Source organism: Colossoma macropomum, unplaced genomic scaffold (assembly GCF_904425465.1).
Source record: "Colossoma macropomum unplaced genomic scaffold, Colossoma_macropomum, whole genome shotgun sequence".
Lineage (NCBI taxonomy): Eukaryota > Metazoa > Chordata > Actinopteri > Characiformes > Serrasalmidae > Colossoma > Colossoma macropomum.
This window is the reverse complement of record NW_023494785.1, coordinates 16,562,384-16,665,549: the sequence shown is the minus strand read 5'-3', so window position 1 is coordinate 16,665,549 and position 103,166 is coordinate 16,562,384. Positions and strand designations below refer to the sequence as shown.

The following is a 103,166-nucleotide window of genomic DNA, read 5'->3' as shown; positions in this document are numbered from 1 at the left end:
TTAGCTACAAATCAGCCATAACATTAAAACCACCTTCTTTTTTCTACACTCACACTTTTATCCATTTTATCATCTCCATTTTCCAAACAGATGCACTTTGTAGTCCTACAATAACAGACTGTAGTCCATCTGTTTCTCTCCATACTTTGTTACCCCCTTTTACTCTGTTCCTCAATGGTCAGGACCCTCACAGGGATCATTCTCAGCACTGCAGTGACACTAACATGGTGGTGGCTTGTTAGTGTGTGTAGCGCTGGTACAGGTGTTAGTGCAGCTGGAGTTTTTAAACACTGTCTACACTCACTGTCCACTCTATTAGACACACCTTGTTGGTCCACCTTGTAAATGTAAAGTCAGAGACAGTAGCTCATCTGTTGCTGCATAGTTTGTGTTAGTCATCCTCTAGTCCTTCATCAGTGGTCACAGGATGGATACTTTTGGTTGGTGGACTATTCTCAGCCTAGTAATCACAATGAAGTGTTTAAAAATAGTTCTGATCCACTCATACCAGCACAACACACCACCACCACCACCTCAGTGTCACTGAGGTGCTGAGAATGATCCTCCACCCACAGAATTCCTGCTCTGTAGTGGTCCATTTGTAGAAATGTCATTCCCTTAATATATCTTCATTTGTGAGACTAAAATAAATAAATAAATAAATAAATAAAAATGCAATTCTTGTGCTGTCAAAAGTCACTATGACCATGTCACCTAGACTATTAAGCATATAAGCGCATGGTTGGTTGCATAAACTGAGATTGTACCAATCCATAACCTGTGTATTTGTTTGACATATTTAGGACCTGCAGCTTATCCAAGAGAGAGGAGATAGCATTGCTTGACTTTAATACCTTTGTTTGATGTGTGATCTGTGTAGGTGGACAGATATAGTATTTAAGTTGTAAACGATCTGTGCATGATACACTATGAAGAAGCAGATCTTCTGTGTGCCGGTTTCACCAAATAACTATTTTTTGATACATTTTCTACCTTTTGCTAATCTAAAAGTTCATGATGAACAGACATTTTGGGGCCATTAAAACATCCTCCTGGGGGGGCATGCTGCTAGACTCCCTTAGTAAAGGCCTAGTGCCCTATCCATAAATCTCTAGTGACATCCCTGTAATAAAGTGAGTAAATAAATACATACCACAAACACTACAATAATGCTGTGTGTATGGTGCAGATACGAACCTTAAGCCTCTTTTTGCTCCTGACTGATCTGAGCAATGCTGCGCTGCTGACAGCAGATGTGCATTAATAGTGATCATTTAAAAGAATCTGTCATCAGCAGGAGCTCTGCTAACAGTAGTAGACTGAGGCCTGTATTAGGACAGATGTGTGGAATGGATCTGATGATTGTGATATTGATAAGGAGATTCTGGGCCTGGCATGGTGACCCTGTTGTCGCCCGCTATGTGTGTTTGAGTGTGAAATCACAGCTATTGATCAGACTAATGCAGGAGGAAGAGCCGCAGGCACAGTGATCAATACACTTCTAATTAACCCCTCTGTGCATGGGGTACAAAACTTCTGCCAGGGTGTATATATATGCCCCTACCACTGATCCTTTTCACACATTCACATAGGAGAACGCACTACACTGCACTGAACACACTGACCATGATATTCTGATGCATGCATTTATGTCACCTTACTTTTTTATTCCATTTTACTATCTCTAATGCACAGAGACATGCAGTTGCTTCTGTGCTACAAAAGGCCTCATGTCCACATGGTAAGTATGATTTGGCTTGTTTTCTCCGTTGTGGTTCATCATTGTTACATATTCTACATTGTATGTGTGTGGGACATTTGCTCAGCGGTCTATTGTTCTTGAGAGTATTTTGCTGGCTGTTCTTGATAAGGCCTGCCTGCAGCTGCTCCACTGTTATTCTCTTTCTTGGTGTAGTTCTATTACCTGCTATTTCACCTCCTCCTGCCACTATCTGACCTTATCGCTTCCTTGGCCTCTTGTCTATCACCAATTTTTTACCTTTAAACCATTACCCCATGACAGTCATTAAATGTCCAGTCTTTTCTTACAGGTACTGCACTTGCCATCAGCAGGCCAGGCGCTGTATGATATGTTTGATATTCGGTTGTTTTCCTCATATCACATCAACTAAATATCAGACATATTCCTATAGAGCCTGGCACATCTCTACTCATCTTCACATTTAAGAGCTTCCACCTGACATATTTTTCCTTCTTTTTATTTACTTTTTTTAAGGGTTTAAGTAGGTGGGATGGAAAGGTACCAGACCACCATGACTATTATTAGAAAAGAAAAAGGATATTGAGCAGAATTATAAAAGAGTAGTGCTGTTTAATAAATGTCCTATGCTTTATGTGTCAATTGTACATGTATGTACTCTTGTCAATCAGTCAGAGTTTTATTTATTTATTCCTCTCTATTCTGTACACTTACTACTTAAAAGTTTGCAATCATTTTTAATGATGTAAACTCAATTTGCTTTCAGATAAATGTATAAAATTAAATCAGTATGTTAGTTCTGTGTAATGTCATTGAAATGAGTAGGTCGAAAGAAATTTTAGATGTGTCCAGAATAGAACACAATGTTGTTAGAGACAGACACTTGTCACTACATCTTAGTCAAATATGTTACAGTTATCAACTAGAGATTTTTTCGTTGAGCAGATCAACTATGGTTTCTCAAGATCCTACTACACTGGCACAATTTTATGTTTTTACTATTGTTTTAGTGCGTTATTGGTCTGAGCACCTCCACAGCTCTCAGTAAATGCTGCAGTGTTATCCTTCAATACTTGATGGGCTAGCTAGAATAACAAGGGTCTACCAACCAAAATCTAGGTGAAACCAATGTGTATAAATCTTATACACATAGTATTTTTTTATTAATGCAATATTGTGATTATATCATAAAATGATGAACAAAGCTATAGATGTTTCAAAAATAGCTAAGGAAGTTGGACATCACTGACTTATGACAAGTTAAAACAAAATACTATTGTAAACAATTACAATTCATAATTTACAGTATATTATAACTCAAAATTGAATAACTGAATAAAACATTCAAAATCATTTTTGGTGTCTAGATATTAAGATTGACATCTATATTTTATATGTTACTGCTGCATATAAAATAAAACAAAATTAATAATATAACACGTGATTCCAAACTATTGAATACATATTTACACATTATGCAGAATACATTCTATACTATTCAAGTTAGAGAGAGAAAGTGTTTAAGTAGTGCTTACAAATCAGGTTATGTTCCATTTCATGTTTACACTGACTTTCTGCTGTTTACAGAATGATAAAGACCCAAATACACAAAGTCGCCATGCAACATCTCTCTCTCTCTCTCTCTCTCACACACACACACACACACACACACACACACACACACTCACACACAGATTCACAAAGGAATAAGTAATTATCTTTAATTATCCAGTAATCCTTTCATTATCCAGAAAGTCATTCATAACACACCAATTATTAGAAATTATGTTTGATGTGGCGCAAGGATCTTTGTAACAAAAACTTTGTTGAGCAAGTTCTCATGTCCTGAATAAACAAATTATTAAAGGGCCCATGCACATTTTCTTTGGTTTCATGTTCCAAAAACAGTCACAATTCATTTTCACAAGACTATTTTCCAACCTCTCTTAGAATTAAACAGGCTGTTTTTCTTACTGAGCCTTTAAGACTGATATATTTAAATGACCCCTGTTCTGATTGGCCGCTATGTATTTATTGTGCCCAATTCAAAAAGCAGTTCAGGCTTGAACACTACCAGCATGGATGGACAGGACTAAACTACTATAGGCAGATATATATAAATGAGGACAGTGAATTCAGAATGGACTTTTTTTGCAACTTAGTTTCCATATAGAAGCTGAATGGACTGGGGAGTGAACAGTACATTTTGAAACTTGAGCAATGTTTACATGCTGCATTGTCTTTTATTTAAAAAAGCAAGACAATTTGGTTTTGCATGATATGGGCCCATTAAATAAAACAATATGAGAAGAAAACAAATGTATTTTTTTGTGAGAAAGCTTTTTATACTAGTTTATGACAAATGAAAATTTTAGTAATTGTGAAAATCCTGCCTACATTAAAAGTAACTGATTTCTTTACCTGCACTGCTACACTTGTTGGCATATTCAGATGACAAACATTTTTCAAAATGACGTCTTCTTTGTTATGTGTATATTAATCTGCTTTGCACTACAGAAGCAAGACTGAGGTTAAGCATAACACAAAATCATAACTTTTCAACTGCATGCACACTGCACTACACAAGCTCTTATATCTTTTGACATGTTACCTGCTAGACTATGTCTAATGCTTAGCATTACAGAGACATTATAGGTCCCTCTAGCCCATAACACATGATAATACTTACAGACCTGTTCAGAGGCCCACGAAGACTGAAAAAAATGTGCTGTAACAGTGGTAAGATGTGAACATAATCATTCAGACTATAGTTTGATGCATAAAGCTCTATTCTAGAGTCAGATTTGTTCACAATGGTGGGGATAGGAACCAAATGAAGAGGTTAATGACTCTAAAACCTCCCTCACATGAAGTTATTACATGTAATGGTTAAAAATATAGTGCGTGATGTCTGAGTCATTAGTTTACAATAGTTCTGAGGTTCAGCTTTTGGCCTAAAACATATTTTTAAAATCTATTCAACATGGAGAGATACATACAAGGCACTTTAAAGCAAAATAGTCCACAAAGAAAACTTAGCAGATTTACCACCATTTTACCATGATCAAAATTACATCTAAAAACTCAGAAGGGTTTTGGCTGAGTCTTTTAGAAGTAAAGATGGGGAGGGACTCACCACTCTGTAAAAGACCATGCAACAAATAGTGCAATAATTCTAGAATAACATTTTTAAACATAAAATAGCAAAGAACTTAGGAATTTCATCATCCATGTTACATTAAACATGTAATATTAAATGATTCAGAGAATCCAGAGAAATCTCGGTATGCAGGAGACCAATATTGACTGGCCATGATTTTCAGCCCCTCAGGTGCCACTGCATTAAAAACAGACATGATTCTATAGTGGAAATCACTGCGTGGGCTCAGGAACTTCAGAAAACCACTGTCTGTGAAAACAGTTCATTGCTGCATCCACAAATGTAAGTTAAACTCTACCATGAAAAGAAGAAACCATATAAGCAGGATCCAGAAATGCTGCCACCTTCTCTGGGCTGTGTCCATGGATGCTGTGTCCTCCGGGCTAAAGAGGAGAGGGACCATCCAGCTTGTTATCAGCACACAGTTCAAAAGTCAGCATCCATGATGGTTATTACTGTATTAGTGCACATGGCATGGGTGACTCGTACATCTGTGAAGACAGCATTAATGCTGAATGCTAATACAGGTTTTGGAGCAACATATGCTGCCATCCAGACAAGGTCTTTTTCAGTGAAGAGCTTACTTATTTCAGCAAGACAATGCCAAACCACATTCTGCATGTATTACAACAGCACGGCTCTGTAGTAAAAGAGTTCAGGTGCTAAACTGGCCTGCCTGCAGTCCAGACCTGTCAGAATTGAAAACATTTGCCACATTATGAACCAAAAAATATGACAAAGGAGACCCTGGACTGTTAAAGACCTGAAATCCTATATCAAGCAGGAATGGGAAAATATTTCACATTCAAAACTACAGCAATTGGTTTCCTCAGTTCCCAAATACTGACAGAATTTTATTAAAAGAAGAGGTGATGCGACACAGTGGCCCCCCGTCCTAACTTTATTGAAACGAGTTGCTGCCATCAAATTCAAAATGGGCATATATTTTTAATAAAACTAAATTTCTGTTTCAACATTTGATTTGTTGTCTTTGTTCCATTTTCAATTAAATATTTGCACACCATTGCATTCTGTTTTTATTTACATTTTACACAGTGTCCCAACTTTTTTTGTAAATAAGGTTGTCCATCTCAATGATTATCTCCACTATTTAGAAATTATGAAAAATCTGTGTAATTCTCCTTTTACACAGTCTTTTTCAGTATATATTACAATGAGTGGGTATATGTGTCTCCATGTAACAGCAGAATGCTCTAAAGAGCATATGTGTGCCTATCTCATATGCAGGCTATTTTTAGCAGCTCACTCTATTTATCTGATGTTCCTTTCCTTTTTAAATTTCTTAGTGTGTGTGGAAGGCTAGGTCTTTAGTCCATGACTCAGGCAGTTAGAGAACTCCAACCACAGTTTATGACCCAAAGCTATATTACCCATGCACTTACAATAACGTATTTGCTCACGACAGCAGGCTATTTTTACTGTCACTCTAATACAGAGCATTGGTATTACTGCATTAATGCATTCATGCTTTCATAAGTGAATTTACGCAAAGATGCAAAGAGGCATGAGTGCATTAATTCAATATCATATATTCTTCTCACAATATTTTATTTTTTTCCCCCATTTTTATATCATACAGCAAGTAAACACAATAGAGGCAGTTAATGCAATGGGTTGGAAAGATTATGTTATCAAATGAGTGCAAAATGACTGTTCTAATATCATAGGCTAAATTTTATGGAACAGGGCAAGTCTATGTCTGGCCTGGTTTAAAGATCAGAGTGACTGAAAACCAAGCAACGTTTGGTTACATGTGATTTGCTTTTCCCTTCTAAACTGAACCTGTGAGATGTAGCTGTTACTGTGGGGTTTTTTGTTATGGTTATTGTTTTAATGGGCCTTGGATTTGATGCATGTGTGCTCAATAAAAGAAATAAACTACTTTGGAGCACAGTGCAGAACACACACACATGCAAGGGGGGGCTGTAGACAGAATGGACATGTAAACAAACTGTAGACAGTCAGATAAGGGCAGTAAATACATTGTAAACATTCATTATTCACATGTACGCACAGTTTTTCTCTCTCTTTCTGATGCTGCTAAATTGTTTCCTCCTTAATGGGAGGACTGTACATTAAAATAACATGGCTAAATGTAATCATGCAAATTTTAAGAACTTCACATTCTCACCAGTTGCCCAATAACATAGTGTATGTTGCGTACATCATACACATGATTATATGGAAATAACACCATAAAGGAGGATAATTTTGCCTTGAGGTAACATGAATATTCCTAGATAATTTCATGTCATAAAAAAATCATAAAATCATCATAAAAAACATCACACAATCAGAAACTACTCATCCAAGTGATACTCAATATAGTTAATGATTTCTTATAAGGTAAATTATTATGTTATTTTTTATAAGGTAAAAAGCTGATAAAAAACAAAGTTGGCAAAGACTAACAAAAACTGAGTGTGTATATATATTATATAAAATTTAATACACATAGTACTGTGTACTGTGCAAAAGTTTGAGATCTGGTGTGTTAAGTCAGGGTTGGAAGTGAACTCTTCAGAAAGGTAGATGTACAGGAGGAGGTTTGGTGACATACTACTGGGGCTGCTTGGTGGCTTGAGGGCCCTAAGCACAGGCTTACAAGAAATGGCTTCACATGCCCACACAGACACACATGTACACACACAGGGCTCGATTTCAGGAGGGACGCAGAGGGATGGCATCCTGCTAATCAAACATAAATAAAAAATGAAATCCTCTACAGAGAACACATTTCTGCACAATTTAATTCACAACTGTTTGTTTTCTGAATTTAACATATTGGGAAAAAAACAAACATAAATGTGGCCTGTGCAAATGTTACGGCATTTTATATTTCAGCTTTTATTATTTTTTTTCCAATATGTTAAATTCAGAAAATAAACAGAAATTGTGCTCTAAAACATGCAAAAATGTTATATATCAGTCTTTTCCCTGTAGAGGATGTATCGACCTATTTTCAATTATGAAATCTACAAAACATGATTTCGCTGGGGGTATTCAAACTTTCGCATGCAAATGTTCCTTCTAAATGGCCAGAAAACTGTTCAGTACTGTTCATTCTAGTAATACTGATTCTATTAGTATTCATCTCACACAGTTTAAACAGCTGTATGGTCACCACACACTTACCCTTTAAAGCTGCACCCTGAGTCTAATGCTTTCTATAGAACAAGCATGCACGTGCACACAAACACACACACACACACAATCATAAACAAGGCAGATGGAACAAAACTGATGTTTGTAAACACTGTGTGATGGTGTGATTGAACAATACAAAGAGACTGTAAGGAGAAATCTTTTGTGTGTGTGCCTGAGGAACGAGCCTTTTGTGTGCCTGTGCGTAAAGAAGGAGGGTCACTGACAAATGTATAAATACTGGAAATCACTGAGCCACAACTCAGCCAGATGCTCCTGGAGCGCAGAGAAAGAACAGAGACGGAGAAGGAGAACAAAGAAGAAACCCTTAAAAGAACACTGCAGAGGAGGACACTCTGAAAGAGAGGCAAAATAATTTAAGGTTAGCTTTCACTTTAAGAACTTCACCAGTTAAATTTCACACGCCAAATGTCAGCTGGCTCTATCATTTTTAAAAAATTTTAACAAGATCTGTTTTGAATCTGATAAGCAACAAACATAAGCAAGTAAGATAAGTAAGAAAAAGAAACAATTAAACGTAATGAGTGAGTCAATGGCTGAAACAATCAAATGAAAAGGGCAGGACTGTTTTTCAGATGGGTGCTGCCCACTTTATGGCCCAGAATGCACTGCTGGTGGTGGTGTTTCTGCTGAGTGCAGTCGCTCCCTCTTTATCAGTCTACAGCAGTGGAGAATGTACCTTCAATACTAAAGGTATGTCTGTGTGGGGATGAGGAAAAAGATGGGGTAAATGAGACGGGTCACCTATTGCCGTAACTGACCGCTTGTGTGTGTTTGTGAATGTGCTTAATTTGCCTGTCATTTCTGAGTCTGTCTAAAAGTGTGGTAAACTACTGTGTTGAATAATAGAAAATATTGTAATATCAGTTAGCTTGATTCCAAAATCTAGTACTTTAAAAAAAAAATACCCCTGAGATTTCCAACCTGATCTCTATATGCAGCATCTGTATTGTACCATTGACTACCACAGAAAATAATTTCCACATTTCTCTTTACTTAGAAAAGAAGAGAAAAACCCATCGACACAAAACACACTTATAATAGATGGCAATGGGCAGCTGCTTCAGCACCATCCCTTTGGCTTCCATTTTAAGTGTGTTTTGAGCCAACAGGTTTTCTATTCTTATACAATATTGTTGTCTGCAGTAATCAACCATATGCTACACATGAGCAGACAGAGATTATGTTGAAGAATTTAGGTGTATTATTTTAAGTTAACAGCCTTCTGATTAGTTACTATCTCAAAATCTATAATCTATAAAATGCATCTTTACAAAATACAGGTAAAAACATCTTGTTCTCAAGGAGTTAAAGATTAACAACTACTGATGACTGCATGAGCTCTAACTGTAACAAACTGCATTGGTCATTTTCATAACTGCAGTGGTTTGGAGCCTCAGCATCAAGCTGGAATGTGTTTTCTGTCTCATATGTGTGAGGACTGTATGGATTTGAATACTTAGTTCTCACTGAATGTATGTAACATTTAGTGATAACAATGATTTGCTACACAGGTACTTGTGAGTATCAGGGTCAGGTGTATGGAATTGGTGATAGCTGGATCACTAAAGACTGCTACCACTGTGTGTGTATGGAACCCTTTGGAGTAGGCTGCTGTGATCAGTAAGTAATTCCATGCTTCTTTTTGTGCATTCTTCCAAAATGCTTTAATATGTTTAAAACACAAAGCTTAAAAAAAAAATCATGTACATCAATGCAGTATCAGTATGCCACTGACCAAGGGTAAAATAAGGTAGAAAAATAACAGCATATATAATGGGCATGTTATGAATGAGATAATTATATTTATCCCCAGTTTCAAACAAATTACTGCATTACCTTATAATATCAATCAAATTATTTTTTTTCTTTGCACCCATTCCCAATTTACATAACGTGTGCATATTTTAGAAGTGTAACTAGTTCTCTCAGTTTTGATCTAAAGATGTGTTCTGCTAACTGGAGAATTTTCATGAGCACAAGCAAGTGGATGTTACGTTCTTTGGGATACAACTGCACATTTGTATAAGATGGAGTTGAAAATCCATTTTGTGCGTAAGCAATAAAATGTGCGCCACTCTGCACAATGTGGTTTGCTCTGAAAAATAGATTCAGTAATTGAGCAAATATATGTTAACAATTAAAACTGTAATATGTTACCTCATTTCTGTTGTCTGATCATATATTAACTACTATCCCAACAGCAATCCACAACCAGTAGATTACCCAGAATGGTGTGAGATCATACGGAAGCCAGATTCCTGCATCAGTGTGGCGGTGATGAGGGCCAATCACAAGCTTCCCTGCCTGTATGGAAAGTGGGGGAGGCTGCGGCCAGACACTTGGAAATCTGACAATGACCCAATATTCTAACTATTCAGTCAATTTTCCACTTTTACAGCTAATTCAATGTAATGAAATTGCTGGAAAAAATCTATAACAAGTTTATTCAAATATAATGCTGCAAATCACCTCTCACTTATAATACACTCAATATGTAATTTTATTAACAAACAGTCCTTGAACAGTAAATAGCAAATTTCATATTTATTTGGCTTAGTTCTTCACTCAAATAAAGTTTTTTTAAGTTTGCCTTTTCTTAATTGTGTAATTGTGTATCAGTTAATAAATCTCATCCATACTTACATGTGTCATTTGTTCTTTTAATACTTTAATTTACACACATAAGGAAAGAACATTAAATACACTGTTTAGCAATAAGGTGGCATGAATCATGTGATTTTATTGATATGTTCTTGCTGGTATATGATGTGAAATACAGATTTGTTTTATAGTTTCACCTGACGCAGCTTGAAGGGGCATCTCAGCCTAAAATGAGCATGTTATTTTTTATGTTATGTAATATTCCGTAACACTATTATATATTTCGGACTCATTGCTTTGACAGACGACAGATTCACAATTTTGTATTTTTTTGTGTTGTTTGTCCATCAGTGTTCTTACTCTACAATACACATCATACATTATGCAAATACATTATATAACCACTGAGAATCTGCACTCTGCAATTAAGAAATCCTGACTGATTGATGTATAAGTTAGTAAATGCTGTGTGATATTTGGCTTCCATGCAGAAAAGTTAGCTGTCTGGCTTCTTTCTGCATTCACCAGTTAGCAAGAGGAAAAAAAAAAACCACTAACAGCCCACCCAATAGCCTTTGCAGTTTCTCTCACCTTCATACATCTTCAGAAGGGGGTTTCCCTAGTCTTGAAACTGGAAAATGTCCTGCTAGAGACTCTTGTGGCACCACTTTAGCAAGCAAGATGCAGCAACAGTAACTTTTTTGTATTTTTGCTGGATTAAACCTTTAATGTTAGGAGTCTACAGTGCAGGCACCCTAATCATAACGTGTGCACTGTATATCTTCTTCCCTAGAACTTGAACTATCTGTGGCTGGCTTTCAAATAGCCTAACTACACCCCTGGTTTCTACTGTGTTCCTCTTAGGGTGGATGGCCTGTTTAATGACAATAGCCACGTAGAACAGGTTATAAGCAAATACACCTTCTCTTACACTTACATTCTTTTCTGACCCAGACAGTTGCATATCCTGTAGTTAGTAACTGTGGACGGTTTGTTCGTTGTGAAGGGGAGAATTATGCTGTGTTACCTATTTATAATAAACTTTTGAGACTCAGTTTAACTTCACCTCTTCTGCGAAATGGATGTGGCATCTGCTCTGGCCTCATGTGACCACCGTTTCTCGACGCTCCACCGGTGGAGCTCCTCCGCCGCAGGTAAAGCACGATGAGTTGGCGACTGTGCTGAAATTGCATAAAAAGTCCACTTCAGCAGCCGACAACACAGCCGAGGAGGACACACATCTGACCTTTGACCGCCTATTAAACATTGCTAGACAGCCTGGAATGCGAACAACCTAACGAAGTATTGAGTATTTTGTTTCCTTAGTCACATGACATATCTTACCCCTATTCTCATCACGTGTCGATGTTCAAGTTTCAACAAAGTTTTTTTCCCTTTTCGCCGAGACCAAAACCCGCCCCCTCCAGCCCTCTATTCGCTCTGATTGATTGTCGAGCTCAGTCCTCTGCTCTGATAGGCCCAAACGTGATTTCGGTCACGCTTCTTACTGCCCTGTCTCCGCCCCTTCTCTTCCCTAACCTGGTTTAGAGTAATTGATAGCTCTTACCGAGCAAAGGATTGGAAACTTACCGCAGAGAACAGAAGCTGTGAACCAGCCTAGAGGTGAGGTGACATTCGTCTTATTTTGTCTGTATGTGTCCTTCGTCCCAACTGTTGGCTGTGTCGAAACGCCTGAGTGAGACAGACGGCGAGAGTTCAAGGTGTCTTCGTCTTCAGCCGTGCGCTTCTGTTTGGGTTAGCATGTTTAGGCCGTGTCTTCGTACAGTTGACTTACATTATACCTCCCCTGGCTCTCAGTGCCAGTTTGTGTAATATCTTAGCTCTTTACTCTTTAGTTCACCCGACTTAACACCTTCGTAAAATCATATACTCAGTAAACGAAGCCAGCGGTGGCTAAGTCTGTTTGGGATCAGAGTGTAGTACATTTGGGTTGTAGCACTTATAGTACTGGGCGATTTATCGTCCATATCGGAATCCCGGTATTCGTGTCGCACAACAATATGGATTTTCACCTTTAGTGGTATTGGGTAAATATCAGTGGGCTAATTTCAGTTTAAAATACATGAAAACTAGTTAGGTAAATATAAATTTGCTTTCTAGACATTTGTTTTTCTGTGTGTTGGAAGTATGTTTACTTCAGGGTGGTAGAACACCAGGACTGGACTGCAGCCCTGGCAGAGAGTATCGGTGATCAGGAAGCATGGGTTCCTTATCTTTATTACTACAGCCTAAATATCACCTAATATTGTGCTATGTTGGGAAGATATCATGATGCTGTGTTTTATCAATACCATCCATCACTGCTTAACAAGGCTACGTTTAGCCTGAGCCCATGATTGTTCACTAGACCTGGAAGCTGAACAATGATGAACTATGAAATGATGATTTGAGGGCTACAAGATCCACTACTCATACAGATGCTCTAGGACAGCCCTAATCCTCAACCAATCCTGCAGTGATCCTTAAGTGGAAATACCTGTGTCTACAAGTCTAGGCCTAAGACACGCTGTATGTTCAAAAGTATCCGTACACTCCTACTAATTAGTGGATTCATCTGCTTTAAGGTGCACCCATTGATGACATAAACATTCAGCTGTACACAAATAGCTTGTGTAACCTCTATAGAAAGGCATTAACCAATAAAGGACAACCATGCACGAGCCTAAGATCACCATACCCAGTACCAAGCATCAGCTAGAGGGGTATAAGGCCCCAGCACTGGGCTGTGGCGCAGTGAAACTGCGTTCCCTAGAGTGATGGAGCTCCATCCAGTACCTTTGAGATAAGTTGGAAAGGAGATGATGATCCAGAACTAATCATCCAACATCTGACCTCACTAAAGCTGAATGCAGTCAAATCCTCACAGCGATGTTCCAACATCTAGTATGAAGTCTTTCCTAGAAGAGTAGAGACTGTTACTACAGCAAAGTGGGGACAAACTCCCTGTTAACACCCTTGATTTCAGAAGAAGCGTTGAATGAGCAGGAGTCTACAAACTTTTGGACATGCAATGTATATGCTATGAGACACACACTGAGAATCAGAAAATGAAAATCAAAAGAAAGAAGTGCCTTGGTATGAAATGTAAAAGGGATTAATTTGTTCCTCTTTTGCAGAATGGACACCAAAACCCCCCCGGACATTAGCTAGGCTTGTCTCAGACTAGAAGTACCATGTTGGATTTTTTGCATGAACTCCTGAGTGTTTGCAAGAAGAAGTATGGAATGGCTGTGAGAGAAGCAGACAGAAGTGTGCTGCAGCTTTATGAACAAATTTTCTTAGTTGAGTAGGTATTTGTAGATTCAGAGTCAGGAAGATATGTATTAGTACACACTGTAGTTGAAAAAGAAAACATCTGTAGGTGAGAGTGATGAAGAGAGACCAAGACATGCTAGCTACAGTGAGAGAGTAAACTGGGGCATCTTGAGAAGAAAGCAAATTTGTGGGGAGGCAAGAAGAGTGAAGTCCAGACAGGCTTTGAAGAAAAGAAGTGATTGAAAAGGAAACTGAAAAGAAGAAACAGCAATGGAGTGTGGTGAAAGTTTTCTGAGTGGAACCGGGGAACTGGAACTGGATCCAGACATCGTAAGCGAGGAGGCAGGAAAACTGTACTCAGAACTCCAGGTAACCCATTAAAATGTACACCTTTAGTCCTCCATCCAGTTTAACACCTGTATATCACATGCTAGACTAGTGATGTCAAGCAGCCACAAGCCTGTTTGTAATTGTGAATGTCTTAAGTAGATAAATGCTTGACTGCTCATGTTACTTATAAGCAAATCCACCATTATGACGAGAATGCTGCTTTGCTGACTTTTCGTAAAGGAAGTGAACTGTGGCTTTGTGCCATCAGTAGTAAAACACTCTTCCTGGCATAGCAGCTGTCTGTGGAGATAAGAGACTCAAATGAAACAACAAAAATATATGTGTAGTATTGTGTGCAGTAGGTAAGCACATTGTCTTTTCTCGCCTCATACACTCTGCTTTTTGTCTGTCATTCTGTCAGTGTGTGTTAGGGGGTCCCAGAATATTGTCGCTGTCAAATCAAAACCTCATAACTTATATGTTTTTGTCAGTTTTTTTGTCAATTTTCTTTTGAAGAAATAAAATTATTTTTGGAAACTTGGCTATAACGTTACCATTTTAGAGATATTAGGATTTGTTATGACAGTAATGATACATTGTCTCTCTCTATTTCATTTTTTCTCTAATTCTCTCTCTCTCTCTCTCTCTCTCTCTGTAGTCGGTTGTGGAGACTCATGGGGCTGATGTGGTGGAGTCGTTGCTGCCCATCCTGGTGTGGGTTCTGGAAGGACTGGCCAGCTGCCGAGCACAGCTGAGAGAGAAGGAAGAGGTGGCAGAGAAGGAGAAAGGAGAGAGAGAAGACTTATTGGAGAGGTATGAGAAGGAGAGGACATTAAGGAGAGAGAGCCAAGAGGTGAGTCCAGAAATTGTGCTGAATTTAAAACATCAAGGTGCAGTTTTATGAAAATGACCTTTAGGGATGCACAAAGTTTTGGCCTCCAAAAACTGTAATAGATGTTTTAAATGGTATTGAAATTAGAGACAGTGATTCAAAACGCTGTTTGTGTCTTTCACTCTCCTGCACTGGTCAGTGCAGACCTGTTAAAACTAGGCGTGGGAATCTCTAGGCACCTCACGATTCGATTCGATTACGATTCAGAGGGCTGCGATGCGACTATAAAACGATTATCGATGCATCTTGATGCATCTTTTTTTTCTACACAGGATTTCTATTTTCCTACTGTCTGAGGACTTGGTACTTTTAAAGCAAAGTATTTGTAATGATCCATAATGAATTTACTTCCAATATCTTTTATTAATAAATCAAATGGAAGTGATGTGGCAAGTGAACTAGAAGGCTCTCATTCACTGCTCTTGTTTGGAGCACATGAAACACTGGCTGCCACTCATCTGTGATAAAATGTGCTGTTACGCTGACATAAGATCCTGTGGCAATGGATGTCCACGCAGCACGTTACAGCTGTCCTATAACTTCGGTTTTGGTCTCGTTGTAGAGAGTGGGGGGGATCGCTGTGTCAGTAAAATATCTTCGAGACTGGACACTGTATCTCGGCTCCAACATAGCGCGAAAGCCCTGGTTCTCAACGACTGAGAACTGGTGTGCAGACTGCAGGTCATATAGGAACGCAGTCTTGCTTGGCTAGTAGCTTGCGAAAAGGCAAAGAGAAAGATTTAAGACGAACATTTGGAGACGAACGCATTTATAAGCAGCGCAGTTGGTTTCCTGGTATGTTAAATCTGCAACGAGAGACTGTCAAACACTAAAAAGTTGCGAAGATGAAGTCGCTTCTCTTTTGAATTTTCCTGTTCCACCTTAAATGGTGCCGTATTTACATTCGGCGCCTCAGTCAGAATTTAAGGTGGAACAGGAAAATTCGAACAAGAGAGCTGGCGAGTGAGAAGCGACTTCAGCCTCGTAAAACAGTCGAACGTTGAGAGACATTTTACAAGAAACTGTTCAACTTTTGAGGAAATGTTTCCTGGCGGAGATGGAAGAAAAGCGGCTATAGCTAAATCTTAAAGCAGAGCGAAGTAAATCTGCGTTTTCATTTTGATTTTTTAGCCTATACTAGGACATTAACACATACTGAGACATACTGGACATTAAATGTTGTGGCTCCCAAGGTGGTTTGATTTTTGTTGAAAGGACAAAATGTCTCTTATCATTTGTGTTGTGACTCCTGACCTAACCTCGCTTTTAATGCAGAGGGTGGCGGTCGGATTTCTCGCTCATCCAGTTGTGTTTTTGTTATGTGCCGCCACAGACTGTCCGGGTGCTGCACTTCCCAACTTCCAAGTTCCGCCTTTTGCGTTCCGTCAACATTACCTTATAAATTAAAATTTAGAAAATTGATTTTTGACATTTGTGAATTGGTTCAGAATCGTTCATGTCCGCATCGCGATGCATCTAAGAATTGACCCCCCCCACCCCTAGTTCATACAATTGGAGCAGCAGATCAATGGTAAAACACAAACGCTGTCCTCTGCAGCTGCATTCACCATAGTCTTTAGCTTACAGGCTTTTTAACGTTAACAGATTTAATATAGTTCTAAAGTTGTCTGTCAGTTTTCTTTCCCTACATGGCAAATATCACCTTTTAAAGCATCGTCCGCGGTCCGCGTTGTCATTTTAATTCACTTACACAGATTTGGCAGGCTGAATATTCTCCTCAAGGGACCGTCATAAGAGTAGTGCTTCACATTTAATGACACTGTGTAAAAATGTTGGCTGGTCACTATTAACCTTGTTAACATTAATCTCATATGCAAAAACTACAGTGCAAGCCTGAGTTGTAAATGTAGAACCAGGCACATTAAATGAGATGAGTTAGTATTTATTTGAGTATTTCTATAATATTTCTTCCAAAATGGATACAGTTAATGTCTGTTTGCTAATGTGTAGTTCACTGTTGTCTTTTAGTTCATTAATCATTATTAATTTCTTACCTCTGCAGCGCTATCTGGAGCTAGATGACCAGTTTGAGCAGGAAAGGCGGGCAATACGTGGAAGAGAGAAGGAGAGGGAGAGGAGAGAGAGAGAGCTGGAGAAGAAAGCCAGAGAGCAAGCTGACCAATGTGAGACCTCTTTCCCTTTTTTAAGTCAGTTTCTCCACCAAGTTGGGAATATCAGAAATGAGGGGTTTAGGTGTACACATTTAGTGTTGGAGGGCCACAGCCGTGCGCAGTAGCAGTGGGCAGGATGGGCAAAAATCTCTATCTATTATTTAAATTTATGGTGGTTTTGTAATATATCACGCTATAGTCTGTTTTTGTGTATGTATTTTTTCAAATAGATCAATGTTTAAGTATACTTATTTTTGTAGGTTAAGTGTGACTTTCATTGGGATGTCCCTTCACTTTTAAAAAGAATCTCATTTAACAACTGCCCAATCTGTAGTCTGAAGTTTTTTTTTTTTTTTTTTTGGTGCAAAATAGTAAAAACAGAACTGAACAATATTTACATAAGCCTATGGCGCATACATTAGAATGTAACACCTTCTCTGGACTGGTGCTAAGTGTTAATTCATGTTCAGATTTCTGCTGGAAGTTCATAAATGACGGGTTTCATTCCAAAATGCTGTATATCTGTTTGTACCCATTTTGAACAAAGCAAGTTTTCAATTTGCTACAAAACCCTTTAAATATACATACAGATAGTCATGCTCTCAGTACCAGCTGATCTTTAGCTTGTTGCAACGTTGCAACAAGGCAGTGCCCAGCTGCGCAAGACGAAACACAATTTGTCCATGCTAGACCGGCCATTCCTTTCATATTGCTTTCTTATGTCTGCTGCCTCAAAAACACTTGAAACACAAATATAAAAATCCTTCACACAGCCATTCCTCTAAATGGACTAACCTTAGCATGTTTTGCAGGCATATACATTGCTTTATCTGTGCATATTTGTGGCATAGCAATATAGGTTTTGACAAAAATCATACCTTAGGAGGAAGTTCAGCTGTTGTATATAGTGCACAGTGCACAGTTTAGTGTTTTCCCTGCTGTGTTACCTGATTAAACTCATTGGCTAATTACTTTTAGCTGAATCTAATGAACTCCATTATAGGATTTTAGTTATTTGCTTGAAATGACCAGCAGATAAACCAAATACTCATGGAGAGCTCTGAGCTGAAAAGGCTGTTAATACAGGCTACACTTATTGACAGTAAATGTTCAAGCTTGTTTGATCACACTTTTCTGTTTGGTCTATGCAGTTGTGATGTTTATAGACATACACACAACCACATGGATTGCATTTTTTGACAGGTGTGAACTGAATGGCGTTGAAATTTTTAAAAATAATTAAAAGATGTTTTAGATGTTTGCAAACGATTTCTAGAGTTCTTGATATATATATAAAAACGAATTCAGTAATCAGTATATAGAAGAAAGCATTTTAAAAGTTTCCTTCATATTTTTGCTCATTTAGGCTCTTGTCTTTGTGGTACCATAGTGATTAATGTCTTACTCATGTGCTTCTCTTATTCTTTTCTTCAGTGGTGGCTTTGGAAGAGCAGAAAGCGGGTTTGACCAGAGAATTAAACACATTGAAACATACACATAACAAGGTCAGTCTCCTGCTGTTCTCATTTTCATACACATTTACAGTTGCATGTTTCAGTTCTCAGTCTCTCTGTCTCTCTGTCTTTTTATGCAGTTAGTGCTGACGTATCGTGATTTGCTAGAGAAGAAAAAGGAGCTAGAGAGGGAAGGGTCCCCTCTAAGGTTAATCTACTTCATCTTCCTTTGACTATACAGTGCCAACCACTATTTGTTCCCTCCTACTTGAGATGAGTGGACACAGTTAATTTCCTCTTCTTTATTTTAGATTCCTCACAAGCCTCTTTTTAGCATTTTGAGTAAAAATCCCTGACTGAGTCATAGATGTATTCATTTTATACATTTGATTTACTGGTCAAAATGCATGCTGGTTCTTACACTCTATGCATTTCAAGCGTGTGTTGCATATTAATGTTTAACTGTAGGACTGCATACATAAGAACAGGAAGCAACCCTCAATGTCATTTCAGCCATTACGGGATAGTAAAACACTTTCCTAGAAGGATCGTATCCATGATGTTTCATATTCTACAGTACTACAAGTGTTCATTTTTTTACCATTTCATTATGGGCTAATGTTAATTGTTCATTTAAGAGCAATGTTTGAGTTGAGTGTTTTGCTTGTAGGAATCGCATTCGCTCCAAAAGCACAGAGGCTCCATCCAATCCTGGGCAACCAGAAATCACAGTAACGCAACAGGTACGTTTATGCATTACTTAACTATCACTTAAACCACAGGTTCCGAACCTTGATCCACTTCAACTAAGGAAGGGCTTGTTAATTAGTTGTTTAGAGCAAACAAAACACAAATGTGCAGGGCAGGGAATAATCCAGGACCAGAGTTTGGAACCACTTTTAAACTAATATCACCTTCCATCTAATTATTTTATATTATTTTATTTAATAGTTATAATGTTCAACATATGAAACCAACGTTTCTCACTGCTCCCTTTTTCCTTTTCCCATCTTCCCTGTGATGTAGCATGAGCTGACACCTGATGTTGCCTCTGACCCCACTTCATCCGAAATGGCAGCTACCAAGGACAGCAAAGTGATCATAGCTGAGCCTCTCAGTGATCCGTCCTTTATCAATGACATCATAAGCTCTACCCCTGAGCTGGCTCAGTTTCAAGGGCTTGTTGAAGCAAGGTACAACAATGTCCAGTCATTTACTATGGTTTTATTTGGCTTGTTAGTTAGCTAGCTAACTATACGTCTAACTAACTAACTGAGTTACTTAGTTCTTTATTTTTCTCCCATTTTTCCTGTTACATATCTACTGATGCTGTTGCCGATATGTACACATTTATAAAATGTAGGAATTGGGATTAGGTCAGCATTACAGAGAAATATAACATTTATTTTTGTAGGGCTGAAAATGCAATAAAAATAATAATATGCAGACATTTAAGCACAGTGTTCCATCATCACCTAAACATTCTGGAGTGAAATAAAAACATCATCAAATATCAGTTTAAAATATCAGTTAGATCGGATCTTCTGTTCAATGCCAATGTAATATGTTAAGCAAATATCTGTCGATAATGATATAATCCTAATATCATTGTGCATCTGTCTTCTTGTTTGAAGTTACATATTCTTCCTTACTCAAAGTGCGTGGCCATTCATTTGATTAATCTAGTTCAGAGGTGCACAATTCTGGTCCTGGAGGGCCAGTGTCTTGCACAGTTTGGTGGTTTCCCTACTCAAGTAAACCCACTAAACCTGCCAATTAACAGAGAAGTTTAAATAGGTGCGTTTGAGCAGCAAGATCACCAAACAGTGTTGGACCCTGCCCCTTCAGGACTGTAGTTGTGCACCCTTGATCTAGTTACTCAGTAAGCAGTAGGAGCTTCTGTCTGATTTTTGCTGCCCAGCAGCTTGTTTCCATCATACTAACTTTTAGTAATAAAAGTGCTTTACTTAAGCTTTATGCTTTGCTTTACTTTATTTAAAAAAAAAAAGTTCTCACATACGTTTTGGTTTATCATTTAAAAATGTTGTGTTTGCATCCCTGATTTTACATATGCGCCTTTTGGCCTCCCGCACTTCCCCATAACAAACTGATGACGAATTTTTATTGTATTATTTATTATTGTTTTGTAATCGGAACAAGAGATCACTTCTCTCTGCCACATCCCACTGCTTGAGCACTCTTCAATTAAAAAGGCTGTAGCCTTTCTGGACATCTCCTTTTAAGTGATGAAATGTGACAGCATTCCTTCTAAAAACACTCTGAAAGTTTTGTCAACATTCTTAAAGTATTACAGACAATTTACATTTTTATAGCTTATATCAACAAACTTTTTGAAGTGTTAAACATTTTTTGTAAAAAGTCCTTTGGATGCTATCATAGGTACTGAAGGAAATGTGCTGTAAGGGCAGAGAAAATGTTCATTTTAGATTTTGTAGTACAGTCTGATATATGGCTATAGTCATTACTGTGTTACAGTATCTCAGGTTTTCACTAAGGTGCAGAATCACACACCACAGTGACTTTTCAGTCCATAAAAATGCTGAAATCTTGTAGTAACATAAAAGCATTTGAGGTTTAACCTGTGAACTTCAAGCCAATGTTTTATTACCTGTAGTATAATGAGTGTTTAATTGAACTGGACATAAAACTTGCCTCTGGTTTATGTACACATATGCACAGTTTTATTAGCACCCCTCTTTTTCTGTTCAGCACTCCTGTTCGAGCAGGAGAAGGTAGACTGAACCACAGTCTGGTGGAGGAGGTGTGTCAGAGCAAGGAGAAGGCAGAGGAGGATGATCAAGAAGAGCAGGAGCGAGAGGGAGAGGAAAGCGAGGACAAGGAGAACGAAAAGAACCTGGATAGTCTGGAGTGGGAGATAATGAGGAACACAGATTCCGTCTTCTCTGAGCTCTCAGAACTCAGCCGAGAGTATGCAGAGAGTGTAGACCAGGGGGTCAGTGTGAGAGGTGGGTGTGTCTGTGTGTGTGTGCCTCTGCATGTTAGGGGTGTAAAATGTATTGATGCATTGAGAGGCATCAGTCTGAAAGTGCTGAATCAAATGGATTGAATCAATTAGAGCTAATTCTAATTATTGTTATTTGAGAATTGTAATATAATCAAATCAAATCATTGGGCCTTATTCACTCATATCTTCATCAGTTTTTCTTAAATTTGTTCCTAAACCCCAGAATTGTTCTCAGGTTTGTGCCCTTGAGTGCGCATCGGTTCTGTTCTTAACTTAGGACAAAATTCTAAATAAGAAAATCTTGTAGAATGTCAGAATCTTCATGAAAACTGCATAACTGGGTTTTAAGAAGAAATTTCTTCTTAAGATTGGTTGATGAATGTTGCCCATTCTAAGCAAAACTGAAGTTTTGACATATTGAAATGTTGAGACTTGTCTGTCATAGCTGGGTGTGGTTTTTAAAACTCTTGTCTCTTGTGGCTCTTGTGCAGGCAGTACAGACCAGTTTGAAGAGATTCTTTCACAGTTTGAGGAACTGAAACACACTCAGTAAGACCTTATTTACTTTCATTATTTTAAGTAGCACTGCAGTCCTTTTTTATTGTGCTATGTGCAGTAAGCAGTCGGCCCCTCATTGCTTTCTTCTGTCTGAGTAGCTTTGTCCACAGCTTGCCAGTGGTGCAGTACAAAAGTGTCAGTTGGAAAAGTTGTAGTTAATTTACAGTATTTATACTGTGGTCGTCAGCTTCCAGTTTTTAAAGATTCTTTACATTTACAGCAACTGACCATGATATAATTGTAATTCCTAGTGTGATGAAGGATAGTGCATTAAAACCATGCTTTTCACAGTGATACTTTCTAATGACCTCTGTACTTTTGCTATGCAACTATCTATGAGCATAAATAACAGGATACACTTATATAGCTCAGTGTTCTGCTTCTCTCCCCACCCCCCCTTTCTCTATCAGTGAGATGGTGGACACTGCTCGAAAGGCTCTTATTTCACGTGTAGAAGAACTGACCAATGAGAGATCTGCTCTGAACCTTGAGCTCGCATCCTGCCAAGAAACCATTGCCCGACTAAAGGGAAAAAACAAAGAGATGGAAGACGAGACCAAGCGGTAATGAGCATTACTAGTCATGTTGATCAAACATGGATGACTTACGAGTTTTATTTATTTATTTTTTTTCTTACGTTTATCTTATATTTACATTCATTTGCAATTGAGTCATGCACTCCTGCTATATAGATGCACTTTGTAGGTTTACAGTTACAGACTGTAGTCCATCTTTGGCCGCACAATATATCAGCCACCTTCTACCCTGTCTGTCGATGGAAAGAAGTCACCACAGGACCACTGCTGACTTGATATTATTTATTTGTGGTGGACCATTCTCACAGCATTGATTTCAACATGGTAATAGTAATATGTTGGTGAGTTCGTGTCAAAGCAAAAGACAAGTTTTGTATGCTGATGTGCTCAAGCAGAGATTGACTCTTGTGTGTGGGACTGTTAAGGGTGTATCAGGTAAAGCAGTGTGGCTGGCATTTTCAAAAACCTTAATGTCACTACTGGGTTAAGAATAGTTTGCCAACCAAAAATATCCAGCCAGCAGTGGTCCTGTAGTCAAAAATGACGACTAGTAAAGGTGATTACTAACACACACTGTGCATTGTAAAAGATGACTGTACATCTGCAAGGTGTTCCAACATAGTAGACATGTCTAATAAAGCAGCCAGTAAATGTATACAATGACTATATATACAGTTATAACAGTGGACTCAAAATGGATACTTTTGATTTGTGCTCATACAATGAAAATTACAAATATCAAGTAAAAGTCCATGACGCTACTGTTTATGTTTGCATGCTATATTGTTTTGGAATAGTGGCGCTTTGTATTAGCTCACATGGGTATAAAATGAGTGAATGAGGATGTCTCTGAGGGATAAAGGTGAGAGCTATAGGGAAAATGGCTTTTGTTGAAGTGCACTTTTTTTATCCTAGTTGCCTGAGAGACACTGAGCTCTAACATGAAATTCAACTGAGACCAGTCTATATATGATCTGAGGCCCATTACCTGGTTTACGTTGTCTTTAGAGTAATTCTGTTATAGCATCTTCCTCTGTTTGTTCATGCTTGTGTTTCTTACTTATTTTTACAGACTGCGTAAAGAGCTGGAGACCTTCCAGGCTGAGGACACTGATGTGAGTGCATGTTCATATTTCTGTCGAAGTGTGCATTGTTGTGTGAGAATATTTTTTTTAAGCTACCAGCTCCACACACAAAAACATAGATTTGCCTGCTGACTTTTGAGTTTTCATTCTCTAAACAGCACGTCAATGGTGTTTCACTGAGCCAGAATAAACCTGCATAAATTTGTCTTCTCACTAAGCTAATGCTAGCTTCTTAACTAGTCTTAACTTCCTAACAAAGATATTGAAGCAAAATAATTTAAACGAACAGCTCCACACACAAATATCCAGGTTTATCCACTCATACTCTCATTAGCATGTTCTATACGTTAGACTGTGACAAGTTCAGTCTCATTCATGACATACAAAACTAAGCTGCTGTGTAGTTTTCAGATATATTGAGAAACCCCATGATTTTAATGGAAAACTGTGAACTCTGTGCTATGGTAACACATTTGATACAAATTTCGGTCTATATAATCATAATAAGCCATCAAAGTGGAATGAACCACTAAAAAACACATCTGTAAGTGTGAGGGTCATATAATGTAGTGTATTTCAATCAGTTGCCTTTATACAGAACTGCTCCAGATCTGTTCTTTGCCCCAGTACATTTCAGCAAGATGAGTTCTGCAGCCTATGATTACCTGTTCAGGTGTGGTGTGAGCTGCAGTCGAATGAAAGGGTGGACTGAGTTTGGAAGCTCTAGGGTTTATCAGATATTCTGTGTAATTTTCATCCCTGACTTTTTTTTCTTTCCTCTTTAGTCTTCTCTGCCTAGCTCACGTCGTCGTTTTTCTCGTTCTGAGATGGCTCGTGTGGTCATGGAGAAGAACCAGTACAAAGAACGACTGTTTGAACTACAGGAAGCTGTTCGGCGTTCTCAGGCTCTTAGGTTTGTTTAACTACGTTTCCCATGATACTCTGTATCAATCAAAACAGTACAATGCATAATGCAAATTTGTGCCTGTTTAGTCCAGGTTCCATGTGTGAGGCATTTCGAGATGCAATTGGTATTGATAGTGTCAGCCTGTTCTGTTAATCCTATTCAGAAGGATATAGATGATCCCAGATTGGTTTCTTTTATACTGACCTATCCATTTCCCCTCCTAAAGGGTCGCTAAGGAAGGAAAAATCCCAGAAGACAAACAAAGCAGTGTGTGGAAGAGGTTTGAGACATTTTCTCTCTTTTTAAGCAAACCTTTGAGATTTTTTTTTTGATGTTCATTGAATATTACTTTGTTTTGTTGTCTTTCACAGGTTTAACCGATTCCTTGGTTTGACTAAGGATCAGCTTGCTCCAGCTGCAGCTTTGGCCCTTACTGTCCCGCCAGTTCCATGTCCATCTCCTTGCTCACCAGTGGGCTCTCCGCATCATCTGTCTGTCGATGCAGCAAAGACAGAGTAAGAATGTTCTCTGTCTGGTTTTTCTGTGTAGGGAAGTAGTGGTTTGTCAGCTTTACTCATTCAGATTCTGCCCTTCCTTTTTTCTCAGCGCCAACCAGTTACTGCAGAACTGTCCATCGGATTTTAAATTAAGCCCTTTTTAGCTGGATTAGTTTTATGTGGGAAGGTTCTGTGCTTTTAAGTGATTACTGACTGGGTCCACAGTTTGAATCCAGCACCAATCAGGGTATGTAAGCGGTGGCCATTCATACACAGAGTTGGCACTGCCAAGCGGTACAGTGGGACTATACAGGAAATTCTCACCAACTGCAGCAAAGTTTTAGACTTTTACACAAATTGTCTCATGAATAGGGAAAAAGTAAAGTAGATTGTATTAAAAGCTTGTGCATTTGTTTACCCTGTTCAGTTTTTTTTGACTGTGATTGTGCAATTGTTACAAGCCTGTGCCTTCTGAAAAATGCCTGTGTAGCAGAGAATGTTTAAATAGTTTTTCATTTCATAATGCCCAAGAATCATATAACTGATGAAGGCAAATGCATAGTGTTTTGTCCATATGTTAGATATAAAAGTGTTATCACAAAATGCATCATATGGAGTGAATATGGAACAGTTTTTTTTTATATGTGAGTAAGAGGAGTGAAACAGAATCATTACAGAAAACTCTGCAAGAGGTGGAAATTTCTGCTGCTCCGCTCCTCACATATTCTCTGCTACCAGTCTGCAATGTTCAGAGTTTTTGTCTGACAGTAATAAGTTCCAGAATTAATTACCTTTAGTAAATCTAAGTTTCTGTAGTAACAGTAATTGTTTAAATCCATTTGGTAAAGTAATAATGGAATCTGCTGTGTGCCATGTTATTGTTATTGAGTTTTGCACCTGTTGCAAAATGCTGACATGTCCAACAGGCTTTGACATTTCAGTGCAGGCTATCTGTGCTAATTTGCGGAAATTACACAGATACTTGTACTTGACACACCTGTGCAAATCCTTGAATAAAATCCCTTACAGTTTACACTACTGAACCTCACCAGGTTAACGAATCTTTAGACTACACACTACAGTGATGTGTGCTCTCCTCGTCAGGGGTTCGCTGTCTCCCAGGCTGAGGAGGAAGGAGCTGTACCGGGAGATCCGCACTCATGTGTGGGGAACTCTGGGCACACGGCAAATGAATGGCTGGAGCATGCCGCTGTCACACACAAATTCACAGGTATGCGTGTACTTGCAAACCCGCATTTCTCACCTGCACACGTATGGTTCACACTTACATTTACAGGGCTGAAAGTTCTCCGGAACTGTACCGGAATTCCAGTGCCAGGTTGGGGCTGGAGCTTCTACAGCAAAATAGGGCACTATTTTTCAAGTATGGATGTGGCTGAATCCCAAATTGTTGTTTGTGAGCTGTATTATGCACTGTTAGGGAGCAGGAGCCAGTATTTAAATTTCTTTGTAGTGCAGTATATAGGGAGCAGGGAGCCATTTGAGATTCAGCCCCAGCTTGGGAAAAGGGATGTTAGCTTGGTGCTAAATAAGACTTGCAGTGGTAATTTTGTGACCAAAAAGTTCTTACACAGTGAAGCTTTTTGCATTAAACAGTGCTATGTTATGTTCATTATTATATGATGTAAAATTTAAAAGTTCATGAAATGACCACAACACTGATGGCCAACCGAATTCTACTCCGCTTTGCATCGTGCCTAAGAACCCCCTTCCCCATGATAAAATTGTAGATGATAAAACGGCCTCTCTTGGCTTATTGCCTAATTATATGAGTATGGAACATATTCCTGTATGTTTTTTTACCTGTCGTGCAAGAATATGGCTGAATATGAATGTATTGTATTGTATTAATAAAGTAAACCTACCTTTATAAAAAACCTTTGTTTACACTGTGGCTGAGTTAAGTGTCTGTTTATTAAGGCATGAGCATGTGCTACTTTGAAAAAAGCACTGCAATTAATAGGCTGTTCGTTTTATTTTTTTATGTGTTCATTTTGAACTAATTTGACAGTTGTTTGACAACAGTATGCTGCAAACGCTGTTTAGAGGCAAATGGAGAAAAGAGTGATGACAAGTTTGAAGGATGGGTGTACAGGAAATTTTTCATAGATTTGAAAGGTGCGCTTGGACTGGGATACAACCACCATACCTTATTCGTTTTGCACAACTTGTTATTGTTTGTTTGTTTATTTTGTTTATCAACATGTTCATATTCAGTTAATTTATTTTTGTGTTTTGTGAGCCTTCCCCTTCTCACTATTGTTTTTGCTAAACCCCGAACACATTTCAGCCACAGAAATGTTCTTTTCTTTAAGCCCTGCATGTAACTTCACTGTTGCAGATCACTCTCTTGCCTGATTCATTTGGTTGTACGTTTTCTGTTTTTAGTCCAACACTTTGTCTTTTTTTATTTTGTGTGTGTGTGTGTGTGTGTGTGTGTGTGTGTGTGTGTGTGTGTGTGTGTGCGCGCACCAGAATGCAGAGCCGCATTTGGAGCCTAAAGACGTACCTGTCTTCACACAGTTGAGAATGCTTGACCAAAGAGATGCTTCTGCTAAGGTCAGGTTCCCTGCTGCTCAGTTTCCACAACTGCTCTTTGTATGTATCTGTTACTTGATATCATTGGAGATATTTCATGAAGATCAGGGACTTCCATGTTAAAACCTGCTGTTCCTTCATATTGCTTCCTCAAAGTAAGAGAATGCTAAAATGGAGACTGTTTCAGGAGTTAACATTTATTATAATACTGATGAAAGCTTTATATTTAAATGGGACTTGCTATGAGTGAGTAAAGAAGTAAGAGTCTAAGTAACCTAACAAATCAGCATCATGCCAACACACTGCATCAGCTTGGTAATATAGTATAATGCACTCAATAATGGCTTGGTAAGCAATATCAAGTTGCTTACAAAGCTACTGCTGAACTGCTAAAGCACAAGTAGCAGCTAGTCACCATGTGTTGCTCAGAGATAAAAAGCCTTGATATTACAGTCGGTCAATGAGAGGTAAACATTTGTGCGTGAAGGCATTACTTGGCTGAAAATAATTATTTTATTATTTTAGTTAATGAAGACTAGAACATTGTGTGTTCTTTTAAATGTTTAAATGCAATGGTGTGGCCCTGTTGACCACCTGGCGTGTGTTTACCAGCAACAAACACTGAGCTAATGTGTTATTAATTCTCTAGCAAATAACTACATAGTTAAATGAAAAGGTCTTACCAAACATTATCTTTGGTACAAACAATATAATTATATGAATGTGTTGATCATAGGGTGACTGACCATTCAGAACTAACTTTATTAGTCAGTACACTGTGGTCAGTCCATTCCTGTGGCTTACATTTTAGAAATAAGTAATGACAGTGTCCTTGATGTCCTCACCAGCAACCACTAACTGGGAACACACACCTTTTAGTCTTTCCCATGGATAAGAAAATAGCTCTTAGCCCTAGCACTTAATGGATGAATTAAATTTTGCTTTTTATTTTTCTTCTTTTCTTTCTTTTCTGTAGCTGACCTGTGCTGTAGCTGTGCCACCAGAGGTTTCAGGAGAACAGAACGTAAGCCTCAAATAAAAAAAAACTGACACTGGATCAGCTCACTGTGTATCTGATAATTTCTGAGAAATTGATATTAACTATTTATCTTAACAGTAAGAATTTTATATTATAAAACATGAACATTAATAGAAATACAAATCAACAAATAAGTAATATGTTATTTTATGTGTGTGAATGTGTTAGTTTAACCATTTCCAAACTTATCCTTAGGAAAGTCCAGTGTTACAGTTACCATGCAGTACAGCTGATCAGTGCTTCATTAACAAATCCAAGCAGTCACAGACGACTTCTTACTGTATTCTTTTACCCAAGATATTAACTTAAAAAAACACTCTTCTTTCATTTCACTGGATTTGTTTTAATTATAATGCTAAGTAGTGTTTTTACTACCAAGACAAATAGTTTGAAAGAATTTTTATAGCTTCCTGAGACTTTTGCAGAGTACTGTGTACCTGTACCCTACATGAACAAAGTCTCAAAGAATACAAAAGACAAATCTAGAATCAGTTCCTCCCTGTCATTATAAATCAGCTTCTTTATTTGATACATATGATTCCTGATCCTGGGTCAGTTTTTCTAAAACACACCTTGATTTAATCCCCACCTTTAACTGAACACCATTTTCTACATGCCACAACCCGTCAGTCATTCTCATGCACATTCCATGCCCCACCCAATCTCAGTGTTCTGTCTGGACCATCACTGGACCTGCCTCCAGCAGTGACGTCACAGTGATTGACCCAGCACGGTCCAATACCGTCCTGGACCAGTTCAGCCTCCCGCCCACCTCTCCGGCTCTGTGCATTTGTGCTGTCCCTCCCACTGGTCAGTTCAGACATTGACGCATGCTTCAAAATAACAGAAGTAGAGCAATGAGATTTAAAATTAATAGTATGTGTGCAGCGTTTCATCATATATATATGAACCTGAATTCCAAAAGAGTTGGAACAGTATGTGAAATTCAAAATAAAAGCAGAAAGAGTGATTTGTAAATCCATTTGGCCTGTATTCAAACGAAATACCATATGACTTTGGGAATATCATTGTCAATTAACACTTCATCACTGCATCTACAAATTAAAGTTAAGTCTGTACTATGCACAGCAGAAGTGATTTATCAACAGTTTTCGGAAACAGCGCCAACTTCGAGCTTATCTGAAATGGACTGGAACAAAGTGGAAACGTGTATTGTGGTCTGATAAGTCAATCTTTCAGATTGTTTGTGGAAACAGTGGATGTTGTGTTCTCCAGGCCAAAGAAGAAAAGGGCCATAGAAATTATTACTAGTATAAAGTTCAAACGGCAGTGTCTGGGATGTCCATGCTTATTTGAACATGTGTTACAACAGCATGGTTGTATAATCAGAGAGTGCAGGTGCTAGACTGGCCAGACTGCAGTCCAGAACTGTTTCCCATTGTGGTGTATTATGAAGCACAATGTGCAACAACAAAGGCCCCATGGGTCACACAGCTGAAAACTTGTATAACAAAAAAACTAAATCAGTTGGTGTCTTCAGTCCTAATTCATTATTAAGTGTTGTTAAAATGATTTGATACAAACATTTTTGTAAACATTCTTCTGCCCCAACTTTTTTGGAACTTGTTACAGGCATCAAATTTAGAACGAGCTTGCTTATTTATTTATTTATTTATTATTTAATTAATTAATAAATACTGTGTTTTTGTCCTGTTTTAAATGTAATACATGACAAACAGAATTTACTAATTGCTGCTTTCTGTTCATTTTAGCTTTCCACATACTGTCCAAACTTTTTCTGGAATGAAGTTTTGCATATTGTCTTTGTCCTAAGAAAACCTCTTAAATTTTCCCCTTTTCGTGACAAATGAACTAATAGAAATGGTCCAACCTTACTTGCAATTAAGCTTATAAGTCAATTGATTGTGTTTAGTCTTAAATGTTGTATAAAGTTATTGCTTCAGAGATTTTCTTACGACAGCAATAGTATGTTTCCAGCTCATCTTAGCATTCACTTGCATTATTTGTGTTTGGAGCCTGATTTCCAAACAGGGATTAAGCCTTGATTCTGGATTAATTTACTCTGTGGCAAAATCCTACTTGATGTAGGAAGTCTTTGTCTCTGTCCATTTAACCGCTTCATACACATTGTGTGCTTCAGGGGAAACTTCTGGCACTGTATGGATCGGAACACAGGATGGAAGGTATGAAAATTGAATGTGTTTTCATTTTTTTAATGTGGTGTTTACCACAAAAATGATCTTTTAATTTATGTATAATGTAAAGTTTTAATACTTTTTTCTTTATTTTTCCATTTTTCTTTCATCAGTGTGCTTGTTCATTCAGCCTCTGCCTCTAGGACACGTTTGCAGTCTGCCAATCTCTCAGAGGGTGTGCATTCTCTCACGTGAGTTTTCATGCTAATTTCTGTTTTCTTCCTTATTTTATCTGTAAAGCTCATACAATTATTTTTAAAATCTTTTCTCTGATAGATTTTCACCAGGTCATGTGATTGCTGGATTAGGCAATGGAATGCTTGCATTTTTCAGTCACCGTTCAGGTGTGTTTGATTTAACTGCATTTATTGTATAACCTTATTTTTTGCTCCTTGTTTTTTTGTGCATTTCAGCAGTGAATACTTTTAAATGTGGGTTAAATGTTTCTCACTTTTATAGGTGGATGGGATCTTCAGTCACATGAAGCCTTTTCAGTGGGTACAGGCCCTTTGCAACCCATTCGCTGTTGCCTAGCAAAGCACAGCTGTCTGTGGGTGGGATACTGGAATAAAGTTTACATGGTTGACGTCCAGAATCGGAAAGTGGAGGTATGGGCTGACAGACTTGCCATCGAAATAGATTTCTTTGTATACCTCAACACGCTTTTTTCCTGTGTGTCACGCTTTTCTGCTTCTTTTTCTTTCTCTCTGTCGATGTAGAAGTCCTTTACAGTGTCGCAACGGAGTGAGCAGCAGGTGCGCTTTCTGTGTGCAGCAGGAAGTGGAGTTTGGGCTTCCTGTCGTCTCGATTCTACCCTCAGGCTTTTTGATTGGACGACTGGACGCCCTCTACAGGAGGTCGATGTGTCCTCTATGATTACTAAAGCTCTAGGCGAGTTCAACTTTATGCATTTATCACACTTCATTGCTATCTCCTGTTCAAAATAACATGCAAATCATCTAAAGTAACATTTCTTCCACAAAATACATTTGACACAGTGTCTCAGAGCCTCAGAAGAGATTAATATTGTCTCTCTGCTTCTCTTTCTCTCTCTCTCAGGTGCTGCATTCCTGTCCATGTCACCTCTTCAGATCACTGCCATGTCTGTGGTCAGTGGGCGGCTGTGGGTGGGCACAGGGAGTGGGGCCATTTTGTCTGTCCCACTGTCACTCAGTGAGTACAGTATTAGGTGGTAGTAGTAGTAGTAGTAGTAGTAATAATAATAATAATAATAATATATTATATATATATATATATATAATTTTTATTATTATGATTTATTATGTATTTATGTCACATTTTTAGAAGTACTTTTCAGTGAGGAAAAAAGCTGAGCCAAAAAAAGAAAGGAAAAAATAACTTTACAGTTATATTTGAAAAGTTAATGAGCTGTTAAATCCACTTTTGTTATTGGAAATTTCTTTTCAATCCTTTCAAACTTCTAAGTTCAATGTTTCATTTCTTCTGTGGTTCTCAAAGTTATCTGCTTAAATATCAAAATATCCCTGATGTTTTCTTTGCTTCTTTTTGGCATGTTTTGTTCTGTCAGGTTCAGAGTCTTCCATCCCGTACTGCTCTCTGGCTTCCGCTCAGTTGTCTTTCCATGGGCACCGTCAAGCAGTTAAATTCATCATCTCTGCTCCAGGTCAGTGAGCTGAAGATTTTTTTTTTTTTTCAGCAGGGAGTTTATCAGTTTTCTGTCATATAGAGTCAGCTCAGCATGATCTCTTCTTCTCAACACAAAATAATTATATATAATTTTTTTTTTGTTTTTTTGTCTTTTTGTCTTTTTTAAGGCTGCCGTAGTTGCTCTTCCACAGTGGATGGTGCTCCTAGTTCTCATCTCATCCTCAGTGGAGGAGAGGGCTACATCCATTTCCGTCTGGGTGAGTCACCTGAAGCGTTTGCCTAACCCAATGCAGTCTATTTATGACTGTGTTTAGTTTAAATGTGTTACATCTAATGTGAAGCTCAAGCAATGATATCCTGTATATTACCTAATTCTAGCTTAAACCAACCACTCCCTGAACAACGCACAATTCAAGGGTGAATCAAAGGAACCACACACTAGGGCTCTGTTTTCGTAGTCATAGCATGAATGGACAAAAAAGTCACAAAGTCGTGCTGCTGGCATGTGTGCAAGTCATATACATTTTTAGTATTGTTGTGACTGGCAGCGAAGGCTCTAGCCCTGTGCAAAGCAGCACACCTGCACACAGGGCTGTCGTTAGTACGAATACATTATCAAAAGGTGTAGTTTATGTATGCTGTAGTGACAGCCAGTCAGATCAACTTATACCATATAAGAGCCATGCGTGCACTGATTTCACAAGCACAGTGGGATTTTCCTAATGGCAGAAGGTCACTGCCTTCCAAGAATTCCAGTATTCTAATCATTTTAATTTTATCAATAGAGGAAGGCATGTCTGATATTTTAAGTCTCAAATGACTCATTACTTTTATAAAAACAATATTAAAAAATACTCATAAAATGGAAGAAATTAACTAAATAAAAATGATTAAAAAGTAAATATAATCAGATAAAATACAATTTTTAAAAAGTACTGTACTATCCTAGATTGTAATTGTCAGGAAGCATATCAATATTACCAAGGATTTGTGGGTTTTAATAACTAGCTTGGTGCATTAATACAGGATTCAGTTGAAGTGTGCAAGCATGGCATCAGGGGGTCACTGCACCCACCAACTGCCCTACTAAACAGTTCTGTACATGTTTCTCTGATGACAAACAGCAAAAAGGAATCATAATGAAACTGCACTTGCTTGCACTGTTGTCATGCTTTCCAAGATACGGTCACAGATAGATTTTTCTGATTCTCTCCTGAATGTGTGACTGTTTTGTCTTCCTTATTTCTCCTCCCATGTGGATGAATGAAAAGAAAAAAAAAACAGTATTTTACAACGGTTTCGAATGTGGCTTAGTTGATCAGATTTTAGTTGTTAGACATTCCATTGATTTCATCAATTATGTAATGTTCAATGAATAATGATGTGCCAATTATCCAAAGAGTTTTTTTCCTTGTTTGTTATGAAAGTTATATAGTTATATTTATGTGGGCTAAATATCACACTGAGTAATTGGAAACCTAAGCTTGAAGTCAGGAAATTAGCGTTTGCACTAGCGTTTACGTTAAGAGTAGATCTGAGGAGGTGGTGGCACCACCAGATTTTTAACGTCACACTCCGTGTTGCACTATCCCACCCACATAATTACACCAAACTAGTAAATTGCACAAATAGGCTTGCCTCCAACCAAATTGGTACTATGCTGGCATTATACTGTAAGAATTGCCCCTACATTAAAAATAGCCTAATCTGGAATACAATGCTATCATATATGTTAAATAAACCCATTGTTCTAATGCATCATCATAATCAGTTGCCCAGACAAGGATTTAGCCGAGTCCTGGCACGTGCTCCCTGATTTTTTGACTCACTCTGTATTTTGTCCAGGCTCTGTCCATCTATTTGAACTACATAATCGCAGTTATAAGAAAACCTTATATCTCCAGAGTGATAGCTTTTTTTGGGAAAAAAAGGAAAAAAATATTTTAACTTCTAAGTATTCATTCATTCTGAAATGTTCACACAATATAAAGGATAGCTGGGTTTTCAAAAAAAGAAAAAAGCAACAAAAAATTGTGTAAAAAAAACAAAAACTGGAAATGGTTGAGTTAGTTTTCTGTCTGACAGTGGTAAGATGATAGTAGCATGTTTCCAAGTGATAAATGCATGTGTGAAACAACTTTTTTTCTCTCCCACTTTCACAGGGGATGATGGTAGTGATGGAACTGGCGAGTCTGTTCTACTGCGGTCGGAACGAAGTCACATGATCATTTGGCAGAGTCCGACCCGCCCCGTTCCTAGTTCCTGCCTTTGAGAACAGATCCATTTAAAGCTATGCTATCAGTCTCAACTCTTCTTACTTTTGTTTGTGTACTTTTTGTGCACATTTTACACATTTCGCCTTTGTCTGTAGCCCTGTCTCGTTTTGTAAGTCAAGCCCTTTAACAAAGCCAAAGTTGGTAATAAGTAATGCAAATGCACATGACACATGCATTATTTATACTAACTGGGTATCCTTAGCACTCATTGTTGATAATTCAGCAATGGTATATGTTTGAGAAAAAGACAAAGAAAGAAAGAAAAAATTATTGCAGACAAGACCACATTTTACTGAGCCACAACCAATATCTGATTTGTTTTTTTGGCAGTTAGGGATTGATAATGTGTTTCAGATTTCTCTGTGTCTTAATCTTTGCTTATAAATGTTGCAGTGCAGTTTTGTTCCTGGTTTTCTTTTATTTTCTGTGTTTAAAGACTCAGACTCACTACTGGAAAGTTTTTGTTGTATTCATTACAAAATGCCACCCAGGTCTGTTTTTTTTTTCTTTAATTTCTGAATTGCACCAGACTACATGTTTTGAAAGCTATATTTATTGATACCATGTCATCTCATATATGTTCCTCTACTTTTCTTAAAAGGCAAGGCTTGTATGTTTGTTGTGTGTTGTCTTGCAAAGGGGGGCATTTTGACAACTTCTGGGCAGAATCTGACATTTCTGGTCCGTGTAAATGTGAGTGTGGAGATGTCAAATGTTGCTCTCCAAAGTGAAGCTGCTAATATAAGCTCAGCACAGCAGCCTTTGTGATGAATCTGTGTAAACATAGGTCATTTGAGATCATTTCAGACTTCGTCTATTTGCCTTGCCAGCAAAGTGAAACATGCAGGTTTGTGTCGACACACTAAATTAATAAATTCTTGTCAGATTGACAATCTGTTCAATTTAGACGAGGCCTGTAGAAGATGTGGAAAATACATCTCAAGTGGATCACAGTTTCATTTTTGTAACTGGAAACATTCTGTATGTCTGTGGTGTCTTTGTAATCTGAAGTGATTGTTCTTGAGAGATTTGCCTGTGATGAGATTTTGCAGTATTTGAGCACAAATGAGTGAACAGTGAGTGTTTGACAAGAACAGAAAAAATATGTGATGAGAGATTTGTTTGGAAAATATGCAGTATTTTTAATAAAAAAGATTTTGATTCAAATGTTTTAAGTTTCAGTCAGCTGAATCTCAACAAAAATGTTTTTTTCTTACTTTAAGCACAAACAATGAAAGATATAAGTCATATTAACAAAGTGAGACTCAGACATTTTTGATTGCTGAAATGTGCCTTTATGTACACCACATTTTTTGTAAACAGTCTTTGCTCATGCTTTTTCTTACAGTATTTACAGATTAAGTGCAGCGTGGACAACGTTAACATTTCATGTAACATGGAGTGCACTTGATAGGTCCATTATTAAAATGTCAGGGGTTTAAATTACAGATTTATTAGTCTGCAGTGTAATATAATACCATTGAGAAACAAATACATTCAAGGAGGATAGTTTCTTCACTCACACAAGAGTGTGATTGTAATGACAAACCATGATAATGCATTTTTACATTATCTGTAGATGGGCTTGTTTTGCGTCAGAGGAAAAGAAGCCTTTGTTCACAGTCTTTCATTAGTGTCATAATACTAGATCTTACCTAGTAATAGAACATTTTAGAGAAAGGTGCAATGATAATTCTGAGCATATGATTATGAATCAAAATGTCTCCAATAATGTGAAACAAAATAACAATGTCATCACTGTCCAAAAAAAAGTTGGTCCAAAATGACTTGGCAACACAATATCATTACATTGACTTACAGTAAAACTAGGAACCTTTTTGCCTTCTCTTGTAAACTGACCATTTATAGATACTTTTATTTTGGACAGCGACGATATGCTGTCCCTGAAGACAAGTGATTATTGTAATGTGTGCTGGCCAGTCTGAAGAGCTGTATGGACGGTGGTCGGGCGGGGTCAGAGGTCAGGCTGTGGCGTGACTGCGGCGGCTCTTGCGGATGCGCTGACTGAGCGAGCGAGCCAGACGGTCCACAGCGCCCGCTTTGAGGTCGCTCAGCTCCTTCGCTGAGCTCAAGCCCTCGATGTTTCCGCTGTACCACATGACCCAGCCTGCCATGGACAGCAGCACCAGCAGCACGCCGGAGTACACCAGCAGGTCACCAAAATCACGACCTTTAACCTCCAGCGGGGCAAAGACCCCAATCAGGACAGAGGTGATCCCGAGCAGGTCCATCAGGACGGCAAAGATCAGGATGAACTTACAGTGAGCCAAGCCTTCATTCTCAGCTGACATGGTGACCTGAGCAAAGCCAGTGGACAAAGAGCAGGACTCAGAGTCGAGACCACAAGAAAGGCACTTCAGTGACCCTTAACACATTACTGCACGTGACCTGAGTATTTATGCCTATCAGTTTATGAGTGACGGTGAACACACCAGATTTACTACTCAGAGCAAATAAAGAAAAAGAGAAAGAGTCGAGCCACTACGACTTGCGTATTACAGACAATTTCTCAACAATATCACGAGTATAAATCTGTTAAATCATATCAGCCGATCGACCACTCACCTGCTCTGTCGTCCTCTAAAAACAAGCTTCTTTCCGGATCCACCTTTACCTGCGTACCTGTTACCAGCTCTCTCTCTCTCTCTCTCTCTCTCTCTCTCTCTCGAGTTCTCAAGAACTCGTAAGACTGGTTTCACAGCCGCTTTACACAATTACAAGCAAGCTTTAATTACACTGAGTCAGTCATATGGCTGTGGCCTGTAGGCTTAATGGATTCAATGTAAGCAAAGCTCATCCCGATTCCTGCTACTTGACCATGAACACCCAACACGCGCGCTCCCGCGCACTCATGCACACATGTACACGCTGACAAATAAATCATACATGCTCAAATAGGATATCACATAGCTAATTAGAACAAGATCCTAACACGTGGCCACATCTTAGTAAGGCATGGGAATTAAATAATTAAGCCTCGACCACAGCTTAATAAGGCATGGTCTTGTTTCGGGGCTTACTAAGTTGTCGCCATGGCTTAATTATATCGTTCCCACGCCTTACTAAGTAATTAGTAAGTAAAGCATTATTTTTATTTATACTGGATGTCACCAGCAGGCTCCATAGTACCTAAACACAACTTTCAAGTTTGATCAAAATATCTTATAATTGCTTAAAGAAAATTGGCTTTTACTTTCCCACTGACCTTTTTCACTGTCCGCTGTTGAGCTGTTGAATGTCCAGTCTCCTGCTCAGACTGGGACAGGACAGTACAGCATCTTTCCCGCTCAAATTAGGTGATGTCATTGAACATGTTTTTCAGAACCTATAAATTTGTCTCTGTGTTTGGGGGAAGCAGTGGGTTTTTACATTTGGTGTGCATATTTCATAAGTCATGGAAATTCATCTTCTAAAGATATGTTTTTTAATATTCAGTGTAAATGAATAAATGTAAAATACTCAATAGCACATGTTTAAATAAATGCTTAAATAAATGCTCTATCCACCGCCTTGGTCAGGGTTCAGGCCCGGCCTTACTGCCGGCTCTCGCAGTCGTCATTGGGCCCGGGGGACGGCCACAATGGTGTACATGTTTTTCATTTCTTATTGTAGGAACGATATTCTAAACGTTTCCATAAGGTTATTTTTTGTCTAACTGTGAAGGTCCTAATAACATTGTGTTGCAAATCATTAATACAACACATGTTTTCAACAGGTTACAGGATCATTATTTCTGTGATGTTACAGTCTAATGTTCTTGGAACCTTTTAAAAATGTTTCTGAATGTTTTGGTGATGTTCTCTGTTAGTTGGGGAGAGGCCAAGCATTACTGAGATTGTATCACGGGGAAGGGTATTCTTAGGCATGACGCAAAGCGAAGTATAGACTGTATATAAGAGTGGACAGAATGGCTGCGTCTGAAATGGCAGACGTCCATACTACATAGTACGCCAAAGCAGCAAAAGTTTTTAGCAAAAGTAATCAAAACTCTCACTGCACAGGCATGTTCTTTATTTAAGGTTTAAGGTTAGAAATGACGAAATAAACTGAGAAAAAAAGTCAAATAAATGTACTGAAAAACAAGATGCCCATTTGGTGGAACTGGGAGATGGTTGGTGGTCTTCCTCCTGCCAGCACTTGTGTCCTAAATAAATAAATAAATATTCATAAGATATCAATTTAAACAAGACATTTAAAAACTAGAGTAAAGCTAAAGAAAAAAGATTTTGTGTTGAGTCTGCTTGTGCTCTAGAATGGTGGTGTGCTAACCTGTGTGAACTTGTGTTCTAGAATGGATAAGTTGTACATACCTGCATTGTAGAACTCTGTTCCTGCACAGGTGTGTTCTTATAAAAGGTTCAGTTTAGAAAGGATATAATACAGAAGATAAACATAAACTGAGGAAAAGAATAAAACAAAAAGACTGAGGAACAGTTGCAAGACGCTCTTTGGTCAGCTCCTCGCTACCAGAGGCTTCTGTCTTGGTACGAAGAGTGATTGTTCTGGCGGGCAGATCTCTGAGGTGGGACGGTCCAGGTCTCGGTTCCTGCAGGTCAGGAGTGACGGCTGGGTTCATCCCTTTGTTCCAGCTCTGTTCTCTTCCACCACTGAAGGGGAGCCTCTGTGTCCTATTCAGCTTCTCCACAAGGCTTCTAGTTTACTCCAACAAACTGGCCCTGTCGTGAAAGGTCGTTGGTGTTAGATGGTCCGGGAATGGAGTGCAGGTCAGCTGTGAAAGTTACTTTCCTACGTTTTTCCATTCCATTTTTGACAGAGCTTATGGGCGCCCTCTTGTGACCATTAGTGGATGTCTGGCTGTGTAGAGAGGAACTGGGTTCAGTAACCAGAGTTTTTACACCTGTGTTGTCATTTTGTCCAGCAACTTCCTTTCCTTTCTCATCCCACAACTGAATTTGTACACCAGTGTCCTCACTTCGTCTAGTAACGTCCTTTCCTTTTTCATTCTGTCCTTTTTTTCCAGCTCCTGATTTGCTGAACAGTCCAAGGGCTCTCTTGAAGAGCGATTTCTTTGATTCCTTTTTGAGTTTCAGCATCCCTGAAGTCCGGTTTGGCTCGTGCAGGGTTCTACTGCAGTCCTCCTCACGTTCTGAAGCGCGACCTCTGTAGCAGCTCAGGAGGAGAACCATGCGCAGCAGGCTGACCACCACTTGGCCCTTCTCCTTCTTCTCCTTCTTCTCCTTCTTCCTCCGTTCATTCATGATTCTTGATCAGTTGGTTTAAATGAAGCTTGTGAAGCAAACGCGAACAGCTCAAGCGTCAAACTTGAAATGAAACAAAAAGCACCGAGTTCGGGATTTCGGGCTTCGGCCATTGTGACGTCACAAGGAGTCTGGCATTTCTGCTGTGACGGCATCGGGGGTGTAGCACTTCGAGCATGTTAGGTGCATTTCGGTGCATTGTGACGTCACAGTGGTCTGATTGGTGGAGCTTACCTTACACAGTGTATATGAAATTTGAACCCTTATTGTAACCCTTATGTACGAAATAAAACCCTCATTCAGAAATGCTTCAGCAGCTCAAACAGAAGTAATGAATTAATTAATTATTATTAAGTAACTGAATAATTATTAATTACTCAAAAAATAAAAAATGAACGGCCGAACGAGAGTGAAAGTTCATGTCAATTTTATTAGAGCTGGACAAAATAGGGTCTACTTAAAAAATGCAAGAATAACAGCCCACATTAAAAATATATCAACTTTTGGTTGTTTATCTAGCTAAATGTGAGTCCAGCAGTGAGCAACTAAGCAAATCTAAACAAATTATTATTATTATTATTAGTAGTAGTAGTAGTAGTAGTAGTAGTAGTAATATTATTAGAATTATCATATGTGTGTGTGTTACTCAGCCAAATGGAGAAAGGAAAGAATGAGAGGAAGAAAAAAAGAAAGAATGAAAAAAAAAGGAAAGGATGAAATGAAAGAGGAAAAGATGAAAGGAAGAAGGAGAGAATGAAAGGAAAAAAGACATAAAAAGAAAAAGAAAAGAATGAAAGAAGGAAGGAAAGAATGAAGAAGACCATCAGTAAAATCAATGTTAAACTGAATAAACGCTGCAGCTTTTTTCACTGGACACAATAAGATTCAATACACATTCATTTACAGCTGAGCGCGAGATCGTGCGACGGGCACGCGCACGCGAACTTTCTGGCGCGCCCTGCGCCTCAACTCCTCCTCACAGCTCGCTGCTCTCTGAGAGAAAATATTTTAATTCCTAACTTCCTTTTAATAAGTTAGCTGTTCGAGTTCTAGACAACATTGTCTTAAAACTGAATGTCCTCAGTTCTTTCGGCCCAAGTCTGGTTTAACCTGGGTTAAAACCTTCATTAAACCAACCTTCCTGCTTAAGTTCATCATTTTAAAATGGCCAAGCCAGGAGCTAGTTTGAAGTGAAAATAACTGAAGGAGGGCATCAAGTAATTCACTTTAAAAAGCACTTTTACCTACAGTAACATGATTCGTAATCTGTGAGTTCAGTGAGATTAACTATTTCAAATTATAAAGTTCCAGTATGTAAAATGAAAAGTTATAAATGTAGCTAACAATGCCATTATGGCTTAACCCTTCAAAAGCACAGGCTAGCTAAATTAACGAAATGGCTATCAGTTCAGGGTTTGGTTACGTTACCCTTCATTGCCAATTCGTCATGACTAATGTTAACTTACTCCTTTTGTTCAGAGCAGTTAGCTATCGTTAGCTTCTGCTAACGTTAAACCCACTTGAACAGTGCTTCAAAGATGTCAGATTTAGTCTGTATTTCAGTGGACTCTCCACTTCACTCAAGACTTTTTTCACCATGGTTTAAAATGTTTGCAGAAATATTGTGAAAAATGTATTTATTCAAGTGAAAACATAGCACTCTTTGACCAAAGGCATATGGTCTGCGAATGGCCAACTGCACGTCTTTAAAGATGTACACACAAAGACTGCAGACAATGACCTATCACAGAGATTAAGCCTTTTTCGTTTATTCCTGTACTGTTTTCATTTATTTACCAAAAACACAATGGAGTTTTCATTATAAAATGTACTGATTAATAAGAAGTATTATTATATATTATTATATAGAATAATAATTACTATATTATTCATATTTTGCATGTTCTGCAATAAATGAGTGTTGCATACTCAGGGCCACATCTGGGACTGGGAACAAGGTGCGTACTTAGCCATAACTGTGTGTCATATATGAGCCAGATCTGGGCCACACCTTTTAAATATACTCAGTTTGCAGTGTGTGGGCCAGATCTGGACCACAGCCGCTAAACTTACACACTTTACAGTATATGGGCCAGAGCTGAGCCAGATCCCTTAGTTCTACTTACTTTACAGTGTGGGCCAGAGCTGGGCCACATCCATTAGTTCGTCTCATTTTGCAGTATATGGGCCAGATCTGGGCCGGGGACCCAGCCAGAAATGGGCCAGAACAAAACGAAGGATTTTGCCCCCAAGTGGGCCAGATAATTTTTGCTAACTGGGTCTGTGTTCGGCTGTAGGTCCTGCTCTGGTGTTAAATTAAACTCACTGTGAGACTCTGTGTTCGGCTGTAGGTTCTGTTCTGGTGTTGAATTAAACACAGTGTGAAACTCTGTGTTCGGCTGTAGGTCCTGCTGTGCTGTTTGCTATGAAGGAAAATGAAAGATTAAACCGTTATTTATACATACAAACAACCGAAATCGCGAGTGTAATCTTTAAGGTCCGTATACCTGCCTGACGCGCGTGCACGCGAAGGGGATTCGGATTCTGCCGGGGAGTCGGAATTCGGCACCACACCGGAAGTACGTCATTTTTTATGGTGGGTGACGACTGTGCTGAGGAAAGACATTTAATTGTTATTGTTAGCAGGCAGCTCATTAGCAAATACACAATCGTACAGAAAAACATTGAAAACTGTTTTATGTGCGAAGACGGAGGAGCTCAGGACCGCCGAACGGTTTGTGCACGATGTCTGAGTGTTATGAAGGCAGAAAGGCTGCATTAACGACAACAGCTAACCTGACTGCTGCTGCTGCTGGATTTGGCCAGCTAACGTTTACCATTTTCCTCTGAGTTATGAAAACGGAGCAGAGCATCCCCGAGCTACGTTAATGGCTCTGTTTTTCATGGGTGACAACTAGCTAGCTGAATATTACATAGAGGATTCAGTACAAAATACTACACAGCTAGTAATATATGAGTGTTTTTTCGGTGTGGACGGTAGCTATCTGTCCCTTTTAGTGTTATGTTTTGGGTCGTTTTTGCCGACTTGCTAAGTTTTGTGCTAATGATATCTGCAGTCACTGGACTTAGGGCTAAGCTAATGTGAAAAGACAGCAGCCGCTGACAGCTCACTTAGAGGAGCTACACTTCGTCTACTTCACACTTGTCACAGTTGCAGTCGTGTAAAAAAAGTTTAGCTGCATGGTTATGATTAACTATAGTGATACGCTGCTTATTTCCACAAGCAATTTTATTTTAAATCCTGACTTTTTTCTTTATGTGAAATAAGCCTGAAACACACGGGATCAAGGCAATATGAACGAGGCAGAAACAGCCACTAGGAAGCATTCTAGTTCGCAGGAGTTGCAAAGTAAGTTTATTTTTGTGGTTGTTGTTATGCTTTGGTGCCAATTTGATAACACTGTCTCTCATGTACCCTCCCTGTTTGTGTATGCAGTGTCTATGAAGGTTAATAATTTCATATAATCAAACTTTAATAAACTGTTATATGTGTGTTATAAATCTACGTTTATAGCAAAAGCTTTTTGTGAGATGGAAATTTGCCAGCTTTCTATAATGTGCTTTGCTCTCCAAAGCCCCCAAAAATGAGGATGCATATGAGATCTCCATTCCTTTTGAAGAGAACAACTATGAGCAGCAGGGTGGCTTTTACAACCATAGTGAACAGAGCTTCGAAGGTCAGTCTGAGCATATCATACTTTACAGCATTCTACATCTACAGTTCTATACATTCAATCAGAAACTGCAAAGCAAGGCGATTTTACACCAAGGCAAATTGTTTTACCTAGGGTACCAACCATTTGTAACTGCCACAGTGTGTTAAGTGCATAGTGCTAAGGGGATAAGACCAAGTGTATACCTGACTGGCTGCTATGTTACGTGTTGACCTGCAAGAGAACAGCTTCACTGTGATTCCCTCGCAGTCTAGATGTGGCCAGTTGCATCGTATAAATACTCAGACGTAATGAATAGGCTGTCAAACTGTTGCAAATCGTCATTAATATGTTATATTTGACTAAGCATTATGCAGTATGTACAGCTCAAAATTGGCTCATTTTTACCAGGTTTATATTGCACATGTAAAGTTTACATCAGTTTGTCAGCTTGTGAGGAAGTGCATAAAGTATTTGTTTTGATTGCTGTCTTCTGTTGCCTGGATATAACATTAGTTTTGCTGGATGTATGGATGTAAACATGTGGTTGTCTTTACATCCAACACAGGTAATGATCCTCCAGCTCCTGCAAGCTCCTACTTGCTGATCACAAACCTGCGCACCCAGCTGCAGATCTCCCTGGAGAAGAACTCATGGCTGCAGAAACGCATTGAAGACCTGGAGGAGGAAAGAGACTTTCTGCGCTGTCAACTCGACCGCTTCATATTCTCCACCAAGAGTCAGGAGAGCAATGGTGAGACAGAGATAGAGCTGAGAGAGGAAATGAAAGAGAGCATGACAGTAGAAGAAGACAGAATAATAAGCCTCTTTTATAAAACAAGAAAAATGAAATGTTTTACAGACATTGGTAGATGGCAGGGGTGCCCTACCCTGCCTCATGTGATCAACTCAGATCTAATACCTGATTTAGTAAATCTAGGCCTTTTGGGGCTTCTGAATATTAGAGTCAGGTGTGTTGGCACCCCTGGTGTATGGAATATGTATATATATGTGTAGTATTTTGTGTGTTTGTGCACAGTTGTTATTGAGGGGAACAGAAGTCTGTTATTTACTTATTTATTTATGTGTTTGTTTAGGTAATGATTCTCGCAGTTTTTCGTGGAGGAGGCGACGAGACAATGAACATGGTAAAAAATCTCATGCTCTTGTTTTAGAAACACCACTGGCACAACATGTTACACTGTACCTTCAACTCACAGTTAAAGGGGAATTCCACTGATTTTTCAAAATTTCTCCAGAATTCAGTTGTTGAGATGTAAACAGTTATTCTGAGTGTTTTGATGTGAAATCGTACATTGTAGAGAAACTTACTGACTATGATTTCTTTACCATGTTGGTGATAGGAATCAGGGGTCATAATGTCTATAGTACAAATAAAGCCATTTTATTTACTATCCAAAATGACCATGGAGCCTATAAGTGTTTTCTGAGGTTTTATATGTAATGTTGGTAATGTAAAAAAGTACTAAATCAGAGTAAAATATTTTTCTTTGGGGATTATTTTGCTCCACAACACTTGCATTTACCTCTCCACTGTGGATATATTTAAAAAAATATGTTCTAAGGAAAAGCCTTATTGCTGAAGTAATGTGAAACAATGTCTCAGGCATTAGGCAGAATATTCATAACCATTTCATGCAGTCGTTTTTTATGTGGGAAATTTTGGGGAATTAAATACTTCTGCTTTCTGGTTCCTGGACCATCTGGCTGGACCAAACCTTTATTTCACATATATGTAACTTAGGCTTTAATTGTAGACCCTGTAGTTACTGAATAAAAAATAGAATGTTATAAGGCTGGGATTTTAAGAGGATAAACCTAGTTAATCAGGTATGTGCTTGAAAAAAGAACCCAAAGTAGACTCTGTATCCTGTGATGGATTCAGTTGATCTGGTGAATTCAGGTTGCAAGTAGATGACACTGTTAATGTAGATTAACCGGTCAAAGTCCATGCTTTGTTATTCTAAGTAGGGACAATATTGTAATGATCACCAGTATTAACAGTTTTTTTTAATTATTAACTTTTAAGATCAGCAAGCAGAGGTTCAGCATTCAGCCAGCCGTCAGTCATTCTCTCAGCGGCCTGCCCAGCAGCCCCCAACCAATACCAAGGTCATGAGCTCTGGCTCCGGACCAGTCAGTGCTCAGATGAGTTCCCTGTTTGGCCCCTCCCACTCTCAGCCCCTCCTACAGGGCCATGGTGGTGGAAGTAGCAGTAGCAGCAGTAATAACAACAGACCCATGAATGACTTGCAAGGTGTGTGGGTGTGTATATGTGTGTATTTGCTCACTTGGGAATGGCTTGTATGTTATCCTTGGTTCTACATGTAGTTCTACATGGACATTTTCCCACTGTTGTCTTAAAAAAATGAGTTTGACACCTGCACTTTCAAACCTTCATTTAACTCATATAAACTAAATTAGTTAAACAAGTGAATTTTTTTTTGCTATCTCTCTCTCTCTCTCTGTCTTTCTCTCTCTCTCTCTCTCTCTCTCTCTCTCTATATATATATATATATATATATATATAATTATCATCCCAGACCTTAAACAAATAAGGATTATCGCTTGACTACTTCATCCAAATGTAATAACATAATTACATATCATTTATTTGGTTAGTTCTATATTTAATTACATTCACGTTTGGTTTACATTCTCCATTGACGTGTGTGGTTCATTTGTATTTGATTAAAAAAAAGATAAAAATTGTATATTTTTGTATATTGATATATTGATATTTTTCTCTCTGCAAGGCTGTATACACAATGACTTCTTCAAAATGAAACTTTTAAACTAATAACTTTCTCCTTCTTTCTTCTATGAGCATTAATGTGGTATAGATTAAAAGTTTAGGAATCCACAACCCAACAGAATTTCTCTCAGTGAGCTACGAGTGAGAAATAATTGATAATGTATCTATTCTTTTGTTATTTCTGGTGAAAACACACTTTTAATGGTTATTTTGTGTGTATGTGTTACATGTAAATGAAGCAGTTTTTACCTTGTGCATGCTGTATCATTAAAATTCTCTGGCCATCTGACTCTTGTGATGTTTAGAGTGGGAGGCTGATGTAAAGTGTTCCCTCCCTCCTCAGAGTCCCTCTCACTTTTGGGAGAGGAGGAGGACTTTTTGGAGGACAGCTACTTGGAAGAGGAGGAAATGATGTCGGGAGGGGATGTGATGACAGAAAACATAACTCTGCAGAATATGGGTGCTTCTGGGAGATCCAGTGCTGGCCACCCTGCCCTGAAGAGGAGGAGGGTCTTCAGAATAGCTCGAGGAAGAGAGAGGCAGAGAGGTGAGACCAGTTCACATTGAATTACAGCTTTGAGGTGTGTTCTGCTAATCTAAATGTTTTATTATTCATAACTCTTTTGCCTTATGGGTGGGGATTGAGAACGGAATAAATAAACTGGGTTGAGATGGGGAGTTACATAAGTTACAAGTTATATAACTATAGTTCAGTGTTTCTTAATCCTGCTCCTGGGTACTCACTGCCCTGCTGCACAATTTAAAATATTCCCTGCCTCAACATACCTGATCCAGTTCATCAACTAATAAACTGATAACAGATGTGTAAGTCCAGGGAATCGTTGAGACTGTGCAAGGAAGTGGTTTTCCACAAGCAGGATTAAAATACACAAAAACAAAGTTAGCTAGATACTGCAACCATGTGCTATAACTGGGACTCTGCAAATTGTAGAATGTCTTTCTTCTTAAACCAGGCTTAAACAGCTGCCGTCAGTCTCTTATAGTGCCCTTTCTGTTCACAGTGAAAGATGCTGCCGGTGTGCTTTTCCGCTATAAGAAGATCCTAGTCACATACCAGCGACTAAAGAACATGTCCAAGGCCTTCCAGATCCATGGTGTGGACCGCAACACAGTGGCATCCACTACTCCAATTGCAGAGTTACTCCTGGTGGCACCAGAGAAGCTGGCAGAGGTGGGCGAGTTTGATCCATCCAAAGAGAAGCTCTTGGATTACGCCCGGCGCTGCTATATTGCCCTGGACCCTCAAACGCTCAGCAAAGTGCAAGCACTGAAAAAGAACAACCTACTGCTGCCAATCTCTTATAGGTACAGTGCATACTCGCACACAGTCATGAGTTTTATTGAGTTTGTTTATACCAAGCATGCTCTCATGCTTATCCAACTCAGTGTGTCAGAGTACATTTTAATTAGGTTCCCCTTCGTTCCTGTCAGTCAGCGGGGTTTTGATTTAAGCATTTCGTGAATTTGAAGTGAATTAGTGACCACTATTGCAAATTTGTGTAGATAATGTCATGTTAGACAAGAGTCTTGCTCATTCTGCTTGGAGGGAGTGGGCAGTACACATTTAATGAGGTTTGAAGGCACTGTCCCACTTCGCTGCCACCTACCGAACCCGTGGAAACGTAGTCCAGCCATAGTGGTGATGCCATAAAATCATCACCACTATGTCTGGATTACATTGATTTTATGGGATCAATTATTTGAAAAATCTATAGCCATCAATGTTTCATCCAAGTGTAAAAACTTTTTTTTTTGTGATATTTTACTATTTTTTTTTGTGATTATTTCAAATGTAATGTATGGCTTTTCGATCCCATTTTTATGTGCTTTCTCAAAAACTGCTTAAAATAGGTGAATGGAAAACCCTTAAACAGTTGATAAACATGAATTGTAGAGTCTTTGAGCTTAAGACACTCTTTTGCAGACACTATATTGATAATAAAATATACTACTATGTATCAATTATTTTTCTCCCACGTCTAATAAATGTGTCCTTTCATCTCCTTCTCCCATAGGTTAAAAGGAGCAGATGGGCGGTAATTGGATGAGAACAAGCTACTTCTGTCCTTCTGTATCATAGAATCCCTCACTGTATTTTAATGTACCCTAGATCACATTTCCACTCTCGCAACCTCTCCGTTCTACTGTTCAGATCAGGTGTACTCTAAACAAGCCTGCTGTTGCAGCATACTGTATTACCTCTGTTCTTCACTGCAATGCGCACTCACATAGAGCTGAAAAAAGCTGGGCTTCCTCAAGAATGCTCACTGGATGGCCATTTCGGTAGAGACTGTCTCACTTGTATTTGTGAGCATATTTCAGTCTTTGACATCAGTCCTGTGTGTAATGAGCTCTATGGTGTCACGTGTTGTTTTGAAGTACTGAAGTACTGTATCAGGGGTTCTTAACTCCATTCCAGAAGGCCAGTGTGTGTTGTTGTCTGTAAGTATGTGTTGGTTGTTCATTTCTCTCAGCACTTAGCTGACTGCTGAACTGTTCTCTCGTAGCCTGAGAGTAATGTATGAGGTGTGCTGGGGACCAGTGCATACACGGTTTGACACTGTGCTAACGTAAGCCAACATAAGGCACCCATTTCTTTAGGCCTGTTTGGCCTGACCTCCTCAAGGCTGAATTATGGTTGTGTTAGTGCATGTAACTCCCTGAGTCATGATCTGTCTCTTGTTAGACACCACTGACTGTTGAGCATGAGAAAAGACCATAGTGGAAATGCAGTTGGTAACAGGCTTTATGCGTGAGCAGCCACTAATGGTACAACTATAGTATAGCATAGTTCAGATGTGTTTGTTTGTGCGCAGATCATATGACCTTGCTCAGTATGTGTGTGTGTGTGTGTGTGTGTGTGTGTGTGTGTGTGTATGGTTGTAGAGCAGACTACTCATGTCTACTCTGACTTTCCAGAGTTCAGGAGAAAGTCAGAAGTTAGCAGAGTAACAGCACTCGTCACCTCATAGTCATTCTCTTCATCAGACAGTGTATTTTGCTTGAACCTCTGATGCCATCTTGATGTCCACTACCATCGATTACGGGTTGGGGCCGTTGTAGATTTCCGTTTCGCCTCAGGAACCAATCATTTTCTGTAGACGTTCCAAGTACAGTCTAGTTTTATCTTGTAACTCTGTGAAGATTGATGGCTGTAGTGTTTTTTTCTGCAACTTGTTTTTTTAATCTCCAAGTTTTATCTGAAAAGTTGAGAATAGCCAAGAAACCATTTATTCAATGCTGTTTTTGTCATGCTGAAAGAGAAAAATATGTCCTGTTGATTGTCTTATTATAAATGACACTAAAGCGATTGATTTCTTATTGAATCCTGTTTATGCGGACTCTTCCTTTCTCCTTTGTTCCTAATTCAAAAGCATTCCTTAAGGATTGCAAAATCCCCCTCCCACACCCTGCTGAAAAAACAGCACAAACTAGCATTTCATGGTGATCTGTGCCAGTTTATTCCAGTCAAGTGCCGGTCTGGTTCTGGTTTAGCTGATCACCCACCATGGTCATGCTGGTTGACCAGCATGCCAGCAACAAAACCATAAGCTGGCTTTGGTGGTGACCAACATATCAACTTCCATTGCTGCTGACCAGCATACTAGCATCCAAAAAACAACATATGTTGAATTTGCTGGTGACCATCCATGCTGGTCTGTGCTGGTTTTTCTAGCAGGGCACAGTAAAGTACATCTGAAATATTTACATATTACATATATTTTCATTTTCATGTCTAATTTGGAGGAGGTTTTAGCAACGGAAGCTAGACCTTCGGATGAGCTAATGCTGGAGCTAGTCAGAAAAATGTTAGAGGCGCAAGAGGACTCATCTTTTGCACAAGGTCTTTTAACAAACTTTAATGAATATTCATATTAATCTTTACACTTTACAGAGTTTTAATCATAAATGTGAGTGCTGTACAGTCCTGTTTAATCTGATTATTTATCAAGCTAACAGTCAGCAGCTACGTTAGAAAAGATGAACATTTTTCTGTAACTATATTTATCGTTACACATCATATTTTAATGATTTTCGCAAATACAGTAACCCTGATAAAGTTTAGCTTACCTATTGCTAGTTTTGCTGGAGATGTGTGTTTTTTGGGTTAAAAACACCACCCTACAGAGAATCAGGACAGCATGTCAGTAGGATTGGGCAATATGACTGTATTTATCATTATTGTGATAAATTACATCACAGCATGTTAAAATATGCTTTTCTGAGCATATTGTGGAAATCGTCAGTACTTAAAACACTTCCCAACTGCATGTTTGATTACAAAGAGAGCATAAATAGTCCTGTTTTATAGCATGTAGTGCATTGCAGAATTTTAAAGGCTGAATATAAATCATTATTATTTGTATTTTGATAGTATTTTTTAAACATGGCACTACTTTGTCTTTTCCAGTTTATTGGATGTCAGAAAAAATATGTAATATGAAATAATATGTATCATGAAAACCTCTTAAAGTATCATGATTTAAATTTTTGCCACATTGCCCACCTCTACATGTTCGGCATTACAAGTTCCTCAGTAATACTTTTCCACCATTCTTCACCTAATTTTTCTCACTAGTATTCTGGCACTGCCGTTCTCACTGCAGGTTTATTCTGAGGAGTTTTGTCAGAGTTTTTCCTTCGTTTGACAGAGGGCATACAGTGCTGTGAAAAAGTATTTGCCCCTTCCCACTATTTTTGCATATTTGTCTTACTTGAATATTTCATATCATCATATTACTTTTAATGTCAGACAAAGACAACCCAAGCACACACAAAATGCTGTTTTTAAATGATTTTATTTATTGAAGGAGAAATGCTGTTTAGCCCTACCTGGCCCTATGTGAAAAAGTAATTGTGCCCTTAGCTACTAAATCAACCAATTAACCAAATTCAGTTGACTGCTGGGTTCAACTCCACTAGCCACACCCAGGCATGATTACTGCCAGACCTGTTGAATTTAAGCATCACTTAAACAGAACCTGTCTGACAATGTGAAGCAGGGTAGAACGTCTCAAAAAGCCGTACATGATGCCACGTAAGGAGATTCAAATACAGATGCAAAGCAAACTCACTGAAACCTACCAGTCTGGAATGGGTTGCAAAGCCATTGCTAAGGCTCTGGGACTCCAGCAAACCACAGTGAGAGCCATTATCCACAAATGGTTAAAGCTTGGAACAGTGGTGAAGCTTTCAAAGAAAATTTCACCAAGAGCGCATTGACAACTTATCTAGGAGGTCACAAAAGAACCCAGAAAGGCTTCATTTGTCTCAGTTAAGGTCAGTGTACACAAATCCACAAAAAGAAAGAAAAAAATGGCATCCATGGAGAGTTGCAAGGCACAGACCACTGCTGACCAAAAAGAACACAAAGGCTCGTCTCATTTGCCAAAAAAACATCTAGATGACCCCCAAGGCTTTTGGGATAATATTCTTTGGACTAATGAGTCAAAGTTTTTGGAGGACAGGGGTCCTGTTATATCTGGCATAAAGCTAATACCACATTCCACCATAAGAAAATCATACCAACAGTCAAACATGGTAGTGTGATGGTCTGGGGCTGATTTGCTTCTGCAGAACCAGGACGACTTGTCTTAACTGATGGAACCATGAATTCTGCTCTCTATTCAAAAAATCCTGAAGGAGAATATCTGCTCGTCAGTATGTGAACTAAAGCTCAAGCGCAGTTGGGTTATGCAGCAGGACAATGATCCGAAGCACACAAACAAGTCCACCTCTGAATGGCTCAAAAGAGACAAGATTAAGGTTTTGGAGTGGTCGAGTCAAAGTCCTGACTTGAATCCATTGAGATACTGTGAGAAGACCGTAAATGTTCATGCTCAAAAACCCTCCAATGTAGCTGAATTTAAAAAAGTTCTGCAAAAAAGAGTGGGCCAAAATTCCTCCACAGCGATGTAAAAGACTCATCGCAAGTTACTGCAAACGTTCGATTGAAGTTGTTCCTGCCAGAGGTGGCACAACCAGTTATTAGGTTTAGGGGGGCAATTACTTTTTCACAAGGGTGAAATAGGTTTTAAATAAATCTTTTTCTTCAATAAATGGAATGATAATTCAAAAGCTGCATTTTGTGTTTACTCGTGTTGTCTTTATTTTATATTAAAACTAGTTGGATGATCTGTAACATTTAATTGTGACAAATTAGCAAAAATAGAAGAAATCGGGTGAGGGGCAGATACTTTTTCACAGCACTGTATCATTAAGAGTTGATTCTGACTGGCTGATAACTATGTCAATCATAATTTTGCAAATAATGGCATGTTATTATAACAGATAGTAACTGGGGGTACCACTGGGAGTGAAATCATGTAGTTTATTCCCCTCTTAAAAGACAGCGTAGTGGATATTTATTCATCTGGTTCTTTTCAGTTCAGTCAGGTGACTACAGGCCAGAGATGTGTAAGGAGACTGGAACTCTGAACAGTCTCTCACTACACCTAATTCCATATCATGACACTGCATTACAGTTACTGAAGACTGAGATAAAGGCTCTTTTACAATAAATGACTTGCCCATCACTCACCATGTCATATAAAACATGTGTCCTAACCATTCAGCACTGTTCAGAAAGCGTCCCAGGCCTGTTTTGAGATATAGCAGCTGTTTTATTTTTATGGCATATCAATGCTGTCTGTCTCAGCATAAGGAGGATGTTGTGCTGATATTTTTACTCCAGATGAACACATGAACACAAGGCACCATATATCTCCCTAAATACCTCACCAGTATAAAACGTTACGTACAAGCAAAACAGATAAAACTACAATCCATGTCCTTTTCATACTGGTCACCATAGACATATTTGTACTGTGTTAACTTTAATTACTGTTCTGCTCTGCTACTGAGGCTCAAGAGGCACAGAAGTATGTGTAATGCATATAATCTATATAATCCTCTTAAAAAGGAGGCAGTCAACCATTAACCATTTACCTCTTGTGGTTCTTGCATGTATTTATAGCTGTTCCCTAGGATAATAGTCCAAATCCATAAAATAGGCCATGTGCAGGGTTACACTCCAGTGATTTCTGAATAGCATAAAGCTTAGAAGGATCCCAAGAGACCAGTTTAAAAGCAGAAACATTATGCACTATTCAAGTGCACCAAAAGCTGCTCGCATGACTTATCATGACTCTTCTGTAGACTCTTGACTCTTTTGAGCTGAGACAAGCACAAGTACAGTACTATTCCAAGTGTGCAGTCTGCAGACGCTTCACACTGTGGCTGTTGCAGCTGTAATCTTCAGTGTGTCCGCCAGGTTGCGCTGTCGAGCTTTTTCACTGTGTATTGTTTCCAGATGAGACTCGGGGGCCCATCCGCGATGTCTGTCTGATAAACGAGTTCCCTCCACCCAGCCTGCACAAACCGGTATAGACAAAACCATTAGTAATCCTACAGTGCTTGGAAAGGTTTTGAAATGTTTAATACAACTGAACGTTTTGTTTTCAGTTTGTGATCAGATTTATTGAGAGTATCTATCACATAGATATTTGTGGCAGTATTTGTGTCCAATTTTGGTAATAATACTAAACCTTGTGCATTTTATCCCTGTCTTGTGATACCAGGACTTAAGCACTCAAACCTTTCAGTTGTTTAAAACCACTTTTGAGCCAATATGCTTTTAACAATGGTTTGGAAAAGAAAAACATCAATAAATATTTAGTGAAAACCAAAAGAAAGACACTTTGTTGAACATGAAGCAGAGTGCTGCAAAGTGTATCTCCAAAATGATACATTTTCAGGAGAAAGAAAAAACTTTCTTAACCTTTAATGCATGGTAATGTAAATAGATTTTACAATTGTGGACCATTTGTATTGGTCCATTCATCCCAAAACTTTCACACAAAGGTGTTTTCAAAACATTTCAAGAAATAAAAAAACAATGAAGGTTTTGTTCTGACAGTGACACTTCAAAAGTTTTTTCTTCGATTGAACCGATTATCCTGTAGGATTATGCTCACTGTTGATGAATAATGCACTTCCCGGAGGCCCTGTGGTAATGTTCACTTTTACACACTGTTGTTAAGATACTACAGTCACTTCCTCACCGTCACTGCTCTGCTGGTGAACCAACAGAACATCTGCTTTTTCCAAGCTGAGCTCATCAGGCTGCTGGGCGACAAAAGCTCTGATGCATTGCATCTGTGGAATGTCTGTGAGGGAGTAGATGTAAAATATTTAAACAAACGGGACATTGCACAACTTTTTAATGGCACAACTTCTTTTTGGATTGGAAATGACACTTACCCTGTGCAGCACTGAAGTCAATTTCAGGATGAGGACGAGAGAGCGCAGAAATCCAGCGCAGTTTATCAGCCCTGCAGGAGCAGCAGAGTCAGAGACGGCCAGTAATGGCTGCTTATGTTTGCAGTATCAAATGTCAAGCATATCAGACCTAAATATCATCTCTATCTTAACAAAGCCATAAATCTCCCAAACTGTAACTTTACAGGAGAAACATTCTTAATTTTTAATGTGAGTTAACGTAACACAATTTTATTCCAAGTAATTTAGCATCATTTCTATTGGTCCATTCATCATGAAATGTTCACACAGTGTGAAGAACATTTGATGTGTTCAAATTATGTATAAAAAAAAAAAAAACTGGAGATACGAGGTTTTGATATGACAGTGATAATAAGCATTTGCTATTAAAGCAGTAAGCCACAAAAGCCATGTAGAAAAACAATGTAATTAAATAAACCAATGTTCAATAAATAATTTACGTTATTAATAATAATTGCTATAATATTTTTTCTGCAAAGAAGTGTAATTTATTAACAGTAGGTTGTGGTTGGTAAGTAAAATCAGGCAAAGATTATTCCATGAGCAGCACAATAGTCTTTAATAACTTAGCACATTAATACAGAGGTCAAAAAGCATATGTGGTCACAAGTGTATGTGGCTCAGCTGATTTTAGAACTGAAAGTGCCTATTTTATCAATGTGAATTTACCATTTCACAAACTAAATATTGTTGCAGTCATAAGAAAACCTCCAATCTGCAAAACTTTAGACGAGAAGGAAAACATATTCTCAACTTGTAATGCAAATTAATGTGACATTAAAGTAACATTCCATGTAATTTTGGACCATTTAATTGGTTAATTCATCGATAAATCTTCATACAATCTAAAGCAAAAATGGAGATGTAGGGTTTTGTTCTGACAGTGGCGATATGCCTGCATTTAAATATATGTAAGTAACTGGGTCACACATAGTGATGAAAGTCAACTATTCAGAGTGTAATACTAGGTCCACAGGGGTTGTATCATAAAATCATTGTTGAAAAACATGGCAAATAAGCTTGAATCCACTGCACACACTCTCTTTGTTCTCCTATACTCACTGTGTCTCTGTGCGCAGCAGCAGGGTCACTTTGTGGCCCATGTGCAGGAGGAAAAGATTCTTCTGTAGGGAGTGAAGCTTCACTCTACAGTTTTCAGTTCGTAGCTCTGACACTGGAGCGTGGTCTAATACTGTAAACCGGCCACCTCTGCATAGAGAGAAGAGAGACTAGTTTATTATGGAGAGCAGGCTAGCTGTTAAGCTATGAGACAACAAAATATTTCGATATGAAAGTGTAAGGACAGATATATGCTGAAACATGCTTTTAAAAGGAAAAGATAGAAAAACTCACTCTTTTGGCAGTGAGAGAAGCAGGTAGTCGTTGAAGAGATGAATATAGACGCTCCTCTCAGTTTCCTTCAGAGAGAAATCCCTCAACTCTGTGATCAGGCCCTCTCTCACCAGCCTGCGTGACTGACTGATCAATGGCAGAGTCTGACACACACATACACACACACACACACACACACAGGCACACACATTTATGAGTTCCAGTTGGCTGCTAATCCATGTTTTTTGCTGTGAAATAATTTTGGTATTTAAGTTACAATTCACAAACTTTTTACAGTGCTTTATCTTTTTCTTCTAAATTTATACATGATTTAATCATTAAGATGTAAAACAGTCATTCAGTCAGTAGAGAAACTTACTGAGTCATAATTGTTTACAATGGTGGTGATAGGAACCAGATGTGCAAAGCGTATAACACCTCTAAATGCTACCTCACAAAAAGTTATTACACAAAGTGATTGTGAAAACATTGCCCGATGTCTGAGACATTGTTTTAAGATAGTTTTGACAGAAGGTTTTTGCCTTGAACATATAACATATAACAACATATAAAACTCATTTATGGTGGAGAAGTATATGCAGAGTGTTGTAAGGCAAGGTTGTAAGGTCTCTAGAGAAAACATACTTTTTCAGGTACTATTTTACCATTATCAACAATCCATATTAACATCAGAGGACGTGTAGGTTCACTGGCGGTTTGGGAAAGTAAATAAAATAGCTATATTTGAATGGTAGACAAATGGTGGTTCCTATAAAATACAAATTTCATTGTTAATGGGTGAATAGAAATTACTTAAAATTTGCAATTTTGCAAAGTTAAAAATGTATTCTTCCATCTGAAATGTATATCAATGTGACATTAATTGCTTTCTCTATGTTGGTATTGCAGTAGCTTTAGTAAGTAGAGGAATTAAATTAGCTAATCCAGCTGAACCCCAGTAGACCAGCAGAGACAGCTGATGAGCCTTTTCATTCCTCTCATTTTTACACTGAGTGTGGAAGCATTTGGTTCTTTTTCTTTATTTTGCCATTACCCATTTGTTAAAATACCTTAATATCATTTATGTGGCCTTCTAACACATACCAAAAGGCTTGAAACCTAACTTGAAACCTTTCCTGAGTCTCAAAACTATACTGGTATATCACAGACAGGCTTAACTCAATTAACTTATGCATTTGTTAGCTTTACATTATCACATTATAATCACATTATAGTGGTTACGGCTGTTATTGTGAGAATCAACATTAACCGGTCAGAATTATGCACTGTTCCTGTGAAAGCAATTCAGCTTGAAAGCCATTTAAAGTCCAAATATCAACATCAACAATCAAGACATTAAGAGAATTTTGCAAATGACTATAACAATGAATCTGCAAATGAATCTGCAAATGATTAAAATAATGCATTTTAATAATTGGTTGTTACTGTTGTATAGCTGTCGTAAACATTTTGATCCATGTGCCCATGTGCACATTATATGTGCATCAACACAAATAACATGAATTACAAATGACTCATGACAAATTACAAGGGGTGGAACAAAAAATGTATAGCTGTTTGTTGTTGTTTGTCGACCCTGTCTCAGAAAAGTAACGCAGCTGCATGATCAGCCAATGAAATGAAATTAAATAACAAAAGTAAAAATAATACCCCTTGTATCATTAGGTAGCCTAGTTTGAGAACAATGGGTGAACTGTAATCCATACATCACAAATAAATAAACAAACAGCTTGGTTTATGTCTATAGCTTTACTGGGTTTTACAGGGAAACTTTGGCCACAATAATAATTTACAGCTACGTTACAACACACCATGGGAGCTGAAAAGACATACTCACCTTACACTCAAAGTCCACTTTCGCATTGAGAGACACGAGTGATTCAATGCTCTTCATCTGTGATATGCTGTCATTACTGTCCTGAATCATCTGCACAGCAGAACAGCAAGAAGAACCACAGAATGCATAAGTTTGTGTGTATGTGAATGTCAGAGAGAGAGAGAGAGTGTGTCTATGTGTGTTGCCTACTTTCTCCAGTAATTTCATGGCTTTGATGGCCTGTGCCTCGTCCTTTGTCTTCGGAGCTGTTCTCTTTGCGATGTTCTACAAGACACAGAGAAAGTGTGGGAAAGAAAGAGGATTAATCTGTTGTTTAAATACCTTGGCTAGAGGGTTAAATGGATATTGGCATATCTGCCATTTTACTTTTTTTGTAATTTTTCTCTCAGATTTTTAAAGGTGATTTAACCCCTTAAAAGGATAGGGCCCATCTGTGGGCTCAAAAGTTTGTTGCACACTTCTATAACCTAAGACTTTTGTTAGGTTTAGATTTTAAGGGGTTAAAGAGGAATTTTACCAATTTCTGCATAATTAAATTGTTAAGATGTAAACAAAGTCATGTAGAGTGGTTAAATGTGAAATGCTCTGTTCTAAAGAAACTTCAATCAATGTTTGCAAAATTGCTCAAAGTGGTAGTGATGGGAACGAGATGTCTAAAGCATTTAATGCCTCTAAAACAGCGGTGTCCAATCTTATCCGCAAAGGGCCAGTGTTGCTGCAGGTTTTTATTCCAACTAAGCAGGAGTTCAAATGATCAGTCATTTGAAGACTGACCAATTGATAAAAGAAGTGGAATCAGGTGAGCTCCTGCTTGTTTGGAATGAAAACCTGCTGGCACACTGGCCCTTTGCGGATAAGATTGGACACGCCTGCTCTAAAAGCTACATCACAGAAAGCAATTACACAAAATGGTTATAAATGCAGTGCCTGATGCCTGAGACATTGATGTTGTAAAATGGCTATATTTGCCTTATAGACATTGTGACCCCCAGTTCCTATCACCACCATTGTCCAGGAATCTGAGTCGGATTTTCTAATTTCATTTTTTCATATCAAACCACTCTGAATGACTCTGTTTAAATCATTTTTTGAATTTTTTAATTATACAGGAAAATTGCTGGAATTCTCTCTTAAATTGTTATAACAGAATTAAACTGATAGCCAGTATTTTACTATATGTAACAAATTTAATGCAATGAAAAGAAAAGTAAGTAGTGTGGTAAAACCTAATAAAGGCCTACTGAAAACATGAAAGCTTTCATAACTGAACTTGTCTGTCTCTTCCAGCATGTCTTTAAGCTACCTGTGAACTCAAACTGAAGAAAGTACAATGATGAACATTTGCAGCTAATAATATTTAACCTCTAAAATTATTGAATGTGTAGAGAAACGTCATTTCTTTACTAAACAATTACAGAATGAGGCCTCTCTCAAGCTAGATCAACTCATCATTATGACTGTGAACATGAAAGTTTTCAAGTGCATTAGTGAACTTCATCTCACTCTCCATAGCCTCATTATGAGTGACTGCAGATCATTCAACATTGATGTATTATCCATATTAAAAATGGACCTGATACAGTCACAGGTTTGGCTACTGTGTCGTCTAAGAAGTGTTTTGTGTTAGAATCCAGCATGACATTACACATGGGGATCAGCTTTCAGCAGGACAGGCCAGATATCTCTTCTGTCATAGCTGAGATGGAAACTGACAACAAACAACAGCCTAGCTCAGCAATGTTCACCAAGCTTTCATCACTGTTTACAACAGCAGCATCCACAGCATTCTTTCTCTTGTAGACACATGAAAAAAGATGTGCTACTGACCAGAATAAACTGGAGGAAGCAGACAAAACTCTGACTGGCAACACGCAAATATTGGTGTACAAACTTTACAAAAAGCTCATGAAGAGCATAAACAGATAATGGAGGAGGTGAACTACACCAACAGAGCAGCATGTGCAGGTACAGCAGAGGAAAACACTGTCCCCTACAGCATTTAATAAAATCCACGTTTAAGCACTCTTGCCACGGATTCCCTTCTTGAGCTTACATTACCAATTAGAAATTTGGAATTACTTTCTTAACAATCTGTGTTATTTTATATAAAATAATACACAATAATACAATGTGGATTTAAATATTACCAACTATTCACCAGGAGGAATATTTAGATGTTTTATTCAATATTTCAAGGGTTCTGTAAATAAGGCACTATTAAATGATAAATAATACACTGTTATTATCCACTTACATTTTACAATTACATTTTTTGTCACATTTCTTTGTATTTACAGCTTCCTAATGTCCTACCAATTATCTGAGAAGATACACAGGACTTGCATATTAGAATCACTTTATACATTAACCTGAATCCAAGTTAACTTTATATTGTTGAAAACAGCAGAGTTCCAAACTTTTGAACAGCAATGTACATACATTCTTAGCATCTTATCATTGAATTTGTGAAGATATTTAATTTCCCAGGTGTCAAATAATTTCTGTTTTTTACAATTACAAGTATTTTCAGTACTCTTTTAAAACTCATCACACAGTTAGCACAACAGCAGTGTATTCTGACCAAATCATGAACAGTAAGATCAATCAAATTTATATAAAAAAAAACATCCACGTTAGACATTTTGACTCCTGGAACTTGAAGGTATGGAATGTATTCATTATGCATCATTATGCGGTCATTATGCATTAATGCCATGCTTTGATGCTCTAATTAGCGATTATTATAGTAATTAATTAGTAATTCTGCATACAATTATATTTCGCAGTTCATGTGTTTTCTTTTCCACAGGGAGAGTGAGAATGACTGAAAAATAAAGTGCTTATACTACCAGTTTAAGATCTGTTACCTGTACTAGCAGTTTCAGTCGCGTGATTCTCTGGAATGGGAGGATCAGGAAGGAGCGGAGAGGAAGCCTCTGGCACTTGGGGCTGTGCTCCAACTTTTCCACTATGTTTCGAAATCCAGCATTCTCATTCCTTTAAAAAAAGGCCCCATGAACACAGTAAGTAGGAGCCAAAAGAGTCCAGATACAGGAGATAAAAAAGAAACAATGCAAAAAATTCAAAAAGTATGAATTGTCCACACGCATGACACTTACATTAATCTTTGATAGGTCTTGTCTTGGTATGACTGGTTGGTGAGGTAGGGCACATAGACCGCTCGAAATCGTGGACAGTGTTTGATGATGATGTCACAGACAGTAAAGTGCATAACATCGCTTTCAACTCTCTCCTCCAGTTGAGAGAAAAAACTACAGAAAACAACAAAATTAGAGGTCAAAACAGAATTATAGACAATTCAATTGGAGATTTACTAGTACAAGAGTATGAGTTTACAGCAACAGGATTTCTCATGCATTTCTAAGTGGGGAAATTTTGAACTTTAAATCAATACCACATTTGTATTTTGTAAGGAGAAGAGGAGATATTGACTATGCAATTCACTATGATGCTATAAAAAGCCATTGTAATGTGCACAGCTGTAAATAAAAAATACATGCTTTGTCATGACAACGCACATGTTGTCATGTGTTTCCCTTTTTGTTGACATTAAAACAAAAAAAGGCAGAATTTTAGACTTGAGCCTGTCAATACAGAACATAAATGTAATTAATTATGTAACTAACTAATTAATTATGTAGTTTCATATTTATATACAATTAGTATAATAATTTTTGCTGATTGTGTAGTTGGCAGACTGGAGTTCAATTCTTTCCTCCAGTTGAGAGAAAAAACTACAGAATGCAAAATTACAGGTTAAAACAGAATTATAGACCATTAAATTGGAAATTAATCGCAAAAGAGGTTAGAATATTAGTTTACAGCAACAGAAATTCTGGGCAAGCACATCATTATATACCAATAAGGGTCCTTGGGCAAGACTCCCAACACAACATTCATAAACTTCTCTAACATGAATTGTTAGACTGTAAGGTAGATAAGACCGCATGCCAAATGCCATAAATGTAAACGTAATCTGACTAAGGGTTAATGGAGTGCAGTATTCATGCCTTCACTTCTGATTCATTCCTATTCCTATACTACAGCCGTGTTATTTCTTACCTGTGACTGATGGCTCTTACATCACCGAGCCTGGAAAAAAGCCAGTTTTTGTCTTGCGTAGCCAAGAGGGCATTCAGCTGTTTGGACTTGACAAAGTGCTCCACGACGATGTCCAGACTGCTACAGTAAGATGCCTCTGATGTCACCACCTCAAATCTCACCTGCAACACAGACAGCCGATCAGATCTGTCCTTCATTACCTTGGATCCCTCGCTAAAGTTTCAGAATGGCATAGTGCAGTACCTCCTGCAGACGTCTCTCGTCCTCGCTGAGGTTCTTCAGCTCAGGGTTGTTGCTCACTCCGGGCAGCTCCTGCCATAGCAAAGGAGAAGCGGCAAAGGATCTGGACAGGCGAGGGGACAGTGGCCTCGAAACAGTTTGTTGGGGAATGGCTAGAGGCCCACTGGAGTTAGTATGAGACAGAGAGTGAGGGTGGGGCACGGGATGGAAGAGGCGGAAGGGGCCGGCGAGCTGGAGGAGGTGAGGGACAAGGAGAGGAAGACTGTGGAACGGTCACAATTTCCCCAAATACAGAGCTGGCATCAGAACGTGACTGATGCAGGATCTCCCTGTTTTGGACCACCTCGCTGTACTGCTGATACAACTGAGAATCTGAGAGACAGAGAGAGTGAGAGAGACAGAGAGAGAGAGAAAGAGAGAGAGAGAGAGAGAGAGAGAGAGAGAGAGAGAGAGAGAGAGAGAGAGACAGAAAGAGAGAGAGAGAGAAAGACAGAAAGAGAGAGAGAGAGAGAGAGAGAGAGAGAGAGAGAGAGAGAGAGAGAGATATGAAGCTACGACTAAATGAAAGTCAATAAAGTAAGCAAACAACCACCTGTTCATGTGGAATGGTAGAGCTGATTCCAGTTCAGTTATACAACATGTCCAGGCAATAATATTGCCTGGAAACATACTAGCTCTGCACACACTAGTTAGCATGTCAGTGTCACTCAACAGCTGTTCTGCAGGTTCAGATAGGTTTACATGCACAAACCTGCCCTCAGCATCGAGAAATCATTCAGACCAAAAGGACTCTCCCTTATTTCAACAAACTTTAAAATCCACATCCGTAACAAGCACCTTGTTGTGGAGACTCTGCTAGCACACTTATCGCTGCTGTCACAGCAAAGCCTCATATTGAAACCTCATATCAAAATGCCATTTAAAAAATGCTGCTGCTCTTTACATTTTGTGAACAATTCACAGATGCTGAACAAACAGAAATGGTCAAAATTTGATTAGAATATAATCTCATTAAATTATCATGCACTAAACCTGACAGCATGTTTCCCCCTCTTCCATAAATCACAAATTCAGAAATATAAGTTTTTGGATTTTTTTTAGAACAATACCCGTTACAGTTGTGTTCAGATGTATAAACAGTCACTTATTAGCATGGGTCATGTAGTGTCAGCACATATTCTGAACTATATTAATGCATGATGTTTGAGTGGATAGCCTCAGGTTATCTACACAAGCTTTCATGAAACATGCCTGAAAATGTGTGGAGTTTAATATGCACACCTGTTATGATGATACCTTGCTTTCTAAGTTTATCATGTCCCACAGTAATTTATGGTTGAACATATAGCTTATATTAAATCATCTCCTTTTACTTGCTGTATTACTGTTTAAACAAAGAGATGTCCAGTAGGAAATCTGCAACCAAAAGTAGAGAAACTTACTGTAAAATTTTGAGTTTCTCATTCGTGTCCTGCTGATTCTTGCTTTAAAATTCCTGGAGAGAAAGAGAAATTATGACTTACGAGTTAATAGCAGCATTGTATAATAAAATCCAGATTTCAGAACATTAGGTATTAAAATATTTTCCTCACAGGTTATAGAGCTAATCAGATGTTTGTCAAATAATCAGCAGACAACATTTAATAACCTATACGATGCAGAAGGTTCACTTGCCTCAGCTCCGATTCGTTAAAGCTGTGCCGCAGATCATCATATTCATCCTCTTCTAAACAGGAAAACACATACATGCAGTTTAGCAAAATTCAGCACAATATACAACACAGCAAAACAGCACTGTATGTTATTCTCTGTATCACTATTCTCACTAGCTTAATACAGACCACTAAACTGCTCCATTGTCTGTCTGGTTCAGTAGATGTTGCTCCAGAAGGGAATGACTAATTCAAGATCATCAGGAAACAGTATTGCAGGTGTATTGGAGGCGTTCATGCAGAATAATCCAGACCAGGATACTGTGCTATAGAGCTCAGCACTAATTGTGGTACACCCAGTTGTCCCAGAATTCAAGCTTGTCCAGGTTGTGAGTCATTTTCCAGCCACTGTCAGTGTTGTTGTCAAAACAAAACTCAGTATTTTTTAATCAAATGCAAGTCAGCATGTGTGGCTCAAATAGGCTATTAGTTTACTTACACACAATGCAAGCAGAGCATCTGCCAGTGTGCAAACAGCTATAGAACTGTGTTATCTTAAGATACTGGCTGGAAATTATGTTGTTTACCTGAATGTCTTAAATTGATTGGTTCTTGTCACAACCCATCAGGCGTGCATTTAAGAGATAAAATGGACCCAAAAAAGTAGGACCCAATGATTGGGTATTTCACAGTCAATTTACTAACTGCTACCAATTAATTTTAAAGCTAATTTAAATGTAGTTTGGTGACAGACGTTTAATGTGCCATAAATTTGTGTATAAGCTTTTTTTTTAAAATAACTCTTTTTCCTGATAGGTGTTTAGGAAGCAAAATTCTGCTTCTTGAATGGTTCCTTACACTGTAAGACATGCTTACTCAGGTGGAAACCTAAAGTACTGTGTTGTCACAATCCTCTATCCAAACTGGTGTCAATAAAACACTGCAGAGGGGCCATAGAAAATAGGGTCACTTCCTGACTGCAAGGTCATACAGGTTCAAATCCCTGTTTACTAAAGTCAGAGGACCATTTGAATGCTTATGTGATCCAATGTATAAGGCTAATTGGAAAAATATTCAGAACTAATAAAGGGACAAAATGCCCAAGTAAGCAAGTAAAGATGAAAACAACTTGACATCACATTTCACAGCCAAAGAGAGCCACTAGACTAACTCAAACTTTAAATCTAAAATTTGTTCTAATAAATAACTTTATTATCCTTTAATTCTATTTTTATAGCTAATACATTGGGCCTCTACAGGCTAGTAAGATGTTGCACCATAAACAAAGGACTTTTTTTAAGACTTTTAAACAATGAAGGAGTGACATCAACTAGACAATGAAGAATCAGGAATTAATGTAAACAGACTGTGAAGATAATAACAATAGAAAAACAGTAATAGCCTTATAATGCTATTTCTGTCAGTCTACAAGTCTGAAGAAAGCAAACCATTTATAATATCTACAGAGATAGCACAGAACTGAATTCCCACTCAACAACTTATAGTAAAGACAAATGGATGGGGAACAGAAATGTAATATTTGTATTTCCGAAAAAAATGAGAGAATATATCGACACTGCTGGGACAAAATTTTACATCCATTTCCTGCCAGTTGCTGTTTACAATGTGTGAACACTTCATGATGGATGGACCAATACAAATGGTCCAAAATCTTGCTACATTTACATCCATTCAAAGTTAAGAAAATTTTTTTCCTTCTCCTGTAAAGTTACCAATTTAGAGATACATGGTTGTGTCCTGACAGCTGCAATATGTAAGCTGTAAAGGGAGAGAGAGTATTGATGGAAAAATACACCATGTTTCTTCATTTCTTCACCCTTATTTAAAAGACATACTGTTTCCACAAGTCACAGTGCTAGAAATACAGTTACTTCTATATGGAAAAATTTACCTTTTCTTATATATCGTTTTATTCTGAACAAAACTGTGTTTCTCCAAAACATAGACTGTGCGTGAGAAGGAAAAACATTCTTAACTTTTAATGTAACAAGACTTTTTTCCAAGCAGCTTTGAACCATTTATGTTGGTTCATCCATTGTGAAATGTTAACACAATGCAAAGGGCAACTGGAGTTACAATGTTTTCACATGACTTTGATGTTTTTGTACTACAGAAGAAATGTGTTAGTCATATATAAATGCAAGCCCACACTATGTTTAGTTTTGAGAACTATTTTATATGTTTTGCAACAGGCCTTAATGAGTCACTGAATACTGGCAAAATGTTGCTAAGCCATGCTGCAATGCATCGCTAACATGCTGCAATGCACTGACAACAGTTTATGAAAACAGTTTTATTGAAATAAAAATCAACATTTACAGAGACATGAACATTCTAACATTACTACCCTCTCTCTGCATTCCTTTCTTGAAAGGCATCAAGTTTGGAGAAAACACAATGTAACACATAGTACAAAAGCCCTTTTATGAGAATCTATCTGTGGATAACACTTTAAACTCGGTCAATTTCAGTTCCTCACTATCAATGTTGTAACTACCCACATATTTATTTCTGAATAATTTACAGCAGTTGCTATATAATTAATGGCAATTACTGAATAAATATTAAGAATAATAACAATCGAATAATACACCTGCAGTTTAAGGTGTTAAATAATGTCCCCTTAGAAGCATTTAAGTGGTCTTAGTTTAAGTGAAATGGCCTTCAGTGGTGTTAGTGATCTAATCTGGAGACTATGCTACAGTATTTGTTAACACTATAACCTGTATTTTTCTGTTTCTCTGGGCATGGCCCGTTTTTTCTACGTCTTTGCTTGCCATTTTATTTGATCTAATGTCAAAAAATGTCAGACACGTATAACTCTCTTTATACCTCATAATACCTCAGGAATAACTATATAATAAAACTGTAAACTAGCATTTGTACTGTTTAAAACAGTAAGACAGTACTACACTATTATATCCAGACTTTCCCTATCTCTCAGGCATCTTTAACAGCAGTGGATAAGGGGACAAGAGAAAAAGGAAGCCCCTTTCATACATCCTCTCTCACCTGTTGTGAATACTCGGGTCCTGCGATCTCTTGCAATACCTCCTCCCTCCTCGTCTTCACTTTGTTTTTCCACCACCTTTCGGAAACCTTTCCTCCTTGCCCATGCCTCGCTCCCCAAATCTCGAAAACTGGTAGAGCTTAGAAAGTCCCATGCTGTTTTTTTCTTCTTCCGTTTCTCGTCCTTTTTACCGCTTCCCTCCTTCTCCGCTTCTCCCTCTGAGGAGAAACTGTGTAGGTCAGGACTCGGCAGGAGCCTTTCATAATTTTCTTCCTCATCTGTATCTTCCTCCAGCATTTCTTTGTCATGCCCCAGTTGCTCCAGCTCCTCTTCTGTCTCCGACTCCCTCTCAACCTGTATGAGAATTTTGTATCCTTGTGTGTCCAGTTGACAGGCACTCTCTGTGTCCTCTGGTTTGCACTGCAACAACTCAGGGTCTATGCATTTTCTCTCAGTACAGTGCTTGTGGGGTTTCTGGACAATACCGTAGAGTGGTGAAGCTGGAAACTCTCCATGAGGTTCAGCCTCTGCAGGAGCTCCATCACTTGGCTGCTCAGTTTGGATGCCTGGTTCAGGCATGCTGAGGACACCATCGTCGGAAGAACCCAGGATCTCTTTCAGCACATTCTTTGCCCATTTGACATGTGGGGCACCAGAGTAGCGTTTTCTCTCCCCCTCTGTATTATGTGTCTCCTCCTTTTCTCTGTTTTGTTCATCTGTCATTTTCTTCTGAGCATACTCCTGATCCTCCGTGTTGGTAGATGTTTCAGAGGATTCTGGTGGGTGTGATTCAATGTCTTTTTCTGCACACACACTTCCAGTAAGCTCTAGGACTTGTGCTGATGTAACTTCCTTGGTCATCACATCATATTCTGTTTTTTCCCCTTTAGTGGTATGGTTGCTTGTAATCTCCTTTTCAGACAATGAGAAGTCATGGTTTAGGCTCGCATTTTGTGCCTCTGTCATGCCATCGATCTCCTTTACAGACTCATCAGCACTTTCAGTGTCTCTGAGTAGTGCTACATCCTGATCAACATCACCGCCGCCACCAAGCTCCTGAGCTGAGTGCTGACTGGCGTCTTCCTGCTCCATTGGGTCCAGGTGTGGGAGTTGGTTAGATCCTGACCTGGGAAGAGTTTGCCCAACCACACAAAAGACAGTGACAGTGCGGTCACTTCTCTCTTCAATCATTTTGGTTTCAATCTCTCCCTCACTCTGGTGGGTTCTTGTGGGTGACTGCCTAGCGACATCCTCTCTAACTCCACCATCCCAGAATTCTTTACAGTCCTCAAACTTGTCCTCCTCTGCCTCGTCCTCATCTCCTCCACTGGACACAGTCACAAAACCATCATCTGCTGATGTCACTCTCTCCCTCCCTTCTCCTCTCAACTCCCACTCACTTCCCTCTTCCCCTTCAGAGTCACCGTATCTACCACTCCCCCTCTCTTCCTCTCTGTCAATCCCCTCCGTGTTAACTCCCACATTTTCTGTCTCCATTTGCCAGGGTGTGTCTAACCTCCCTTCATTCCCTTTTCTTCTCTCTTCTATGTTCTCTTGATCCACATCCCTCATGAATTCTCCAGCTCTCTCTAGTTGCCTGTATCTGTCCTCTGGCGATATTGTCTCTCTTTCATACCTTGAGTGTGTAGACATCTCGTCTTCTTCTCCTGATGTGTTTCCTACTTTGAATCTCTGGGCATATCTCTCCCTGGCTCTCTCTCTTTCTCTGAATTCTTCCTCTAGCGATTCTGTTCTCGCTCTTCCTGAGCGAGGCTCCAGCCACATTTTCCTCTGTAGTCTCTGTTTGCTCTCAGGTTTCTCTCTTTCTCTGTCCCTTTCAGTCTCTGTTTCCTCTTTTTCAGTGCCCTCTCTTGCCTCTCCTTCCCCCTGCCCCCTTGTTGCATTCTGCCCTTCCTCACTACTCTTTTTCTTCTTTTCCTCCCTGTCGCTCTCAGACAGGCTCTCTCTCTCCTTGTCCTCAAAGCTGTCTTTCTTTTCTCTCATCCTTTGTTCATGTTCTACATCACTTCCTGACATCCACTCTCCACTGCTTTGGGCTTCCACCTGCACTTTCCTCTGTGCTTCACTCTGTGTTTGGCTACTTCCTCCTCTCTCTCCAGCTTCCCAACTCCTCCGTCTCTCCATCTCCCTCCTCTCTGGATACACATCCATCTCTCTCTCAGAAGCATAAGGACGTGCATGCGTATATCTCTCCCGGTCTCTCCCTGCTCTTTCATTTGGTTCTTTCTCTTTTCTCCTATCCTGAGTGTCTCTCATTCCATCCCTCTGTCTTTCAGGTCCTCTCTCTTCTCTCACCCGATCTTTGTCTCTCATGTCTCTCTCTCTGTGTCGCTCCATCACCCATTCTTTATCCCTTTCTCTATCTCTATTTCCCACCATATCTGTTTCTCTTTCCCTACCTACATACCTGTCTCTTTCTCTTTGCCACTCCATCTCTCTGCACCTCTCTCTGGCTATCCATCTTTCTCTGGTCCTCTCTCTTTCAATGTCTCTCTTGCTCTTACTTTGGTCATATCTGAGATGCTCTGAGGTCTCTTTCCTTCTTACTTCTCTCTCTTTCTCTCCATCACTGTCTCCCTCGCTCTTTGTGTGTCTGTGTCTCTCCCTCCTCCATCCCCTGTTCCTCTCGGCCCTCTCCTCTCGGTCTGAAAAGTTCCCACTTTCTCCCTTCATGATTCTGTCTCTTTGCAGGGAATAAAGCCACTCTTCTCTGTCTCTATATCCTGGCCTGTCTCTCTCTAGTTCTCTGTCTACCTCTCTCGCCCTCATGATCTGTTGGTCATTGACCTCTGCGTTTCTCTCTCCCCTTCTCTCCCTCCTCCCGAGGTCCCACCCTCTATCCCTCTTTCTGTCTGAGTCCTCCTTCTCTAGTCTTCTTCCACCATCCCTTTTACTTTCTTCCCTTATTCTAGCTCTCTCATACTCTCTTTGCCTCTCTGTCTCTCTGTGCCTCTGCATGTCTCTGTCCCTCTTCTTGGCTCTTTCTCTCTCTCTCTCTCTTTCACTTTCACTTTTGTCTAATTTCTTCGGTCTTCCCATATCTCTCTCCATCAGTCTTTCATTACCCTGGTCAACTGAGACTCTGGTTCTTCTTTCCCTTTCATTACTTCGCCTCCTAGTCCTGGGAAAAGTGTCTCCTTTCTCTCTTTCTCTTTCTCTGTGATCACTATACTCCTGAACTGAAGCAATTCTTCCATTTGGATGTCTGCCTTCATCTCTCTTCCTGTCCCATTCTCTCCATTCTGTTTCTCCTGCCCTAGCTTTAAATGCAGTTAACCTCTCCCTGTCTCTCAATTCTTGCTCCTCCTCCCTCCTTCCCCCTCTTGCTTTTTCCAACATTCTGTCCATCTCTCTAGCTCTCCGTACTTCCCCTTCCCTGTCTCGTTCGGCTCGGGTTTTCGTACCAGCTTGAGGTCTTGCTTCGCGACTTATCCACTCGTTTGACTGATAGCTCCTGTCAGGAGTAGCTGGGCTGGGTGACAGTCGTGAAGGGTCTTCGATGGTCCAATTTGCACGTTTGGTTCCCATGGCAACATAATTTTGACAACCTGCCAGGGATGAATATGTTTATGATTTACTGACATTCACATCATGCTTGTTGGTAGAGGTAAACCTTGAGCCTGATTAGCAGTTCCTAATCGGGCACGCACAGGAAATAATACAATACGGCAAATAATAAAAGCATATACATCAAATGTTAAAGTTTGTGAGGAAATGTAAGGAATAAAACATATCCTAACCTTTTTCTCTTAATAAAACTTAATACAAATTTCTGGGCTAATTTACCAGTGTTCATTTTCAATGCAATGCTTAAATTTAACTCAAGAGAACAACTAACAGCACTCAACATTTAAAGGGTCCATGGATAAATGAATTCCCTCACTTTTTTTAAATAAAAGAGTTTAGTATGTAAACACTGTTAAAGTTTAACAACATACCATTCTCTCCCCAGTCCATATGGTACATATATGGACACTAAATTGAAAAAACAGCCTGTTTTCAATTCATTTTTCTTGTCATGTCAAAAAAACCCAACATATATAATATATCCTTCTATTCAGCCTGTAGCAGTTGAGCCCCGCCAAATGACACTTAAGTAATAAGGAGTGTTTTAGCCATTGACTACACTTTGAGGCCCAATAGAGGGCAGCCAATCAGAACAGAACTTGTTTATAGAAATTAGTCATAAAAGCACAGTAACAAAAACAGTCTGTTTAATTCCAAGAAATTAAGTTGGAAAGTGGTCATGTAAAATTGTGTAATTATGACTGATTTGGTACATAAAACCACACAAATATTATCAGTGGTCTTCAGGGAAAAATAACATACAACAAAAATATAGAATGTGGGTACTTTGAAGGCTGCACTGCATGCAGCATATCTCCTAATCAGGTTTAGCTTTTTATACAATCATGCAAATTATACAATCATGAGAACATCAGTACAGCATTCAATTGAAACCACAAGAACAATCTCTCCTAAAGCAGTGTGATGCTATCACTTGGCAAAGAATGCAGTTCAAGTTACAGCCAGAAAAAATCTTTAACTTCAATATTCTTTTGTGTCTTTTAAATAACCTTATCTATATAGATAAATATACAACGCTTTTATACCCAATTAGTCTACTCTATAAAACATGAAAAACAATTACTGGATAAATCAGAAATAGAAAAGAAAGCAGAAACTTTAACACAGCTGACTAAACAAGAGCAATGAGAGAACCATAGATGAAATCAAGAGATGCCTTTAGCATTACTAACTCAAACTGTTGACTGTGTGAGTCAACCAAAATGTGGGCAGTTTATAGTATCCAAAAAGAAGACTGTTAAGGATATTCCCTAGAGGACTCACCTGAGAACTGTCTTGGAGAGACTGTGTTCTCCCTGTCCCACTCCTCCTGTCCTGCTGAGAAGCTAGCAAGGATTACACAACATGCAAACACTCCACATACCTGCGCGTGCTCACTGAGTAAATCAGTGTTGGGAGTGAGATAAATGCTTGACTGATAATGGTGATTCAATCACCTTCTTCTAAAGCCAGTCTGTTCTTCTAAGACATAAAGTCCAAATGTTTACAACAACTGCCGGAGGTTCTCCACTGCGTTTCACTCTGACAAAGATTCTTCCCCTCCTCCCTCTCTTCTCAAATTCCCAAACAAGTCTGAACAGAGTTATACAGATCCTCCCTCGTTCTTCTCACTTTCGCTCCCACTCTGGCGTAATGAAGAAAGGAACACACATCTTTGCTCAAGCCAGCTTTTTCAGGAACACCTTTGCTTTCTCCTCCACTCTCAAGTAAGTTCCAAAGCGATTAGAACAGCCGCCCAATTATTTGTTCTAGTTGTCCAGGCCTCTTCACCTCTACCCCGGCTACGGGCTCCTCTCCCATACCGAAATAGGAAGTGCACCTTCTGAGTGTTTCTCTGCTGCACTGTGATTGGAGAGATCAGAGGTGTCGGGTGTGTCCGTACACACAGGCAGGTACAAACAGGGTGGAAGGAGTCTGAGAGAGAAGAAGAAGGGGGGAGGGGAGCATAAGAGTAAGTGGAGGCAAAGAAGGTGAAGAATGTCTACGATAACAGGAGAAAAAACAAATAGGTTGCAAAAGAATAAATACTGCAGTGTACATAAACAACACTGCAGGCCTATATATAGGCACAACCCTTTGCCAAAAGATTCCAAAGATTAAACTGCACAACAGTTTTGCAAAACAGGATTTCGGAAACAAGAACAGAATAAGAAAATATAGGATGTTACAAAAGGTATTCCTGCATTCCCTTTCTGCTTTTTAAAGCTAGACAAACTTTGTCAACAGATAACCTATGAACTTCAGGTCAATACGGCTTCTTGAACAGGGCTTACATAATGATAAGTAAATCTTTCTACTGAAAAAGTTACTTTGTGCCCCCCAATTACAGTAAAACCAGAGAGAAGTAATCAGCTAGGCCTGTTTAAATGTCTTCCTTTTGATTCACAAGCTGTAATGGCACATTAAAGGTGACAGGCAGGTTACAGAGATGGGTGTGACTCATCAGCAACTGCATTTAAATTTTTTAAGGGGGTGTTGATGGGACACATACTTTGACACCTTTGAAGCTCTGTGTTTTTATAGGTTGTTGGACGCTGGATCTGGCCAATGTAAAGCAAGGTTCGATAAGCAGGTTTCAGGGGTTCTTTTATATCCCAGTGTGTTCAGTCTCACTGGTGACGCTTTACCCTATTTAAGTGGCTGATCTTTCTCAACATGTAGGCCTATGGTGAACTTTGTCTCAAGCTTAAAACTATACAGGTGACTAGTGTGATTATTTTGAGCAATACTGGGATTAGAATTAGTAGTTTGGTGATTAATAGTCAATGATTCAATACGCAGTCTCAGCACACTCAACAGAAATGGACAGATTTATCAATCAGTCAGAAAACTCACAGAAAGGACTGATCTGTGCACACAATGCACAAAGAAATTCCTCTGAATATACTTGTTGAATGAGTAGTGCTGTTGCCATATGCCTGCTGCCTAAAGGAAATCTGCTTTATGATGAACTACATGGGAAATTAATTTATGAAAGCACTGACTGTCCAAATTAGTATTCTTGCTTTATACTCAACCATGCAGATGAAAATGGAGGGAAATCCCTGTTTACTATAAATCTATGTGTATGAGCTTGTTAGGCTTGTACAGGATGACGGTGCACACAGGTAGGGGAAAGAAACTAGAACAATTTTTTTTAAAGTTTTGTTTTTATTGCAAAAAAGAGAAAATCTTTAAAAGAGGTTTCTTGACCCACACACGTGGTTAGGAAGTACCCCTCGTTAATCATGCATTAAAAGTTTTACTCAATGTATAATGTACTTTTCTCTGAAACAATAAGATTAACCAAGCTATGCGAGAGAAAAGCAAGCAAATGGAAATTCGATACTGGAAGGACTCGATCCCCATTTTGCTTTTTAGTAAACATCTGGGATTATTTAGAAAGATAAGCTCTTTTAATAACAACAACATGTGGTAACTGTGGTAAGAAGTAAATGAGCCTCATTGAAAGCAGAAAGAATGTGAAAAACAACTGTGATCAGTGATAAACTCAATCTCCCATCACCGCTCTGAGTTCCGTGTGTTACCGGACGTCACGTGCTCTAACGTTACTCGTTTAGTTTCGCTTCCGTCTTTATGGTTTGATAAACTGGATCATGAGACTCTTCTTTCTCTGGAGCGCCGTCTGTCCGACTCCATTCGTGCTGTCTGTAAATCATCTCCTGTAGCCTAACCTTTATTTTTTACTCATGGATATTCGGGCCTGTGTCTGGTAGCTGAGTTAGCGAGTCAGCTAGTTAGGAGATCATCAGGAAGCTGCACTTTAACTCATCTGACCGGCTGGCTGTTACTTTTATATTGTCTCTGCAGGACTTCCTCAGATAGCTAACCTACACTGCTCAGAAGACTCTGAGAGGTTTGCTTTTTTCTGATTATAATCTTTAATCGACTCTAATGAGTGTGCTAACTAGTGCTTGTCCTTTTGACAGCTCTGACAAGCTGAGTGGCTGTAAAAACGAAATGAACATTATACTCAGTTATATCATTATACTTAGTTGGCTAATGTGTTGGTAGCTAATCCCATCATGTTACGTGCAGGTATACTCGTTGAGCATATCCAGAGTTTTCTAAATGGTTTAAAACTGCTGTTTGTGGACTTCCTTATCAAAGATGGCAAAATCTCGTGACTGTCTGGCTAAACCCTTCAGAAAGGCTGTTAGATTCACAGTAGACAGTAAGTACGTAAAAAGTGTCTAACCACAGTCTTTGTGTGCAGGGTTTACTGATGGCCATGTTATCTTCGAGAGCAGTCATTTTTCTGATCTTATTGGCTGGTGGAGTGCAAGCAGGTGGAAGCACCAGCAAGTGCAAGCTATCTGTTAACAACGAACGGGAGAAAAAAGCCCTTAGGCTCCTAGAACCCCTGACCAATACAAGGTAAATATTTCCCCATCATTTTTTTTGATTCTTGAGTTTCACTAATTTATCTTTAAGCTTGGGTGCCCTTTTCCTGATTCCAACAGTTTTAAAACACAAAAAACTGCTGGAAACGACAGCTACACATACGTGTTGCAGATTTGTGATGATGCAGATGGAGTGAAAGATGCAGGAATCATACAGAAGGACAAGGATGGAAAAATAGTCCGCATTGGGAGCTACACTGACACACAAGCCACTGCAGGAAGTGAGTATCAGTGTGACCAAAATCCAAACCCAGGGATTTCAGGCATTGCCAAGTATTTTAAATAGAGCTTCCCAAGATTGTAATTTTCTTTTTGACCAGTTATACTTCAAAATGCAGCTTGTATGTATCAGATCATTATCATTTGAGCAGTTTCTTTGCAGACTTTAGCAAGCTTGCATGCAAAATGCCTTTGCACACCTCTGAGTTCAGGAACCCATCAATGGACACCAGCACACTGACATCATTGTAAAACAGCCCCAGACTTTACAGTACCCTTAAGGCAGTCTGATTAGAATTCTTCTCCAGGCTTTCTTCACACAGAGTCTACCATTATTTGATGTTGTGCTAAAAGTGCTTTTTTGAATAAGCATCATTTTGTTAAACATTTTATGAAGTAACTCAAAGAACGTACTAAAATATAGTGTCTATGTGTTGTAACCCTCTAAAGCCTGAAAGAATCATTTAAAAGTCAGAGGCCTTGGGTTGGATTTCCTGGGAGTTTTCTGGACCATGTCATATATCTTTACCTATTAACTTTACATGTGCAGGCTAATAAGGAAAGTTTGGCTCAATGTTATGGTCTCAAATGCAATATCAACATTATGCTGATGAAGATATGATGACAATAATAGATAATTCACTTACAGCCATGTTGTTAATCATGTTTTCACTGAAGTCAAAGCACAGCCATAACAAAATGTTCTCCCATATGTTGCATACAATTATACTTGTATTTCCACAAGAGAGGTATCTCCAAGTCCCCAGCCACCTTTTCTGCCTTTCTTTACAGGTGACTGGGTGATGCTGATATACAGGGGTGGGGAAAAATATGATACCCATTGCTCAAAAGAGGAGAGGAAAGCCATCATCATGGTTTCCTGTAACAGATCTGTGGCTGTGGTGAGATCTTGGTCTGATTTTGTTTGTTTAGTGGAATACTTCAGTTAGAGGTTTCTCAGAAGTGTGGCTGAGAAACCAAGGCAGATTTTTAATCAGAATTCAGATCAGTAATTTTGCACTTAATGCAAAGCTAATGTTGCTAACAAGAAGAGTAAACAAGTAAGCACAATTAACATGGTGCAACTGCTGCCTACACACAGAAATGAAAACTATTAGTTTAATTTTTTTTGATCTTTTGTTAACTTTTATTTTTTAGATGAAGTAAATATTGTTGTTAAACAAAGTTTGATATACATTGTGACCACTGAAAAAGTACTAGGAGCCTCAATCCATATCAGCTTGACTGCAAACACCGCTATGAACACATTTACAGATGACCACCTGTTCAGCCTGTAGCAGTTTAGCCACTCATTCACTCTGACATGATAAGGAGAGTTACTGCAGACACTCTGTAACTACAGCCTGTAGTTGTTGGAGAAGAAGATGTGGTAAAAACATTTAAATGTTGTGCGAGTCTGGGCTGTCGGGAAGAAAATATCACAGCAGCTTTCATAAGCATCTCTGTTTAGCACTGTTGTTTCAAGAGCACAAGCAAATCTGATCCTGCATCTGGTGTTGTATTTTGAGAATATGTCCCTGAAGATATTGGTCCAAACTTAACAGTCTGTTCCATTCATTTCACCCTGAATAGAGGGCACCAAATCAGAACAGCGTTCACGTGCCAGTCTTAAAGATATAGCCTGTTGAAAAAGGATAAAGTGAAGTGAGACACATTCCACTGATTGTAGTACTCACCCCCAGTTGTGTTAATTCTATGTTAGAGCTAAAAGCATTACAGGAGTTGGCCATATGAAAATCTGCTTTTTGACACATTGTTGGGCTATTAAACACCTACCCTGCATCATGGAGTTTAGGATTTTTTGTGTGCTTTATTAATATTGGTTGTTATAGCATGCTTTTTCATGACAAAAAAGACAGTTGTATGCAAAATTTGTTTGGGCACAAATTACTTTTTTTATTTTTTATTATTTTCTGGTGAAACGCATCTTGCACAGAGAACAGACTTCTGATATTTTGAATTACTGTTGATTTGCTGTATTTAACATATTAAAAAAAATATATATATATATATATATATATATATATATATAAAAAAAGGTAAAGAATAAAAAAATAGAAATTGTGCACTAAAATATGGAGAAAAATGACATATTTAGGTTTGTTCCCTATAGAGAATGTAGTAACTTAAATTTCACTTAGAAAGTGAAACAAACAAGTAATTTGACCTGGGGTGTTTAAACTTCTGTGTACCACTAAATGTAGTAGCAACAGCTGTCACTGTCAGTTGTAAAACTGTATGTCTCTGTACTGACAATCCATTGCCTCTGAAACTAATTCTAATAATTAATTGTTCAGCATTATCTTTCTCATTTGTGCACCTCTTGCTCACTCTACATGTCTTTCCACCTTCTTTAGGGAGAACTTTCAATGGTTCAGGAGGAGAGAGAAAAGAACCTAGACTGTTTTTATCTGTTTGAGCTGGACTCCAGTGTGCTATGCTCTGTTGCCCAACCAAAACTCAGCACTGGGTCCATACTTCTTATTATGTGAGTTCTAAAAATAGTCTGTTGTTTAAATTGTAACCCTCACTGTGTCACCACAGAGTATGATCGCATGCTTCCTTTTTTATGTGTATAAGCTGTCAACATAAACATGTACATCTGAAGAGGGACAGAAAAAATACAAACCTTGTAAAGCAGTGCAAAAATTGTTTGCAAAGAAAGTACAGTATAATTTTTTACAATATTTCAACCAATTACGAACAATGAATCAACAATTTTGCATCCAGAAAATATTGATTTGTGTATCTTACAAATATTTTTAATTGAAAGTTTCATTTACATTAAAATTATATTAAACATTGTTATGTTACAACTTTCAATAATTTCAATAAATTATAATACAGTTATGTTCCCTGACTAAAGGTACTGAGATGTACCCTTGAGGGTTTCACCCCAGTGACAAGAGGGCTACTGTCCCAGTGACAGTTTAGTACCTTTATGTCTGAAAGTGTAGAGAAATATTAAAAGGGCAATTCCAGCAATTTTTAACAATTTCTTTATAATTTATACAGCTGTTATTTTACTGTTACTTACTGTTAATATGGGTTAGTAAATTGCTGTGAAAGTGATGCAGCTAGTAGCCAGAAAGGTTTTAGGCCAAAATCTTTTCAAAACCATCATAAAACAATGTTTAAAATGAGGCACCTGACCTGGCTGCCTTAAAAATTTAAGTTAAAATTTAAGTAAGAGTTTTTTGTTTACTTATGAAGTTTAACCTAAAATCCTTAAAATGTCCAGAGTCAGAGTCCAAGTTTGGCAGACCCAAAGTTTTATTACACACTTCTGTAACCTAAGAATTGTTCTACCACTTTGCAATGAAGTCCCTGTAGTTACTGAATTTCTGAGTTTTAGTATGTAATAAGTTAATTTTAGTTTAGTTAATAAACTAAAAATGCAAAGGCAACAAGTACTTACTTTTTTAAAAGTTAAAGCTTTAATTTTTTGAATAGTATTATGGAATGAAACACTCATTCCAGAGTTGGACTTCTGGTTCCTATCACCACCACTGTAAACAGTTTTGTGCCAAAAATATAACAAATGGATGGAATTCCTCTGTAAGTGCGTCAGTTGTTTGCATACAAAGAAAATGTATATTTATAACATCACTTTTTCTTCTTTTCATATGAACTGTGTTGATGTAATACATTTTATTCACGTGCAAGCAACTGACAGTTATATTGTGTAAAATCAAAAGCAGTAATGAATAAGTTTTCTTATCAGTCTGAATCTCCAGGCGTGCCCAGTTATGATATCTCAGAGTTATGATATCTCTATTATGTTAGATTATTATGATATCTCTATTATGTTAGAAAATTATATTAATGCTTGTTTCTGTTGTTTTTATTCCCAATGGTGTATTTTAAGGCAGAACATGATGTTTACTGCTTTCATTAATTTGATTTTATGGCTGTTTGTAGTGGCTTCTCCTGCTTGGCTGTATACCTTATTGGTGGATTTCTCTATCAACGACTTGTGGTTGGAGCAAAAGGAGTTGAGCAATTTCCAAACTACGCCTTTTGGTCAGAGATAGGCAACTTGTCAGCTGTAAGCCTCTCTCTTTCTTTCATCTGTTCACACTCTTGTGATTAAAATGCTTTAAATATTAAGTGATCCTCTGTACTTTTACAGGATGGATGTGACTTTGTGTGCCGTTCCCGTGGCAGCAGAGAGGAACCCCCTACTTACAGGGGTGTTGCTACTGAGCCATTAGAAGAGCCAGAGGAAAGGGATGACCACTTACTTCCAATGTGACCTTGAAAATTTGGTCCAGTCGGGTCGTTTTAGCCTAGGGACTAGGTGTGGGTGAGGTTCTGTATGTTTCAGAACAAACCAAAAGCACTTATCTTTATGCATTCCCATATACTGCTCTTTATATCGCTATATCATTTAAAACTCAATTTGACATCCCAGCACATTAGTTTTCATGTTTCTTATAGCAGAAAAGATAACTTTGCAGTGGAAGTGATTGCACTTTTCATTTATTTTGGACAAAGTTTAAAATTATTTCTGTTCAGTTCAGTTTAGCTCCAAAGAAACCTACAAGCTGTATGTTTATTAATGTATTATGTGGTTTAATTAAAATAATTAGTACATTTCATATTTATAATGAATTAATTGGTTCCAACTACTGCCCTCTAAGTTTTCCTCGTTGTCTCTTTAGAGAGTACCTCAGGTACTCTACTTTTTCTGTTTTCCTGCCAAGATAATACAAAGACAGTTTTAGCTAATGATTACTTCAGCATTCAGTTAGTGTGACCATAAGAATGGAAAGACTACACAGAAGCACAGAAGCTTGGTGTTCATTCAACCTGTTACACCATAGTTTAAAGTATGGTATTATATAGTATCAGTGACTGTTACTATGAATGTTTTTGTAAGAATGAGAGGAAGAGAGTGTGAATCTGTGTATGCTGAGGAATCATAGGTACTTTGGCTATAAAGTTGAAGAAATATTTAACTTTGGATACTGTATGTGATAAACAGTACTGAAAATATAAATTGTATAATGAGCCGTTTTTTCATAAATGGATCAGACTTAGTCTTGAGCTATGTAACGCTAGTTAGTCAAGGTTCTGGTATGAATTATCAAGACTGGGCTCTGACCTGTGACTGGAGAACTTGCCTGTATAATGATTGCAATTGTTGGGGGAAGTTCTGTTGATTCATTCACTTCTCAGTTGGTGTGAATATTTAAAGAAAACCTTTGTATCTGCTCATTGTACTCTGAATGTAGGTACAAAGTGATAAACTAAAAATGACCATCTGCTCTGTTCGAAACCAAACTAGTAGTTTCAACATTACCTAATGGGGAAAAATACTTCCAAAGTTGTGTGAAAGTTTATCGTATTTGCACTTGAACCTGATCTCTTTGTGGGAGCTTCTTGAAACCTTGATGATCTTTGAAAGGGAGGTGTGACCAAAAATTAATAGATGTACTTAATTACTGGTAGTGTCCAGGACATATATGAGTTCTACTTCTGGAAAAAAGTGTTCTTAGTTAATGGAAATTTCTGACTAAAAATGCTTTGAGGTCAAAAACTGTGCTTAGTCTATGTTAACCAGAAACCAAATGCTTAGGACCGTGTGTGTGCGTGCATTTCTTAGATGATACAAACTACTGATGCCTAGACTTTGACCTCACTTAATACGAATCTTAGCCATGAAGTATGGAAAAATCAAGAGTTTGGAAGAGTTGTCTGCTCATTTACGATGCATACAAACTTTTGTCTTGGGTTCTGTCTGCACTGACTAGTTTTGCTCTTTCCTTTTGCTGTTTTACTGTGTGGAAAATAGAGCTTTGGTTTTTGCTTGCGAAAAGAAATGTAATGACATAAGGAATAAAGTGTCTGATTACCAGTTTGGTTTTTATTTGTTAGTTTTGTTTTTTAAAGCCACATTTGTTATTTTAGGAGTTTCAAACACTGTCTTATCCAGTCAGATTATGATATGAAAAGCTGGTCCAGGCAGATCTGTATTAGCTGTTGATTTTGAAATTATTAAAGTCAAATGGAGATTATAATGCATTTTCCTTGTGTACCATGGCATATTTTTGAGTGAAGCATGACATTAGGAAGGGCCTCTGAGCTAGCTGAGAGTTTTTACCTAAAAATGATATTATTGGTTAAAATAATTGTCCCTGCTCCCTGGTGCACAGTGATGTGATCAAAAGTCAAGAGATGTTTCAGAAGCCAGCAAACGTAATTCCTTTTTGATGGAAGATTAATTATCCACTAAATATCCACTGTTTGAATAATGGATTCAATGAACAATGAAGGAACAAAGTGAACCATGACCTCCCCGCACCAGGAAAGGGCGCCTCTTCAGGAATTACTTACACCAGGATGGCCGAGTGGTTAAGGCGTTGGACTTAAGATCCAATGGACAGATGTCCTCGTGGGTTCAAACCCCACTCCTGGTAAGGAGAATTCACTTTAAGTGAATAAAACCCGCTCAGCTTTGCGGTTCAACACCTGAACACTCTGAAAACTACGGAGCCCTGCTGGTGACATCCCATATAAAAAAAATATTGCGACTTAGTAAAGCGTGAGAACGAGATAATGCCTTATAAAGCTGTGGTCAGGGCTTAATTATTCCATTCGCACGACTTACGAAGTCATGTCCACAAGCTCGGTAAAGTTAGGTTGATATTGGATATTCAGCGGATATTCGCGTTTCGCCCCTCCTATTGCTCACAAACAACCTCTTAGAATTTCTGAAATAACATTTTCTAAATCGTGGTAAAACAGACGACAAACTACAATCTTTATATTTCGCCGAAGTACCCGATCTTTCCATTTCGCCAAGTAGATATGATGAAAATAGCCGGAATCGCTGCTGTAGTCGCGTAACACGGTAAGGGACCGTCTGTAAAGTGCGGGTACTGCTTAAAAACGTAAAACATCCACATACATGAGCAGCTTGTTGGTGTTGTTTATAAAGACCTGAAACCTACTGAAATACAGTGATGATGTGAAAATCAATACCTGACATTAAGTATACACTTTTAGCAAATTAGACAGTCTAAAGGCATATGCAGTGGACCTACAAATTGAACTGAGACACACTGAACAAACCTACTGCAAAATAAAATAACTTGTACTTAATTAAACAACATAATACAAATAAAATACAAGCTTTGGTTTGAGACATGCCTGACAAACATACTACAACCTTTGGTAAAATATGCCTCGACTGAATTTTAATGATTTTTTATAGAAATAAATTGATACTCTGTCACATCCATATGACTTAGAGAGCTAAAATCACTTGTAGTGGAGACTTGCCTGACAAACATACTACAGCCTTTAGTTTGGTTAAGTATGCCTCGACTGAATTTTAATGAATTTTTTATAGAAATAAATCACAATTGTGACACATCCGTATGACTTACAGATCTAAAATCACTTGTAGTGTAGAGAGACATGCCTGACAAGACTTACAGATCTAAAATCACTTGTAGTGTAGAGAGACATGCCTGACAAACATACTACAACCTTTAGTTTGGTAAAATATGCCTCGACTGAATTTTAATGAATTTTTTATAGAAATAAATTGATACTGTGATACAATTTTAGTGTACACTGGTTTGCAGTGAACATGTCACAAACTACATTTACTATAAAGTTTACTACATTTATTCTTTGATTTTGGATTTTAATTTCCTGCAATGGACTTGCGACCTGTCTAGGGTGTTTTCTGCCTTTCGCCAAATGACTGCTGGGAATAGGCTTCCCCTCCCCCCCTGCGACCCAGAAGGATAAACAGCTTAGAGAATGTGTGTGTGTATGTCAATTTTAATTATTCTTCTTTAAAATTTCCTATTCACCTATTTGACATACTGAGCTAAAATCACTTTTAATTTATATAAATATATTTTAAACCTATAACTTTAGGTTTAAAAAGCACCTCTACATTTTATGGCCACCAGAGAATCACTTCCATCTTACATGGCTGCCCAACCTTGCTTGTGACAATCTGTGCATAGTTCCAGTCCTGATGTCACATACTGTAGAACATACACTTGATCAACGTCTTTAAGAGCATCTGAATACTAGAGTCAGGTGTGGTGGAACTACAACCCTGCTGGGTGGTAGTTTTTTAGGTGTAGAGTTGAGTATTTTTGAGCACCCCATTCCCAAAAAAGTTGGGAAAAGAATTTCAAATTTCAATTAATTGGACCACAGGACACTTTTCCACTTCTCCTCATTCCATTTTAAATGAGACTGGGCCCAGAGAAGGTGACAACATTTATGGTCCTGTTTATATACGGTTTCTTCTTTGTGTTTTAGAGTTTTAACTTGCATTTGTGGTTGCAATGATGAAATGTTTTCACAGACAGTGGTTTTCAGAGGTGTTTCTGAGCCCATGCAGTGATTTCCACTACAGAATCATGTCTGTTTTTAATGCAGTGCTGCCTGAGGTCCCAAAGATCATGGCCAGCAAATACTGTTTTTTGGCCTTGTCCCTTGCATACAGAGATTTATTTTATCTTTTAATGACACTATGTACTGTAGATGATAAAAAGCAACAGTTCTTTGCTATTTTATGTCAAGAAACATTATTCCTGAATTGTTGCACTATTCAATTGTGCGGTCTTTCACAGAGTGATGAACCCCTCCTCATCTTTACTTCTGAGAAACTCAGCCTCTCTGAGATGCTCTTTATACCCAATCATGTTACTGACCTGATGCCAATCAAACACCAGGTTTGTTTTTTTAACTTTTCACAACTTTACCAGCCTTTTGTTGTCTCTGTCCCAACTTTTTTGAAACATGTTCAAAATGGACAAATACTTTTCAAAAAACAATAACATTTTTCAATTTCTCAGTATCTTTGTACTACTGTCAATTAAATATTGAGTTTAAATGATTTGCACATCATTGCATTTTGTTTTTATTTACATTTTGTACAGCATCCCAACGTTTTTGGAAATGGGGTTGGAAATGATCAAGCTTCAGGCTTGTCAACTTCTTGGTGTCACTCCACTCTTCTGTTCCACCAGGGGTTCTAGTGTCCTGCTCAGCCAGTCTCCACCACTGACCAGCTCCTCAAGCCTTTCCAAACTGCCAATCCCGTGGTCCAGATTCACCCAATGTTTTGGGCTTTGGGAGCCTCACTTTATGTAGTGTACTCTTGTTTGGGACTGGCCCGCTCCGGCCCTGACTCCACTCACTTATTACCACACACACTTGTGGCCCATTTCTAAGACTGAATAACAAACAAACAGTATTGATTTAATGTTTTAGGCACTTGAGAAAAATGTATTTAAAAAGCTATTTAATTGGTCATTAGGCAATTAAGAATGCTAAGAAAAACATAAATATTAGGATGAATACAAATTTCCAAACATTCCAAACCCTCTTGGGGTTTCTAAACCCTTGTGGACATCAAGTAATAATTGTAGTTTTCATCCACTGGCCGGTTTCGTTAATTAGTCTTTCATTAAATCAGGAGTGCTAGTTGTTGGATTTTTACCAATCGATGTCATGGCTCAGGACATTAAGGAGAATTTGGGAACTAAACTTTGCTGCTCTAACCAGCTCAGAATATCTCAGGTACTTTTAAAAACATAAGAAATGCTTATTACATTTTACTTCACTGACTGTAATGCTTGTTTGTATTAATTCATATGTTATATTGTGTTTTTACAAGCCAAAATATGCTACAGCCAAGGCAAATGGTTTTAAATGTAAAGACTTTGGTCTCTTGCCTTGCAAAGTGTTGCAGCTTTCTGAGTGCATTTCTTAACCATGTTCTTGTTCTGCAATATCTTTTGTTTTAACCATTCTTCTGTTTTGTTGGATTTTGATTGTAAATTTGCCTAGTTTGTGCCTGCTTGCCGATGTACTGACACCTTCCTGATCAACTATGAGAGTCAGATTGTCCCTAATAAAGAGGGTTTGTTTTAACAAATAACTCAAACCTATAAAAAAATATAAATATGAAGATTTTAATATTTTTAACTGTTTAATTTCTAATAATTATGACTATGACTGTTGACATACAGATCTACAGATGTACAATCACCTTTAGTGTACTTACGCACATCTCATAAACCTTTGGTTTGGAAAACATGCAATATATATATGAGGAGTTTTAGGAGCATGTTATGCAAAGCTGCGCCGTGGGCATTTTAATTTTGGGCAATACATTTTAACTTTGACATGTTTTGCAGTCCTACTAGAATATTCAATATATATGCAGTAGAATTTTCCTGAAAAACCTTTCTCAAGCAAACTACAACCTTATTAGCATACTGTGGCAGAATGAGTTTTTTCTGGAACAAATAGTTTGTCGCACATGAACAACATACAATAGTCTGGTTGTCTTTATTATTTCATGAATGAAGTGTTGCTAAGGCACGTCCATGTGACAAAAAATTATATTCATCTTTAAAAAACAAATAAAACTGACAAAAGTGTATCCAGTCTAAATTAAGTACAAACTGCCATCAGTGTATCGAAAGATGTGCAGAATTAAAATAAATATATTCTGGGGTACGAATTGCTGAACAGCTGACTATAACTTATACAACACTAAACTAACATAACAGTAAAAATTAAAAATTATTTGTTGCAATCTTTCTATTTTAAAAAATACTTACTTCGCAGTACATATATCTTCCTAAACTACTTTTTTTACACATCCGTTTCACACATTTCACATTGCCATGTTGTTTCCTCATCAGGAACAGCACCTGGTATCATTCCAAAGCAGTCTGCATGGAGCCAACATTTACAAGTTCCACATGTTATATAAATAGCCAAATAGAAGAAAGTGTGTAATAACAGTACCAGCAAATTTTGAATTCAAACATTTTAAAATTTTAGTATAATAATAATTTTCTGAAAATCTCTTAAAAACAAAAATCAGTGAAACAATGCAGCAGCCACACCAACTATCAATAAAGAAACCAACTATCAATATCTCTATGTCATATGGATTTGACACAGCGGCAATTTATTTCTAGAAAAAATTCATTAAAATTCAGTCGAGGCGTATTTTACCAAACCAAAGGTTGTAGTATGTTTGTCAGGTCTGTCTCTGTACACTACAAGTAATATTAGATCTGAAAGTCATATGGATGTGACACAATAGCGATTTATTTCTGTAAAAAATTCATTAAAATTCAGTCAAGGCATATTTTACCAAACTAAAGGTTGTAGTATGTTTGTCAGGCATGTCTCTCTACACTACAAGTGATTTTAGATCTGTATGTTATATGCACGTGACACAGTGGGAATTTAAATGTCATAAAAAATCAAAAAAGGGAATGTGTTATCAAACTAAAGGTTGTATTATTTTTGCGAGATGGATACCTGTACACTACAAGTGACTTTAGATGTGTATGTCTTATGGACGTCTCACAGTACCAATTAATTACATATAAAAATAATCTCTGCATTTCAACCAAGGCAAATTTTATCAATCTAAAGGTTGCAGTATGTTTGTCAGATCAGGTCAGATGTATACTTGTTAGTGTCAGTTATTGATTTTCACATCATCTTTCTATTTCACTAGGTTTAAAGTCTTTATAAATAACGCCAAAAGGCTCCTCATGTCTTTGAATGTTTTACGTTTTTAATCAGTGACATCATATTTACCGCACTTTACCGACGGTCCCTTACCGTTTTCGGCGCCTACTGCAGCGATTCCGGCTATTTTCATCAAAAGTACTCGGCGAAATGGAAAGATCGGGTACTTTGACGAAATATAATGATTGTAGTTTGTCTGTTTTACCACGATTTAGAAAATGTTATTTCAGAATTTTTAAGAGGTTGTTTGTGAGCAAAAGGAGGGGCGAAAGGCGAATATCCAATGTCAACCTAACTTTACCGAGCTTATGGCCACACATTATTTTTATTCATATGGGATTCCTCCGTAGAAAACACTTCTGAGGCGTAACGAAGAAATCAGGACAGAGTAATTTACAAAATGTGCAAGCCACACTGACAAAAAACACCCAGGACAATACAGATGCTCTTTAAAGCTGTCAGCGTGTACCAATATCTAGGCTAGTTAGCCAGCTAGGTAACTAGCGGAGCTGCCCTTTGTGTCGGTACTAGCGCCTGGTCCGTTGCCCACCTTGGAGACAGTCTAGTAAGCCGAGACCCCACTGACAGTCAGGGCTGTATTAGACCACAGCGCGGCAGTAACTCTACTCCGTGCCGTTCAGCCTCCATCCACATCCTGGAGAAGAAGCAGCCGCTGCCTCTCATTCGCTGTCGGTTGGCGCGGAAGTTCCTTCAGGAGAGCCCCTGCACTGTCAATTATTTTTTAAATTCTCTCTTTTCTCCGTTAACCCTGGATAACAAATGTTCGTTGTTGATGCTGTGTCAATTATCTTCATTCACGAAACTCCACACAGGACTGAGTGACTCGTACCGGAATGCATTGTGTTGTTGTTGTCTTTTTTAGCCTGGTTAGCTCGACTAGTTTAGCTGTCTGCTCTTTATGCTCTTTAAAGCTGTCAGCGTGTACCAAATGTCTAGGCTAGGCTAGTTAGCTAGCTAGGTAACTAACTTAGCTACTTTACTACAGAAGAGCAAAAGACCACCAGGCTGCTGCCGAGTGTGGCAACAACTTTTGCTGCCACCTTCGTTCATTTTAAGTTGGCTGGACGAGCCTTATTGTTTTTAGCTGGTTAGCTAGCTAACGTTAGATAGCTAACTTACTTAGACCGCTGGCGAAGGTTGGCTTTTCTGTTCCTGAGCTGTTCAGCACGTCCTCCTGAAGTAACTCACGAAGCAGTCGGCTATTTTGGAAGTATACTGAGAAAACACCACTGACGGTACGTTTTTTAATAACCTTGACATGCTATAATGACTTAAGTTATTTAACCTAGCTAATCTACCTATGTTTTAACATAACGCTATAGTGTTTTGAAAAACCATAAAATGTTATTTTTTTATGAATGCTGAGTGGATGTGATGGAATTTCTTGTTAACGGATCATGTGTGTTGTTCCTTGTTCTTGCTAAATGTTATTGAAATGTAACGTTACTACAAATAGTAAAGGCACCCAGCTGTTAATACTACGATACACTTTTAACAGTAAGCAATGTGAGTTTGTTTTTACGTTACTTGCTGCAATTAGCAGCATTGAACTTCCTGCTTGTAAAATTTAAATGAAATTGGTTAATTAAGGAATTAAAGATGTTATTGAAGGGACATTTCATTATTTTTCTAAATTTCTGCAAAATTCAAACCTGGAGATGTAAACAAAGTCATACAGAGCGGTTTGATGTAAGAAGACTAACTGAAGAGAAACTTAATGACTTCCTTCTTTACATTGGTGGTGATAGAACTGGCAGAACTGGGGTTCTGTTTTGGCTTTCAACACCCTGCATGTACCCCCCTATAATGAATGGATTTTAAAAATGTTATTTAGGCGATAACCTTAATTCAGAACGTTCACTGAACAATGTAACCTATCAGACATCGGCCAGCAGGTTCATAAGCATCTCATATACTATTTTCCATGCAGTAGCTTTTAGCGGCATTAAATGCTTTGGACGTTTGGTTTCTCCCGCCATCGCTGTAAACAATTGTCTTGGTAAGTTTCTCTAGAACGAAGGATTTAACATCAAACCACTCACTCACAACATCAATGACTTTCTTTGCATTGTTACAGTAGATTTATGCAGAAATTTTGAAAATGTGTTAGAAATCCCCTTTAAACTGCCTTTAATTGTGATGCATTGTAGTCTCACAGAGTTCTACTCTTCCCCCCCCCGACACACACAAACACACACAACATGTACAAACCTCCACAGCAGCACCATGCTTGGAGAGTGTGGCATGAAAGAGCGAGATAAGCTGGCACTGAAGAAGAACTCGGTGGCCCTTTGTAGAGAAATGGTGGTGGATGAGCTACTCATCCAGTTTTTGCAGGCAGATGACGTGCTGACTGAAGGCATGGCTGAAACCATTCTGGTAAGGTGCATCTCACTAATGGTGCAGATTCTGTTATTGTGTTGGGAACAGTTAATTGCTCTTCTAACTGTTTACTCATAAATACCATTGATTATACATCAAAAGGGCTTAGGTAAAGATTTGGAACTGGAGTTAAGGTTTATTATTTACCTACAGTTGGCTTTTCAGAATAATATCTCATTTGATATGTATGTGTACATATGTATTGTAATGGAATATATATATATATATATATATATATATATATATATATATATATATATATATATATATATATATATGTATATGTATATGTGCACTGTAGTAATAGTGTTTGACCTTTTCATGACTTGAATTCTGCAGGCAGAGCCAACGTCCCATAAGCGAAGCTGGCGTTTGCTGTCGCTGTTGCCTAAACGTGGCCCCCGAGCCTTCGAAAGTTTCTGCATCGCTCTCAGAGAGACAGAGCAGCAGCACCTCTGCAGCCTGCTCATTCGATTCAGAGACCGAGAGGTGAGGAAATGACTCCCACTGCAACAAACATCACAACGGTTTCGAGAGTTAGAAATGCCAGAGGCAAGAGTTGTTGTAACATGAGTTGTGCACGCATGTGGTTGCAGAGCACACCCACAGAGAGTGAGGGAGAAATCTCATTGACACAGGACAGCACACCTGCTAAGAACAGGAAAGATCAGAAGGTGAGAGTTATAGATGCATATAAACTAATGACAAAGCAGGAAAACTTTCTGAAATAAGCCCATCACTTTTAAAGCGTTTCAGTGATTTTTCTTAGCGCTACATTTTACCCATATTATATATCGCCATTGTGCTTTATTATGCATCTGTTCTTAAAAAAAATTTCCTCTATATCAGTTGTCCTTAGCCAACTGATACTGCCTGCAGAGGTGCCTGACATTCTATGTACAAAATGCACAGATAGAGAGGGACAGAGAAAGTGAGGGTGATGGTAATAGAGAGGAAGAGCTATCCCTGGCAACTGTTGCAATCAGTGATACACCTATTAAGAGAAAGCAAGACCCTGAGAAAGATGGCTCACTTACTGAGAACAGCAGCAGGGTAGAGGTAAGATTCATAAGCCTTATATATTTTTTGAATGGTTTACGAGTGTGTTATATGCGTTCTGACAGTGGTACAGTACTGATGGATGGCAATTTTGAATGTATTTAGGCTGCACTATTTCTCAGAGATAGTGATTTAGAGAGATCTGACTTGGTACTGTGGGTAAGCATTTAATATCCCAATGACAAAATGTTAATCTGGTTTCATAACATGGTGACCTGAGGTGATGTCTGGTTTTGGGAGACTAGCAACTGGTAAGTGGTAGGTATGTGGCACGCAGAGATGGATACCCTTGGTACAGTAGCAGTTCCACTGAATTTGGACAAACAATAGGGTCATGACTATTGTAAGAAACACCAGAGCTCAAATTTGCCACTTACAACAGTACTGCTGCACTAGGAAGTGCCTTAGTGGTCTGTGTACTTTCACTAGACCTATGAAGTTGGGCATTATTCTATAGTCAGCATCATGCCCATGTTAGGATCTCTGGGTCTAAGCTGTTTTTCTCTATAATGGAAATTAGTAGTGTTTTCTGAAAATCGTTGTCATCACACCCTGTGGTAAACTAAAATGCTGCAAAGCCAATACTTTTTGTTTTCCCTAAGGGTGTCACTGGATTCTCTCAATTACAAGTTTTTTTACCAGTTGAAATACAAATAATGCTACATAATATTAAACTTTTTGTGTGGTTTACTAAACTATTTAAACTGCAGCGTAAAACCTCCAAAGCCTAAAACTACCATGACGCATGCTGGTTTGCGTGGGGTATTTTGTTGAAGTTGCTAGTCTTAGGATGTCAGTTCAGTTCATAGCTGTGTTCGCTTGCATATAGCAGTAGTCATATTTGGACTTCATACTGACCTCATTATTCTGAGGATTCAGCAATATTCAAAGGTAAAATTTCTGTACGCATTTGCTTTGGAACATTTTAGCATACCACAGGATGCGACACTAATCAGTGTTCCAATACACTATTCACTTCTGCCATTAAGAAAACCAGCTTAGACCAAGTTCCTACTATGGGCGTGATGATGACAATAGAATGATGACACAGCTTTAGAAGTCTATATACACCATCGGAAGACCTAACGGAGACAGCTGACTCTGTTCTGGTACCATGCAAAAAGACACAAAATCACTGACTGTGTATAAGAAATTGTGTTGCTCACCTGAGAACAAATCTCTGCGCAACAGAAGACTTCAGGTCACCAGATACCGTCTCGTGAGGGCAGAGATTTTGCCTGAGGGCAGCAGTCAGAATTACCTTGTGTCTTGTGTGAGGACACCACGGGCATTAAGCCTCAGGGGTGCATTGATCTTACCAAAGATGGCAATGAGTCGTTTCTTGCCACTCAAACAAATCCATGTTTGCTTTGCGAAACACCCCCTTAATGCTTGACACATGAAGGTGGAGATGCCATTCAGATGCGAGGGATTTCCCATAGAGAGCATTTTCTCTTCTCTGTTCACACAGCAGCGTATATGCACTGCTCTTAAAGATAATGGCTTCCTGTCAGCACCCCACTGCCTTAAATGATATCGGGGAGCGCTGATTCTGTTTTCTGTAAGACACAATGGAAGTGGTATCTGTCTTTATTAGAACGTGAGCACCTGGAGAAAATGTCTCAGCGTGAGAAATACTGAAAAGAATTTGGCACATTAATGTGTAGACCATTGACCCCTTGCAGACTCCTTTCACACTGTTGGGACACATCTATCAATATAACCACTCTACAGTGTCACAAGTGCTGAAGTAGTTGTAACTGTTCATGGGTTTCTTATTTGGAGGTAGAGGAGCTTATTTTTAAGTAGAGGAGCACTTTTTCTGGTGTGTTTGGGGAGAGATAGTTGGCTTGCTTTTAGCTAATATGGGCTACTTCTACTACTATCTAGTATGCTATTTGAATATGACGTAACTAACTGTTCTTTTGTTATAGCTGGTTACCAGTTGGAGAGACAGGGACTTACATCGTAGTATTACCATATCGTATGTATTATCGTAAAATACTTACTTGCATTATTACATAGTTTTATTTGACATACTACAGCAAACTTTCAACAACATAAAGCAGAATAAGTAATTATTTCAACGTGATTGTCAAATTCTTTAGAAAATTAGCATTTATTTTAGCATAATTGTCAAAATCTCCAGAAAATAATAATTATTTTGACATAATCTGTTGAAATCTCAAGATAATAATACATTATTATTTTTACATAAATGTTCAAAATTCTAAAAAAAGAATCATTATTTTGACATTATTTTGAAAATAAGTTATTGTTTTGAGATAAAAAGTAGAACTAGCAAACAAGCATGTTTTTCTCCCCTTAAATAAAAGTGTGAGTGCACATGCTCTATTTGCTCCTTTGCTGAGACACCTATTTAACTGTTGAAATGTCTGGAATGATATACGATCAACTTATTCCTGAACTGACAGGTTATGAGGGTTATAGTATAGAATGATACAGTTCTGTTCTTCTGTGGTAAATATACTTGTGGTTCATGGGACTGTGTAACTTTGGATTTTACTGAGTGTTGTTTATGTCCCTATAGTGACATTACAGTCAGGTGATTCAGTGTTGCAGCTTACTGTCCACAGCTAACCATACATCTTTTACACTGACTTTTCTCATATTGAATGCTTTGTTTGTTAAGTCATTCACTTAGTCATGTGTACTATTTAAATTGTGTGTGTATGCTTAGTATACATGTTTTTTTCCTGCATTCTGGTTTTATATGTTCCTTGAAAAGCAAGTATAAACGTAGACCATGTTTGTTCTTCTGTAATTTCTTGGTTAATCAGTAACGAGGACTCTTACTTTAATATCAGCACTCACAAAATGAAATTTCTGATCTAGGATCATTATTTGCCTTTGATATCCCATTGAATATAACTAGCTAAACAGAGGAGGGCTGATCCTGGGTTAGCACACTTAATCTGAGTAGTAGTGGAGTGTACACCTTTAAAAAATAAGTCAGAAGAACCTGAATTACAGTTGCAGGCAGCGAGGAGAGAAAGACAAAAAAACACTTGCTACCATACTTACAGTGCCACACCCAGACTGCAGGCAGTCTTCCTGGTGATCTCAAATGAGTCACAAAAAGAGGTTCCTCAACTCTTACATTTCTTTAGCAATCAAAAAGCATGTGAGAAGACTAACACCGTTAATAAACAATCAGCCCATGAATGTTGTGTGTTCAGTTGAACTGACCTACACTATACAGTGACTTTGTTTTACTTGTTTCTTTTTGTGTTTACAGAGATTTCCAGACCCCACTCTTCCACTCCCAACGCAGGAGTGTGCAGTGCCTGCCAAAAGAGCTCGCACCCATGGTGAGTGTGTGTGTGCGATAGATCATGAGAGTCTGTTTTCTAGTCTTTAAAGGAGCTGTCACCTCTTTTTTGATGTAGTGAAATTGTTTATTTTGTTGTGGATAGGCCACTGTCAGTCAATATACTGATTAAATTGCCCACACAGGCCTGATCAAACAGTGCAGTTTAGGTTTTCTGGCTTTTAATTGTATTTGAATTAAGGTTTAATGATGTATAATACTGTGCAAAAGTCATAGGCGGCCAAGAAAATTGTTTAAACTGGTTATCTTGCCAGTGCGTTTTTGCCAGTAAACATCAGATTAAATACAAATAAAGACATTAAAATACAACAAAAAGTTAAAAATTAAAATATTAAAAATAGTTAAATATCTTTGACTATTAAAGGCCATTAAGAATATTTTGGATACTTATATATTTTTTATATAATAAATAAACACTAACTGCCCAGATTAAGTTCTTTATGCATTTTCTCAGATGCTCAAGACTTTTGCACAGTAATTTATTTTCAAATGTGTATTTGGTTAATGATAATAAAGACATTGTCTTTAGGATCATTGGGCTATTTTTAATATTTACAGTCAAACCGGTGGGCCCTTTAACGTAAAAAAAAAGTAGATCAATTGTTTTCATTTCTTAAAGTCTTCATTGTTCTGTATGCAACATAAAGTATAATAAAAATAAGGAAAAGATGAACAGAACACTAAGCATCTGTTCTCAGCTGCTGTGCTTAACCATGTGCTCTTGCTAACCAGGTAACACATACGGTGCTTTGCAAAAGTTTAGTCACTTGAGAAAATTATATTTAAAATGTTATTTTTGGGCAGTAAGTATTATTGGAATAAGTACAAAAAACATTAATCCAAAAGTATTGATTTTGAATGAAACAGTGTTTTCATTTAATCATTTCCAGTCCTCTCCTGAAGAAAACCCTGGATTATTTGCAGCTATTATCCACTACCTGGTTTGGCTAATTTATACTTTATTAAATTAAATCAGGTGTGCTGGTGATGGAATTTAACAGATGACCAATGAATACGCAGGGTTTATTAGTAGACAATGTGCAGTTTTGATAAGGATTTCAAAATGTCTGAAAAAAGTGATTCATGCTTGTGCTTACATTGTGAATAAAGTCATGATTTGTTTGGGTTTTCAGAGTCTATGGAGATGTGTTTGGATGCTGACAGTCCTGTGACCACTGCTGTGCTACCCTGCACTCCTGAGTTCTACATGTCCCACAGTGCACAGGTACACACACACATACTCATTCAGCTTATTGCAATGTCTCAGTAGTAACATATTTTCAGACAACATTCAGTCTCTTGCCACCTCAGAAACAGTCCCCCCCTGCCTTTGATTCCTCAGGCCTACTCAATGAGCTCTAGTCCACGGGGCCTTGCCCTAGTGGTGAGTAACGTGCGCTTTGAGCCAGAATTATCGGAACTGGACATACGGAGAGGAGGAGAAGTGGATGAAGAGGTGCTGAGGAGACTCTTTACGGAGCTGGACTTCACAGTCAGCCTACACAAAGACCTCACTGTCCAGGTGCCACTCCCAGCCCTTGGGCTCAGCAAAAAGCCAGGAAATTTACAGCTAAAAATATGCATGGTGTTATGTTTGTCTTATATTTGTGATTAGCAGGTACCTTAGAATTGTGCCTGAAGGTGGTGAAAATTGAATTGTTCAGTATTACTAAATATTACTAAATACTCAGTTTGTAAAATGTATCTTTTTCTCTCTCTCTCTCAGGCGATGCGGGACCGTATAGAGCAGTTTGCACGGCGGCCGGAGCACGCAGTGTATGACTGCTGTGCTGTATGTTTACTGTCTCATGGAGTTGAGGGCTCCATCTACGGAACTGACGGACAGCTGCTGGAGGTTAGCCTTCTGTCGTCACTTCAGCATTGAGGAGCGTGTACATATCTGAAAAAGTACCCACTCTGGTATCTGTATTCAAGTACCAAATGTGCATCGGTGTCAGCCTATGCTGTTTGCCCCATAAAAGATGCATTTTGTCCGCAGTTCTGAAGGTATACATCTGTATAAGGCTGGGATATGGAAAATCTGCAAAAATACAATTTTACTCGTAAACATTAACATCATTAATTCTGTTACACTCAGTACACAGCTAAAGCAAAACAGATATCACTATGCATGAGAAATGAGCCACGCCATTTGTGTGTGTTTTTAATTGTGTGTCAAAAAGTGTAAAATTCTGTGGTTGTAAGAAGTGATTAATTAGATTATCAAAAGAATATCAGACAGTAAAGAAAATCAAAACCTTAGAAATGTACTACATCAGTAAATTTACACCAATTAGCTATAACATTTAAAACCAACTCCTTGTTTTTACACTTATTGTTCATTTTGTCAGCTCCACTTACCATATAGGAGCACTGCAGTTACATATGGTAGTTCATCTGTTTCTCCACATACTTTGTTAGCCCCCTTTCACCATGTTCTTCAGTGGTCAGGACCCCCCAGAGCAGGTATTATCTGTGTGGTGGATCATTCTCAGCTCTGCAGTGACACTGACACTGCAGAGAAACAGATGGACTACAGTCTGTAATTGCACAACTGCAAGCGCATCTGTATGGTAAGTGGGGCTGATAAAATGGACAAAAAATGTAGAAACAAGGATGTGGTTTGAATGATACGGTTGATCAGTGTATACACCTTGGGAGACGTGAATATAAGGGTTATTGTCTCTAGACTAGCGATTGACATCTGTAAATAAGCCAGAGATATCCTGATTTGTCTAGAGATAGCTGCTAAGATGCTGGTTGGAATACTCAGAATGAGAAATGATTGACAGTAATTTGTTTATTTGCCATACATAGACAATCTCAGTGTGTTTTCCTCTGTCTCTTTCTCTGTTTTGCAGTTGGACTGGGTGTTTGAGAGGTTTGATAACGCTCGCTGCCCCCTGCTTCAGAACAAGCCAAAAATGTTCTTCATCCAGGCCTGTAGAGGAGGTTGGTGCACATACTGCACATACAATTCACATAAATCATTTGTAATATTCTGACAAATGTTTTAAGTGAACATGAAACTAGCTATCAAAAAGCTGGTCTCAGGCATAACATGCAGAACTCTAGCCCTTGTTGCTTCCTGTTTCAGAGGAGATGGACAGTGGTGTAGACCAGTTAGATGGTGATGATCGTGCAGAGCCTACAGACTGTGAACAGAGGGATGCAGGGAGAGAAGAGAAGAGCGCAAGACAGAACGAAACAAGGGAGCAGAGAGACAGCGAGAGACTTCGAGTGAAACTACCCCAGAGATCCGACATGATCTGCGGATTTGCCACTCTCAAAGGTTTCAGTGTGTATCCACTTATGTCTTTGTGGGAGTGTAATGTATGTGGATCTGTAGAAATGTTTAACGGGATCACTATCCCTTATATGAAAAGAAGTAATGGAGAATAGCTTCCTGTTTTGTGAATAGGACCCTGTTTACACTTTGCATTTGCATCTGATCACTATGACCTGGACCTGATGATCAACACTGAATTAGGACCTAGCACATTTACACTTGGCCTTTTCAAATATAGCTACAGATATTGATCTCATTTTTCTGCTCAAAGTTTACATTTTAAAATTGCTGCTGTTGTGCTGGAGCACAGTAGGTAGAGCCTATGTGGGCTGTACCGTGTTCAATGCTATGTGGAAAATATTGCACAATGTTTCAGCATTTTAAAGTACAGAGAAAGAAAAGACAGGGAGTTACAGTCACATGCAGAAGTTGCACTGCTTGCATTTGTTTTGTTGATTTTTCAAATTGACAATACAGTTATTGGCGGTAACATTCAAACCATATCCTTGTTTTTACTCTCATTGTCCATTTTGGCAGCTCCACTTACCATCTAGGTGCTCTTTGTAGTCCTACGATTACAGGCTGTAGTCCATCTGTTTCTCTGTATACTTTGTTTGCCCCCTTTCACCCTGTTCTTTGATGGTCAGGACCACCATAGAGCAGGTATTATTTGGGTGGTGCATCTTTCTAGGCGCTGACGTGGTGGTAGCGTGGTTGTGTGTGTTGTGCTGGTATGAGTGGATCAGACACAGCAGTGCTGCTGGAGTTTTTAAGCACAGCGTCCACTTACTGTCCACTCTACTGCACACACCTACCTTGTTCGTCCACCTTTCAGATGTAAAGTCAGAGACAGTAGCTCATCTGTTGCTGCACAGTCATCCTCTAGTCCTTTATCAAAAGCCGGAGCCATAATAATTTAACAATGGCTGATTAGGTATAAGTACACATACTCTACAAGACACAGTTATGCACATTTCATTGCACAATTACTGTTTATTTATTTCCTGAATTTAACATATTTGAAAATAATAAAATTACAACTCAACAAATAAATATAAATGGTGCACTAAAGTTTTCAGAAAACTGCCATCTTCAAGTGTGTTCTCTGTGTAGAGGATGTGCTCATCTAGAAAATCAACAAACGTGTAATTTGATTTTGCATATGACTGTATGTATGTTTTGCTCAGCACCCGTTACTGAAACATGATTGAAAATAAACTTTGGGTTAAAATGGCAGGCGGTTGTGACTGTAGATCTGTATACTGTCCTCATGAACTTTTGTTCGTAATCGTTGTTGTCTTTCAAATGTGTATTTGGGCAACATCCACATATTGGAAGCATTTGAATTTCAAGTGTAAACATGGCCTAATTATTGTCCAGACAAATGAAAATAAGGGTGTTTTTAAAAATGAGCTGAAAATGTGTTTGTGTGTGTGTGAACTTAGGCACTGCTGCAATGAGGAACACAAAGAAAGGCTCCTGGTTCATTCAGGAACTCAACGCAGCTGTGAGACAGAGAGCCAGAGACACGCACTTATCGGATATACTGGTGCAGGTAATAAACACGCAGAGCTTTTAGACCAGGGATGGGGAAGTGAGCGGCGGAATTCTGCACAGTTTGGCCATTTCTCTGCTGTGGCACAATAAGCAAACCTAATAGTTAACCGATGAGTTGAGTCAGACGTGCTTGTACACAACCAAACAGTGCAGAAATCCCACGCTATAGGACTGGAGTTTCGCACCTCTGCTTAAGACCAAATGCAAGTAATAGATGTGTTTATTCATGCAACGTGTAACACTGCTTGCTAATATTTTTCCTGATAGGTGAATGCACGAATTAAGGAGAGAGAAGGCTACGCACCAGGTTCGGCTCATCATCGCTGTAAAGAGATGTCTGAATTTACCAGCTCTCTCTGCAAAGACCTCTACCTCTTTCCCAAGTACTGCCCAAACAACTAGACAGTCACACACCGCTGTAAAAGGCCTTAAATACACAAATATTTCAAATTTGTAAGCTTTTCTTTTCAACTCATTCCTTGAAACATTCACACAATTCTGTGCTGTACATATCTGCTCTGGGTTTTGCTAATAATTGGGCCAATTATAGAATTACAGACATTCCGTTTTGTTTTTCACTTTTATTTTGTATTCAACCACAAGCACCAAGCACTGTGTGTTTTTACACACATTTATACATATGGTTCTGAAACAGATGAGTCGTTTTGTACATGTCCAAAAACATGCATTTGTGAATATAATTTGTTTTTATATATCCATATATTACATATGCTTGTTACACCAATATTTCAGTCTATGAAATAACACAGATGTTTTTAAATTCCATTTGTCTTTTTATCTGGGTGTTTCTTTGAATATACCAATCACAATTTTACAAATTGTAATGCTAGCCTTTTTTCAGAGATCTATTTTTGTCAGTTTTGTAGGAATACAACTATGTACAGTTTTTTTTACTTTTACTTTTTTTCTTGCTTTTTCTCTCAAAGCCGCATTTATGCAGAAATTATAGCATGGTGAGGGTGGACCCCTCCCCCCACACCCTCACTCCATCAGATCCCTTTCTCCCATACTGTGTTCACAGTAAATACTCACACATTGCATGCCTTTTGGCTATACCACCCTGCAGTGTTCTGTACTCCACAATTTTTAATGGTGCACATTGCAGTGTCTGCAGTACTGACTGCACAAACATCTGCCTTAGTATTAGAACACAGACTAATATTGCTGTTCTTTTAGGCTGATTCTTAACCCTTAGGATTAGTAAATGTTCAAACAGTTTTGGGAAATTTGTTTGGAAGTGGTTAAATGTGTAATGATGTCAGCAATAGGAAAACTCACTTGCCAAAATATTGTTTTTCAGTGTAACATTCTTGTGCTCTAAATATCTTTTCAGTTAACTTATTTGCCTTTTGTAAAGCATTGCTTTTATGGTTACATTCCACATGTAAATCAGTTTTGCTCTTTATTTCTTGCTGCTCAACTGATCTTCTCCATTGTATGGCTATGATTGTAGATGACTTCCCCACCTTATTTCTCCTCTAGGAGGCAGTAGAGCCATAAGAAAAGAGGTCAGCTTTGCTCACTCACTCATTTGTCCTACTGGATTCAAGGATTTATTCTGTAAGATTTGAACACATGCTTTAAGTGAATGCCTCTCTGTCCCCTGTCTTATCTGTAATGTGTCTGACGGTTAAAAGGTGTTTTGAAAATTCTGAGTCGGTTTTATGGTCAGTATGATGGCCTCAAACTGCAGGTTTCCTTAGGTTCAGTTTAATGCAGTGAGATTGGGGTGCACAATGTTTCTTTGGTATGCCTCGTGAATTTGACCAAATCAGAATATAGAACATGTCTGTGTGAGGCTTGTGTAGTACTGCAGGGGTCACAACCTTTGACACAGGTCTCTGTCATTCTCCAACACCTTCAGCATTTCAGTTCACATTAATCATCGTTAACACATCATCTTTCATTATTAGAGACAGCTGCTGTATATTTTTGATGCCAAATTATATTACTACCGCATGACTTTTATATGGGGCGTATGTTTTTTTTATTTGGCTTTGTTATTTTTTATTTTTTTTATTTTTTAATAATTTAACAGCAGTAGCTGACTTCATCACAGCAAGTATTTTGTACAAACATGTTCCATACTGTGTTAAATTCAGACTGTTGTGCCAACCTGTTATTCTTTTCATGCTGAATATATGCAGCTGTATTTTGACCATTTGAGTAGGTGGGTGCTGGGTAATGAGTAAAATACTACAGTTTGCCATCTGTAGTATGGTATCATATATTATGTAAATCATAATTGAAAGTTTGGAAAGAAATTTTCTTTGACATTTTTATATCAACATATATTTATAAATGCTAAGATTTAAAGATTTAAGATAAAGGAAGGACTGTTGTACTTATGAATCAATGAAATAGTTCAGTAGGGTTTCCCGTAAGTGTTGACGGGGTCACAGCAGTATTGATTTGCTTCCTTTGTGAATGATTATATTCAGAGTTATAACCACCACCCCTGCGCCAGTTTTCTTTTCTTATGTGAATTTTACTGCCATTGTTTGTTTGTTTTTTTTTCTTTCTTTTTTTTTTGAAACCCTATAGCACCTGATAGTGTTTTAGATTCTGTTCTGAAGTTTTTCCTGTATATGATCCTACAGTCTGATCACAACCAGCCACATACAGTCGTATGCAAATATTTGAACACCCTGATCAAATGACATGTTTTATTAATTCCTCTGCATCCTCTGCAGGGAATAAATTTAAATATGGCATTTCTGCAAATTTTAGTGCACAATTTCTATTTAAATGCTGCATTTAACATAATGGAAAAAATAAAACATAAAACTTGCCAAAACTTTTGCACAATTTGTTACTTTTTTCCCCCAATATGTTTAATTCAGCAAATAAACAATAATTGTGCACTAAAATGTGCCAAGGGCTGTTCACTGTAGAGGATGTTTTTTACTTATTTTCACTCAACAAAATGTCGTTTGACCAGGAGCGCCCACACTTTTGCATACGACTGTATGTGGCCGAAACTCCCCTTTGTGCCTGATGAACTTTGTCGAGAAGTGCAACACCAGTGTGCTCTGAGTGAAATGTTCATTATATTTAATATGCAGTGTGGTTTCCACCCATCCCATTGGGGAAGAATGACCTACTCATTAGTATGACTTGCAGTTAATTTTTAAATGATTGACTCTATTCACTGCCATTATCTGTTCTAACAAGCTCTGGAGGGTGCTGTGGAAAATATTGTTATTCAGTCATTTGTGATATTTTTGTAAAAACAAAAAAACTGTCTTAGAATAAAAAGTATATTGTTCAAAAAGAAATTTGCAACGGTAATATTGCTTTGTGTGTATTGGCCGTGTGTGTGTGTGTGTGTGTGTGTGTGTGTGTGTGCGCACACTTGTTGGTGTGTGTCTGCATGCATGCATGCATGTCTGCTGGTGTGCTTTTGTCTGGTTGTCCCATTGTTTGTGTATTCTTGGACATTAATTAACACATTTAGAGTGTGTGTTGGGGCGAGAGGGGTGTTGTGTTTCTGTTTGCTTGGCTTGTTGCTAGCAAGGTGTAGTAGCTTGCATGGTTGGGGCAGTTGGCTGTTCTAGTGTTTTCCTGCCCTTTTGCTGGTCACTACATGGTAATGTAGGTTGAAGTATCCTTTTGTAGATCTTTTTGAATCATTTTTAGTTATTACAGCTGTTCTGCTGTTATTTAAGTGCTGTATTGTTGACGCTTTAGCATGTGCTCTTCTTTCCCCCGCTCTCTCTTTTCCCCAGCTGCTCTGTCCTGTTCCTCTGTGTGCTGTGGCTGCCTGGTTTTCATGGTGATGCATTTTTCCGGTTCCTTCAGTGGCCTTGCTCAGGTTTCTCTGTCCTGCTGTGGCTGATGGAATGATGGCTGCAATGGTGATTCACCCCGATCACATTACATTTGCCTGCCATAATGTTTTCATGACTGTAGTGTTATGGGTGCGTTAATGACTAGATTGTGATGCACTCAGTATTCAGTCAGCCCTCAGCAGTTCTTCCAATTTCCATTTCCAGTAGAGCCACAACTACATTCCATCTAGCATATTAGTTCACAAGGTTTCTTCATGACATCCAGGAACTCACTGGTATTATTTAAACTTAAGTGTCGCTTCATGTAAAGTGTGGGTGAAATATAAACAGCTGTATAGAAAGGTTTGAGCTCCCCTGATCAAATTACATGTTTTGTTGATTTTTTACAGATGAAAATTAGTTGATTCGTCCTCTACAGCGAACAAACTTAAATGGCATTTTCTTCTAAATTTTAGTGCGCTATTCCTGTTTATTTGCTGAACTAAAAAAAACACTTTTTATGTTTTATTTTTTTTCTCTAAAATGTTAAGTTCAGATTGAGAATTAAAATGTGTAGAATTGTGTCCTCTATATAGCACAATATAGTACTCTATAAAGTACAGATTTTCACTAAGAACACCAGCAAAACGTGATTGGCCAGGGGTGCCCAGACTTTTGCATATGACCACATTTTCACTCTTCTTTTTTCAATTT

General features: G+C 38.4%; 6 protein-coding genes and 1 non-coding gene across 11 annotated transcripts; 6 read left to right on the top strand and 1 right to left on the bottom strand.

Moving 5' to 3' along the window:
• The first annotated feature begins 8,318 nt into the window (after positions 1-8,318).
• Positions 8,319-10,664, top strand: LOC118817893 (prostate-associated microseminoprotein-like). Its single transcript, XM_036584896.1, has 4 exons — positions 8,319-8,427; positions 8,642-8,759; positions 9,581-9,689; positions 10,271-10,664. The coding sequence occupies exons 2-4, from the start codon at positions 8,642-8,644 to the stop codon at positions 10,437-10,439; spliced, it is 396 nt and encodes a 131-aa protein (XP_036440789.1). The 5' UTR covers positions 8,319-8,427; the 3' UTR covers positions 10,440-10,664.
• A 1,521-nt stretch (positions 10,665-12,185) lies between these two features.
• si:dkey-17m8.1 (C-Jun-amino-terminal kinase-interacting protein 4) lies at positions 12,186-36,170 on the top strand. The gene is made up of 28 exons (XM_036584868.1): positions 12,186-12,293; positions 13,808-14,315; positions 14,935-15,129; positions 17,192-17,312; positions 18,735-18,805; positions 18,895-18,962; positions 19,425-19,497; positions 19,781-19,947; positions 21,485-21,741; positions 22,232-22,289; positions 22,709-22,861; positions 23,907-23,949; positions 24,705-24,832; positions 25,053-25,106; positions 25,198-25,341; positions 26,428-26,554; positions 27,820-27,903; positions 28,859-28,906; positions 29,590-29,731; positions 31,044-31,086; positions 31,212-31,289; positions 31,375-31,442; positions 31,558-31,706; positions 31,818-31,989; positions 32,158-32,271; positions 32,648-32,743; positions 32,895-32,984; positions 34,890-36,170. Exons 2-28 carry the CDS (start codon positions 14,217-14,219, stop codon positions 34,997-34,999), a joined length of 2,952 nt encoding a protein of 983 aa, XP_036440761.1. The 5' UTR covers positions 12,186-12,293; positions 13,808-14,216; the 3' UTR covers positions 35,000-36,170.
• A 111-nt stretch (positions 36,171-36,281) lies between these two features.
• tmem238a (transmembrane protein 238a) lies at positions 36,282-37,960 on the bottom strand. Its single transcript, XM_036584882.1, has 2 exons — positions 37,590-37,960; positions 36,282-37,321 (listed from the first exon to the last, which is right to left on the bottom strand). Exon 2 carries the CDS (start codon positions 37,313-37,315, stop codon positions 36,986-36,988), a length of 330 nt encoding a protein of 109 aa, XP_036440775.1. The 5' UTR covers positions 37,316-37,321; positions 37,590-37,960; the 3' UTR covers positions 36,282-36,985.
• Positions 37,961-42,832: 4,872 nt separating this feature from the next.
• ccdc106a (coiled-coil domain containing 106a) lies at positions 42,833-50,040 on the top strand. Its single transcript, XM_036584855.1, has 9 exons — positions 42,833-42,977; positions 43,533-43,613; positions 43,840-43,941; positions 44,486-44,671; positions 45,015-45,065; positions 45,968-46,195; positions 47,037-47,240; positions 47,716-48,019; positions 48,730-50,040. Exons 2-9 carry the CDS (start codon positions 43,559-43,561, stop codon positions 48,752-48,754), a joined length of 1,155 nt encoding a protein of 384 aa, XP_036440748.1. The 5' UTR covers positions 42,833-42,977; positions 43,533-43,558; the 3' UTR covers positions 48,755-50,040.
• Positions 50,041-74,376: 24,336 nt separating this feature from the next.
• m6pr (mannose-6-phosphate receptor (cation dependent)) lies at positions 74,377-81,324 on the top strand. Its single transcript, XM_036584844.1, has 7 exons — positions 74,377-74,676; positions 75,037-75,197; positions 75,284-75,444; positions 76,235-76,344; positions 77,821-77,951; positions 79,385-79,511; positions 79,596-81,324. The coding sequence occupies exons 2-7, from the start codon at positions 75,046-75,048 to the stop codon at positions 79,716-79,718; spliced, it is 804 nt and encodes a 267-aa protein (XP_036440737.1). The 5' UTR covers positions 74,377-74,676; positions 75,037-75,045; the 3' UTR covers positions 79,719-81,324.
• A 478-nt stretch (positions 81,325-81,802) lies between these two features.
• On the top strand, positions 81,803-81,885 carry trnal-uaa. The gene has a single exon. It is a non-coding gene; the product is annotated as a tRNA-Leu (tRNA).
• A 5,822-nt stretch (positions 81,886-87,707) lies between these two features.
• On the top strand, positions 87,708-102,145 carry casp2 (caspase 2, apoptosis-related cysteine peptidase). 5 transcript variants are annotated; one of them, XM_036584804.1, is made up of 12 exons: positions 87,708-88,257; positions 89,245-89,401; positions 89,744-89,893; positions 90,001-90,078; positions 93,723-93,795; positions 94,949-95,040; positions 95,158-95,337; positions 95,542-95,670; positions 96,677-96,767; positions 96,913-97,113; positions 98,550-98,659; positions 98,929-102,145. In XM_036584804.1, the coding sequence occupies exons 2-12, from the start codon at positions 89,249-89,251 to the stop codon at positions 99,061-99,063; spliced, it is 1,392 nt and encodes a 463-aa protein (XP_036440697.1). In that variant the 5' UTR covers positions 87,708-88,257; positions 89,245-89,248; the 3' UTR covers positions 99,064-102,145. The 5 variants fall into 5 exon arrangements, with proteins under 5 accessions (XP_036440697.1, XP_036440690.1, XP_036440705.1 ...); XM_036584797.1 differs by having other exon boundaries at positions 89,242-89,401; positions 98,929-102,144; XM_036584812.1 differs by having other exon boundaries at positions 89,242-89,401; positions 96,913-97,107; positions 98,929-102,143.
• The last annotated feature ends 1,021 nt before the right edge of the window (positions 102,146-103,166 follow it).

Bases quoted from the DNA above. Each gene is read 5' to 3' on its own strand.
- LOC118817893 (XM_036584896.1), top strand. From the start codon at position 8,642: ATGGGTGCTGCCCACTTTATGGCCCAGAATGCACTGCTGGTGGTGGTG. The intron at 8,760-9,580 runs GTATGTCTGTGT...TTTGCTACACAG, and splicing joins ATGTACCTTCAATACTAAAG to GTACTTGTGAGTATCAGGGT. The intron at 9,690-10,270 runs GTAAGTAATTCC...CTATCCCAACAG, and splicing joins GGAGTAGGCTGCTGTGATCA to CAATCCACAACCAGTAGATT.
- casp2 (XM_036584804.1), top strand. From the start codon at position 89,249: ATGCTTGGAGAGTGTGGCATGAAAGAGCGAGATAAGCTGGCACTGAAG. The intron at 95,041-95,157 runs GTACACACACAC...TTGATTCCTCAG, and splicing joins ACATGTCCCACAGTGCACAG to GCCTACTCAATGAGCTCTAG. The intron at 95,671-96,676 runs GTTAGCCTTCTG...TCTGTTTTGCAG, and splicing joins CTGACGGACAGCTGCTGGAG to TTGGACTGGGTGTTTGAGAG.
- tmem238a (XM_036584882.1), bottom strand. From the start codon at position 37,315: ATGTCAGCTGAGAATGAAGGCTTGGCTCACTGTAAGTTCATCCTGATC.
- si:dkey-17m8.1 (XM_036584868.1), top strand. From the start codon at position 14,217: ATGGAGTGTGGTGAAAGTTTTCTGAGTGGAACCGGGGAACTGGAACTG. The intron at 17,313-18,734 runs GTGAGACCTCTT...TCTTTTCTTCAG, and splicing joins CAGAGAGCAAGCTGACCAAT to TGGTGGCTTTGGAAGAGCAG. The intron at 22,290-22,708 runs GTAAGACCTTAT...TTTCTCTATCAG, and splicing joins GAGGAACTGAAACACACTCA to TGAGATGGTGGACACTGCTC.
- ccdc106a (XM_036584855.1), top strand. From the start codon at position 43,559: ATGAACGAGGCAGAAACAGCCACTAGGAAGCATTCTAGTTCGCAGGAG. The intron at 43,614-43,839 runs GTAAGTTTATTT...TGCTCTCCAAAG, and splicing joins TAGTTCGCAGGAGTTGCAAA to CCCCCAAAAATGAGGATGCA. The intron at 43,942-44,485 runs GTCAGTCTGAGC...CATCCAACACAG, and splicing joins TAGTGAACAGAGCTTCGAAG to GTAATGATCCTCCAGCTCCT.
- m6pr (XM_036584844.1), top strand. From the start codon at position 75,046: ATGGCCATGTTATCTTCGAGAGCAGTCATTTTTCTGATCTTATTGGCT. The intron at 75,445-76,234 runs GTGAGTATCAGT...CTTTCTTTACAG, and splicing joins CACACAAGCCACTGCAGGAA to GTGACTGGGTGATGCTGATA. The intron at 77,952-79,384 runs GTGAGTTCTAAA...GGCTGTTTGTAG, and splicing joins GGGTCCATACTTCTTATTAT to TGGCTTCTCCTGCTTGGCTG.